The sequence below is a fragment of the Ascidia mentula genome, chromosome 5, assembly GCF_947561715.1.
Source record: "Ascidia mentula chromosome 5, kaAscMent1.1, whole genome shotgun sequence".
NCBI classification, from domain to species: Eukaryota; Metazoa; Chordata; class Ascidiacea; order Phlebobranchia; family Ascidiidae; genus Ascidia; species Ascidia mentula.
Window position 1 is genome coordinate 15,969,094 of NC_138570.1, and position 128,407 is coordinate 16,097,500.

General features: G+C 38.3%; 7 protein-coding genes and 1 pseudogene across 9 annotated transcripts in view; 3 read left to right on the top strand and 5 right to left on the bottom strand.

Annotated features, from left to right (window-relative positions):
* Positions 1 to 18,457: 18,457 nt before the first annotated feature.
* LOC145903528 (uncharacterized) lies at positions 18,458 to 19,995 on the bottom strand (annotated as a pseudogene). Its single transcript, XR_014402657.1, has 5 exons — positions 19,857 to 19,995; positions 19,634 to 19,766; positions 19,321 to 19,562; positions 19,024 to 19,203; positions 18,458 to 18,777 (listed from the first exon to the last, which is right to left on the bottom strand). The product of XR_014402657.1 is annotated as an uncharacterized LOC145903528 (transcript).
* A 28,313-nt stretch (positions 19,996 to 48,308) lies between these two features.
* On the bottom strand, positions 48,309 to 52,906 carry LOC145902422 (serine/threonine-protein kinase Pink1, mitochondrial-like). 2 transcript variants are annotated; one of them, XM_082990379.1, is made up of 12 exons: positions 52,693 to 52,906; positions 52,484 to 52,615; positions 52,088 to 52,296; positions 51,716 to 51,853; positions 51,484 to 51,577; positions 51,282 to 51,399; positions 50,904 to 51,059; positions 50,608 to 50,768; positions 50,163 to 50,299; positions 49,384 to 49,495; positions 48,973 to 49,091; positions 48,309 to 48,688 (listed from the first exon to the last, which is right to left on the bottom strand). In XM_082990379.1, exons 1-12 carry the CDS (start codon positions 52,811 to 52,813, stop codon positions 48,443 to 48,445), a joined length of 1,743 nt encoding a protein of 580 aa, XP_082846505.1. In that variant the 5' UTR covers positions 52,814 to 52,906; the 3' UTR covers positions 48,309 to 48,442. The 2 variants fall into 2 exon arrangements, with proteins under 2 accessions (XP_082846505.1, XP_082846504.1); XM_082990378.1 differs by having other exon boundaries at positions 50,608 to 50,777.
* A 1,081-nt stretch (positions 52,907 to 53,987) lies between these two features.
* Positions 53,988 to 56,062, top strand: LOC145901556 (SANT and BTB domain regulator of class switch recombination-like). The gene has a single exon (XM_082989283.1). The coding sequence runs from the start codon at positions 54,033 to 54,035 to the stop codon at positions 56,049 to 56,051; it is 2,019 nt and encodes a 672-aa protein (XP_082845409.1). The 5' UTR covers positions 53,988 to 54,032; the 3' UTR covers positions 56,052 to 56,062.
* Positions 56,063 to 56,316: 254 nt separating this feature from the next.
* LOC145901557 (dol-P-Man:Man(5)GlcNAc(2)-PP-Dol alpha-1,3-mannosyltransferase-like) lies at positions 56,317 to 60,031 on the top strand. Its single transcript, XM_082989284.1, has 9 exons — positions 56,317 to 56,506; positions 56,754 to 56,864; positions 57,079 to 57,215; positions 57,388 to 57,524; positions 57,772 to 57,916; positions 58,443 to 58,648; positions 58,827 to 58,903; positions 59,060 to 59,195; positions 59,557 to 60,031. Exons 1-9 carry the CDS (start codon positions 56,341 to 56,343, stop codon positions 59,723 to 59,725), a joined length of 1,284 nt encoding a protein of 427 aa, XP_082845410.1. The 5' UTR covers positions 56,317 to 56,340; the 3' UTR covers positions 59,726 to 60,031.
* A 4,666-nt stretch (positions 60,032 to 64,697) lies between these two features.
* LOC145903829 (dual specificity protein phosphatase 1-A-like) lies at positions 64,698 to 68,484 on the top strand. The gene is made up of 4 exons (XM_082991991.1): positions 64,698 to 65,133; positions 65,282 to 65,409; positions 65,654 to 65,873; positions 67,391 to 68,484. The coding sequence occupies exons 1-4, from the start codon at positions 64,746 to 64,748 to the stop codon at positions 67,969 to 67,971; spliced, it is 1,317 nt and encodes a 438-aa protein (XP_082848117.1). The 5' UTR covers positions 64,698 to 64,745; the 3' UTR covers positions 67,972 to 68,484.
* A 7,985-nt stretch (positions 68,485 to 76,469) lies between these two features.
* Positions 76,470 to 87,633, bottom strand: LOC145903827 (histone-lysine N-methyltransferase EZH2-like). Its single transcript, XM_082991990.1, has 15 exons — positions 87,387 to 87,633; positions 87,170 to 87,269; positions 86,665 to 86,736; positions 86,335 to 86,477; positions 86,182 to 86,239; positions 85,727 to 85,865; positions 85,290 to 85,449; positions 84,366 to 84,516; positions 83,869 to 84,016; positions 81,013 to 81,176; positions 80,494 to 80,707; positions 79,640 to 79,818; positions 79,147 to 79,312; positions 77,230 to 77,405; positions 76,470 to 76,841 (listed from the first exon to the last, which is right to left on the bottom strand). The coding sequence occupies exons 1-15, from the start codon at positions 87,605 to 87,607 to the stop codon at positions 76,695 to 76,697; spliced, it is 2,238 nt and encodes a 745-aa protein (XP_082848116.1). The 5' UTR covers positions 87,608 to 87,633; the 3' UTR covers positions 76,470 to 76,694.
* Positions 87,634 to 88,578: 945 nt separating this feature from the next.
* On the bottom strand, positions 88,579 to 117,257 carry LOC145903401 (E3 ubiquitin-protein ligase TRIP12-like). Its single transcript, XM_082991486.1, has 46 exons — positions 117,112 to 117,257; positions 116,305 to 116,355; positions 115,420 to 115,502; positions 114,017 to 114,134; positions 113,565 to 113,616; positions 112,889 to 112,975; positions 111,599 to 111,746; positions 111,415 to 111,489; positions 110,908 to 111,006; positions 109,079 to 109,208; positions 108,489 to 108,637; positions 107,371 to 107,448; positions 106,952 to 107,047; positions 106,565 to 106,731; positions 105,832 to 105,948; positions 105,230 to 105,499; positions 104,829 to 104,945; positions 104,449 to 104,566; positions 103,829 to 103,940; positions 103,231 to 103,383; positions 102,699 to 102,853; positions 102,474 to 102,595; positions 101,903 to 102,027; positions 101,621 to 101,753; positions 101,060 to 101,214; positions 100,294 to 100,407; positions 99,870 to 100,006; positions 99,465 to 99,687; positions 98,784 to 98,952; positions 97,892 to 98,383; positions 97,471 to 97,619; positions 97,043 to 97,148; positions 96,512 to 96,716; positions 96,166 to 96,275; positions 95,846 to 95,976; positions 95,554 to 95,666; positions 94,801 to 94,892; positions 94,277 to 94,427; positions 93,524 to 93,777; positions 93,026 to 93,233; positions 92,239 to 92,474; positions 91,783 to 91,944; positions 91,141 to 91,299; positions 90,482 to 90,595; positions 89,983 to 90,181; positions 88,579 to 89,583 (listed from the first exon to the last, which is right to left on the bottom strand). Exons 1-46 carry the CDS (start codon positions 117,204 to 117,206, stop codon positions 89,387 to 89,389), a joined length of 6,726 nt encoding a protein of 2,241 aa, XP_082847612.1. The 5' UTR covers positions 117,207 to 117,257; the 3' UTR covers positions 88,579 to 89,386.
* A 9,195-nt stretch (positions 117,258 to 126,452) lies between these two features.
* LOC145901841 (uncharacterized) overlaps positions 126,453 to 128,407 on the bottom strand; it is a 2,964-nt gene continuing 1,009 nt past the window's right edge. The window contains exons 2-3 of the mRNA XM_082989645.1: positions 128,065 to 128,177; positions 126,453 to 127,690 (exon numbers count right to left, since the gene is read on the bottom strand). Of these exons, the coding sequence (XP_082845771.1) occupies positions 126,950 to 127,690; positions 128,065 to 128,177 (854 nt within the window). The 3' untranslated portion in view covers positions 126,453 to 126,949. The remainder of the gene's footprint in view (positions 127,691 to 128,064; positions 128,178 to 128,407) is intronic.

Genomic DNA, 128,407 nt, shown 5'->3' on the forward strand with positions numbered 1-128,407 from the left:
AATTTTGCAACGCAATAAAGCGGTACAACGCTTATACTTTCATATTGGTCGTAAAAAACACTTGTAAATAACGATTCGTAATTTCGCTGTATCACTGTACACGTGTGCCCAACTTATTGTAGCGTTTGTTTCGTGCATAAAGGTCAATTAGTACACGATCCCAAACTCCGTTATTGAGCAAATTTTCTGTTAGGTTTGATACCAATATTTGAATTGGGCCGAATATTAAAACCTACGTAAACTATTCGGTGTAATTTAAACACTATAAGTTTCTTTCCGCAACATCCCTACTTTACACACGACAAGCCTACAAATCGTATGACACGAAAGGAGGTTTATCTTTTGATTTAATTTACCTTTGAGCCCAATGCAACAGTTGGGGCGTTTCCTAATCTTCTCGTACACTTCGCATGCTTCACAATATTTTTCCAAGTTAGCAAAACAAAAAAACAGGGTGTGGAGGCAGAAAAGTTCGTCGTCATCATCGTTATATCTTCTTTTGCCTTTCAACAAAGCACGACCTTCTGCTATCGCTTTATCATAACACTTTAGCCAATATAATATAGCCAACTTGCTTAACCTTCCAAGTTCAGAACCACCTTCAACAGCAGTATTGTCACAGGAACGTTTAACCAAGGATTGTAATGTCAAAGCCGTTTCAAAATACCTGACCAGGTTGTCTTGCCCCAACATCTCTACAAGCGAATCGCTCACAATATCATACTGGCCTTTGCGTTTTGTGTAAACGCGCAAACGTAATTCGCAAGCCAAAGACAGTGCAAACAAAATGTCCTCCATTAGGGATTGATTGATGACGTTATTCTCAAACAATTTGCGCGCTATGTCGAAGGACGACTGTGCGGCCAGTCTGTGGATTCTACCCAGTGAAGCAACAAACAAGCTCGTACTTCGGTAGACCAAACGTTTAACATCAAAAAATTCTTTTTGGTGGAAAGAGGGTAAAGTTGTTAAGGGACTGAAATTATTAAAGTCAGCATCCAAACTTGCTGCAATACGGTCAAGGTCACCAATTAGCGCTTTACTTTTAAGGCCATCTCGGTATAACTCATAAACAGCTTGTGAACCGGACACAAAGCATGTGCTTTCGAGCACTTCAGCCAATCGATAGCCGTTTTTCAAAGCTTCGTCGTTATCCAAATATTTCAGCATGCGTGACACTGTTTTAATGAGCTCTGTTCTCCAATGTTTGTTTTCTGTTTCCATTCTTCCCAAAGGAAATTTCGATGCGTGTGGCATCATTCCATCAAAAGATACACCTCTTGGGGTGTTCTCGTCATAAAACCAATTATTCTCTTCACATTCCTGGTCGTTTAGGTAAGGTAGCGAAGCACTTGGAATGATGGTTTCTCCAAAGTTGATTACAATCAAATGAAAAATAACTGACACCCATCTAAAATACTCCAGTATTTCTTCATAATCATCTCTCTCGTATACATTGTCTTGCAATAGATATGCATGTTCAAAATCAGAATACGGAGTAATCTCACTCAAAGCAAGGGATCCCATACCAATAAGTGCATATTCGCATGGACATGGTCCTATAACTGATATACTATAATCCATAATGTCAGACATAAGTGATTTATATTCATATGTTATCAATAATTGCAGTTTTTCCAAACTTTCGGCTCTGGATATAACGGCATTTCCGCCTGAAATATCAAGTTCTTTCAGGCGTGACGATGTGTTTTTCCTCATCTGGTCAATAGTTTGCACAAAATGTTGTGATTTTTCAATCAAATTATGTTGATGTATTTTAGCATTTGTAAGTTTCAACGTGAGGCCGCAAAGGTCGGCAAGACATTGTTCATATACTTCCTCACTTGCTGGATCTCTGACAATGGCTGCATTTAACAATACAGCGCTTCTGATTAAACATATCTTCTGTTCATGTTTGCAGTCACATTTTTCAGCCAGTATTTTGTACTCTCTGCCCAATCTAAACAAAACATTTGCACACTGCAGTGGATCTTGCTCTCTTCCATGTTTTCCACACATGGTTCTCAATTCAGCAGAAAATAATTTGATGTCTTCAGACATTGTTTTTATGACCTATCCAAAATTATTGAAATCAGATTTCACTATCTGTACCATATTACAGCTTTAATTGAAAACAAATCCCAAAGCCTGTTTTTACCTGGTAGATCCTGCTGTTACCTGGTAGATTATAAGGCAACTAATATTGTGCTTACTTCCCTGTTTATCATGGAAGTGACTGGATCACAAAAACTAAGCAGAGCAGTGACGTCAGTATAGATATAATGTGTCAAGATGGAATACACTTTTTACATTTGAAGTATGACTGTTGATAAAAACAGAAACTTTAATTTAGGTATGGTGAGAAACTTACCTTAGAATACTTAAAACTAGACAAAAATAGTTGTCATTGCATGTCATTTAACAGCAGCAAACTCATAGTTTGGGAACACATTTTCCAAGTAATCCAATTTCGGTTTACTAATTAAACTATTTAGTGCCTGTTTTCTGCGATCTTGCAAAATAAATGCTGATCTCATTATAAACTACCAGTAGATCACAAGAAATTGTGTCAACGTTTTGTCCGAAGTATCGGTTTCATGCCCCACGAACGACGGAGGTTCAGCCGTTGCGCTGCACCCGTGCCCATGAATAGCAAAATTGACCCACGATCACTATTGTTCACTTTGAAATGAAAGAATTTCTTTTGTAAATCTGAGCCCCACCTATATCAACATGCGCACACCAGAAAAAAGGTTCTCGGGAATTTTATTTCTCACAATGGCGGTTTAGCTATTTGCTTCAAATGCCCAGCAACAAGGTAAGCTCGTACATTCACCACAGCTGCTTCCTGGTCTAAATCTAGCAACATTTAATAAACCATTCAGAAATAAAAGCAAAACTCAAACAAGATCAATTCATTTGTGGCTGAAATACTCGTCGATGCGCCACAAAAAAAGCCGCATGACTCACGCGAGTTTGGCGCAAACAGTTTCGTGTCACGTGTTTTGCAATATATCTGCCAGCAGACATCACTTTTTCATCTACAACTTGAGCATTACTACATGTTGTGCACATGAACTAAGTTTTACGTTTTTATGTAAATATTCAGGGGTCAAACGTTGTTGATTCGGACCAAGCTAAATAATCCAGGTTATACTTGCCACCAAATACATCCTGGAATCAAGAAAGACCACGTGCGTTTCAAGAGAAGCTTTATTACAATTACACCACCAGCATTGTAACAAACGAATTGCAAATAGTTTTAATAACGAAAAGAAAGCGGAAAATTTACAAGCGCGGAAAGGGTGGTGTTTGTACACAACATGATACACTGTCAGTTGATGACCATCCACATATTAAAGGCCTTCATCATTCTGTCAGGATTCATTTCCTTGAAGAAATTCTCGCACACTTTGTACAGAACGGGATTTTCTTTTTTTCGCACAATCGCCTCGGCGAAGTGCGAAACCGCCCAACTGCGAAGATTGCTAAGCAACGCTGCGTCATCTAGTGGTGGTACAGGAGCGATGGCGAAAATATCGAAATGCATTATGTCCGCTGCTTCTCGGGCTGTAGGTCTCTGCGCAATTACAATTCAGTGTAATGTATGAGGGTGGATTTTTATAATACACATGAAAAAAAGACAAATTTTAAGTGATTTACTAATTAATATGATAAAACGTTTTAGCCAAAGAAAGTGAATCACGATACCTCAATGGTTTATTTGCGGCTCGAAAGTTGGTTGATTAAAAACTATTCTTATTTCATTACAATTCTTCCCATAGATTTTAGTGTGAATTGTTCTTTTGCGTTTTTGAGAAATAACGAAACGCATTGTTGGACGTCATATCAATGCAAGTAAACCTTTGCAGTGTCAACACTCAACAAACTGCGGGCAAGATTTTTAACCGTTCTCGATGCATTGACATCAGTTAAGTCGGGGAGATCATTTTATCTGTAGGTTATAAAGTCAAGTCCATGCGCAGTTTGTTAAATTGTGAGGACAGAAAGCGTCGGTGCGAGATTGATCACATTAAATTCTGGTGGAGTCCAGAATCCTTAGATTCCAGCAAACAACGTCGTTCGAGAGCCCTGTTTGCTATTCAAGGGTCCCAAAACTGATATGGGACCTAGGCGCCGTAATGAGGTGTCATTATATACAATGGAAGCCACCCCTTAAATAAGATTTCAAACTTTTTCATATCCTTGTATTATAATCACAAATCAATGGTAGTTTGTAGAAAAACGAAACAAAAAGATGTGTGAAATAATGTCAATACTTGCGATCGATTCAATATTATTGCACATGGAGGCAGAGAAGCACACATCAGATATTTTGTGCAATGTACTTTTGAACCCAAATACAACCAATCGGAAATAATACGAATGAACAGAATACGATAAGAGTAAAATTGAATATTTTTGCAAAATATACAAATGTTTATGCATAAAGAAGCGCTTCGGAAAAAGTATGTATATATATAGTTAATTGCCTCCTAACAATATGGAATATTTGACAGGTGATTTGATATTATTTATGCCAGGGTTTCTCAACGGCCTTGAGGGAGCGGGGTTTGCATGAGTCTATTGCTTGTCGCCTGAGTTTTTGTATATGAGTGGCAGCCACAGGACCAGGGGCATTACTGTAGGGGGCCACAAAGCTTTAAAAGATTAAGAACCACTGACTTAAGTACATTTATCTATTAATTCTTAACAACACCGCATTTTAAAATCCGAAAACTGCATCCTTTTAAACAGATCATAGGCAAGTTCAAGCTTTGTCAGTGCCTCTGGTCGCCTCCCTAACAGCAGTAAACAACGGCCAGCCGTGCAATAGCTCTCTGATCGTAATTCCAAATCGGTTACGCAAAGTACCTCCAAACTACTTATAGAATAGTGAAGCGCCTTCTCGAAGTAGCCAAGTTTAAGGTAGATAAAGGCAAGACATAAATTGCACTGACCTATATCTTTTTGTGAATCATTTCGGTCGAGGTAAGTATATTGGCTCAGTGCATGTTTGAAGAAATGCAACGCGCTGTAGGGTCTATTTAGTTGGAGGTGAAGAAAACCAAACCAAAAGTAACAATCGGTTTTATGTTTGTTGCATTCAGGAGTTTTTCGTTCTAAGATCTTTACTAAAATTTCAAGAAACTTTTGAGCACTATCAAGACTGTTGCTCTCCATCAGTTCGTTAACTATGGTTGTTAAAGTTGCGATGAGTTCATTGTACCTCGAGATACTCAAATCGATCCAAATATCAGCCGCTGTGACAAAACTTTCACAACTCAAGTCATGCTGGTGATTTTTGTAGTAGGAATATCCAAGGCCGAAATGCCAAGAGGCGATATCTTTCATGTAGGTTTCGCTTGTAGAACAACGGTTCTTTTTCAACACTTGTAATCTTGCCAAGGCCGAAGCAAAACATGAAATTGCCTGTTCGTTTGTACAGAGTGCTTGAAAACACTTGGCTTTGCCTATTTCGCACTTGGCAAGGTTGATTGCATTGAACTGAACAGTTCCCGTTCGAATCCTACTCTCAAATTGTTTAAAATGATTTAGAGCTTCTTTGTATCTTCCGTTTTGAGATAAACGTTTCTGTCTCCACAAAAGTCGTTTGTTGCAATATTTTTTCAATTATTTCGATTTCTATTGCTCTGTAATGTCTGTGCTCTGGATGGCTGGTCTTGGAGGCCATCCGGAAGACAGCATGGGCAACTGCAAATATTAAAATAAAACTTTTGAGAAAACAAAAATTGTACATGCTTTCAAAAATTTCTCTGGATAAAATCCACTGAATGTTTTTCTCTCATTTGTGAGTTCCGACATTTAATTAATTTACTACATTGTAGCGAAAAGGATTAATTGACATTTTTGTCGAATTTCTCTTATTTTCGTTTTTTGTTTACTCGTGGAGTATATCTACGTATACTTCTCGGTGTAATTTAAACACCAGTGTTCAGTCTGCAACATCTCTACTTTACACATGACAAGTCTACAAATCCTATAACACGAAAGGAGGTTTATCTTTTGATTTAATTTACCTTCAAGACCAATGCAACAGTTGGGGCGTTTCCTAATCTTCTCTTACACTTCGCATGCTTCACAATAAGTTTGCAAAACAATAAAACAAGGTGTGGAGGCAGAAAAGTTCGTCGTCATCATCGTTATATCTTCTTTTGCCTTTCAACAAAGCACGACCTTCTGCTATCGCTTTATCATAACATTTTAGCCAATATAATATAGCCAACTTGCTTAACCTTCCAAGTTCAGATTCACCTTTAACAGCAGTATTATCGCAGTAATGTTTAACCAAGGATTGTGATGTCAAAGCCGTTTCAAAATACCTGACCACGTTGTCTTGCCCCAACATCTCTACAAGCGAATCGCTCACAATATCATACTGGCCTTTGCGTTTTGTGTAAACGCGCAAACGTAATTCGCACGCCAAAGATAGTGCAAACAAAATGTCCTCCATTAGGGATTGATTGATGACGTTTATCTCAAATAATTTGCGCGTTATTTCAAAGGACGACTGTGCGGCCATTCTGTGGATTCTACCCAGTGCAGCAACAAACAAGCTCGTACTTCGGTAGACCAAACGTTTAACATCAAAAAATTCTTTCTGGTGGAAAGAGGGTAAAGATGTTAAGGGACTGAAATTATTAAAGTCAGCATCTAAACTTGCTGCTATACGGTCAAGTTCACCAATTATTGCTTTACTTTTAAGGCCATCTCGGTATAACTCACAAACAGCTTGTGAACCAGACACAAAGCATGTGCTTTCGAGCACTTCCGCCAAGCGATAGCCGTTTTTCAAAGCTTCGTCATTGTCCAAATATTTCAGCATGTGTGACACTGGTTTAATGAGCTCTGTTCTCCAATGTTTGTTTTCTGTTTCCATTCTTCCCAAAGGAAATTTCGATGCGTGTGGCATCATTCCATCAAAAGATACACCTCTTGGGGTGTTCTCGTCATAAAACCAATTATTCTCTTCACATTTCTGGTCGTTTAGGTAAGGTAGCGAATGACACTTGGAATGACGGTTTCCCCAAAGTTGATTACAATCAAATGAAAAATAACTGACACCCATCTAAAATACTCCAGTATTTCATCATAATCATCTCTTCCGTATACATTGTCTTGTAATAGATACGCATGTTCAAAATCAGAATACGGAGTAATCTCACTCATAGCAAGGGATCCCATACCAATAAGTGCATATTCGCATGGACATGATCCTACAACTGATATACTATACTCCATAATGTCAGACATAAGTGATTTGTATTCATACGTTATTAATAATTGTAGTTTTTCCAAACTTTCGGCTCTGGATCTCACGGCGTTTCCGCCTGAAATCTCAAGTTCTTTCAGGCGTGACGACGTATTTTTCCTCATCTGGTCAATAGTTTGCACAAAATGTTGTGATTTTTCAATCAAATTATGTTGATGTACATTAGCATTTTTTCAACGTGAGGCCGCAAAGGTCGGCAAGACATTCTTCATATACTTCCTCACTTGCTGGATCTCTGACAACGGCTGCATTTAACAATACTGCGCTTCTGATTAAACATATCTTCTGTTCATGTTTGCAGTCACATTTTTCAGCCAGTATTTTGTACTCTCTGCCCAATCTAAACAACACATTTGCACACTGCAGTGGATCTTGCTCTCTTCCATGTTTTCCACACATGGTTCTCAATTCAGCAGAAAATAATTTGATGTCTTCAGACATTGTTTTTATGACCTATCCAAAATTATTGAAATCAGATTCGGTTTAGCCCAAAGCCGATACACGCTGCTGTTACATGGTAGATTATTTAGCAACTAATATTGTGCTTACTTCCCTGTTCATCATCGAAGTGACTGGATCACAAAACAAAACAAAGCAGAGCAGTGACGTCAGTATAATTAGAATGTGTGGGTAGATATTTTAACCTAATCACGGAAGAACAATGGGAATTTTCCCGGTTCAGGCGTGGCATGTGTAAACTAGCATTTACGACATGTTTGCTGGAAATATCATTCTTTCCGAACTAAAATAGTTATCTAGGAATTACACAGGGTTATTTTAAAAACAAGCAAAACATCTTACTTAAACGAAAGGGGTTACAGCCGATGCCCTGCACCAGGGCTTATGAATATCAAAATGGACTCACGAACTTGCGTCCTAAAGCTTTTCAGCTGGCATGGATTTTTAAATGATTTAAACATACATCTATTTCCTGTCCTGTGGTAAATCCGGCACTGGGTGGTGCAGAACATAAATTCACACTAAACACGAAAACTGAAACCACTTTTATCACAATCAACACACACCATTTGCATTTTTACATTTCTCTCATGACTGTCACTTTCTTCTTAACGCTCTGAATCATTTTGTAAAACAGAATCTACCTGTGAGCGCGTTTTTGGTGGGTTTCTAAACCCCTGTTTGAAGGTCAAATAACACTTAAGAAATAGCATATAGTTCCATGTAGGTCCAACTTGATAAAGGATATGGGTCACGTCAATCCTTACCACAGGATACATTGCCCTCCCAGCCATAAGTGATAAATATATTCTCTTCTACAGTTCAAATTTAGTTACGGTAAACATGTAATCAGTCAGACAACTCTCTGTAGCAAGTAGAAGCGCAAAGGAACCGAAAATGGTTTAGGAATGTCAGAAAGAACCCATGTTTGCCGAAGTTTAACCGACTATTTTACTACGCAGAGCAAATCCTATACCAAGCAAAGTAAACACAAACCTTGTGATTCTTAAACGCAACCGTTTTTTCATAAAAACGTTGTATTGTAGCGGGTGCTTGATAGCATGTAGTTTATTGACAGCCCGTCGCTACACTATCTTGCTCCTTATTCGAGAGACACGCTTCAATGAATTCAAGGGTGGCATCCGCCACACACTTAGATCTCAAACGATTCATTTAACAAGATACAAATCATTCGTACATCTAATTCCCACCTAAATATACACAGACCCTGACAAAGGGAGTTCTGCTGCATTCATCACAGTTTTACCTCAGGGTTTATACAAGTACGTCACTTGTCGTACCTCCAGAACACTGACCAAATCTGGAAAACGTAGGACATAAGGGACTTTCCTAGTGTCTGTAAACAAATTGTGGGCACCCTGGGCAATTTAATAAGAGGACCAGCTTATATAATGAAGCAACAAACCTCTGATTTACGTCAGCAGATTTTATTTTGAAAAATCGATTTCGCTTATGTAGGTTACCATAAGCATCGTCAGTTTCTGCAAAAATTACGTAATAGTAATGACGAAAGCAATAAAATACACACAAAACACCGCTGAAACTTGAAGTCTTTTCTTCAAGCTATCTCCTTAAGCTCAAACTGTGAACTACAGCATGGTAGCGAGCCTATTGTAGGTGGTAGCGGAGATAAGGAAAAAACCGCACGCTCACACGTGACTGTAAAAACCTGAAGCACAAACAAGTGTACCAGGAGCAATGAATGCGACTAAAAATGGAACTGCAATAATGTCAATACTTGGTCAGCAATACAACAGCCCACTTGTCCGCCATATCCAAGTACACAACGGACCTTCAATGTCTATGGTAAATACAGCTGTGTTTCTGACACCTTTCCTAGAGCATTAATTGACTCCATACAATATCCTGCAATCGATTTGAATCAAATTGCTCTTGCCAAAGCACAGCAAGATCCAGATGTACAAGCTTGTTAATCTGTCCTGCAAGAAAGTTGTGATGGATACCTAACAGGTGAGACTTTTATGTGATGTGTTCACTGGTGTTTGCAGACCAATTATCCCACAATCATGACAAAGAAAGGTGTCATATAGAAAGGAGTATACAAGTACGTCACTTCTCGTACCTCCAAAACACTGACCAAATCCGGAAAACGTAGGACATGAGGGGCTTTCCTTGTGTCTGAAAACAAATTGTGGGCGCCCTTGGCAATTTAATAAATTGTGAGGAACATTGATAGAATATAATGTGCCGGTGCGAGGAAGATCACATTAAATTCTGGTGTGAAGTCCAGTCTTTACAATGGAAAGTCCTTAGTTTCCAAGAAAATTCAGAGATCTTATAATTACTAGCTATATTATTAAGCAAATCCTGTATCTCATGTGAACTCCTAAATGCATGTCCATGATATAGTGTAAATTGTTTCCTCTGCTCTGGGCTGTCTGTGGTGCAGTCGTGTTTGGTCATTGATTCTATTCTATTTCTATTGGTTGCCACGTAAACTGCTGATGCAAAAAGAATTCAGAAGTTAAACGTTGCCTGCCTGGGTCCACATTAAGGACCGGGGTGCGGAACAATTTAAAAAAAGAGAAGTGTTTAATCACACACTATACACAAACAATGTCGTTCGAGAGCCATGTTTGCTATTCATGGGTCCCCAAACTGGTATGGGCCCTCGGCGTCGCAATGGGGTGTCTTTAATATATGGAATGGGAGCCATTCTTTAAATAAGATTTCGAACTTCTTCACAACCTTGTATTAGAATCACAAATGAATGGTAGTTCGTAGAAACACGAAACAGCAAGATGTGTGTGGAATAATGTCAATACTTGCGATCTTTTCCATATTGTTGCACATGGAGTCAGATAAGCACACATCAGATATTTTGTGCAAGGCACTTTTGAACAGCAAGTACAACCAATCGGAAATAATACGAATGAACAGAATACGATAGGAGTAAAATTGAATATTTTAGCACAAAATACAAATGTACATGCATAAAGAACCGCTACGGATAAGGATATATGTATAGACAGAGTTAATTGCCAGCTAACATTATGAAGAAATTGACAGGTGATTTGATATTATTTAAGCCAAGGTTGCTCGACGGTCTTGGTGAGCGGGACAATAGATGAGTACGCGCTGATTACGTTATATCAAAATTCTTTAGAAAAAGGTTTTTCATGGCTGGTTTTGCTTGTCGTCTGGGTTTTTATATGTGAGTAGCAGCCACAGGTCCAGGGGTGTTACTGTAAGGGGCCACAAAAAGATAAAAGTTTGAGAACCACCGACTTAAGTACATTTATCTATTAGAAAGCAATAAAATGTTAAGAACCACTGACTTAAGTACACTTATCTATTAGTTCTTCACAAAGCCGCAATCTGTAATCCAAATCCTGCATCCTTTTAAACAGATCATAGGCAAGTTTAAGCATTGTCAATGCCTCTGGTCGCCTCCCTAACAGCAGTAAACAACGGCCAGTCGTGCAATAGCTCTCTGACTGATAGTCCAAATCGGTTTCGCAAAGTAAGTCTAAACTATTTAGAGAATAGTGAAGCGCCTCCTCGAAGTAGCCAAGTTCAAAGCAAGTTGAAGCAAGCCATGAATTGCACTGACCTATATTGTTGTGGGAATAATTTCGGTCGAGGTAAGTATATTGGCTTAGTGCCTGTTTGAGGAAATGCAACGCGCTGTAAAGTCTGTTTAGTTTGTAGTGAAGAAAACCAAGCCAAAAGTAACAATCGGCTTTATGTTTGTTGCATTCAGGAGTTTTTCGTTCCAAGCTCTTTACTAAAATTTCAAGAAAGTTTTGAGCACTATCAAGACTGTTGCTCTCTATCAGTTCTTTGAATATAATTCTCAAAGTTGCGATGAGCTCACCGTACCTCGGGATACTTGCTTCGATACAAATATAAGCAGCTGTGACAAAACTTTCACAACTCAAGTCATGCTGGTGATTTTTGTAGTAGGAATATCCAAGGCCGAAATGGCAAGCTGCGATATCTTTCATGTAGGTTTCGCTGGTAGAACAACGGTTCTTTTTCAACACTTGTAATCGTGCCAAGGCCGAAGCAAAACATGAAATTGCCTGTTCGTTTTTACAGAGTTCTTGAAAACACTTGGCTTTGCCTATTTCGCACTTGGCAAGGCTGAATGCATTGAACTGAGCAGGTCTCCTTCGAATCCTGATCTCAAATTGTTCAAAATGATTTAAAGCGTCTTTGTATCTTCCGTTTTTAGATAAACGTTTGGCCAACTGATATTTAAGTTGGCTTTTTCTCTGCAAAGAAGTCGTTTGTTGCAATAATTCTTCAATTATTTCGATTTCTATTGCTCTGTAATGTCTGTGCTCTGGGTGGTTGGTCTTGGAGGCCTTCCGGAAGACAACATGGGCAACTGCAAATATTGAAAAAAAGTTATATTGAGCACATTTTCTGTCAGATTTGATACCAATATATGAATTTGATCGAATATTAAAATCTACGTATACTATTCGGTGTAATTTAAACACTAGGGTTCATTCCGCAACATCCCTACTTTACACACGACAAGTCTACAAATCCTATAACACGAAAGGAGGTTTATCTTTTGATTTAATTTACCTTCAAGCCCAATGCAACAGTTGGGGCGTTTTCTAATCTTCTCGTACACTTCGCATGCTTCACAATATCTTTCCAAGTTAGCAAAGCAAAAAAACAGGGTGTGGAGGCAAAAGAGTTCGTCGTCATCATCACTATATCTTCTTCTGCCTTTCAACAAAGCACGACCTTCTGCTATTGCTTTATCATAACATTTTAGCCAATATAATATAGCCAACTTGCTTAACCTTCCAAGTTCAGAACCACTTTCAAGAGCAGTATTGTCACAGGAACGTTTAACCAAGGATTGTAATGTCAAAGCCGTTTCAAAATACCTGACCACGTTGTCTTGGCCCAACATCTCTACAAGCGAATCGCTCACAATATCATACTGGCCTTTGCGTTTTGTGTAAACGCGCAAACGTAATTCGCACGCCAAAGATAATGCAAACAAAATGTCCTCCATTAGGGATTGATTGATGACGTTTATCTCAAATAATTTGCGCGTTATTTCAAAGGACGACTGTGCGGCCATTCTGTGGATTCTACCCAGTGCAGCAACAAACAAGCTCGTACTTCGGTAGACCAAACGTTTAACATCAAATATTTCTGTTTGGTGGAAAGAGGGTAAAGTTGTCAAGGGATTAAAATTATTAAAGTCAGCATCTAAACTTGCTGCAATACGGTCAAGGTCACCAATCAGCGCTTTACTTTTAAGGCCATCTCGGTATAACTCATAAACAGCTTGTGAACCGGACACAAAGCATGTGCTTTCGAGCACTTCAGCCAATCGATAGCCGTTTTTCAAAGCTTCGTCATTATCCAAATATTTCAGCATGTGTGACACTGGTTTAATGAGCTCTGTTCTCCAATGTTTGTTTTCTGTTTCCATTCTTCCCAAAGGAAATTTCGATGCGTGTGGCATCATTCCATCAAAAGATACACCTCTTGGGGTGTTCTCGTCATAAAACCAATTATTCTCTTCACATTCCTGGTCGTTTAAGTAAGGTAGCGAAGCACTTGGAATGATGGTTTCTCCAAAGTTGATTACAATCAAATGAAAAATAACTGACACCCATCTAAAATACTCCAGTATTTCTTCATAATCATCTCTCTCGTATACATTGTCTTGCAATAGATATGCATGTTCAAAATCAGAATACGGAGTAATCTCACTCATAGCAAGGGATCCCATACCAATAAGTGCATATTCGCATGGACATGATCCTACAACTGATATACTATACTCCATAATGTCAGACATAAGTGATTTGTATTCATATGTTATTAATAATTGTAGTTTTTCCAAACTTTCGGCTCTGGATCTCACGGCGTTTCCGCCTGAAATCTCAAGTTCTTTCAGGCGTGACGACGTATTTTTTCTCATCTGGTCAATAGTTTGCACAAAATGTTGTGATTTTTCAATCAAATTATGTTGATGTACATTGGCATTTGTAAGTTTCAATGCGAGGCCGCAAAGGTCGGCAAGACATTCTTCATATACTTCCTGACTTGCTGAATCTCTGACAATGGCTGCATTTAACAATACTGCGCTTCTGATTAAACATATCTTCTGTTCATGTTTGCAGTCACATTTTTCAGCCAGTATTTTGTACTCTCTGCCCAATCTAAACAATACATTTGCACACTGCAGTGGATCTTGCTCTCTTCCATGTTTTCCACACATGGTTCTTAATTCAGCAGAAAATAATTTGATGTCTTCAGACATTGTTTTTATGACCTATCCAAAATTATTGAAATCACATTCAGTTTGACCTTATATTCCCTCCATTTGAACTATCTGTAACATATTACGGCTTAAATTTGAAACAAATCCCAAAGCCGATACACGCTGCTGTTACATGGTGGATTATTCAGCAACTAATATTATGCTTACTTCCCTGTTCATCATCGAAGTGACTGGATCACAAAACTAAAAGCAGAGCAGTGACGACAGTATAGCTAGAATGTGTGGGTAGATACTTTAACCTAATCACGGAAGAACGATGGGGATTTTCCCAGTTCAGGCGTGGCATGTGTAAACTAGCATTTACGACATGTTTGCTGGAAATATCATTCTTTCCGAACTAAAATAGTTATCTAGGAATTACACAGGCTTATTTTAAAAACAAGCAAAACATCTTACTTAAACGAAAGGGGTTGCAGCCGATGCCCTGCACCAGGGCTTATGAATATCAAAATGGACTCACGAACTTGCGTCCTAAAGCTTTTCAGCTGGCATGGATTTTTTAAATGATTTAAACATACATCTATTTCCTGTCCTGTGGTAAATCCGGCACTGGGTGGTGCAGAACATAAATTCACACTAAACACGAAAACTGAAACCACTTTTATCACAATCAAACACACCATTTGCATTTTTACATTTCTCTCATGACTGTCACTTTCTTCTTAACGCTCTGAATCTTTTTGTAAAACAGAATCTACCTGTGAGCGCGTTTTTGGTGGGTTTCTAAACCCCTGTTTGAAGGTCAAATAACACTTAAGAAATGACATATAGTTCCATGTAGGTCCAACTTGATAAAGGATATGGGTCACGTCAATCCTTACCACAGGATACATTGCCCTCCCAGCCATAAGTGATAAATATATTCTCTTCTACAGTTCAAATTTAGTTACGGTAAACATGTAATCAGTCAGACAACTCTCTGTAGCAAGTAGAAGCGCAAAGGAACCGAAAATGGTTTAGGAATGTCAGAAAGAACCCATGTTTGCCGAAGTTTAACCGACTATTTTACTACGCAGAGCAAATCCTATACCAAGCAAAGTAAACACAAACCTTGTGATTGTTAAACGCAACCGTTTTTTCATAAAAACGTTGTATTGTAGCGGGTGCTTGATAGCATGTAGTTTATTGACAGCCCGTCGCTGCACTATCTTGCTCCTTATTCGAGAGACACGCTTCAATGAATTCAAGGGTGGCATCCGCCACACACTTAGATCTCAAACGATTCATTTAACAAGATACAAATCATTCGTACATCTAATTCCCACCTAAATATACACAGACCCTGACAAAGGGAGTTCTGCTGCATTCATCACAGTTTTACCTCAGGGTTTATACAAGTACGTCACTTGTCGTACCTCCAGAACACTGACCAAATCTGGAAAACGTAGGACATAAGGGACTTTCCTAGTGTCTGTAAACAAATTGTGGGCACCCTGGGCAATTTAATAAGAGGACCAGTTTACATAATGAAGCAACAAACCTCTGATTTACGTCAGCAGATTTTTTTTTGAAAAATCGATTTCGCTTATGTAGGTTACTATAAGCATCGTTAGTTTCTGCAAAAATTACGTAATAGTAATAACGAAAGCAATAAAATACACACAAAACACCGCTGAAACTTGAAGTCTTTTCTTCAAGCTATCTCCTTAAGCTCAAACTGTGAACTACAGCATGGTAGCGAGCCTATTGTAGGTGGTAGCGGAGATAAGGAAAAAAACCGCACGCTCACACGTGACTGTAAAAACCTGAAGCACAAACGAGTGTACCAGGAGCAATGAATGCGACTAAAAATGGAACTGCAATAATGTCAATACTTGCGATTGTTTTAACATTGTTGCACATAGAGGCAGATAAGCACACTTCAGATGTTTTGTGCAAGGCATGTTTGAACCCAAATACAACCAATCGGAAATAATACGAATGAACAGAATAAGATAAAAGTTAAATTGACTAGATTTTGCCAAAATTTCAAATGTATATGCATAAAGAAGCGCTTCGGAAAAGATATACGTATATACAGGGTTGCCTCCTAACATTATGGAATATTTGACAGGTGATTTGATATTATTCAAGCCAGTTTCTCGACGGTCTTGGGGGAGCGCTGATTACACATGAGTCAGCGCTGATTACGTTATATCAAAATTCTTCAAAAAAAAGGTTTTCCATGGCTGGTTTTAAATGCGGTTTAAGTTTAAATGCAGGAACAATACTATAGACGACGGCATGGAGACGAAATTAAGAAAGGTGAAATCGTTCTGTTGAAAAACCCGGTCGTTCCGCCAGGCGAATGCCTGAAGTTCATGAGACCGTGCAGTGCCCTTTCAATGTTATTGAACAACACGGCTTGGTGAATTGCCTTATCGAAGGAGGAGATGCAAAACAGCTGCGGGTACATTTCAAACGCTTGGAAAATACTAACCTCCCTTTTCATGAAACAGAACGCCGACACACGCTGCCGGTTGAGCTCATGCCACTGACGAACACCGCAAAGCGACACACGCACGAACGCACCCACTGCACCGGATACAGGGTTGCCCACTCGGCCATTGTTGGTCAAGGTTTGGACGCCGACACAAATAATACTGCGGCTCTCCTGGTAGTTTCAGTATTTATGCTGCGACGAACACAACTTGTCATGATTAATACGTTGGCCAAACCAAAAACAAATTTTCAACAAGATGGACACAACACAGATTGGAATTCAACCAAAGGCAAGTTGAGTAACAACGACAAGACGGCTCTGCGCCACCATTTTGCAAACGCGCACCCACCGCAGCAACGCGCCTAAGAATATCAAGTTGTTTTTCAGTGGTATTTGTGGAACAGCCTAATGGCCAAAGGACTGGATGTGTGCGAAGCCAAATGACTGAACCACACCCAAGTTTCAATAAACATTCAAAAAATGATTCTCCCCCGAATTTGGTACCAGTTGCTGGCAGTTTTGTTTGGTTTTGTGCTTTGTGAATGGAGTACATTTTTTACTTTTGAACCCAAATACAACCAATCGGAAATAATACAAATGAACACAAAACGATAAAAGTTAAATTGACTAGATTTTGCAAAATAAACAAATGTTTTTGCATAAAGAAGCGCTTCGGAAAAAGTATGTATATATATAGTTAATTGCCTCCTAACATTATGGAATATTTGACAGGTGATTTGATATTATTTATGCCAGGGTTTCTCAACGGCCTTCAGGGGGCGGGGTCTGAATGAGTCTTTTGCTTGTCGTCTGAGTTTTTGTATATGAGTGTCAGCCACAGGTCCAGGGGTATTACTGTAGGGGGCCACAAAGCTATAAAAGATTAAGAACCACTAACTTAAGCACATTTGTCTATTAATTCTTTGCAACGCCGCATTTTATAATCCAAAACCTGCATCCTTTTAAACTGATCATAGGCAATTTCAAGCTTTGTCAATGCCTCTGGTCGCCTCCCTAACTGCAGTAAACAACGGCCAATCGTGCAATAGCTCTCTGACCGATAGTCCAAATCGGTTTCGCAAAGTACCTCCAAACTATTTAGAGAATAGTGAAGCGCCTCCGACGCTAATTCGCTGAATTTCCGGGTTGCCCAAACTGATTTGGGCCTGATAATTTTGGGTCATGTAATATCTGCAGCCGGGTTTAGCAGCTTTTACGCAGTGAACAGCATTCTATTAATTATTTTGACACGCATAAGTATTGATGTCGACTGCACACAAACTTTATCTGCAACGCACTCTAAAAAGTAGCAAAACGACAGCAACAAACATAACAAATTTGCAGTATATGTTGCAACCCATTCAGCTAATCACTGAATCACCGAAATGAAAAACTAGTGAGTGATTCTATTTCTGCTTCCACGCCTACTTCTTTTTCACGTAAACGAGCACTGTCGAAATTAGGCGATCCGCTTGACTGCATAACTTTTGGGTGACTGAACAAACCACATTCAGGACCAACTCCCGCGTCTTACTTTGCACCTGGATTTCCTCGGTCACGATCATAAACAACCATCACCTCACCGATTGGAAATAATTAATAACCAATAGAGTCAATAATGTTTCAAATGGTAAGCCGTGGAAAGAGCCACTGTTTTCACATAATAGATCTTGCAATTATGTCGTATCACAATCGGAAAAATTATGTTCGATCTTACTAGACTTATCACCAAGTCATGTGTGATGATACGATAGTCTAGCCATATCTCCCCCATTGTTATTATCCTAGGGTATGTAAGGAAATGTAACATCGGTCAAAGATAAATTGTCGTGCATAAATCATCTCTGATATCATGCTTGTACAATGCCAGAGATCACAGGTATTACCCCTATATCTTTCTTGATCCACGCTCGATTCAGTCACACTAAACATGTTAGGCAATCAGTGAAATTTATTCACATACAGTTTTGCGAAACGAAATTATAAATGACTGCAAGTACACTCAGTCTGAGGCACTTGATGAAGGACTATCATCAGATGACACATATTTATCTGTACCAGCAGAGGACACAGATGTTGTTGAATCATCAGTGAATGCAGATATTGCTGTATCATCAGTGGATGCAGATGTTCCTCTGTCATGAGATTGTTCTGTATTATGACTCTTATCAATGTCCCTTGGCCTCTTTCTTATTCTTCCTCCATCACAATCTGCAGCACCTGACAGTACTGCCTTGATGTCATTGATGACATCTTGCCCATTAGCCAACTTATGACTTGTAAACTGCAGGCATTCTAAACAAAAACAAAGCAAATAAAATATCAGCACTGTTGTAGTGAGGTGTTTATTCGAGGTACAAACTGAAGGAATGACACAATGGGCGAATAAACCATGAGGGACGAGAGTAAAAGAAAAAAGGCAATTTGTCCGGTTCGCTGTAGGAGCGCAAACGTAATAAGAGAGGCCGCTACACTGTCATATTTTCTAAACTTAACATGACCTACGAAGTCAAAAAATTTTTAAGAAAAATAACAACTTACTACGAAGGACATCATCTAATGAAGAACCACGAAATGTTTTTTTGTAGCTTTTCGTTGGCATCCAAGCCCCGACCAAGAGTATGTCATGGCGAATGATCTCGTCATGAAGCACCTCATAAATGACCTTACTGTCGAGCGTAACATTCTTCTTTCTATTTTTCTGGCAACAATTTCATAGTCCTGTGAAGTGAAAAGTCAGCTTGAAACATGTAAGAGCTACTGAACTCCATTTGGATATGAAATTCAAATTTGTATGTTCACACATATGTTGCATATAAAAAACAAACACAATCTTACTTTAAAGTGATCCAGAATTTCATTAAGTTCTTCGTCAAATGAAGCCGGTTGAAATGTTGGCATTTTAGTTTCTGTTAAAGTTTGTTAACAGAAATTTGGACTTTATTTGCTTTTACAATATTCAATATATTTGCAACATCAGTTTTGATCATTTTCATTTCCCAGTGCATGTTACTGAGGTTGGTTGCATCATCAACTTTGGCTATTTTTTTGGAGCTGGCTGTTGCGGAGTAATAAACATTCTGCAAAGCAAGCACAGCAAACTTTAATTGCAACAAGTGTGAAAAAATATTTGTAAGCTTTACACCCAAACTCCCTTTTTGGGTAAATAGCATTTTCCCTTAGTAGTGTAGGCATTTTTAAAGTTTTGGGGCTACCATCATCCTCAGAAGACTCATTGAATTTTTCTGCAGTATATGCCTTTTTTATGCACCGATCATGTGAATCTAAATAAAACATTACACAATATTGTAATTTAAAAGTCTGCATATTACTCAGCTAATAAAAGTATAAATTTTGCATGAAGATTCACATACCCCATTTCATTAAACTGTGCTTTTTGAAAAGTAACACATTTCATATTTTTAATTTTACAAATTTTGGTTAAGGCCGCATCTCACAATTAAATCCTAAAAATTGAGTTTTAGAAGTCATTTGTCATTGTGCACACTGCCCAACTGCGAAGGTTGCTAAGCAACTCTGCGTCATCTAGTGGTGGTACAGGAGCGATGCGGCAAATATCGAAATACTGCTTCTCGGGCTGTAGGTCTGTGCGCAATTTAAATTCAGTGTAATGTATGTAGGGTGGATTATTATAAAACATATGAAAAAAAAGACAAATTTTAAGTGATTTACCAATTAATATGATAAAACGTTTTAGCCAAAGAAAGTGAATCACGATACCTCAATGGTTTATTTGCGGCTCAAAAGTTGGTTGATTAAAAGCTATTCTTACTTCATTACAATTCTTCCAATAGATTTTGGTGTGAATTGTTCTTTTGCGTTTTTGAGAAACAACGAAACGCATTGTGTGACGTCATATCAATGAAAATAAACCTTGGCAAGGGCAACACTCAACAAACTGCGGGCAAGATTTTTAACCGTTCTCGATGCATTGACATCAGTTAAGTCGGGGAGATCATTTTATCTGTAGGTTCTAAAGTCAAGTCCATGCGCAATTTATTAAATTGTGAGGACAGAAAGTGTGTCGGTGCGAGATTGATCACATTAAATTCTGGTGGAGTCCAGAATCCTTAGTTTCCAGCAAACAACGTCGTTTGAGAGCCCTGTTTGCTATTTAAGGGTCCCAAAACTGATATGGGACCTAGGCGCCGTAATGAGGTGTCATTATATACAACGGAAGCCACCCCTTAAATAAGATTTCAAACTTCTTGTTGCACACTTCAGATGTTTTGTGCAAGGCACGTTTGAACCCAAACACAACCAATCGGAAATAATACGAATGAACAGAATACAATAAAAGTTAAATTAACTAGATTTTGCAAAATATACAAATGTTTATGCATAAAGAAGAGCTTCGGAAAAAGTATGTATATATATAGTTAATTGCCTCCTAACAATATGGAATATTTGACAGGTGATTTGATATTATTTATGCCAGGGTTTCTCAACGGCCTTCAGGGGGCGGGGTCTGCATGAGTCTTTTGCTTGTCGTCTGAGTTTTTGTATATGAGTGGCAGCCACAGGTCCAGGGGCATTACTATAGGGGGCCACAAAGCTATAAAAGATTAAGAACCACTGACTTAAGTACATTTATCTATCAATTCTTTACAACACCGCATTTTATAATCCGAAACCTGCATCCTTTTAAACAGATCATAGGCAAGTTCAAGCTTTGTCAGTGCCTCTCGTCGCCTCCCTAACTGCAGTAAACAACGGCCAGTCGTGCAATAGCTCTCTGACCGATAGTCCAAATCGGTTTCGCAAAGTAAGTCTAAACTATTTAGAGAATAGTGAAGCGCCTTCTCGAAGTAGCCAAGTTCAAAGCAGGTTGAAGCAAGCCATGAATTACACTGACCTATATTGTTGTGGGAATAATTTCGGTGGAGGTAAGTGTATTGGCTTAGTGCCTGTTTGAGGAAATGCAACGCGCTGCAAAGTCTATTTAGTTTGTAGTGGCAAAAACCAAGGGCAAAGTAACAATCGGCTTTATGTTTGTTGCCAAAGCGAGTTTTCCGTTCCATGCTGTTTATTAAAATTTCAAGAAACTTTTGAGCACTATCAAGACTGTTGCTCTCTATCAGTTCGTTGACTATGGTTGTTAAAGTTGAGACGAGTTCATCGTACCTCGAGATACCCGCTTCGGTCCAAATATCAGTAGCTGTGACAAAACTTTCACAACTCAAGCCATGCTGGTGATTTTTGTAGTAGGAATATCCAAGGCCGAAATGGCAAACTGCGATATCTTTCATGTAGGTTTCGCTGGTAGAAGAACGGTTCTTTTTCAACACTTGTAATCGTGCCAAGGCCGAAGCAAAACATGAAATTGCCTGTTCGTTTTTACAGAGTTCTTGAAAACACTTGGCTTTGGCTATGTCGCAATTGGCAAGGTTGATTGCATTGAACTGAACAGTTCCCGGTCGAATCCTACTCTCAAATAATTGCTTAAAATGATTAAGAGCGTCTTTGTATCTTCCGTTTTGAGATAAACGTTTGGCCAACTGAAATTTAAGTTGGTTTTCTGTCTCCACAGAGGTCGTGTGTTGCAATATTTCTTCAATTATTTCGATTTCTATTGCTCTGTAATATCTGTGCTCTGGGTGGATGGTCTTGGAGGCCTTCCGGAAGACAACATGGGCAACTGCAAATATTAAAATAAAACTTTTGAGAAAACAAAAATTCTACATGCTTTTAAAAATATCTCTGGATAAAATCCACTCAATGTTTTTCTCTCATTTTTGAGTCCCGACATTTAATGACGTCATTGTAGCGCTTACTTTACTACGCGGATTAATTGAACTTTTCGTCGAAATTCTCTTATTTTCGCTTTTTGTTTACTCGTGGAGTAAATCTACGTATACTTCTCGGTGTAATTTAAACACTACATATGTTCAGTCTGCAACATCCCTACTTTACACACGACAAGTCTACAAATCGTAAAACACGAAAGGAGGTGTATCTTTTGATTTAATTCACCTTCAAGCTCAATGCAACAGTTGGGGTGTTTTATAATCTTCTCGTACACTTCGCATGCTTCACAATATCTTTCCAAGTTAGCAAAGCAAAAAAACAGGGTGTGGAGGCAAAAGAGTTCGTCGTCATCATCGTTGTATCTTCTTTTGCCTTTCAACAAAGCACGACCTTCCGCTATCGCTTTATCATAACACTTTAGCCAATACAATATAGCCAACTTGCTTAACCTTCCAAGTTCAGAACCACTTTCAAGAGCAGTAATATCACAGTAATGTTTAACCAAGGATTGTTATGTCAAAGCCGTTTCAAAATACCTGACCACGTTGTCTTGCCCCAACATCTCTACAAGCGAATCGCTCACTATATCATACTGGCCTTTGCGTTTTGTGTAAACGCGCAAACGTAATTCGCACGCCAAAGATAATGCAAACAAAATGTCCTCCATTAGGGATTGATTGATGACGTTTATCTCAAATAATTTGCGCGTTATTTCAAAGGACGACTGTGCGGCCAGCCTGTGGATTCTACCCAGTGCAGCAACAAACAAGCTCGTACTTCGGTAGACCAAACGTTTAACATCAAATATTTCTGTTTGGTGGAAAGAGGGTAAAGTTGTCAAGGGATTAAAATTATTGAAGTCAGCATCTAAACTTGCTGCAATACGGTCAAGGTCACCAATCAGCGCTTTACTTTTAAGGCCATCTCGGTATAACTCATAAACAGCTTGTGAACCGGACACAAAGCATGTGCTTTCGAGCACATCAGCCAATCGATAGCCGTTTTTCAAAGCTTCGTCATTATCCAAATATTTCAGCATGTGTGACACTGGTTTAATGAGCTCTGTTCTCCAATGTTTGTTTTCTGTTTCCATTCTTCCCAAAGGAAATTTCGATGCGTGTGGCATCATTCCATCAAAAGATACACCTCTTGGGGTGTTCTCGTCATAAAACCAATTATTCTCTTCACATTTCTGGTCGTTTAGGTAAGGTAGCGCAGCACTTGGAATGATGGTTTCTCCAAAGTTGATTACAATCAAATGAAAAATAACTGACACCCATCTAAAATACTCCAGTATTTCATCATAATCATCTCTCCCGTATACATTGTCTTGCAATAGATATGCATGTTCAAAATCAGAATACGGAGTAATCTCACTCATAGCAAGGGATCCCATACCAATAAGTGCATATTCGCATGGACATGATCCTACAACTGATATACTATACTCCATAATGTCAGACATAAGTGATTTGTATTCATATGTTATTAATAATTGTAGTTTTTCCAAACTTTCGGCTCTGGATCTAACGGCGTTTCCGCCTGAAATCTCAAGTTCTTTCAGGCGTGACGACGTATTTTTCCTCATCTGGTCAATAGTTTGCACAAAATGTTGTGATTTTTCAATCAAATTATGTTCATGTACATTAGCATTTGTAAGTTTCAACGTGAGGCCGCAAAGGTCGGCAAGACATTCTTCATATACATCCTCACTTGCTGGATCTCTGACAATGGCTGCATTTAACAATACTGCGCTTCTGATTAAACATATCTTCTGTTCATGTTTGCAGTCACATTTTTCAGCCAGTATTTTGTACTCTCTGCCCAATCTAAACAATACATTTGCACACTGCAGTGGATCTTGCTCTCTTCCATGTTTTCCACACATGGTTCTCAATTCAGCAGAAAATAATTTGATGTCTTCAGACATTGTTTTTATGACCTATCCAAAATTATTGAAATCAGATTCTGTTTGACCTTACATTCCCTCAATTTCAACTATCTGTAACATATTACGGCTTAAATTTGAAACAAATCCCAAAGCCGATACACGCTGCTGTTACATGGTAGATTATTTAGCAACTAATATTATGCTTACTTCCCTGTTCATCATCGAAGTGACTGGATCACAAAACAAAACAAAGCAGAGCAGTGACGTCTGCATAGTTAGAATGTGTGGGTAGATACTTTAACCTTACCACGGAAGTACAATGGGGATTTTCCCGGTTCAGGCGTGGCATGTGTAAACTAGCATTTACGACGTGTTTGCTGGAAATATCATCCTTTCCGAACTATAATAGTTATCTAGGAATTACACAGGGTTATTTTAAAAACAAGCAAAACATCTTACTTAAACGAAAGGGGTTGCAGCCGATGCCCTGCACCAGGGCTTATGAATATCAAAATGGACTCACGAACTTGCGTCCTAAAGCTTTTCATCTGGCATGGATTTTTTAAATGATTTAAACATACATCTATTTCCTGTCCTGTGGTAAATCCGGCACTGGGTGGTGCAGAACATAAATTCACACTAAACACGAAAACTGAAACCACTTTTATCACAATCAAACAAACCATTTGCATTTTTCCATTTCTCTCATGACTATCACTTTCTTCTTAACACTCTGAATCATTTTGTAAAACAGAATCTACCTGTGAGCGCGTTATTGGTGGGTTTCTACACCCCTGTTTGAAGGTCAAATAACACTTGAAAATGCATATAGTTCCATGTTGGTCCAACTTGAAAAAAGAATATGGGTCACGTCTATCCTTACCACAGGAGACATTGCCCTCTCAGCCATAAGTGATAAATATGTTCTCTTCTACAGTTTAAACTTATTTGCGGTAAACATGTAATCAGTCAGACAACTCTCGTTAGCAACTAGAAGCGCAAAGGAACCGAAAGTGGTTTAAGAATGTCAGAAAGAACCCATGTTTGTCGATTTTATTACCCAGAGAAAATCCTATACCAAGCAAAGTAAACACAAACCTTGTGATTTTAAAACGCAACCGTTTTGTCATAAAAACGTTGTGTTGTGGCGGGTGCTAGATAGCGTGTCTTTTATTGACTGCCCGTCGCAAGATTCACCTCCTTTTTCGAGAGCCACGCTTCAATCAATTCAAGGGTGTCATCCGCCACATTACTCCTCCCCAGAAGCGGGATGCTGTTTTTTTTGACGCCCTCTTTTACGAACTTGCCCAACACAGGTTCCGGTTTGGAGCAGTCGACTATAGCAAGTTTAAAGCGATTTAATGGAAACAGATTGTCCAACACCTTAAATGTATATCACAAAATACTTTTCGTGACGAGCACACACTTTAAAAAGACCTTCATACGGTGGCGAAACTGGGGGAAGATATCCATCTTTACGCACGAGAACACATGTGCAATTGCGTAACAAAAGTGTCACAAATACACGAATGCGACAATGTTTTTACCACTGAACCATCAAGATAAATTGTGATGATTATCGTTTGCTGGTGTTAGTGGCTCTCAAGCGATTCATCTAAAAAGATTACAAATCATTCGTACCTCTAATTCCCACTTAAATATACACAGATCCCGACTAAAGGAGTCTGTTGCACTCATCACAGTTTTACTTCACTTCACGTAACTCCAAAACAGCAACCAAATCCGGAAAACGACGGAGATAAGAGAGTTTCCTAATGTCTGAAAACAGATTGTGGGCACCCTGGGCAATTTAATAAATTGTGAGGATCATTGATAAAATGAAATGTGCCGGTGCGAGGAAGATCACATTAAATTCTGGTGAAGTCCAGTCTTTACAATGGAAAATCCTTAGTTTCCAATTCAACGATCTTATAATTACAAAGCTAATTTATCAAGCAAATCCTTTTAAATGTGAACCGTTAAGGGCTATTTCATGATGCAATGTAAATTGTTTTCTCAACTCTGGGCTGTCTGTGGTGCAGTCGTGTTTGGTCAATCATTCTATTCTATTTCTATTGGTTGCCACGTAAACTGCTGATGCAAAAAGAATTCAGAAGTTAAACGTAGCCTGCCTCGGTCCACATTAAGGACCGGGGTACGGCATAATTTAAGAAAATACAAGTGTTTAGCGGTGCCTTGCACAAACAATGTCGTTCGTGAGCCATGTTTGCTATTCATGGGTCCCCACACTGGTATGGGCCCTGCATGGTGCGACGCAATGGGGTGTCTTTAATACATACAATGAGATCCATTCTTTAAATAAGATTTCAAAATTCTTCATATCCTTGTATTATAATCGCAAATCAATGGTAGTTTGTAAAAAAACAAAACAACAAGATGTGTGTGGAATAATGTCCATACTTGCGATCGATTCAATATTATTGCACATGGAGGCAGATAACCACACATCAGATGTTTTGTGCAAGGTACTTTTGAACCCAAATACAACCAATCGGAAATAATACGAATGAACAAAATACGATAAAAGCAAAATTGACTAGATTTTGCTAAAATTCAAATGTATATCCATGAAGAAGGGCTTCGGAAAAGGATATATGTATAGACAGAGTTGCCTCCAAACATTATGGAATATTTGACAGGTGATTTGATATTAATTAAGCAAGGGTTTCTCAACGGCCGTGAGGGAACGGGGTCTGCATGAGTCTTTTGCTTGTCGTCTGTGTTTTTGTATATGAGCGGGAGCCACAGGTCCAGGGCATTGCTGTAGGGCCCCACAAAGCTATAAAATGTTGAGAAAGCCCGACTTAAGCACATTTATCTATTAATTCTTCACAATACCGCAATTTATAATCTGAAACCTGCATCTTTTTATACAGATCATAAGCAAGTTCAAACTTTGTCAATGCCTCTGGTCGCCTCCCCAAATGCAGTAAACAACAACCAATCGTGCAAAAGCTCTGTGCCCGATATTCCAAATCGGTTACGCAAAGTACCTCCAAACTATTTAGAGAATAGTGAAGCGCCTTCTCGAAGTAGCCAAGTTCCAAGCAGGTTGAGGCAAGCCATAAATTGCACACACCTATATCGTTTTGCGAATCATTTCGGCCGAGGTAAGTATATTGGCTCAGTGCATGTTTGAGGAAATGCAACGCGCTGTAAAGTCTATTTAGTTTGTAGTGAAGAAAACCAAGCCAAAAGTAACAATCGGCTTTATGTTTGTTGCATTCAGGAGTTTTTCGTTCTAAGATCTTTACTAAAATTCCAAGAAACCTTTGAGCACTATCAAGACTGTTGCTCTCCATCAGTTCGTCCAATATGGTTTCTAAAGTTGAGATGAGTTCATCGTACCTCGAGATACTCGCTTCGATCCAAATATCAGCAGCTGTGACGAAACTTTCACAACTCAAGTCATGCTGGTGATTTTTGTAGTAGGAATATCCAAGGCCGAAATGACAAGATGCGATATCTTTCATGTAGGTTTCGCTGGAAGAACAACGGTTCTTTTTCAACACTTGTAATCGTGCCAAGGCCGAGGCAAAACATGAAATTGCCTGTTCGTTTGTACAGAGTTCTTGAAAACACTTGGCTTTGTTTATTTCGCACTTGGCAAGGTTGATTGCATTGAACTGAACAGCTCCCGTTCGAATCCTGATCTCAAATTGTTCAAAATGATTTAGAGCTTCTTTGTATCTTCCGTTTTGAGATAAACGTTTGGCCAACTGAAATTTAAGTTGGTTTTCTTTCTCCAAAGAAGTCGTTTGTTGCAATAATTCTTCAATTATTTCGATTTCTATTGCTTTGTAATGTCTGTGCTCTGGGTGGCTGGTCTTGGAGGCCTTCCGGAAGACAACATGGGCAACTGCAAATATTGAAAAAAAAGTTATATTGAGCACATTTTCCGTTAGATTTGATACCAATATATGAATTTGATCGAATATTAAAATATACGTAAACTATTCGGTGTAATTTAAACACTACGTATGTTCAGTCTGCAACATCCCTACTCTACACACGACAAGTCTACAAATCCTATGACACGAAAGGAGGTGTATCTTTTGATGTAATTCACCTTCAAGCCCAATGCAACAGTTGGGGCGTTTCCTAATCTTCTCGTACACTTCGCATGCTTCACAATATCTTTCCAAGTTTGCAAAACAATAAAACAAGGTGTGGAGGCAGAAAAGTTCGTCGTCATGTTCACTACATGTTCTTCGGCCTTTCAACAAAGCACAACCTTCTGCTATTGCTTTATCATAACATTTTAGCCAATATAATATAGCCAACTTGCTTAACCTTCCAAGTTCAGAACCACCTTCAAGAGCAGTATTATCACAGGAACGTTTAACCAAGGATTGTAATGTCAAAGCCGTTTCAAAATACCTGACCACGTTGTCTTGCCCCAACATCTCTACAAGCGAATCGCTCACAATATCATACTGGCCTTTGCGTTTTGTGTAAACGCGCAAACGTAATTCGCACGCCAAAGATAATGCAAACAAAATGTCCTCCATTAGGGATTGATTGATGACGTTTATCTCAAACAATTTGCGCGCTATGTCAAAGGACGACTGTGCGGCCAGCCTGTGGATTCTACCCAGTGCAGCAACAAACAAGCTCGTACTTCGGTAGACCAAACGTTTAACATCAAATATTTCTGTTTGGTGGAAAGAGGGTAAAGTTGTCAAGGGATTAAAATTATTAATGTCAGCATCTAAACTTGCTGCAATACGGCCAAGGTCACCAATCAGCGCTTTACTTTTAAGGCCATCTCGGTATAACTCATAAACAGCTTGTGAACAGGACACAAAGCATGTGCTTTCAAGCACTTCGGCTAATCGATAGCCGTTTTTCAAAGATTCGTCATTGTCCAAATATTTCAGCATGTGTGACACTGGTTTAATGAGCTCTGTTCTCCAATGTTTGTTTTCTGTTTCCATTCTTCCCAAGGGAAATTTCGATGCGTGTGGCATCATTCCATCAAAAGATACACCTCTTGGTGTGTTATCGTCAAAAAACCAATTATTCTCTTCACATTTCTGATCGTTTAGGTAAGGTAGCGAAGCACTTGGAATGATGGTTTCTCCAAAGTTGATTACAGTTAAATGAAAAATAACTGACACCCATCTAAAATACTCCAGTATTTCTTCATAATCATCTCTCCCGTATACATTGTCTTGCAATAGATATGCATGTTCAAAATCAGAATACGGAGTAATCTCACTCATAGCAAGGGATCCCATACCAATAAGTGCATATTCGCATGGACATGATCCTACAACTGATATACTATACTCCATAATGTCAGACATAAGTGATTTGTATTCATACGTTATTAATAATTGTAGTTTTTCCAAACTTTCGGCTCTGGATCTCACGGCGTTTCCGCCTAAAATCTCAAGTTCTTTCAGGCGTGACGACGTATTTTTCCTCATCTGGTCAATAGTTTGCACAAAATGTTGTGATTTTTCAATCAAATTATGTTGATGTACATTAGCATTTGTAAGTTTCAACGTGAGGCCGCAAAGGTCGGCAAGACATTCTTCATATACTTCCTCACTTGCTGGATCTCTGACAACGGCTGCATTTAACAATACTGCGCTTCTGATTAAACATATCTTCTGTTCATGTTTGCAGTCACATTTTTCAGCCAGTATTTTGTACTCTCTGCCCAATCTAAACAACACATTTGCACACTGCAGTGGATCTTGCTCTCTTCCATGTTTTCCACACATGGTTCTCAATTCAGCAGAAAATAATTTGATGTCTTCAGACATTGTTTTTATGACCTATCCAAAATTCTTGTAATCAGATTCGGTTTAGCCCAAAGCTGATACACGCTGCTGTTACAGCAACTAATATTATATTTACTTCCCTGTTTATCATCGAAGTGACTGGATCACAAAACAAAACAAAGCAGAGCAGTGACGTCAGTATAGCTAGAATGTGTGGGTAGATACTTTAACCTTATCACGGAAGAACAATGGAGATTTCCCCGGTTCAGACGTGGAATGTTTATAGCATTTATGACATGTTTGCTGGAAATATCATTCTTTCCGAACTAAAATAGTTATCTAGGCATTACACAGGGTTATTTTAAAACCAAGCAAAACATCTTACTTTAACGAAAGGGGTTGCAGCCGATGCCCTGCACCAGGGCTTATGAATATCAAAATGGACTCACAAACTTGCATCCTAAAGCTTTTCAGCTGGCATGGATTTTTAAATGATTTAAATATACATCTATTTCCTGTCCTGTGGTAAATCCGGCACTGGGTGGTGCAGAACATAAATTCACACTAAACACGAAAACTGAAACCACTTTTATCACAATCAACACACACCATTTGCATTTTTACATTTCTCTCATGACTATCACTTTCTTCTTAACGCTCTGAATCTTTTTGTAAAACAGAATCTACCTGTGAGCGCGTTATTGGTGGGTTTCTACACCCCTGTTTGAAGGTCAAATAACACTTGAAAATGCATATAGTTCCATGTAGGTCCAACTTGATAAAGGATATGGGTCACGTCTATCCTTACCACAGGATACATTGCCCTCTCAGCCATAAGTGATAAATATGTTCTCTTCTACAGTTTAAACTTATTTGCGGTAAACATGTAATCAGTCAGACAACTCTCGTTAGCAACTAGAAGCGCAAAGGAACCGAAAGTGGTTTAAGAATGTCAGAAAGCACCCATGTTTGTCGAAATTTAAATCATTTTATTACCCAGAGAAAATCCTATACCAAGCAAAGTAAACACAAACCTTGTGATTTTAAAACGCAACCGTTTTGTCATAAAAACGTTGTGTTGTGGCGGGTGCTAGATAGCGTGTCTTTTATTGACTGCCCGTCGCAAGATTCACCTCCTTTTTCGAGAGCCACGCTTCAATCAGTTCAAGGGTGGCATCCGCCACATTACTCCTCCCCAGAAGCGGGATGCTGTTTTTTTTTTTTGACGCCCTCTTTTACGAACTTGCCCAACACAGGTACCGGTTTGGAGCAGTCGACTATAGCAAGTTTAAAGCGATTTAATGGAAACAGATTGTCCAACACCTTAAATGTATATCACAAAATACTTTTCGTGACGAGCACACACTTTAAAAAGACCTTCATACGGTGGCGAAACTGGGGCAAGATATCCATCTTTACGCACGAGAACACATGTGCAATTGCGTAACAAAAATGTCACAAATACACGAATGCGACAATGTTTTTACCACTGAACCATCAAGATAAATTGTGATGATTATTTTTGCTGATGTTAGTGGCTCTCAAACGATTCATCTAACAAGATTACAAATCATTCGTACCTCTAATTCCCACTTAAATATACACAGATCCCGACTAAAGGAGTCTGTTGCACTCATCACAGTTTTACGTCACGGAGTATACAAGTTCGTCACTTCTCGTACCTCCAAAACAGCAACCAAATCCGGAAAACGACGGAGATAAGAGAGTTTCCTACAGTGTCTGAAAACAAATTGTGGGCACTCTGGGCAATTTAATAAATTGTGAGGACCATTGATAGAATAAAATGTGCCGGTGCGAGGTAGATCACATTAAATTCTGGTGAAGTCCAGTCTTTACAATGGAAAATCCTTAGTTTCCAATTCAACGATCTTATAATTACAAAGCTAATTTATCAAGCAAATCCTTTTAAATGTCAACCGTTAAGGGCTATTTCATGATGCAATGTAAATTGTTTTCTCAACTCTGGGCTGCCTGTGGTGCAGTTGTGTTTGGTCAATCATTCTATTCTATTTCTATTGGTTGCCAGGTAAACTGCTGATGCAAAAAGAATTCAGAAGTTAAACGTTGCCTGCCTCGGCATAATAACGGCATAATTTAAGAAAATACAAGTGTTTAGTGGTGCCTTGCACAAACAATGTCGTTCGTGAGCCATGTTTGCTATTCATGGGTCCCCACACTGGTATGGGCCCTGCATGGTGCGACGCAATGGGGTGTCTTTAATACATACAATGAGATCCATTCTTTAAATAAGATTGCAAACTTCTTCTTATCCTTGTATTATAATCGCAAATCAATGGTAGTTTGTAAAAAAACAAAACAACAAGATGTGTGTGGAATAATGTCCATACTTGCGATCGATTCAATATTATTGCACATGGAGGCAGATAACCACACATCAGATGTTTTGTGCAAGGTACTTTTGAACACAAACACAACCAATCGGAAATAATACGAATGAACACAAAACGATAAAAGTGAAATTGATCAGATTTTGCTAAAATTAAAATGTATATCCATGAAGGAGCTCTTCGGAAAAGGATATATGTATAGACAGAGTTGCCTCCTAACATTATGGAATATTGGACTTGTGATTTAATATTAATTAAGCCAGGGTTTCTCAACGGCCTTGAGGAACGTGGTCTGCATGAGTCTTTTGCTTGTCGTCTGCGTATTTGTATATGAGCGGGAGCCACAGGTCCAGGGGCATTGATGTAGAGCCCCACAAAGCCATAAAATGTTGAGAAAGCCCGACTTAAGCACATTTATCTATTAATTCTTCACAATACCGCAATTTATAATCTGAAACCTGCCTCCTTTTATACAGATCATAAGCAAGTTTAAACTTTGTCAATGCCTCTGGTCGCCTCCCCAAATGCAGTAAACAACAACCAATCGTGCAAAAGCTCTGTGCCCGATATTCCAAATCGGTTACGCAAAGTACCTCCAAACTATTTAGAGAATAGTGAAGCGCCTTCTCGAAGTAGCCAAGTTCCAAGCAGGTTGAGGCAAGCCATAAATTGCACACACCTATATCGTTTTGCGAATCATTTCGGCCGAGGTAAGTATATTGGCTCAGTGCATGTTTGAGGAAATGCAACGCGCTGTAAAGTCTATTTAGTTTGTAGTGAAGAAAACCAAGCCAAAAGTAACAATCGGCTTTATGTTTGTTGCCAAAGCGAGTTTTCCGTTCTAAGATCTTTACTAAAATTCCAAGAAACCTTTGAGCACTATCAAGACTGTTGCTCTCTATCAGTTCGTTAACTATGTTTGTTAAAGTTGAGATGAGTTCATCGTACCTCGAGATACTCGCTTCGGTCCAAATATAAGCAGCTGTGACGAAACTTTCACAACTCAAGTCATGATGGTGATTTTTGTAGTAGGAATATCCAAGGCCGAAATGACAAGATGCGATATCTTTCATATAGGTTTCGCTGGTAGAACAACGGTTCTTTTTCAACACTTGTAATCGTGCCAAGGCCGAAGCAAAACATGAAATTGCCTGTTCGTTTGTACAGAGTTCTTGAAAACACTTGGCTTTGTTTATTTCGCACTTGGCAAGGTTAAATGCATTGAACTGAACAGTTCCCGTTCGAATCCTGATCTCAAATTGTTTAAAATGACTTAGAGCTTCTTTGTATCTTCCGTTTTGACATAAAAGTTTGGCCAACTGAAATTTAAGTTGGTTTTCTTTCTCCAAAGAAGTCGTTTGTTGCAATAATTCTTCAATTATTTCGATTTCTATTGCTCTGTAATGTCTGTGCTCTGGGTGGCTGGTCTTGGAGGCCTTCCGGAAGACAGCATGGGCAACTGCAAATATTGAAAAAAAATTATATTGAGCACATTTTCTGTTAGATTTGATACCAATATATGAATTTGATCGAATATTTAAATCTACGTATATTATTCTGTGTACAATTTAAACACTACATATGTTCAATCTGCAACATCCCTACTTTACACACGACAAGTCTACAAATCCTATGACACGAAAGGAGGTGTATCTTTTGATGTAATTCACCTTCAAGCCCAATGCAACAGTTGGTGCGTTTCCTAATCTTCTCGTACACTTCGCATGCTTCACAATATCTTTCCAAGTTTGCAAAGCAATAAAACAGGGTGTGGAGGCAGAAGAGTTCGTCGTCATCTTTACTACATGTTCTTCGGCCTTTCAACAAAGCACGACCTTCTGCTATCGCTTTATCATAACATTTTAGCCAATATAATATAGCCAACTTGCTTAACCTTCCAAGTTCAGATCCACCTTCAAGAGCAGTATTATCACAGGAACGTTTAACCAAGGATTGTAATGTCAAAGCCGTTTCAAAATACCTGACCACGTTGTCTTGCCCCAACATCTCTACAAGCGAATCGCTCACAATATCATACTGGCCTTTGCGTTTTGTGTAAACTCGCAAACGTAATTCGCACGCCAAAGATAATGCAAACAAAATGTCCTCCATTAGGGATTGATTGATGACGTTTATCTCAAATAATTTGCGCGTTATTTCAAAGGACGACTGTGCGGCCAGTCTGTGGATTCTACCCAGTGCAGCAACAAACAAGCTCGTACTTCGGTAGACCAAACGTTTGACATCGAAAAATTCTTTTTGGTGGAAAGAGGGTAAAGTTGTCAAGGGATTGAAATTATTAAAGTCAGCATCTAAACTTGCTGCAATACGGTCAAGGTCACCAATTAGCGCTTTACTTTTAAGGCCATCTCGGTATAACTCATAAACAGCTTGAGAACCAGACACAAAGCATGTGCTTTCGAGCACTTCGGCTAATCGATAGCCGTTTTTCAAAGCTTCGTCATTGTCCAAATATTTCAGCATGTGTGACACTGGTTTAATGAGCTCTGTTCTCCAATGTTTGCTTTCTGTTTCCATTCTTCCCAAAGGAAATTTCGATGCGTGTGGCATCATTCCATCAAAAGATACACCTCTTGGGGTGTTCTCGTCATAAAACCAATTATTCTCTTCACATTTCTGGTCGTTCAGGTAAGGTAGCGCAGCATTTGGAATGATGGTTTCTCTAAAGTTGATTACAATCATATGAAAAATAACTGACACCCATCTAAAATACTCCAGTATTTCTTCATAATCATCTCTCTCGTATACATTGTCTTGCAATAGATATGCATGTTCAAAATCAGAATACGGAGTAATCTCACTCATAGCAAGGGATCCCATACCAATAAGTGCATATTCGCATGGACATGGTCCTACAACTGATATACTATAATCCATAATGTCAGACATAAGTGATTTATATTCATATGTTATCAATAATTGTAGTTTTTCCAAACTTTCGGCTCTGGATCTCACGGCATTTCCGCCTAAAATCTCAAGTTCGTTCAGGCGTGACGATATATTTTTTCTCATGTGGTCAATGGTTTGCACAAAATGTTGTGATTTTTCAATCAAATTATGTTGATGTATTTTAGCATTTGTAAGTTTCAACGTGAGGCCGCAAAGGTCGGCAAGACATTCTTCATATACTTCCTCACTTGCTGGATCTCTGACAATGGCTGCATTTAACAATACAGCGCTTCTGATTAAACATATCTTCTGTTCATGTTTGCAGTCACATTTTTCAGCCAGTATTTTGTACTCTCTGCCCAATCTAAACAATACATTTGCACACTGCAGTGGATCTTGCTCTCTTCCATGTTTTCCACACATAGTTCTCAATTCAGCAGAAAATATTTTGATGTCTTCAGACATTGTTTTCATGACCTATCCAAAATTAGTGAAATCAGATTTCACTATCTGCACCATATTACAGCTTTAATTGAAAACAAATCCCAAAGCCTGATGTTACCTGGTAGCTCCTGCTGTTACCTGGTAGATTATAAGGCAACTAATGTTATGCTTACTTCCCTGTTTATCATGGAAGTGACTGGATCACAAAAACTAAGCAGAGCAGTGACGTCAGTATAGATATAATGTGTCAAGATGGAATACACTTTTTACATTTGAAGTATGACTGTTGATAAAAACAGAAACTTTAAACTAGGTATGGTGATAAACTTACCTTAGAATACTTAAAACTTGACAAAAACAGTTGTCATTGGATGTTATTTAACAGCAGCAAACTCATAGTTTGGGAACTCAATTTCCAAGTAATCCTATTTCTGTTTACTAATTAAACTATTTAATGCCTGTTTTCTACGATCTTGCAAAATAAATGCTGATCCCATTATAAACTATCAGTAGATCACAAGAAATTGTGTCGTTTTGTCTGAAGTAGCGGTTTCATGCCCCACGAACGACGGAGGTTCAGCCATTGCGCTGCACCCGGGCCCATGAATAGCAATATTGACCCACGATCACTATTGTTCACTTTGAAATGAAAGAATTTCTATTGTAAATCTGAGCTCCACCTATATCAACATGCGCACACCAGAAAAAAGGTTCTCGGGAATTTTATTTCTCACAATGGCGGTTTAGCTATTTGCTTCAAATGCGCAGCAACAAGGTAAGCTCGTACATTCACCACAGCTGCTTCCTAGTCTAACTCTAGCAACATTAAATAAACCATTTAGAAATGAAAGCAAAACTCAAGATCAATTCGTTTGTGGCTGAAATACTAGTCGAAGCGCCACAAAAAAAAACGCTGCATGACTCACGCGAGTTTAGCGCCAACAGTTTCGCGTCACGTGTTTTGCAATTTATCTGCCAGTAGACTTAACCCTTCAGTGCGAACATAACTACATCCTGTGCACGTGAACTTAATTTTACGTTTTTATGTAAATATTCAGGGGACAAACGTTGTTGATTTGGACAAGGCAAATAATCCAGTTTATACTTGCCACCAAATATATCCAGGAATCAAGAAAGACCACGTGCGTTTCAAGAGGAGAAGCTTTATTACAATTACACCACCAGCATCGTAACAAACGAATTGCAAATAGTTTTAATAACGAAAAGAAAGTGGAAAATTTACAAGCGCAGAGAGGGTGATAATTGTACACAACATGATACACTGTCAGTTGATGACCATCCACATAACAAAGGCCTTCATCATTCTGTCAGGATTCATTTCCTTGAAGAAATTCTCGCACAATTTGTACAGAACGGGATTTTCTTTTCTTCGCACAATCGCCTCGGCAAAGTACGAAACCGTTTAACTGCGAAGATTGCTAAGCAACTCTGCGTCATCTAGTGGTGGTACAGGAGCGATGGCGAAAATATCGAAATACATTATGTCCGCTGCTTCTCGGGCTGTAGGTCTCTGCGCAATTACAATTCAGTGTAATGAATAAGGGTGGATTATTATAATACACATGAAAAAAAGACAAATTTTAAGTGATTTACTAATTAATATGATAAAACTTTTTAGCCAAAGAAAGTGAATCACAATACCTCAATGGTTTATTTGCGGCTCGAAAGTTGGTTGATTAAAAGCTATTCTTACTTCATTAGAGTTCTTCCAATAGATTTTAGTGTGAATTGTTTTTTTGCGTTTCTGAGAAACAACGAAACGCATTGTGTGACGTCATATCAATGAAAATAAACCTTGGCAGGGTCAACACTGAACAAACTGCGGGCAAGATTTTTAACCGTTCTCGATGCATTGACATCAGTTAAGTCGGGGAGATCCAGTAAACAAGTAAGTTTCCAGTAAACAACGTCGTTCGAGACCCCTGTTTGCTATTCAAGGGTCCCAAAACTGATATGGGACCTAGGCGCCGTAATGAGGTGTCATTATATACAATGGGAGCCATTCGTTAAATAAGATTTCAAACTTCTTTGTAACCTTGTATTATAATCACAAATGAATGGAAGTTTGTCGAAAAACGAAACAGCAAGATGTGTGTGGAATAATGTCAATACTTGCGATCGATTCAATATTATTGCACATGGAGGCAGATAAGCACATTTCAGATATTTTGTGCAAGGCACGTTTGAACCCAAACACAACCAATCGGAAATAATACGAATGAACAGAATACAAAAAAGTGAAATTGACAAGATTTTGCAAAATTCAAATGTATATGCATAAAGAAGGGCTTCGGAAAAGATATATGTATAGACAGAGTTAATTGCCTCCTAACAATATGGAATATTTGACAGGTGATTTGATATTATTTAAGCCAGGGTTTCTCAACGGCCTTGAGGGAGCGGGGTTTGCATGAGTCTTTTGCTTGTCGTCTGAGTTTTTGTATATGAGTGGGAGCCACAGGTCCAGGGGCATTGTTGTAGGGGGCCACAAAGCAATAAAAGGTTGAGAACCACTGACTTAAGTACACTTGTCTATTAATTCTTTACAACGCCGCATTTTATAATCCGCAACCTGCCTCCTTTTATACAATAGGCAAGTTCAAGCTTTGTCAATGCCTCTGGTCGCCTCCCTAACAGCAGTAAACAACGGCCAATCGTGCAATAGCTCTCTGACCGATAGACCAAATCGGTCACGCAAAGTACCTCCAAACTATTTAGAGAATAGTGAAGCGCCTTCTCGAAGTAGCCAAGTTCAAAGCAGGTTGAGGCAAGCCATAAATTGCACTGACCTATATCGTTTTGCGAATTATTTCGGTCGAAGTAAGTATATTGGCTTAGTGCCTGTTTGAGGAAATGCAACGCGCTGCAAAGTCTATTTAGTTTGTAGTGGCAAAAACCAAGTGCAAAGTAACAATCGGTTTTATGTTTTTTGCTAAAGCCTTCAGGAGTTTTTTGTTCCACGCTCTTTACTAAAATTTCAAGAAACTTTTGAGCACTATCAAGACTGTTGCTCTCTATCAGTTCGTTGACTATGGTTGTTAAAGTTACAACGAGTTCATCGTAACTCGAGATACTCGCTTCGATCCAAATATCAGCAGCTGTGACAAAACTTTCACAACTCAAGTCATGCTGGTGATTTTTGTAGTAGGAATATCCAAGGCCGAAATGGCAAACTGCGATATCTTTCATGTAGGTTTCGTTGGTAGAACAACGGTTCTTTTTCAACACTTGTAATCGTGCCAAGGCCGAAGCAAAACATGATATTGCCTGTTCGTTTCTGCAGAGTTCTTGAAAACACTTGGCTTTGGCTATGTCGCAACAGGCAAGGTTGATTGCATTGAACTGAACAGTTCCCGTTCGAATCCCACTCTCAAATTGTTTAAAATGGTTTAGAGCTTCTTTGTATCTTCCGTTTTGAGATAAACGTTTGGCCAACTGAAATTTAAGTTGGCTTTCTGTCTCCAAAGAAGTCGTTTGTTGCAATAATTCTTCAATTATTTCGATTTCTATTGCTCTGTAATGACTGTGCTCTGGATGGCTGGTCTTGGAGGCCTTCCGGAAGACAGCATGGGCAACTGCAAATATTAAAATAAAACTTTTGAGAAAACAAAAATTGTACATGCCTTCAAAAATTTCTCTGGATAAAGTCCATTGAATGTTTTTCTCTCATTTTCGAGTCCCAACATTTAATGACGTCATTGTAGCTCTTACTTTACTACATTGTAGCGAAGCGCATTTATTGACCTTTTCGTCGAGTTTCTCTTATTTCGTTATTTGTTTACTCGTGGAGTAAATCTACGTATACTAGTCGGTGTAATTTAAACACTTTAGGGTTCAGTCCGCAACATCCCTAGTTTACACATGACAAGTCTGCAAATCGTATAACACGAAAGGAGGTTTATCTTTTGATTTAATTTACCTTCAAGCCCAATGCAACAGTTGGGGCGTTTTCTAATCTTCTCGTACACTTCGCATGCTTCACAATATCTTTCCAAGTTAGTAAAACAAAAAAACAGGGTGTGGAGGCAGAAGAGTTTGTCGTCATCATCGTTATATCTTCTTTTGCCTTTCAACAAAGCACGACCTTCTGCTATCGCTTTATCATAACACTTTAGCCAATATAATATAGCCAACTTGCTTAACCTTCCAAGTTCAGATTCACCTTTAAGAGCAGTATTATCACAGTAATGTTTAACCAAGGATTGTAATGTCAAAGCCGTTTCAAAATACCTGACCACGTTGTCTTGCCCCAACATCTCTACAAGCGAATCGCTCACAATATCATACTGGCCTTTGCGTTTTGTGTAAACGCGCAAACGTAATTCGCACGCCAAAGATAGTGCAAACAAAATGTCCTCCATTAGGGATTGATTGATGACGTTTATCTCAAATAATTTGCGCGTTATTTCAAAGGACGACTGTGCGGCCATTCTGTGGATTCTACCCAGTGCAGCAACAAACAAGCTCGTACTTCGGTAGATCAAACGTTTAACATCAAATATTTCTGTTTGGTGGAACGAGGGTAAAGTTGTTAAGGGACTGAAATTACTAAAGTCAGCATCTAAACTTACTGCAATACGCTCAAGGTCACCAATCAGCGCTTTACTTTTAAGGCCATCTCGGTATAACTCATAAACAGCTTGTGAACCGGACACAAAGCATGTGCTTTCGAGCACTTCGGCTAATCGATAGCCGTTTTTCAAAGCTTCGTCATTATCCAAATATTTCAGCATGCGTGACACTGGTTTAATGAGCTCTGTTCTCCAATGTTTGCTTTCTGTTTCCATTCTTCCCAAAGGAAATTTCGATGCGTGTGGCATCATTCCATCAAAAGATACACCTCTTGGGGTGTTCTCGTCATAAAACCAATTATTCTCTTCACATTTCTGATCGTTTAGGTAAGGTAGCGCAGCACTTGGAATGATGGTTTCTCCAAAGTTGATTACAATCAAATGAAAAATAACTGACACCCATCTAAAATACTCCAGTATTTCTTCATAATCATCTCTCTCGTATACATTGTCTTGTAATAGATATGCATGTTCAAAATCAGAATAAGGAGTAATCTCACTCATAGCAAGGGATCCCATGCCAATAAGTGCATATTCGCATGGACATGATCCTACAACTGATATACTATAGTCCATAATGTCAGACATGAGTGATTTGTATTTATATGTTATCAATAATTTCAGTTTTTCCAAACTTTCGGCTCTGGATCTAACGGCGTTTCCACCTGAAATCTCAAGTTCTTTCAGGCGTGATGACATGTTTTTCCTCATCTGGTCAATAGTTTGCACAAAATGTTGTGATTTTTCAATCAAATTATGTTGATGTACATTAGCATTTGTAAGTTTCAACGTGAGGCCGCAAAGGTCGGCAAGACATTCTTCATATACTTCCTCACTTGCTCGATCTCTGACAATGGCTGCATTTAACAATACTGCGCTTCTGATTAAACATATCTTCTGTTCATGTTTTCACATTTTTTAGCCAGTATTTTGTACTCTCTGCCCAATCTACACAATACATTTGCACACTGCAGTGGATCTTGCTCTCTTCCATGTTTTCCACACATGGTTCTCAATTCAGCAGAAAATAATTTTATGTCTTCAGACATTGTTTTTATGACCTATCCAAAATTATTGAAATCAGATTCAGTTTGACCTTATATTCCCTCCATTTGAACTATCTGTAACATATTACGGCTTAAATTTGAAACAAATCCCAAAGCCGATACACGCTGCTGTTACATGGTAGATTATTCAGCAACTAATATTATGCTTACTTCCCTGTTTATCATCGAAGTGACTCTATCACAAAACAAAACAAAGCAGAGCAGTGACGTCAGTATAGCTAGAATGTGTGGGTAGATACTTTAACCTTATCACGGAAGAACAATGGAGATTTCCCCGGTTCAGGCGTGGCATGTGTAAACTAGCATTTACGACATGTTTGCTGGAAATATCATTCTTTCCGGACTAAAATAGTTATCTAGGAATTACACAGGGTTATTTCAAAAACAAGCAAAACATCTTACTTAAACGAAAGTGGTTGCAGCCGATGCCCTGCACCAGGGCTTATGAATGTCAAAATGGACTCACGAACTTGCGTCCTAAAGCTTTTCAGCTGGCATGGATTTTTAAATGATTTAAACATACATCTATTTCCTGTCCTGTGGTAAATCCTGCACTGGGTGGTGCAGAACATAAATTCACACTAAACACGAAAACTGAAACCACTTTTATCACAATCAACACACACCATTTGCATTTTTCCATTTCTCTCATGACTGTCACTTTCTTCTTAACGCTCTGAATCATTTTGTAATACAGAATCTACCTGTGAGCGCGTTATTGGTGGGTTTCTACACCCCTGTTTGAAGGTCAAATAACACTTGAAAATGCATATAGTTCCATGTAGGTCCAACTTGATAAAGGATATGGGTCACGTCTATCCTTACCACAGGATACATTGCCCTCTCAGCCATAAGTGATAAATATGTTCTCTTCTACAGTTTAAACTTATTTGCGGTAAACATGTAATCAGTCAGACAACTCTCGTTAGCAACTAGAAGAGCAAAGGAACCGAAAGTGGTTTAAGAATGTCAGAAAGCACCCATGTTTGTCGAAATTTAAATCATTTTATTACCCAGAGAAAATCCTATACCAAGCAAAGTAAACACAAACCTTGTGATTTTAAAACGCAACCGTTTTGTCATAAAAACGTTGTATTGTAGCGGGTGCTAGATAGCGTGTCTTTTATTGACTGCCCGTCGCAAGATTCACCTCCTTTTTCGAGAGCCACTCTTCAATCAATTCAAGGGTGGCATCCGCCACATTACTCCTCCCCAGAAGCGGGATGCTGTTTTTTTTGACGCCCTCTTTTACGAACTTGCCCAACACAGGTTCCGGTTTGGAGCAGTCGACTATAGCAAGTTTAAAGCGATTTAATGGAAACAGATTGTCCAACACCTTAAATGTATATCACAAAATACTTTTCGTGACGAGCACACACTTTAAAAAGACCTTCATACGGTGGCGAAACTGGGGGAAGATATCCATCTTTACGCACGAGAACACATGTGCAATTGCGTAACAAAAGTGTCACAAATGCACGAATGCGACAATGTTTTTACCACTGAACCATCAAGATAAATTGTGATGATTATTTTTGCTGGTGTTAGTGGCTCTCAAGCGATTCATCTAACAAGATTACAAATCATTCGTACCTCTAATTCCCACTTAAATATACACAGATCCCGACTAAAGGAGTCTGCTGCACTCATCACAGTTTTACTTCACTTCACGTACCTCCAAAACAGCAACCAAATCCGGGAAACGACGGAGATAAGAGAGTTTCCTAATGTCTGAAAACAAATTGTGGGCACTCCGGGCAATATAATAAATTGTGAGGAACATTGATAGAATAGAATGTGCCTGAGCGAGGTAGATCACATTAAATTCTGGTGAAGTCTAGTCTTTACAATGGAAAATCCTTAGTTTCCAAGCAAATGCAACGATCTTATAATTATAAAGCTAAATTATTAAGCGAATCCTGTTTCCCATGTGAACTGTTAAGTGCTAGTTCATGAAATAGTGTAAATTGTTTCCTCTCCTCTGGGCTGTCTGTGGTGCAGTCGTGTTTGGTCATTCATTCTATTCTATTTCTATTGGTTGCCACGTAAACTGCCCAAGAAAAAAAGAATTCGGAAGTTAAACGTTGCCTGCCTCGGTCCACATTAAGGACCGGGGTACGGCATAATTTATGAAAAGAGAAGTGTTTACTCACACGCTACACAAACAATATCGTTCGTGAGCCATGTTTGCTATTCATGGGTCCCCACACTGGTATGGGCCCTGCATGGTGCGACGCAATGGGGTGTCTTTAATATATAGAATGGGAGCCATTCTTTAAATAAGATTTCAAAATTCTTCATATCCTTGTATTATAATCGCAAATCAATGGTAGTTTGTAGAAAAACGAAACAACAAGATGTGTGTGGAATAATGTTAATACTTGCGATCGATTCAATATTATTGCACATGGAGGCAGATAAGCACACATCAGATGTTTTGTGCAAGGTACTTTTGAACCCAAATACAACCAATCGGAAATAACACGAATGAACAAAATACGATAAAAGCAAAATTGACTAGATTTTGCTAAAATTCAAATGTATATCCATGAAGGAGCTCTTCGGAAAAGGATATATGTATAGACAGAGTTGCCTCCTAACATTATGGAATATTGGACTTGTGATTTAATATTAATTAAGCCAGGGTTTCTCAACGGCCTTGAGGAACGTGGTCTGCATGAGTCTTTTGCTTGTCGTCTGCGTATTTGTATATGAGCGGGAGCCACAGGTCCAGGGGCATTGCTGTAGGGCCCCACAAAGCCATAAAATGTTGAGAAAGCCCGACTTAAGTACATTTATCTATTAATTCTTCACAATACCGCAATTTATAATCTGAAACCTGCCTCCTTTTATACAGATCATAAGCAAGTTCAAACTTTGTCAATGCCTCTGGTCGCCTTCCTAAGTGCAGCAAACAACTGCCAATCGTGCAATAGCTCTGTGCCCGATAGTCCAAATCGGTTGCGCAAAGTACATCCAAACTATTTAGAGAATAGTGAAGCGCCTTCTCGTAGTAGCCAAGTTCAAGGCAGGTTGAGGCAAGCCATAAATTGCACTGACCTATATCGTTTTGTGAATCATTTCGGTCGAGATAAGTAGATTGGATTAGTGCATGTTTGAGGAGAGGAAACGCGCTGTAGAATCTATTTAGTTTGTAGTGGCAAAAACCAAGCAAAAAGTAACAATCGGCTTTTTCTTTGGTGCCAAAGCGACTTTCCGGTTCCAAGCTCTTTACTAAAATTTCAAGAAACTTTTGAGCACTATCAAGACTGTTGCTCTCTATCAGTTCGTTGACTATGTTTGTTAAAGTTGAGATGAGTTCATCGTACCTCGAGATACTCGCTTGGATCCAAATATCAGCAGCTGTGACGAAACTTTCACAACTCAAGTCATGCTGGTGATTTTTGTAGTAGGAATATCCAAGGCCCAAATGGCAAGCTGCGATATCTTTCATGTAGGTTTCGCTGGTAGAACAACGGTTCTTTATCAGCGCTTGTAATCTTGCCAAGGCTGAAGCAAAACATGAAATTGCCTGTTCGTTTCTACAGAGTTCTTGAAAACACTTGGCTTTGCCTATTTCGCACTTGGCAAGGTTAAATGCATTGAACTGAACAGCTCCCGTTCGAATCATACTCTCAAATTGTTTGAAATGATTTAAAGCTTCTTTGTATCTTCCGGTTTGAGATAAACGTTTGGCCAACTGAAATTTAAGTTGGTTTTCTGTCTCCAAAGAAGTCGTTCGTTGCAATAATTCTTCAATTATTTCGATTTCTATTGCTCTGTAATGTCTGTGCTCTGGATGGCTGGTCTTGGAGGCCTTCCGGAAGACAGCATGGGCAACTGCAAATATTAAAAAAAAACTTTGGAGTAAAAAATTTTTCATGCCTGCAAAAATATCTCCGGATAAAATCCACTGAATGTTATTCTCTTGTTTTCGAGTCCCAACATTTAATGACGTCATTGTAGTGAAGCGGATTAATTGAACTTATCGTTGAGTTTCTCTTATTTACTGTTTTTTGTTTATTACTACAGCGTTTGTGTCGTGCATTCGATTTTCGTACATAAACAACAATTAGTACACGATCCCAAGCGCCGATATTGAGCACATTTTCTGTTAGATTTGATATCTATATAAGAATTTGATCGAATATTTAAATCTACGTGTATTATTCTGTGTATAATTTAACCACTAGGGTTCAGTCTGCAACATCCCTACTTTACACACGACAAGTCTACAAATCCTATGACACGAAAGGAGGTTTATCTTTTGATTAAATTTACCTTCGAGCCCAATGCAACAGTTGGGGCGTTTCCTAATCTTCTCGTACACTTCGCATGCTTCACAATATCTTTCCAAGTTAGTAAAACAAAAAAACAGGGTGTGGAGGCAGAAGAGTTCGTCGTCATCATCACTACATGTTCTTCGGCCTTTCAACAAAGCACGACCTTCTGCTATCGCTTTATCATAACATTTTAGCCAATATAATATAGCCAACTTGCTTAACCTTCCAAGTTCAGAATCACTTTCAAGAGCAGTATTGTCACAGGAATGTTTAACCAAGGATTGTAATGTCAAAGCCGTTTCAAAATACCTGACCACGTTGTCTTGCCCCAACATCTCTACAAGCGAATCGCTCACAATATCATACTGGCCTTTGCGTTTTGTGTAAACGCGCAAACGTAATTCGCACGCCAAAGATAATGCAAACAAAATGTCCTCCATTAGGGATTGATTGATGACGTTTATCTCAAATAATTTGCGCGCTATGTCAAAGGACGACTGTGCGGCCAGTCTGTGGATTCTACCCAGTGCAGCAACAAACAAGCTCGTACTTCGGTAGACCAAACGTTTAACATCAAATATTTCTGTTTGGTGTAAAGAGGGTAAAGTTGTCAAGGGATTAAAATTATTAATGTCAGCATCTAAACTTGCTGCAATACGGCCAAGGTCACCAATCAGCGCTTTACTTTTAAGGCCATCTCGGTATAACTCATAAACAGCTTGTGAACCAGACACAAAGCATGTGCTTTCGAGCACTTCCGCCAAGCGATAGCCGTTTTTCAAAGCTTCGTCTTTATCCAAATATTTCAGCATGTGTGACACTGGTTTAATGAGCTCTGTTCTCCAATGTTTGTTTTCTGTTTCCATTCTTCCCAAAGGAAATTTCGATGCGTGTGGCATCATTCCATCAAAAGATACACCTCTTGGTGTGTTCTCGTCATAAAACCAATTATTCTCTTCACATTCCTGGTCGTTTAGGTAAGGTAGCGCAGCACTTGGAATGATGGTTTCTCCAAAGTTGATTACAATCAAATGAAAAATAACTGACACCCATCTAAAGTACTCCAGCATTTCTTCATAATCATCTCTCTCGTATACATTGTCCTGCAATAGATATGCATGTTCAAAATCAGAATACGGAGTAATCTCACTCATAGCAAGGGATCCCATACCAATAAGTGCATATTCGCATGGACATGGTCCTATAACTGATGTGCTATAATCCATAATGTCAGACATAAGTGATTTATATTGATAAGTTATCAATAATTGTAGTTTTTCCAAACTTTCGGCTCTGGATCTAAAGGCATTTCCGCCTGAAATCTCAAGTTCTTTCAGGCGTGACGATATGTTTTTCCTCATCTGGTCAATAGTTTGCACAAAATGTTGTGATTTTTCAATCAAATTATGTTCATGTATTTTAGCATTTGTAAGTTTCAACGTGAGGCCGCAAAGGTCGGCAAGACATTCTTCATATACTTCCTCACTTGCTCGATCTCTGACAATGGCTGCATTTAACAATACAGCGCTTCTGATTAAACATATCTTCTGTTCATGTTTGCAGTCACATTTTTCAGCCAGTATTTTGTACTCTCTGCCCAATCTAAACAACACATTTGCACACTGCAGTGGATCTTGCTCTCTTCCATGTTTTCCACACATAGTTCTCAATTCGGCAGAAAATAATTTGATGTCTTCAGACATTGTTTTTATGGCCTATCCAAAATTATTGAAATCAGATTTCACTATCTGTACCGTATTACAGCTTTAATTGAAAACAAATCCCAAAGCCTGCTGTTACCTGGTAGATTATAAAGAAACTAATATTGTGCTTACTTCCCTGTTTATCATGGAAGTGACTGGATCACAAAAACTAAGCAGAGCAGTGACGTCAGTATAGATATAATGTGTCAAGATGGAATACACTTTTTACATTTGAAGTATGACTGTTGATAAAAACAGAAACTTTAAACTAGGTATGTTTAGAAGCTTACCTTGGAATATTTAAAACTTGACAAAAATAGTTATCATTGCATGTTATTTAACAGCAGCAAACTTATAGTTTGGGAACACATTTTCCAAGTAATCCAATTTCTGTTTGCTAATTAAACTATTTTATGCCTGTTTTCTACGATCTTGCAAAATAAATGCTGATCCCATTATAAACTACTAGTAGATCACAAGAAATTGTGTCAACGCATTGTCTGAAGCATCGGTTTCATGCCCCACGAACGACAAAGGTTTAGCCGTTGCGCTGTACCCATGACCATGCATAGCAACATTGACCCACGATCACTATTGTTCACTTTGAAATGAAAGAATTTCTATTGTAAATCTGAGCCCCACCTATATTTACATGCGCACACCAGAAAAAAGGTTCTCGGGAATTTTATTTCTTACAATGGCGGTTTAGCTATTTGCTTAAATGCGCAGCAATAAGGTAAGCACGTACATTCAACACAGCTGCTTCCTGGTCTAACTCTAGCCACATTAAATAAACCATTTAGAAATGAAAGCAAAACTCGAACAAGATCAATTCACTTGTGGCTGAAATACTCGTCGATGCGCCGAGTTTGGCGCCAACAGTTTCGTGTCACATGTTTCGCGAACATTACTACATGTTGTGCACATGAACTAAGTTTTACGTTTTTGTAAATATTCATAGGTCAAACGCTGTCGATTCGGACCAAGCTAAATAATCCAGGTTATACTTGCCACCAAATATATCCTGGAATCACGAACGACCAAGTACGTTTAAAGCTTTATTACAATTACACCACCAGCATTGTAACAAAAGAATTGCAAATAGTTTCATTAACGAAAAGAAAGCGGAAAATTTACAAGCGCGGAAAGGGTGATATTTGTACACAACATGATACACTGTCAGTTGATGACTATCCACATATCAAAGGCCTTCATCATTCTATCAGGATTCATTTCCTTGAAGAAATTCTCGCACACTTTGTACAGAACGGGATTTTCTTTTTTTCGCACAATCGCCTCGGCGAAGTGCGAAACCGCCCAACTGCGAAGGTTGCTAAGCAACGCTGCGTCATCTAGTGGTGGTACAGGAGCGACGGCGAAAATATCGAAATGCATTATGTCCGCTGCTTCTCGGGCTGTAGGTCTCTGCGCAATTACAATTCAGTGTAATGTATAAGGGTGGATTTTTATAATACACATGAAAAAAAGGAAAAAATATTAAGTGATTTACTAATTAATATGATTAAGTCTTAGCAAAAGAAAGTGAATCACGATAACTCAATGGTTTATTTGCGGTTAAAAAAGTTGGTTGATTAAAAGCCCTTCTTACTTCATTTCAATAATTCGAATGGATTTTAGTGTAAATTGCGTTTTTAAGAAACAACAAAACGCATTTATTGGAAGTGTGACGTCATTCAATAAAAATAAACCTTGGCAGGGTCAACGCTCAACAAACTCCGGGCAAGATTTTTAACCGTTCTGGATGCATGGACATCAGTCAAGTCGGGGAGATCATTTTCTCTGTATGTTCTGGAGTCAAGACCATCCACTAAATAAAAACAAACCATGGGTTGGACAATGGCGATCAACAACCAGACGTAACATGTTCAAAATCACTTTAAGCAACACGAAACTGTGACTTAGGTGCTGATACGCATACGTAAAACTACGTGTTTAATTAGTGTATTCCCGTTTTTGCGTTGCCAAAAAAAATGCCAATAATTCATATTTCTTCTCATTGGCAACAGCAACTTTTCAAGCTAATAGCTACATACATCATAATATATCATACAAGGATTAAAGTGGAGAATGATGTTATTTTCTGAATAACAACAACTGACCATGAAACAGGTTTGATCCTGTCAAGAGTTGGTAAAGCACAACACCGGCCATCCATACGTCACACTTCGTGTAATCCACTCTGCAACCTGGTGCGGGTTTTGCTCGTGATATCTGTGTACATTTTATTAGGTTTAAAATTTTCGTCAGTAAATGGAAACTAAACCTCTTAACGGCCACTACACCACACTCTCATGGAAACATCAGAAAAATGTTGCATGTTACTCTCTTTTTATCAACTGTGGTAAGAGTGGCTATACACCGTGCAATAAACAAATTCCAAGCCAAAAATGTTACGTTTTATGAAATACGATGACGAAATTTTCCTACCGCCACGTTATACCGAGGAAATAAATTTCTGCAATACCCCGTGTTTTACTCAGGTCTATAACTTTTAGTAGTTGCTGCTGCACTGTTTTTGACAGACGGGAAGTTTACATGGCAAGAGCTTTCGCGAGCGCTATCTTGATTTATCAGGTCATAAATATTGCACCAGTAACTACAAGTAAAAAAAATAAAGCCATTGTGACGAATCGATATTCTTCACACTAAACATCTGCCTCCTAAGGTAACTGGACGGATGTTTCCTTGATTGATTGATGTAAAGGAAATCACCTTTACATGGGCGCCTGACTCGATAACCTTTATGGTTTTATCGGTGCCCATGCCATTTCATTTCCTTGTTTTTTGTTCGTCGCGTAGTTGCTTTTCTCGCAAAAATAAACATGATTTGATTTGATTTGATAACCGCTCACAAACGCCATATTCAACAAGTATTTACCTCCGGAGGAATTGCGTGCGGTTTTCCGAATCGGGTGTCCAAACTTTTATCCTCAAATGGAACAAGTACCTCACTTCTTGTACCTCCAAAACACTGACCAAACCCGGAAAGTATCACATGGGGAATCTCTCCAGTTTCTAAATAAGTAATGTCCGAGCAGTTGCAGCATACGAGAAAAATACAAAATACAGCGCAAAAACTTTAGCTTGCTTTCAGCAATGAGAGAATGCTCAAGTTGCATGTTTGATTCAAAGTGTTAACTCATGGTAAGTAAAACATCCCCGACATATATAAATATGGTACAAGTGCAGCAGTTGGAATATTAAATTATTCCTGACATCCACCCAAGTAAACATTTTTGGAAAATAAAAGAAAACAAAACTACACCTACATGTCTTTTCACACCATAGTTATGTGGATTGATTATTTAAATTCAGAAACATACCATCAAAATCCAACATAACATTATCAGGTGTTATATCCCTGTGAACAAAGTGGTGAGCTTCGAGATGAGCGAGAGCCTCCAGAGTTTGTAGAAACAGTATAGAAGTTATGTCCGGACCAACTTCCCTCTTATCCATGTATGACGATAAGTTTGTGGCACATCTGAAAAGACTTTGACATGATCAAAGACAATTACAATGGACGAACATTATTCACAAATTAAATTTGTCTAATTTGAATATTTTCAATGATTTTAAAAAATTTAAATGCAAAGAATAAAGAAAAAAATGACTTTACCTCTTGGTGACAGCAAAGAGCACATGATTTCCGTTTCCTTGACGATCAGAAGAAAATCTTTCAGATTCATTTTTCTGGTTTAAATTACCAAAAAAGACTTTCTCAAAGTGGATAATGTTGTCATGTTGTGGTAAGTCTTTCTTCCTAGGTTGAGTTCTACGTACATGAGATGGCGATTGAAATAAATTGCAGTGTGAATAATTACAAACAAACACCTGACATAAAAACAAGGTTTTTAACACTACTTTACACAGTAAAGATTGAGACATGTTTCTGAGAACAAAAAGGCCAAAACACAGACATGTTTTATTTATTTCATGAATGTCTATTTGCTGTACCATGGCCTTATAACAATTTTACTATTAACATAACTTGTACCCATTGTGAAACGTATATCTTCCACGTCCACAACATGCAAGCTCAGAATCATGATAATTAAGCACAGATAAAGGTGACTCATATCGTGGAACTGAATGAAAAGCCTTCACTGAAATTTCTGTGAACATAAAGTAAATTACATTTTCTTTACATGTTTTCATGGACATAAAATGAAAAAAAATAAAATAAAAAGAAATTTCACCTTTCTGATACATAGGTTGTGGTCCAATGGAACTTTCACAAAAATCAAACTCAGAACAAGTTTTTTCAGATTGCAAATCATCCAATTCACTTTCCTATAAATCATTTTTTGTTAAAATTATTATGTTGTGGATCTGTTGCATTAGGGCACAAGTTAAACAAAAAAAAATTTTGATAATTAAGATATGCCAGAATTCTTTCAATAAGCATAGTGCCCTAAATTGTGCATATACCTCAGCTATTAAAGCTGCATCATAAGTAGTTCCACTTGTATCCACAGAAATAGGCAGTTCCAGCTTGTAATCATTTAAACTGTTTCCCTCTTCTTCGGAGATCAGAGGAGAACAAGTTGATTCAGAGGGAAACAATGACTGTAATATCAAATCAGCTAATTGTTATGTCATAAAAGACATAATTCCACAGTACAGCAGGAAAAAAAAACTAAGCCTTGTGAAACAATTTAGGCAAAATAATATTTAAATATATAGTGACCATATTTCAATACTTACATGCTACACATAGTGCACACAGTAGCAACATTTTATTGACAAAATTAATAGTGCTAAAAATTACCAACTAAAGCAGCCAAACATAAAACAATAAACCTTCAAGTCAGCACAAATTCTGTCATATATTTCATATTGCTTTTTAGCATCCAATATCTTTTCTTGCATATCTTCTTGATAAAGAAACAAGCCTGCAAAGGCAAGCAAGTGGTTTTTCCTTGGTCTTCTCCACATAAAGTCTTTGCTAAAAAAGCTGCGAGCTCTCACATCACAGTAGAGCAATTTCTTTTGTGCTTTTATTGCATTTTCTGCAGCAAAAGAATAGAAATTGTTCTTTTGAATAATGATTCTTTATAATACATATGTAATGACTGCAAGTGAATTACTGTTGTCAGACTTTCTCTTTATTATGTCAAGACAATCTAAAACTGACAATCATAAAAATTATCATTTTTTAAATCTTGGTTATTTAGCTGTTTGGATCAGTTTTTTCACCTTTAAGGGTTGTTTTGTAATTTGTGAATCCTGGTTTCCAGTATTGTTGAACATTTTTTCTTGGACATATGGAAGATTCTGATACATTCTGTACAATTGCTTTCTCAAGTATAGCTTGTTGTTTTGATGTAACTGAAAGTAGAAAGTAAAAACATGTTTTCAAAATATTTTGCTGCCAGGTTCTACAGAATAAAATAATTGTCACCCACCTTTTGTAACAATGTTTTCAATGGACTCACAGACATTCTGGTATTTGACTGATATCTTTTTGTATCCCCATGATCCTATGGATTTAACAGTGCGAGGCAGAAAGTAGCTTGTGTTCACCATACTGCCCCGCAACACAGGATCCAACCTGTTTTATGCAGGGCAGCGACAAGAATTTGTATGCTACAACCTTGTAGCCTATTTAATTCCAAAATTTTTCTTCAAAAGAAACAATGAAAATATTTGAATGATCATAAATTCCAAGATAATTTTTCTTCTACTTTATACCACAAGCATGGAAACAAAAACATAATTTGGTATAATTTCAGAAGATATATATGTTTGTGTGATATTAACAAATACTTGGAAAAGACTAATACACCATAACACAGCCAGGTGGTCTTAAACCTTGATTCGCAGATAAGTCTGAGTAACATACAAATTCAATCGATCATTAATTGTATAATTACGTGGCGTATTTAATTTTGATTTATAACCAAAATAACAGGTGGCTGCTTTGTTAACACCTGGCCGATATCGTTCGTATGGATTGCTGTGTTGCATAGACTTACATGCGGATCAGTTTTTGCGACCTGGCTGTGTTATGGTGTATTAAGTATTTTCCCACTTCACTTTCGCATGACGCAACGTTTGAGCACGTGACCAAACAAATAACAGCTGTTTGGAGCTGAAGAGCAAAACCAGAAAATTTACAAACATTACTCACACAAACATTTTCACCGTAACTATGCAACACGCAAAAATAAATTTTTAATACAAGAACATGAACTGCAAAATGATCATACACGAATACATTTTAATAATATTTTGCACTGTTGTTTGTTACGTATCGGTGGTTTGTCACGGTCCAAGGCACAAATGGTTTGTCATTAGTAACGCTCAAAAGTTTTTCGATTCTTGATAACACGTTGTGTTTTCAAGAATTAAAATTTTGGATGCTGTGCAATCAAAATATCACTTCAAATGCGTTATTCACAGTGGGTTTAATTCACACCATAAGGAATGAGAATAAACGGAGTCATTTCCTGCGTATGTGCTAACTTTTGCACTTCTGTCAGCTGTTGAAAATGTTGAAAGTTTCAACGAATTAAGTGTCACAAGCGACCATTCTTTCCTAATTTGAGTTGTTGCATGACATGGGTAAAGTTAAAAGTATATTTGTAATTGCAGAGCAAAGCAGTTTTGTGACAATTTACTATTTAAAAATATTTCTTCAGTTACAATTGCTTTCTATGTGGGCATTTTCCTAAATATATGATTAATTTGCAGTGTTATTTACAAATATATGTTGTGTGCAAGTATTTTAGGAAACTTGTGAGACATGGAGTCAAAATTACAGACACAACAACTTGTGGCATCTCTAAAAAGGTTGGGAATATCCAACAACTTCAAGACTGTGGATAATGGACAGAACATGTACTCTTATATTTATTCACTAATAGCTAAAAAGCAAGACACAAATGGGGCAACTGACTCTTTAGAGAAGGGAAACGCTTTATCAGCAAGCCATGACTATAGTTACAGTGTCAAAGGAGATTGCCCTGAGAAAGAAGATCTCTTGGAACGAGATGAAATCAATGGGAACATGAACCAAACTTCTGGACCAAATATGGTGATTCATGTTTGTGACGAAGCAAAAAACCTGAAACAAGATTTTACCTGCCCAAGAGATCTCTTAATTCAAGAAATGAAGTATTTTGCTGATTATCTCTCTGTTGAATCGCAGAGACTGGAAGAAGTTGACATTTCGGTTCACTGTGATATTCACATATTTGATTGGCTAATGAGGTACGTTAAACGTGGTACTAATTTGCTGGATGATTGCAATGTGCCTCAACTTGATCCCAGCAATGTTATTTCAATTCTGATCTCATCTGACTTTTTGAAAATGGACACACTGGTTGACAATTGCATCACATTTTGTCACAAGAACATGTCATCAGTAATTGCTGCACCATGCAACATGAATTGCGTGAATGAAAAATTGACCTCATTGCTTGCTTCACGTTTTACTCACAATGAACTGGAGGACGTGAAAGACAGAAAAGACAAGTTTAAAAGTAAACTTTATTGCAAAAAAATTGAAAAGCTCTTTGAACCAAATCCTAACTATGAAGACTCACTTGGACAAGCTTGCTATCTATTTAAATGTTCAGTATGCCACCGTGTAATGACGGTAAAGCAGAGCAGAAGTATTTCCTGTTTTAATGAACGTATTACCATTGGGCATACTGGGTTATTACAGCATGAACATATTCCTGACCGAAGCTGGGACATCAATGCATTCATTGTACGTCTTTATGAGGAGTTGCACAAATGGAGTCTTGTGTACTGGAGACTTTGGGGCCTGGTAAACAACCTAACTTGCTCCAGATGTAGTCACACATTTCAGCTTGCAGATTTTGGACAATGCAGGTATCACTCGGAAAGACCACAGTACCCTCCACCAACTGGCATGCCTGCCGACACACCAACTGGTTGTTATCCATGCTGTGATGAAGAGACCTTTCGATTTGACCCATCTGGGGTAATAAAGGGTTGCAGCACAAGGGATCATATTGTGACCTCGCCTGAAGTGACTCACCACAAATGTTTGGACGACTTTCTTCTCCACAAGAATGTAGTGAAATCGGCAAAAACAGCAGTGCTCTCCCACACACCACTTAACATATTTGCAGCCGAGGAACAGTGCTGCAACATACAGCCCAGTACCTCCCCCTTGCTGCAACACAAAATTGCTGTCCCTGTGGTTAAATCAACAAGCAGCATCAGAGTAAATACAGTCAGGAACCAGATGACCAGGGGTGGCAGGGCCAGTGCGAGTGAAGATGACACCACTGGAGACGAAGACAACACAGGTGACCGAAAAAGTTACATCAGCTCTGCAGATACATCCATGCACTATCCTGGTGGCTGGGGAGGATCAGCATCCTCTATTTCACTAAATATCCCTGGAAAAAACATGAAGAAGGGAAAAGATAAGGTAAAAACCTCACCCGATGTGACTGTATTTGGAAAATATTCAAGCAAACAGAAATGGGACACAGGCTGTTCAATCCGCTGGAACCAGGACGCACAGCGTGAAGAGGATCACAAGCGTCTTCGTAGCATGTCACTTAACATCAACAAGCAAAGACAAACCGAGAAGCAGGAAAAAACAAAAGGCAAAGATACGAAGGAGAAAGAAGTGCAAGGCGGAATCTTCAGAAAACTTGAGTTGGCTTTCATTAATTCAAATCGGTGGCAAAGTGCGACGTCACAAATGCCGAACACAGGGCGTCAGTATCAGGGCGTAAATGCAAAAGAAGTAAGAGGGAGGCTGAGATATTTAGGACGATAGTAATTTATCTAAAGTTCTTTTAGATCTTAATTACCACTGCCTGGTAAAAAGTACAAAATGCTTTTAAACTGTTTTTAGAAATTTGGTTTTTTATGCTGTCTACCTTTTATGTAAAACTTTGTGCTCTTTTTAGTGTTTGTGCATGTGTTTTTACACAGTGGTTATTCGTGTATTCTCTGTGATATTTTTTATATTTTACATTTCAAAAAATGTTTAACCAATCTAGTTCACTGTGTTATGGTAGGTGCAATAGGTTTATGTGCAATTGTCAGTCCTGCAATAATTCAATATGCCAGTTACAAAGAAAAGGCCTCACATTTCCAGTTTGGTCGTTCAAAAACTGTTGAGTGAAGGACCCAAGTTCATGTTCGATCCAAAGTACATTTCTGCTCTTGGGCTTTTATTGTGGAGTTTCGAAATCTTCCTCAATTATTTTATCATCACAAAAGTAAAATGTAAGCATATAGTTCCAATTTATTGTTTGGTAAAAATTATTTACACATTGGTGTTGCTCATATGTAATGCAATGATCAATTTTTTATGGAACTAACAATGGAACTAGTAAGCAAAGTGGAGCCAATAATATAATTTACAGCTGCACTGATGAGACCTTATAGGTCAAAACAGTGGCCATCTGTCTGCAGCTCACAGGAGTAACAATAGTTAGTATATGATGTAAATGCATGAGATAAATGCTTGCAGATACAGAGATTGATTGGAAAGCTTACATGCAAGAAGTGGAGGGTTTTTTGAATGGGTCTTACAACTACACTGAACTCAGAGGAGACACAGGACCTCTGGTTTATCCAGCAGGTAATCAATTATAAATATAATTATATACATATATTTAGATAAAACTGAACTTAACAATTTTAGCCTCAGGATGTTAAATACAAAATTTGTTTTGTTTTAATTCTTAGAAAAAGTATTTTATGCATAGTAATGTTTTTGTCTGAAACTTTATTTCTTGTGGTGGTTGATGGTCTTGAAGGAAACTTTGCATTCAAACTAACGTTTGTTTTTGCAGGTTTTGTTTACCTTTACTCTGTGCTTTATTATTTAACAAACCATGGAACAAATGTAAGATTGGCTCAGTACATATTTCTCATATTTTACCTCGTCAATTTCATGTTGGTTGCTCGAATCTACCAAAAAACTATGAAGGTAAGAAAAAATGTCAAGTTATATTGTTGCTTGAAACCAATTTCTACTTTTAAGAACACATGGTTACTGTTAACAATTAATAGGGTCATAGTTATGGTAATTTGTAATCCATTCTCTTCATATATATAGACATTGTTTTAATATTATGTAAAAATTTTTTATTGCATTACAGTGTCCTCCCTATGTGTTGTTGTTCATGTGTTGTACTTCATATCGAGTTCATTCTCTGTTTGTTCTGCGGTTGTTCAATGACCCTCTTGCTATGATGGTCTTTTATCTTGCACTCAACTGTTTTATTGACAAAAAATGGTATGTTTTATTTTATAAAATGGGAATTGCAAATTTCCAAATTCATAAGATTTGGACTTTCAGCATTTTGTTTGTAATTTCGGCTTTAATAATTGCTGATGGCCTCCATCTCAAGCATTTTGCTAAAATTAGGCAAAGAACAGAAGTTAACCTGAAAGCTTTTTATAAGCTTTTGAAAATTGTAATGTACAAAGAAAAATTGCTACAATGTTTCGTTATGTTTTAATTGGGGATTGATGTTTTTCAGGTACATTGGATCACTTCTCTTTAGTTTTGCAGTTTCCATTAAAATGAACATCCTCTTATTTGCTCCCGGTTTGCTCGTAGTCTACCTCAGTGAGATAGGTGTCCAACAAACAATCATCAATTTGTCCATTTGTGCTGCTTTGCAGGTTTGTTGAAAGATTTTAAAATAGCAAAATGTTAAACATAATTTGTAGTCTTTATTGACCTGGTAGGGAAATGTGATATCTGGTCGATCGGAATGTCACCTTTGCTGAGATATCATTTTTCAACAACTGTCCCTTTTAACAAATAGGTCATACAAATCTTACCTACTATCATTGGATCATGTTACTAACGAAATATAAAATATGGAAAAAATCAAGAACAGTATTATCAACACTTATCCTGTATGTGGGTTCTGAAAATGCATGGAAAAAATGAATATTAATTGATTTGAGGAGGCATTCCCTATTCTGTTGCAATTGCCCTAACGATTTCCACTTATGTATAATTATACCACAATCACAAAAACAGTTATTTCTATTAGGTGAAAATCAGTCAGCTTTCTATTTTACACAAATATTTTTCCTTGTAGAAAAATAAAAAGCAGGATGTCGAAAAATACTAGAGATAAATCTTCCTGAATTGTGGGAAAATAATTTTTATTTTATTTTGCATTTAATATATCCTCAGATATTCCTTGCCGCTCCATTTCTTGCCACAAATCCATCAGGTTACCTGATTCGATCCTTCGATCTTGGTCGTCAGTTTTTTCATGTGTGGACTGTAAATTGGAGGTTTTTGTCTGTTGAGATGTTTGCAGATCGTAGATTCCATGCCGTGCTTCTTGTTACACATTTACTGGTTTTGTTCCTCTTTGCTGCCTTTCGGTGGAGAAAGTAAGTGAAAAAGTTCCCCATAGAAAGTTGTTAAACCTGCTTCCAATAGACTTAATTGTATTTTTTTGGGAAAAAAAACAACTTGTATAAAAAAGACTGTTTTTGTTTTTATTGCGAAGTGTATGTTGAAATTTTTAAATCTTTTTTAATTTCATTCTAACATCAAAGTTTGTTTCAGAAATGTGGCAGACTTGTTCCATCTGATAAACTACAAGTTAAGATGGGATTGTGGTGTCTTGAAAACAAATGCTGATCATATCCTTTACTATTTTTTCATCTTGCCAAGCTTTACTTTTAGCAATTACTGTGTTTGTTGAACAACTTAATAATTGATACAGCTGTTAATTAATAACTTTTAAAATAGTTGAAAATCCCAATTCTATAAATTTCTCCTTGACTTAAATATCTCACAGCTTGTGACAATCCTTTTTACCAGCAATCTCATAGGAATGTGCTTCAGTCGCTCCCTTCATTATCAGTTCTACATCTGGTACTACCACACCATACCACATCTGTTATGGTCAACATCATTATCCACGCCAGTCAGGTAACGTTTTCACCAAAAAAGAAATAAACATTTTTTTTTTATGTATAAGCTGCAGACAGATGGCCACTGTTTCGACCTAAAAGGTCTCATCAGTGCATTTTTTTTTTACTTTGGAATGCATATAGAGCGTTTATTAATCTATGTGTAAAGTTAGTTCTTTTTATTTACAAATGCATAAATTCAGTATATTGTGTTTAGCTTTTAGTATACTAATAGCTTTTCTTTGATACCCTATTAATATGTGGAATCAAAATCCAAGAAGCACTTAATTGCTGATTTGTTTGGTTTTCACATGTTGTATACTTTTTGAAAACTGCTGTAGAAAAAATAATTTGTTAGTTTGTTTCCAACATTTTTGCAGATTGCTCGTTTTTGGTTTAATTGAGATGTGTTGGAACACATACCCTTCCACCTCCATCAGTTCAATGGGACTGCACCTTTGCCACGCTTTCCTTCTTATCGGATTGTGGCGAAACCAAGGCTGCATTCTGGAATCCTCAACAAACGAAAAAGAAACAAAACATGACTGAAAGCATATTCTTGCATGTTGAGTGATTATTTGCTTTCCAAAAAAGTTGATGTGAATTTTTCGTAAAAGTTTTGGCCCGCATTAATCAGGATTTAATATATTTGGATCGAATATACGTCGACATCGTGAATTGAAAATGTGCGTCACAAGGTTTCCGGTTCAAAGACTTTGAAACCAAAGCAGCAGTTTTCATCATAAAATCATAAAATTTTTTTATCATTGATGCCAAACTTTGCTTTTTGAAATATTGCAGTAAATACAGTTGTTCTTCATGTGCTTTTGGAATAAAAAGATGTCTCACACAGTCTTGTGTTTGTGCGTTTATCCTAATAAGGATTAGCAATTTACAATGCAAGGCTTCTTGACATTTAGTAGAATGGCCTGAGGTATTAGGATAGTTTTCCAACCTGTTTTTATGCGAGGATGGTGGTTTAAGATTGGTTGCGATGGTTGTTGCCATAATCAGGAATTAAACCCAACATTAGGGTACCGAGATATAATTTTCGCTGTTTATTATTTACCTGCAACGCCGATTTGAATACTTTTAGATGGAGTGTTTCTTTTCAATTTTTTCACTGATAATCTCTATATAAACTAAACAAATTAAATCAAGGCATTTTTTTCTCTTGCACGAAAAGTTACGCACATGAACAATAAACTTAAAACATAAACAGTCGAAACGCAAAAGTTAAAAGAGAACCTGTGGGCACTGATAAAAACATAAACGTTATCGAATCGGGCGCCCACGTCAAGGTGATTTCCTCAAAGAACTGTCTGCCGTTGGATCGCGGCCTGGCGCACCAGTAGTCGATGGGTTGGAAGAGTTTGGTGACCAAACAGTCATGCTGACCACAACAAAACTAAAACACCAACTCGGCTGAATCAGGGGCAGTTAATTTTAGTAATACTAGAACGGATTTTTATTGGAAAAATGTGCAATTTATCTTTACTATCGCCGCCTTGGCGTTTCGCTTCACTTGTCCTGACGAGGGTATGTTGAATAACGACCGAAATGTCGTCCAAACAAGTTTTCTTACCAGATGAGCTTTAAATTCTTGTGCAAATTATCATTTAACAAAATTATAAAATGGCTTTTGTCAAAGTTATTTTTCAAGCAGAGTAAAAACTCAAAGTCGCCAAAGGGTTAATTATGACGTCGGCTGTTTTGGGAGCAGGAAAAATGTTAGTTCTACTAAAAAGTAATCGTCATCTTATTTATTTCACCGCCAGGTATACTTAATTGCTCTTTAATCAAACGCGATGATCTCTATTATCATATGCCAAGAGGTCCTCTTTTAAATTGTGATTAATAAATTTAAAAATCGTCTACCGCTAAGGGTCGATAAAGAGCAGTCAGATACAAGAATTCCGCATTGTCGCAACGCGTGTGTGCCTCTGATAGCTTACCAGCTGCCATCGTTATCAGTGAACTTCCACAGCAAACATACGTAGCCGATAATAAGAGTGGTGTAATATTGATGCCCCAATTTAAAGCACACATTTATACCAATGTTACATTTCAACACACATTCTGTCGAGGTTTTTTGCACAAAGTGAGAGTTAATTCGATAGTCTTCTTTAAAATTGGAACCATTTACCTCATTTCGTCGTCATTTTCGTGCCAACGCTCGCCTATTTAGAAAGTTACCGTCATATTAAAGCAACCGCAACTATTTCTGGACGGGTAATAAAAATAGAAGATGAATGAATCAGTGTCAAAATTTAGCGGATGAGTTGAAGCAGATGGGTTACAACCGATGATCAAGTTCTGTTTGTCTGTCATCAAAATTGTCATTGAAACGTGACCAAACGCACTTGAGCAACAAACGCTGTTTCACAAGGGTGTGAAAATTGATTTGCGCAACTTTGTAAAAGTCGTTACGTGTCACGACGTGAATCGTTTCATGCAAAAATTAATGATGGTGCAATAGTTGTCAATCATCTTTTTTATTTTTTGTGTTATTTTCCTCTGAAATATCAACAACAGTAACGGCGTAGAAACAAGTTTCGACCATTTTACGCTCCTTGTGGCTTATTTTCCAGAAAAAAGTCAATTCGTTTGCTAATAATTCTGTAGACTGTTTCGCGACGTAACTGCCTGGCAGACCATATTTAAAACATGTAGCATAAATAGCGTATAGGACGAACAAATTAAAAAATATTGTTGTGCTTTCAATGCTCAATTTAAACCTTCATGAAACTTCCGAGAAATTCGTGACCAAAAATGTCTGCTTCAAATATTTTAGGGCGATGACATACGGCACGATATAATGCCTTGCATGATATCTATTCCAGACGCGTCTCGTCAGCACTCCCAACAATTACACCTACACGAACCATTGTGTTGAGCCCAAGCGCGGGCCACTCAAATGGATTTTACAAATCCGCCCGTATATTGCTGAGTTAAATTCGCAGTCGTGCTCTTGGGCGAGCTCGCCAATTACAGCCGTCCACTGCTCTTTGTGCCAAGCTACCACCAAGCGCAATTGCGTCTTGTCAACAATCCCACCTTCGCATCATCGACAACTTTAAGCCACTGCTTGGTAATTAACTTTCGGCGCCAACGCCTTTGTCGTTTCTATGATTGATGTTGCGCTGACCTGCGTATCACGTGATTGTGGGTGTAACATAAAGATAATATTGTTTTGCCCTTTGAAACTATACAGGATCTGGATGGTGTTTCGCCACCAAGGGCGTTTCCATCAGTTTCTAAATTTATTTGTATTTAATGAATTTGGTCGAGCATTTTTTTAAAATGTATTTGGCGCAGTGGCATTTTGTTTTTGAACATCTTTCGTAGTGTCGGTTTTGTTCAAAGGGAATTTTAATTTAGTTTAGTGTTTGGTAACAAAACAAAATACACAAAATAAAATTAAACCACTGTGTTTAACAATATTTAAAAGCCTCAGTTATAAAATGTATTTTTGACTCGGGGAGGTTTCTGCATATGGAGTTTTTATGCTAATGATACAGTACACGTGATCTAAGCTGAATGCTGACACTAAATATGTCTAAAGTTAATTCAGATCAACGATATATTAACTTTTGTACAGAGTTCCGCAACATACAATATATTGGGTGAACGATAAAAGATAAATATAATTTTTTGGTTTCATAGCTTCTTGTAACCGATATGTAAATACAACGACAAACAGAAATATTGTATGTTGCTCAACTCCCCTGCAACCAAAAAGCCGACGTATTTGCTCATCAAACTCGCCATGACAAGTTTTACAAGCGCTTAGTTAATCATAAACTGGCTCCGGGATTGCGCAACACTTCCAGCCATTCCCAAAAATAGACGTTACGCGTCCCATCCAACTTGCAGACCTGCGACCAGCCAAGAAAACGATTTGCGGCCAATTACAATCCGGTAGGTGCGACGTTACTAATTGCTCTGAACCACAGTAACCCGCAAGAGTTAACTAAGCATGGAGAGTGACGTCACAGTCCCTGGTGCTCACGAAACAGGGACACAAAGATCACCTCTGAGCGCGGGGACAAAGCCGACAGTTTTGCACGCGAAGTCTTTGTAATTGGATGCCGGATTTGGGGCCAGTTAGGGATGGTTTGTTAGGTTCTGTAACAGCTCAAATGGCTTCAGTGTATATTTTTTCACTTTTTCTTATCTTGCAAACGTAGATGACTGCTCAAGTTCCAAATTAATTCAATCTGTGTGTGAAATTGAGCGAACAATTTTTTTATCATTTATGAGAACTTTCTTTTTACTTCTGCAATTTAAACCAATAACAGAGCACCAAGCTTTTTTATAGAAGTTAAACTATTCTTTCATTTGCTGCCTTGAAAAATATATGTTCGTTGTACTTTAAACTTAACAGACGACCAGACAACGTCAAACAAAACCAAAGTATTAACATTGCACCAACCCAAGATTTAACTTAATACTCCCACTCAGAAGACGGAATATTATCACGTGACAAGCGTATGGTGCCATCATATGAGTTTTACTTGAAACGATTGCGGTGTGGTGAGTAACCTTGTGTGCTTTTGTGCGTAAAAGGCGCAAAATCCTGTGTTGATCTAGCCGTCATTTATGTTTGTTTGGGCGAAACCGCGTTTCCAACACCTTCAGGTTGTGGTAGTAACGTGTCACACCCAAGGTAGTACTATTTTTAGTCGGCAAACGCCAGAGAAAATAGGACTTAAACCTTATGTGTTGCAACGCGTTTGTGTCATTTAGACAGAAATAAGTGGCCCGTAGGCGGATCACATGTTTATTCAACTTGTGTATTTGCGAGATTACTAATAGGGTGCACTCGGCCTAATCGCCTAGGCTTCTGAGAACTCTGTTTTTAATTTCAGGAGTAAATAATAAAAATAAGCAAGATTTTCTATTGATACATAATAAAATATATAAGTACATGCTGAGCGATCGAAACTTTTTTCTTTGCGTGAGATTATTTTTACGTCAATAGCACGCAATTAGGGAAAATTGCTGGTTTTCATAAAACCCATATTTACGCGACGGTTTCAACAGATGATGCAAACGCCACGAATTATTGTATTCGTCCGCAACGATTCGTAATCTCCATTAACTGCAGCACAAAAAATTACGCGAAATGACTAAGACGCCAGAAATTACACTGCGCTTAAGGCAGGGTCTATCCGCATACCTGTTTACCACAACAATCCTAAACTGACCGCAAAAAACAGGTTGAAACTAGAGCACGGAGCGTTAAACCCGGTATCAACAACTATGACGTAGGAAGAGGGAAGCTGTGGCTTGGTAGGCAGAAGTGTTTGCTTCAGCGTTGGTGACGCGCGCCTTTCTCGCACATTCGAGTATTTTTGGAGTGTGACGCGATGGTACGCGAGACTCGCAAACACAGCCTGCCCCACGTGATTCGCTATCAGCCTATGCGTGACGCGACTGCGGAGAAAAATACCAGAATGCGACCGCGAGAGAGGAAAAGAAAAAGGCACCTGCGTATAAAGCATACGTTCAGCTGTAAACTACCCACATACACAAGAGAACCCAATAGCTAAGCGAATACGACAATATGGCAGCCATGACCACTACCGCAGTCAACGCCTGCCAACTTGGAGATATGATGGAACGTAAAAGGGAAAGTACGTTAATGATCGACTGCCGTTCCTTCCTAACTTTCAACAAGTGTCACATCAGGCAGGCTGTAAACGTGAGAAGCAACAGTATTATGAGAAGACGAGCGCGCGGCAATTTTACATTGGAAAACGCCATCATAAACGCAGAGAAAAGAAACGAATTCCTCACCGGAAGTATCACAAACGTGGTTGTGTACGATGATCTGGGCCAGTTAAAGATGGAAGATTTTTCCAACTGTAAGAAGACCACAGCAATGGTTATAAAATCACTAAGCGAAAATGCCAAGTCAAGTGGTTCAACTGCCAGCATTTCATACTTAGCAGGTAAGAATAACTGTTGTTGTAGTTAGACTGCCATGTCAACAATTTTCTTATTTCACCAAATGTCAAAACCTTTGTTTTACCATAAATTGCATACAAAATATGGTAAACGTTATTTCATGTAATAATAATGGTCTTGTTTTACTTGCAGGAGGTTTTCAAGCATTCCAATCACGTTATCCCGAATTCTGCGAAGGATGCATGCACAATTCACTACAAACCATTCCCGTCGAAGAAACAAAGGTTACGCCATGTACACCCACGCCTGTTTACGACCAGGTAAGCATCAAACCACGACCCCTAAAAAAAGAAACGCTTTGTGCGCCCACGAGCTACACAAACTAACGCCCCCGAATTTCGATCAGAAACTACTGTTTGTTCGTTTTCTTAACCAAACATTGGGATTGTTGTAAGTCTTGGTGACGTAACAGCGAATACTAGTAATCGAACTAGTGCATTGTTGCCAAGTAAAGGTTGTTTAAAATTGGAGGTTTTAGATCAACAATTTCTGTATTTAATTCAGGGTTCCCCCGTCGAAATTTTGCCTCATCTCTTCCTTGGCTCGGCTCATCATGCTTCGCAACGGGATGAGTTGAAATCACTGGGCATTACCGCTCTCATCAACGCCAGTTCGTCGTGCGAAAACCACTTCGAGACGGAATTTCGCTACAAAAGAATTCCGGTCGAGGACACGGGAAATGCCGACATCAGTTCCTGGTTCGACGAGGCAATTTCCTTCATAAGTAAGTGCTACAAAATTACTAGTTATAACGGTTCATTATTTATGTACGATAGCCAAATCATACCCGCCAATGCACTGGTATCAATCATCGGATTAATCTTACACAACTTGTTGCAACCATAATAAAAAACTTGTACCGCGTCATTATTACGCAACAATACGCTAAGGCTCTTAACAATAGCGTGACAAAGCATAGGAGGTTGAGTGCAAAATCATTGCTCGGCGATATGGGACTTGCAAAGTTCACATGAATTCCACTAATCGCGTACACCCAGTGTGTGGGCCCGCTCAGCAAAAATAAGCTCGTCTTGGCACGCGAAACCTCGATACAGCGCACAGCACACAACGGCCGCTTTGTTCTTGGGCGCATGGGCGAGCTGTCAAACGCCCATCGAATATCGCTTTGTGGTTAAAGGGGACGCCAAAACAGTAAATTATGAAATCCCGCTGATAAGACTGACTGTATCTGATCCAACAAATAGGTTTTTAAACGAAGCAAAACATCCACTTTTGCACCATGGCCGCACTGCAGTAAACACGCGGTAATCTGCGAAGCGATCCGCCGAAGTTCCAAAGGTCGTAACCCGAGGTGTTGATCTCAACGCCGAGAGCTCCAGCCATATTTGGTAGCTCTGCGTCGACGCGTGCGTCAGTTATGTTAATGACGCGAATAAGTTTTGAATGGTGTGACGCAAAGCGAGCGAAGCGTAGGACAACAATCGAATGTGGGTTTAAGCGCGCAATTGGATATGTTTTGAGAAGGTGTTGTGATATCGGAGAAGGGTCCGCGTCACCGTTTATCCCATTTTAAAGTGCGAACCGATTTAACTCAAAACACCAGCTGGTTCCCGCCCTGTTGTCTGTGAACAACAAGACACGCACTTTTGAATTGAAACAAAATAAGCAACGAAAATCAATGATTTTTTTTACCAAAATACAATTACATTTTAACATAATACTCAAATATAATGTTTTTGTTGCTGCCAGGCATATTGTAACTTAATAATCTGTTCTTCTGGCAAAGATAAAACGTAACTTTATTCACCGACGTTTCGCCTGTTATTCAACAAGGCTTCCTCAAGGTAATGGTACAGTGCAGCACACAACTAACGCCAAAAAACGTGCCAACACGAAAAAGGGGATAACGCTAACACCGCTTGTAAAATCATGTGATGTATAAAAAATGGGCGGGAAAACTACAGTTACAGTAAGTTGTTATAGAGCACCGGGAAGTAAACGCACTGTTCCCTATCATTAACACAGCGATTGTTCTTGTGGATTAACACAGCGATTGTTCTATCCCCTTTTTCGTGTTGGCACGTTTTTTGGCGTTAGTTGTGTGCTGCACTGTACCATTACCTTGAGGAAGCCTTGTTGAATAACAGGCGAAACGTCGGTGAATAAAGTTACGTTTTATCTTTGCCAGAAGAACAGATTATTAAGTTATAATACTCAAATGAAATAACAATTTCAAAACAAAGTACCAGTTTGTTTAATACATTTTCTTTACCATTTCAGATGGCGAAAAGGATAACGGTGGAAAAACGTTTGTGCATTGTCATGCTGGAGTCAGCAGATCAGCTACAATTTGCCTTGCTTACCTGATGACCCGTTACCGTGTTTCCCTTAACGACGCCTTCCGTTACGTTAAAAACAGACGAAGCGTAATCTCCCCAAACTTCAACTTCATGGGCCAGCTTCTCAAATTGGAATCAGCCGTCCAATGCAACAGTACCGCTGCCCTCCACAGCTCGGTTGCAAGCCTGTTTGACCGGAGCGCTGTGGCCCGTATGGAAGCAATCAGCGAACTGGATAGCGCGAAAGAAAACGTATCGACCGAAATTGAAGAGCCAGTTCGCCAACTAAAGCCACTCTCATCTGTATCTGCTTCCAAGTTGTACAAGCGCCGTGCGATCACTGTTATGCCTTTAAACATTCCACAAGATGGTTTTGCTTTGCGGGAAAAGCGGTGCCAAACAGCACCGGCTCATTCCAGCGAGCTTGGCTTCGTCTTCGGCGACACAAAACGCTGTAATCGAGAGTTAGGCTTTCGTTTAAACATGCATCGGCATCCTAGAACCCTCACGCTATCTAGTTAAAAAAGAAAGCGTTTCAACTATCGTTCCTACATTTATTTTGTTTTTAAGACGTTCCGCAGTTCCGAGTAACCGACTTTGACTCAAAAACCACCGTGCAATCATTTTTTTACTTTCCGCTGTGCTATGTATTTTACTGTACGAATTGCTCCTGCGCTCGCTTAAAAGCCCTGCATGTCTTTAGTTGCTCTGTTTAGGTTGTCGATTTTGCTGGCAAAACAATGACCATTATACCAGTGCAACTTAGGCCGCGGAGGCTGCTTTGTTATAACCTATAACTGTGCACAGTTTACAGCGCTACAACGCAAACTATACACTAACCAACGCTTTTTGTAATACATTGAGGCTTTTTCTTGTGCTGCGAACTGCCTTCATCTAAGTTACATGTTGTTTTCCTTTATCGAAGAAGAAGAATGCTTTCATTGTATTTGTTGTGCATACGTTGAGTATGGTTGTTTTACCTATTTTGTTTCAGTATTGTTGTAAGGACGAAATAAACCAGTCTTAATGTCAGAATACTTTTTGTTCTCAATCACTGTGAACTGCAGTTATTACAGATAAGAGGTTCTGATGTCAACCTCAGTGACAAAAAAGTGCTTAACTTTATAATTTCAATAAACCATTGAAAAAGTGCAATTTCAGCTATAAAAGGTGGTTAATAAAATGTTTGAAATGCGATCATGGTATTTTTTGTCTGAAAGCAGTTCAACGCGTTTGTGTTTAGTGAGTGATATGTGAACATCTGATATATATATATACATATATATACTGGGGTTGGTCGTGGAAGATGGGACCGATTAAGAAGGTTTGAAATTATACAATGATTTTATCTGATGTCTACATTGGTTTATCTTTGTCGACCATCATTTATTTTATCCATAAACACAAGCCTATTAACATAAGCTTATGTAATCTAGATTACTGTTGATTAAAGTCTGCCTGGAAAATTTGTTAAACTGCGGTGCCATTGCAAGGGGAAAGGCCCAATTTTGTGAAAAGGATTTATTTTTACCATATGCATGGGCAACAGAAAGCTTTTTGGAAATATTTGCCCTAAACAAAAGTTTTCAATTTAAAGAAAAACTAATTGCAAATCCTGTGTCCTTATGGGCATGTGTGCATGTATGTACAGGCTTATAAGGTTTAATCCACCAGTATATCTCACGTTGACGCAACTTCTGGTGAATTAATGGATTAAAAAATCAACATACTCAACAAGCATGATAAAATCAGTTAATATTTACACACAGCTCTGATTCATATACCTGTTTTATTTAAACACCGTGTAAGTGTTTTTACATGGACAGCGTTACACCAACACTCGTAAAGACCAATACAACAATGTGACAACCACCAGTTCGATGAATAATCGCCTAATCCTGAAAATTAGCGTGAAAGCGTAATGCATGTAAAAGGAATAGACTTTCTCTTATGACGCATAAGTTCGATCCAAAACCGGTCACCCAAAGGCAAATCCGCGAAAATCCAGAATTTGTGGAACTGCCCGCGCGCGCTGTGGCCTTTTTCTCCTTACCAGCAGTGCCCAGACTGCCTGACTAAGGTATTGAATGTCATAGCGAGGAAGGGAGACGTCACGGGACCAACTGCGGTGACGAAGTTTAGGAGAAAGGTAAAGTTTACGATGTTAATTTTTGCTTGTCGCGACAACGTTTAATGATGTTTGCCACAATACCACGTGATCGCAAGCATTGACATCGTAAAAGTTTGCTTTCTCTTTGCTGCGACTTTTGAGCTAATAATAAATGCCTTAACCGCTGTTTTTTTTTATCACTTGAAAAACATAAGACGAAAATGGAAACTTTCTTTGGTCATTGATCCTTTGGTTATTATCCTAAATAACACACAGCCGCACTTACATTAAGTATAAGATCGTTTCAACAAGACGCCATGGTCCTATAGTAAATAGTGACGTGTGTATGCACTTAACAAAACTTCCCAAAATTGACAAAATGTTTGGACAAATTGGAAAAAAATGTTACGGAAATGTCCACACATGATGTCTGGACGACTAGTAAACTCCTTAAAATTTTAGGGCAGCCGATGCGAATACCAGACAGCCAAATACGTGAAATCATACCCAAAACCACCTACGCTTTCCAGTTTGCATACTATAAGGCGGAACCTGGACTGCCCACAACCCCCACAACAGATTAGAACCAGTTTCGGATAAAACTATTTTTAAATATATCGGTTTTTGTTCTGGTTGTGAATGGGAAGCTTCCATCGGAAGTTACGTAGTGTCTTGACGTCACAACGCCGAGCGGTAATTCGCGACAGGCAAGGTAATGAGAAAAATGCATTTCCCCATCACAGGGCTTTCGAAACCGCACGACATCATTTGCGAAATAGGGACGAAAGCAATTGAGTTGTTTACGATGCTGAGCAAACAGGAAAACACAACAGCTACTTATTTGTTATTGGCTGAAGTCACGGCTACGCGTATACTAAACGGAAGTTCGTCGCACTCTTTTCGACACATTTATTGCTATGACATGACAATGCAACTGCGGGAATAAAACCCGGAAGAAACTTCTGGAAGCCGTGACAGGGAGCAAGCGGAAGTGCGTGAACAGGAAATGCTCAATGAAAACACAAGCCTATGTACGCATGTGGGTTAATTTAAGCCCACACGCAAACACATGTCATCGTTGCAGCAGTGACGTGCACCCTGTCACGTGGTATATGTGACTCCGTGATGTTAGCAGCTGTTCGATCACGCCATAGTTGCGTAACATGATTCCATAATTCATTCAAATTGTATTGGCAGCGTTATGTAATCCGCGGTTCACGATGCGGTTACGCATGTGGGTCACATGAACACATTGTTCCAGAAAGTTGCGGAATTTTGGAGACAACGAATATTTTGTCTTGTGAAATATGTAACTACTAGTGAATTTCCATGCATTTCGAGAGATAACACCAAGATATCTAGTTGCCGCTTATTTTTCCAAATTAGGAATGACCAACACAGTAAATCATTTCTGAACTAAATCCACCTAGTGTCGTGCATAAATTGTGATGGCAATGTTCAATTCCAAGTGCCGTAGTTAAAATTCTAGTGAAACACATTGAAAGTAGGATTCGCGGTGAATATTAGGTTACGGTGGCGATATTCGAATTCGGTCAAATACTAAAAAAATATTTGCGATTTGCCCGTATCCCTAGGATCAAATTAGTTGTTATTTTCGTGGGAACATATCTCACGGTTTCATAAAACTCCAAAACAAACAGTACAGCCCATGTAACTGCTACGAAATTCATTTTCCAGGCGTCTATATTGTAACTACAATCATTCTCAAATGTGAAACATCTTTTTATGTTTGCAACCACAATTCTTTTCATGTTTTGATATGAACACGAAAAATATTTAAAACAGTTTCTCGCACATGGATTGAGAAAGCAATCGACATCCAAATACGCACGTTCACGTATTCAACACAACAGGACACGGTTTTAAAAATCGATTCCTCGACGTAAATGCAAAGAATTGACCTAAGATTCACCTAAAGAGTGAACTCTGCATGTCCAGATACGTTTGATAATTTTGGGCATGCGGTTGTTTTCTCCGAACTTGTCAACGTAAAACCACCCCAATTTGTCCAAAGGTTCAAGGAATCAAGTAAAATACAATTTCCGGAAGTGATGACGCAGGTGTGGTTAAACGTCACATCCGGCGACCATGCTGTTACGCGGCAACCAGATGGATTGCGCGCACTGTGGAAATTAGTTTAGGCACCGACGTGGTTGTGATGACATCACAATGGAATTACGTGATCATGCCACTTCCTTTTGCTCAGTCTGTTTTGGTATTCCATTGTTGTTGTTACAATGCATTTGTTGTAACAACGGTATTGTTTAATTGTTAGAATCAGTGGGGTTACGTCATAAACAATTGACAGGTAGACAAACATTCTTTGTCCGTGCTTCCTAAAAAAACAACGCACGTGTTCTTGACAACAATGTACAAATTCAGTTGACCAAAACAATCACGAAATTCCACGACTAAACCACCCTGTAGTACGTCACAATGACACACGCAATCCGTCAGACGGAAGTCCAACTTCTGCGACCGACAAATCCTGTTTTTATCGGTGACATTCAGCATCATAAGACGAAACTCCCATCTCTTTACGTATTTCGAGGCGGAGCGTGGTCAGCGGATTAAAATTAATTGCCCGTCTGCAATCAGCAGTATACGCACTTGCGTTCCACCAGCTTGAGTCATAGCCCGCTTTGGGCGTTGCTTTACGCACGAATACCAACATAGGCCACTTGTGATAGCGAGCATGCCGACCGAAAGCTAGCATTTAATGCCCACGGCACAGAGCAACGACTGCATGCAACAAACCACTCTTTTCGGAAGAACTTTGAGCTCTTTGTATCACCTCGTGTAATTTTGGTTTTGAGGCTTTTGAGAGATTATAATCTCAGCGTCACTAAAAGACCATGTTGTACACCTGTTTTTTGGGTCGATTTGCACAATTACGGTGTTATGTTTAAACTGGGTGCTTTGTTACTTGGGGGTGAATTAACATACGCAACAATTCGGCGTCATTAGTTCGTGACTTCGGTCGAATACAGTTATGGGTATGACATCATCACGGCGATGACAACATATTCCAGCTTAAGGAACCAAAGTGATAAACGTGCTACTTTAAGGCAAATTGCATAATTGTTACTTTTTGTGGTTGATTGCAAATGTAATTTCAGTAAAAAAAACTTGAACTTGAACTTAAAGTCTTATAATTTCGGGACCGTAACTCACTGGTTTGTATCGTTTTAGAACAAACAATATTGCCTGTTATATAGCTGATGTAATATAATGCCCACATGGATTGACATTGATTTGTTAATGCGAACGAAAAGTTTGCAAACGCATCAGCTTTAGTGGATATATTGTTTGTTGTAAACTCTCATATAATTTAATTTGATTTGCACAAATTTTGAATACATTTACATTTTAGTGAATACAAAAACTTTTTGTACCAGCATTAAGTCAAAGCACAGAGTTTAGCAGTTTACTGTCCGAAACCCATCTGCAAACGCGTTCTCTTACGTCATAAACCTTCAACGCGAAGCAACATTATTATCTGAATTTTTAATTTTAAAATTTGTGACAACATTCCGAACCGCCCAGAGAAGGCCTCCAATTTTTCGCATTAGGTCATCTTCTGTTTTGAACGATGTCGTATGGGTTTAGATATGACATCGTCAATTGGTTTTGCTGCTGAGATGGAAGTGTCAAAATAAAATGGACACGTCCGACAATGCAACAAGGGATGTGTGCAAATGATTTAATTTTATCACAGTATCAGGTGGTTTTACAACAAAATCGACCAATAGCTGTACGTTGCAAAGAGTTGCCATGACGAAATTCCTTTGTTTAATCAAAAGGAGCATTGGTGGATTTTCAAGACCGGCATGTAGGGCTATATATAGTTCATTGCTCAACGTGTGATAGTGATGGAACATAAAAGAATTAACATCTGTCACTATTTACCAAAGAATGACATTAAGGGCACAACATAATGGTTAAAATCCTTCTTCTAATCGGAAAACGTACAGAGAAACAAGGCGAGAGTACAACGGGTGTCCCGAAAAGGTTATACTGACTCGAAACCGAACGTGTCGGGTCGAAATCGAAACTGCAAAAACAGATTAATTTTGGGATACATCTAAGCTTGTCATTTAGAAACACGCAATTGATTTAAGCTGTGAAAACACATAAAAAACTCCATCTGGTGCGTTTACAATATAACTTATATATGACTGTTGCCAAAATAGTCACGACGTTTAGGCCTACTAAGTTTAGGTTTTTGGTCAATTTTTCGTCAAAGCTACAAATTCATTTTTTAGTTATTATATTTCACCACAACACTTCGTGTTTTGCAAAAGATGTGGTAAAGTACGCAGCACTATTAAGGATACTTTAGGACATCACGTTTAATAGCATTTTTGAAGCGCTCGTGCAGGCTTACGGCCAAACAGCAAAGTATACCAAAAATGGAAAAGCCAAAGTCACGCGACAGCCAATTTTAGTAAAAGCTGAAGCCGCTAAATCCAACACCAGCGTACGATGTTAATGTGCTTTGGCATGCAAGGGGCTTACCATGCGTTTCTCCATATTAGAGCTTGTTGGCAAATACAGTGCAGACGGCCCGAGCGTAAAGTATGGTAGGAATTTTGCTTATTTGTTTTGGAATGTGACCATTTTGGGATAAACGTTTTAGCCAGTCTGGAATGTTTGCATTGAAAGTTTACGATCGTGTTTGCAACACGAGAAAGAAAATGCTTTCAGTTTTGTAGGGATCAAAAAACGCGAAGACATTTCCACAACTCCATGGGTGTTCCTATTTTAAACCTCATTTCGTAAGTTAAACGTTGTGTTTTGTGATACTTACAAGGTAGCCAACAAAACTACGCGCTTGTGTCACAAGGCTTAAAATTTCCATCGACCAGTCGAGTTTCACATTCATAGAAACAGTAACTTTAATGCATCGTCCAAAAAACATTACAGTGACCCAACATTTTCGTGCCTGGAGACGTGTGTATGTAAAGTAGCACAATAAAAAAAATTATTGGGTTAACAGGCTTCGCAGCCTAGTCATTGCAGCCTAATGGACTCGATACGATACCCGTGATCGCCAAGTAAGGACTTGCGCAGTGGAGCGATCCTGCCAATCATGCCATTACATGAAACATTGCTACGCAGCCATGTCGTCGTGTCACCGCCTGCAAGATTACGCCACATATACTACGCTTCAATGGGCACTTTCGCACATAGCCTGAAAACATGGCCCGATCGTATACTCGGCTCGAACGAACAGGCGCAAAACCGCTTGCGTTTCCCTGTCCATTTAAGACTTGTGCATGTTGTGGAGAATACAGCCAAATAATGCGGTCTTCCTAGATATTTGACCTTAAAGAGAGCCAAACTACATTGAATCACCACCAACCTAGCCTATTTCTATTTTTGTGGGAAAAAGAAGTTTAAAACAGTACACATTACAGATTCCATCGAAACTATGCATATCTATATATTTGATTTTTTTTTCTTGAAGTCCTGATAAAGCACACAAGACTTTATGTGATTTTATTTCTTAAATTGAAACAAAACATAGTACACGTATTCATTCGTAGGTGAGCATTCACAAGATCCATCTGCTTTTAATGGTTAGGTCCATGCACACATGATACTGTGTACCATGATCAAGCAGTGACTGACCATCTTTAGGTGTCTGCAGGAGCTTTACATGTTTACTGGATTAGCAACCTATACATTGTCTACAACACAGAACATTTTAAAAATGTATGTGCTAACAAGGAAAGCATATGGTGTTTTTTGCAGAATGGGAATTTAATAGCCCTTCCTCCAAATACAATTTGTTTCTGAACTTTCAAGCCAGTAGCTACATGACAATTAATATCCATAAATTGACAAACAAGAATTAGATTGCAGATAATCAGTCATAAATAATGAAACTGTGACCTTTCTAATTTCAACAGCAACCTGCTGTATAGTACGTCTACCACAATCAGGTTCATCGCATTTTTGCAAGGTGGACCAATCACATCTTTGTCTCCGTGCATGATTATTATTTTCAATAAATTGTTAGTTCGCAGGTTGACAACATTAACGCCATTCGTAGAACCGTACTCTTATCACCACCACACATACACAGTTATAACGTCAACAAAACCGAAAATCCTTCGGGCCCAGTACACTACGCCTCAACTCCGTCAGGCAACCCCTTCTAAACCGCCCGACCGATCGGCAGTTGAGGCGCAGTAAATCGCCTCTTTTTACTACGCCACTTCCGTTTTTTACTGCACCTGAAAAGTCGTCATGGAAACGTAGTTGGGAAGTCCTATGTATGGCACCATTAAATTGTCAATAATACACACTTACGGCATTAAATGCAAGCAATTTGGTGATCAGGAAAACAAATCTCCAATTCTCAGGAATTGTAAGCCAAAGCCCAGATGATGGACAATGGAATTTTTTGCTTGACATTATACAATGGAACCACAAGGACCTCTTTTCTAAAAATACAACGCAACTGGCCAAAATCACACATGGGCATAGATTGTATATTGACAAATGACCTTTCGTATCAGGGTGTGTTGTCTCAAGCTGTGAAGCGCCGCAAACACGCGAGACGTTTCCATGGAAATGGCAAAGACTTCATTTAAGAGGTTTTCAAACATGTTCTTGTATTTATTTAATTTGAATATTATGCTTGACCTTCTCCTAGGCAAGATACTTGCTGGAAAGTATTTTTGAAGACTTTAATGAAAATTAAATGACCTTCAGAACAGACAATTATGCAACAATATTGCGTAATTTCCATTTTTGACTGCTTTCTTTTAGTTATTACTACAAGGGTCTCCTTCTTAGACTTTCCTGCCGGCAGCAGTTTCACAAGGGAAGTAGTGTACCAAATTTTATTGACAGCCATATTTACTTTCAGCTTGATGCGTTTGAAGCATTCTCACAAAAGTGGGAAATGCTTTGATGTGGTTGTCAGAAATCGAAATTCACGATCACAGCTCAAAGAAAGCAGTCAATTCCGGCCAAGACACAAAAAACACGCGCACACAGGATTCCCTAAGCCGAGGTTTGCAAGGGTCAACGTCCATTGAAAACAGTCAGTCGCCTGTTGGAAGGAAACTCTATCCTTGGCGCCATGGAAATCTTAAACCCTTCATGCGGTCTCCATTTCACGTTCGATGCCGACGTATTTCATGGCGTCGGATTGGCTGTAGCGATAATCGAAGAAAAGCTCCTCGCCGGCCTGGATCGCTCGGTTCGAGAAAATCCCGATTCTGTGATCCCCGTTAACCATCATTACCTGACAGAGGAAACCGAGGATCAGGGAAACCGAGGATTATTACCGCCCGGGTGATTTTTGTCGATAAGAGGATATCAAACAGGGAAATAACCCTTTGTGTGACCGATTTAGTTTGACATTATTCAATGTTCGCACATTGTGCGGTTTAACACAGTTGCTAATTCCTTTTTGGAACAAAAATGCGGCTAATTGACTGTTTTGTGGTATTAGTTTTCAGAGTTATTACCATCTGTTGGGTCCAGGAAAGTAATATTGCGTTTGGGTGCAAGTTTAATTGAAAAAAGTCTATGTTTGCATTACGTCATTAATTATCGTTGAGCAGATGATACGTCGAAAGGTGTGCGTCAAACTAAACGCTTGTGGCGCGCCGAAAAACAATTACGCTTACCTTAGCGTAGCAGTTGGGGTTAACTGAGTGATTTGCGAATCGAATTTTGTTCCCTTTTCTCGTTGCGTCCACAACAAAGTCGTTGTTAAGGTTAAACAGGAAACTGCACATGTATTTGTCGTACACCTTTCCACGCCGATCTGCCTCTTCCTGTGATATGATCTCCCCGCAATACTCTGTGGTGGAAAGAAAATATTGATTCAGTTCTCCTTTAATGCGGACTGTTAAAGGAGAATGGCGAAAAAATACATTTTTTGCGGCAAGAAATTTTGGTGTTCCCACTCCACATATAAGTAAAGTAATATACAAATGTTAACACGCCAATTAAAACAAACATGGCAATTTCTTGAGTGCGCAAAAGGCAGATACAAGTCCGACTTTCTACTAAAATAAATTAAAAGAATAAAATATCAAATTCTCCCAAGAATATATCACGGTTGGAAAACTGGTGCCGCGATAAAATGTTCATTGATAGGAAAAAAAATGATTTTGCGGAGTTTGGTGACCGGGGCTAGGTTTGTTTGTTATCAAACAATGGCAGAAGGCATTCCTACCGCACGTCGACCCCACATACCGGGTTTTATTGCCTAAACGTCGCCATCCGACCAGAACAAATAACACGTACTATGTAACCTCGTCTTCAGATACAGGCACCGTATTAAGCTTATCTGTGAACCCTTGTTTGAAATTGTGTTGGCAACGACGGGTTTTACAGCTTACTGGCCTTTCCCGGACTGAAGGTCGTGTAACACTGGTTATTGATTGAAAATAATCAAATTTGTTTCATAAGGGAGGCTAGTTACAAGAAACGGAGGTTCACAGTCCAATCATTGTTTGCTTACTTCTAAATATATTTCCCTTGATTGGTTTCGTTTTTTGCACCATTGCCACCACTGTGGTGCTGGGATTGCTACTTTTAAAAGAATAAGATATTTTTTTACTAAACTGCATTTTCTGGTATTGGCAAACATGAAACAAGATAGATTGTTTTATTTCTTTCGGAAATCGAGCTTTCGCAATAAATCAATCTTTTTAATGATTGCAAAACCAGAAAAGTGCTTTAGTGTCACAAGACCATCAACTGTGTATCATCTGCCAAAAACTAATTGTGGCAACAAAAAAATATGTCGAACCTAAGTTTTCCAAACCTGCCGTTCATTTTTTCCCTAAAAAGCTCATTTTTGATTGTCTCGTTGAAAACCCCTTCTGTCCCTTCCACAATCTGTTGGTTTTATTTTGCCCCAAACTAAATTGCGCAAAAATGCAAATTAACCTTTGCGATCTGCCCCTGTAAATACAGTATATGTGACACTAACACGTTTCCTAACGGTAATTTGTGAAAATTATTTTTTCTATCGCAACGGAAGGGCACGACCGCCAACAACAGACCAAAATAGAATACACCCTTCAACCACGCGGTAACAACAGGATCATTTGAAGGTGAACATGGCGACCAGGCGGATAGAGGTGAATGAAGCGCTTTTAACGACACGTTTACACAGTTTAAACACCTACAAGCCAATTTGTGTGTTTACAGGCGACCGCAATTTACTTATTATTAGGTTTATTTCACGGGGCAGATGGGACAGTAGCAGTGAAACCGCTCTCGTTAAACAGTTCTCACCTTTTTACCTTCCTTTTTGAGGAACCTATTTTTTCCCTAGCAAACTTTGGGTATCATCATCCCATTGTGCACATTGATTATAACAATGAAATTATTTTCTTCACGAAATTAATCTATTCCAGCAACACTTCTTTTGCGTGACACAAGCAGCATGTCAAATTCGAAATATTATAAAACCTTATGTCAAACGTCTATAATTTATAAAAAAATATGTTTTAACATGTGTTTAGATTTTATTATATTTTATATTGACTTGATATAAAACATATATATAATTGTTTTTCTTGGCAAACCTGAAATGAATTCGTTTTTGGCGCAGACATCCACTTTGATATAAATTCCCCATCCGGCAACATCAGAAGGTGCCAACAAAAGATGTTTGTGCATCCCACGTTGGATCATAACATTCTTGCACGAACACTTGGAAGTATTCTCACCGAATTGGTCGGCGCCGCAGTGCTTTACAATGTGGAGGGAAATTTAATAAACTTCAATTTTTCGGAAGGAAACGATGTTTTCTTTGCATAATGTATTCGTGGCTTGAAGTCATCCCAGAGTCACAAAGCAATTTTGCAGCGATAATCATAAAAAAACAAATTATATTCACAAAACAAATTTACGTCACCACTATTCATATCCCAAGGGGCACTGGGATCAAAATAAAAGCAAGGCCGCCGATGGGACCCTGACGTCAGGGGAGAGCACGCTAAATGCATTAAACAAGCTTACAGCCCCGTGGTCGGGCTGCTATCCTACGCAAAGGGTGACCTTTTCTGTGCGTCTTACCGTGCAAAGATCGGAGTCACATTCGCGCACCGCCAGATAACAAGGGCATTGTTTGGTGTTGCACTGCGCCTTGCAGCGGCAACCTGGAAAACGATTGTGGCAGTCGGATGCACACTGGCAGAATTTTTCGCAGAAGTTTCCAAGCGCCACGCACTGACACGAGTCGTCGCATGGTTGCCCTGTATCAAAGGAAACCTTTATAAATGGAGACAACTTTAGGATGGCAGCTGTTACAGATGTTTTAAATTGTCAAAAGTTCGACGTGTTCAGCATTTAAACCTCCACTATTGTAATGAAATTTGCCGCGCAATAAATTCCACACCACAGGGTTACAAATTTGAGGTATCGTGTTTGGGTGTCACATGCCGTTATAATAGACTGAAAACAACCATAGGTACAGGATAAAATATTTGAGAAAGATTAATTTGATTCCATTGAGCTACCTACGTCACCCTGGTATGATACAGCTTTAATATACTGTGTTCCACACTCGATTACCCATAAACAGGACTATTACATAATCGTATACCATGCAATCACGAAAGGTATCACATTCCTAAAATCGTATACCAAGGGAATAGCTTCCCAATATCACACGAATATTTGCTTAAACGTCAAAATATTCACAAAGCACGCCGCTTATTCCGATGAACAAACATTAATATTGCTTTACAATACGGATGGTTCATAACGACATCAGTAATCGGAACGTGATACTGTTCAGTGCATTACTTGTTGTCTAGTTTTTATTGGAACAAAATGTACATATGTTGGTCAGTTCACCAGAAATTAATGAATACTTGGTTCCAACATACGTTTTATCGTGCTGTCTACAACATAATAAAAGACGTTACCAGGATGATAGCAGGGCTGGTAGTTGAACACTCTACTACTGGAACTGTCGCGTTTTTGCTGGATTCGGCGAGCATGAAGCGACCACAGTCTGTGCTTTCGTTTCTTCTTCGGTGGCGAGAAATCCATCGAATCGGGGTCGACCGCCATGCGCCCATTGGCGCCACCTGGCTGTGAGTTTAGCGTCGAGCTTTCACGCAAAGCAAAGGCGAACACCTGAGGAATGGTTATATGTGCAAATTTTTTGATCAGTTTATAATCTAAAATAATATCCGCTTCTCAATTTAAACCAAGATTTTCTAAGAATCAAATATAGTTAGATCGACCTTGGAAACAATTTGTGACACATCGGTGTTGGCAAGTCTTAAAACAAGCCTAATCATTAAAAATTTAGTGGGCTCTAGATAAAGGGCGGTCCATGGTACTGTGCGTAGTAGTTGGGACCATATATGATTGTGACGACTGACTGAGCAATTAACGTATAAGGTTGTATACCGTCAGGTGATTATGTATGCTCTCACCTCTTGACAATTCTTGGTTTGTATAAGTTTCGAGATTGCACAGAAGTTGGTGAGGAAGGTTTCGTGGAGGACGCGGAAGAGAGAGGACTCCGCTCCGTTCCATTCCGCATCCCGGAGATGATCAGGAAGATCCTCTAATTTGATCAAGTTGGAACTGTCTCGTTCTGCACCATTTGAGCAAAATAGGTAAAAATATGTCAGACTAAACAAGTAATTGCTCAAGTTAAGTGTATCAGAAGAACAATTTTATGCAACAGCAACTAAGCACATTTCCGGAATGTTTTTGTGCAGATTTCTATATAGTTTCTGAAGTCGACGCTGAAAGTGGTCGATCCTCCCCGTTTCGAAATATTTAAACCGGGCCGATCCAGGTTTACTCAAACACACAAAATTTCACACAACACGATTTAGGGAAGCCAACAAGCTTCGCTTTTTTTGCAGGAATGCTATCGCAGTAATATACCCAGTAAATTTAAGTGTGTAACCCGGCCGTGTCCGGATGCTAAAAACTTATTAATATCCGGTCGGGTCGGGGTACCCGGATACGATACAACACAGTTACTGATAAGAATGCAAATTGTTTTTGGATAACTGAAGGCATATATATCATTTACAAACAGTACACAAATTATCCAATTGCACACGTCATACGCACGCAGCAACATTCACATTTTGAACAAAAACATATTGTGTATTTGTGTGTGGCGGCGTGACGTCAGCATAGCATTTAACCCCAAACAAAATCCACCCCTTGAAGCGACACAGACCTGCTTTAAACGCACAACGAGTCGCTTTATTGCGGAATATCCGACACAACACAGAGTTGCTTTGTCTGCCGGGCAACCCCAGCAGGTGGAAAATCTCAAAGTAATCACGAATGTTTACAGGCATTCAGGTAACCCGAAATTTTGCTGTCTGGTGGTGACCGCAAAGCACTAAAGCTGAAGGCAGAAAATCTTTGTAAGTGACATTCGTAACAATGGCGGGACATTGTGACATCACAAAAGCTCTCTTGAAAGAGCGATTGACAAGCCACAATTAAAGAGTTCGGCAATCAAATGACATGATTCGATCTTGAGGTCATCTGTAAATCATCTCGAATGAAACTTTGTCGAAATGAGTGTATTTTCATGTACGTTTCACTGGCTGGACATATTTTATTCAAAAAAAATATTTTATTAAATTCGCTACTAAATTCTGTAATTTTTAGACTTTTTATATTTTTACCGTATGTTCCACCGGTTATGCAACTTATTTATATTCTAATAAAGTTGAGTGTTCAAAATAATTTATTTTAAGCATGTGTTTGACGCAACTGTAAGAGAACCTTATACACATTTCACAGAATTCCGAAACGATTTGGAAATTTAATTGATTAAAATTTGAATCGAAGATATGAAAAATTCCAACTTGGGCAACTTCGATACTGACAAACAACACTGGATTTTCGTGCAAACACAGCAACCAAAACCTAAGGTGAAACAAAATTCGGTCAAATAGAAAATTCCAATGACAGGGTTGCTATGCTAACATTACCATTACATCGCGTGCGACTCCGGGGCGATGCAGAAATACCCGGTCACATTTATTAAATCGTTGGCGCGGTTAATATTTGCGTATTGACCGAATGTGCCAAGTCATCGTGCTCGAAACGAAAGCAAACAAGACTGTCCCCTGTTTCGTCTGATGACTTATTACGGGCGTGGGGACAATGTCCACCGTTCCAATCGTAAGGTGGTGATTACAGGTGGTTTTTGGCAAAGTTTTGCGTGCTGTGTGGTTATTATAGTGAGTTGTAAGCCACGGGACGTGTGCACTAATACGAGGTTCCCAATTTCCGGGCCTTGTTGTGATCGCAAGGGCTTCGATCTTTTTTTAAAAAATGGAGAAATGGACGGCGTTGCATTTAACGAGTTGTCAGTTTTCCGCTTGAGCCAAACTGAGAATTTTTACTCGAGTGGTAAAAAAAAGTCTGCAACTTTATATGATGAAACTTGCCTATATACAACAAGATTAAACTCCCCTTCACTTATGTTAAAATTCGACTGCCATTTCGGTGAAAAAAAATTATTTTAAAACAGCAGACCGCTAAGCAGCTTTGACTGTGCAGTTCCAGCGAAAAACGCAGTCCGCCATTATATTTTGCTAAATAAAGATCGTAGGATTTCCAGCAGACTAAAATATCACCACTGCATTAAGGTGCTTACGCATACCACGAACAGCAAAGCCGAACAGCGCATTTCACCTTGCGGGTAAATTAAATTTATCTAAATCTACATTCCGTCAGACCACACCGGCCTCAGGCCATCGACGTCAAAATGTACATTGTGACGTCACAACGCGTGTGTGGATTAGCGGCGACCAACTTGCAGCGCGGCGAATCGGGGATTTTACGTGGGCGGGTACACCTTATGACGCCGTAGTGACAGAGTTTATTAAGATGAAAATCCCAAGATTGTGGGAGAAGTAGAGTGGGTGTTTCCCCTGTATTGTGCACCATAGTCATGACTTGGGTTTTTGGCGTTGTTTAATCCGGCGAGTTTTCATAAACGGAGATATCTTTATTTTTTAATATATTTAAATAGTTTTTTACTTACAGCCAGCTTTTATTATTCAGCGATGGAAGGACTTTTCTAATAATCGTAAGTCGCAATAACGTAACCCAGAGACTGATACATATCTGTTAGAATGGCGAACATTATTTGTTTTTAACAAACAAGTTTTATCAAAATAATGAAAATTACCTCCGCTAAAAAAACGACCAACATATCTCATACATAATAAGATAATCTTTAAAAGAAAAGACAAAAAATTGGTTTCCAACAATTATTAGGTCCACGAAAAAAGGACCCTTACCCTCGATTGTATCTGTTTCACTTTCACTCGGTGTCGGAGTGCTCGGTCGACTCCCACTGCTACTCCCGGATGTTGCGCTTCCACCGGGCACCAGAGGGCGCTGTTTTCGACTTGTAGTTTGCCGTGATGACGACGAACGACTGTGGAACTGTGAAACAAGAAGTTACGTTGGTTTTCATACGTATGATTTTGCATCGAAAACGTATTTCAAAAGTTGCATGCAAAACAAATTGGAAAATATTTTTAATCAAATAAGGTCAGATGTGAGTGATTTGTATAACTTTAGCCATCTTCCATTTCAATGTTTTGAGTTTTCTGAATTTTTAAGAAGCGATGAAGTTTGGTTAAACGTTAACTGTGTATGCGTGTTTGTATGTGTATCAAAAATATCTAAAGACGTCATTATTATTACAACGCACAGCCTAAAACCCAAGCATAAAAATCCTATCTGGAATATAACGACGTATGAAAAATGTAAACCGCTGTGAATTTCCTACCACATTAAACTCCTTGGCGCCATCAAGCAGCAGAAAGCATGTGTTCTTGCATGCGTCAGAGGGCGCTCTCACGTCAAGAGTCTTGCGGCGGTTTGCTTTTACAGGTGGTCTGTATGTGTGGCTATGTTGAAAACAGTCATATTTGTAGCACCTGCAACGTAACAAAAGGGTTACCACCGGCTTTTTAATATTATTTATGACCATTTTTGGGAGGTGAACAGAGATAATTTGTATTAGTTTTTCAGCCACATTGGTTTGTCTGAACATCTAACTTACTGACATATTACTGATAGGTAAATAACCATATTTGATAATTCAATAAGCATTTTTCAAAAAAAAACTCAAGCAAAAACAAATTAAGGCACGACAGTCCAACATATGCACGTTCCTAATAAACGAGCACATTTGTATTTTGCTCAGACACCGCTTTAACACAAATCTTACAAATAAGCCTGGGATGGCAGCCTTGGTTATTTACAGTAAATAGGTATTTAAAATTTGTTACAATAACATAGACCTGGAGACGGTTCATGTTAATTTTTGATTCGGGCATTTATAATCAGAACTAATACAGCAGTTTTTAAACAGTCATGACATGTTGCAAGGCTAGGATGAAACAAAACAATAAACATTCCTTTACTAATGGTGGTTCCCAACATGGGGTTTGTGGGTTTCGTTAGAGGTGTCATTAAATGGCTAAAAACATATACGTTGGACCACGTATTTATAAATAAATTGTTCGTGGCAAGATCTTCAGGTAAACCTTATGAATTTACAAAAAAAGTTCCAAGACCACAAAAAGTTTGGGAACCACAGGATTCAAATCGAATACCACAAAGACTTTTTGTGAATACCAGCTAAAATCTTTACAAAAATAGAATTTTTGTTATAAAAATCCTTACAAAATACCATAGCATAACCAACCTGCGACAGAAAAGCTCGTGGAATGAGTGCAAAGTTCTATCACGAGGTACAGACTTTGCTTGGGGCCCATCAATGTTGGGCGTGCAATCAGGGACGATAGTATCTGGGTCAAACAGTTCAGTAAGTTCCTTGTATTTTTCCTTGAGATCCTCAACAGAGCCTGTGAATCAAAAGAATAAAAGGTAACAATGTAGGATGCAACATTTGTTTGCAAAAAAAACGAAACATGTGGATTGTCCCTAAGCAAAGAACAAAACAAACGTTTTTTGAATAATTTATTAAAAAAGTTTAACTTTTCTTTGTTTGATTTAAAAATACATTTTTAAAAAGTTTGGAAATTTCATGCATGGGCATATTGATGGCTGCAGTTATCAAATAAAAATCTGAAATTGAAAACACTGTAAAGCTGATGCCACAAAAAGCACACAATCGTTTACCTTTGTCTGGAAAAAGGTCAGCAATGGCAGAAAATATTTCGTCACATGGAAAAGTGGAAGATGGAATTGTTTCTGAAGAGACAGGAACATCTTCAATGGAAACAACGTTCTCCTCTTCATCAGCACTGGAGTCAGTTGTCTGAAAATATAACTTACCTTAGTTAAAAGTGCAGGGAACCTTTTATTTGTTATTTTCTTTACAATTTTTGGTACCCCACAGGAGGAAAAAAGATTTGAAGCCTCAGAAATTTATCTTTCTTTCTGGATAATTTCGACTGCTTCGATCGTTAATACCCCTCCCCCCAAAAAAAGTTTTTTCTTTGAAATGTTTTGGAGAAAGTGGCTTTCATTCTTAATATTTATGACACGAATAGTATTTAGTTGGTCAATTTTTGTACAAATTTAAACTTTTATCCTCAATTTGAATTAGTATATACAAATGAATGCACACTTACATCAGCATATTTTCCCTTTTCATTTTGCCCAGCTCTGTTTCGTAGCTTCCGTGTTGATCTGGAATATACAGGGAATGAAGATAAGCTGTTTTGTTGTGTACATAAACATAGGCTGTAAACAATTAGAATATGACCAATGTTTTGGGAACTTGCCTGTCTGCTGAAAGTTGATGCAAACCTTGGACAAGCTCCAAAAACAACTCATCATTAATAAAATCTCCCTCCCGATCACCATGGACTTTACCATCATAATTTTTAATGAGTTCCTCAATAAATGTCCCATCTTCATCAAGAACCTAAAGCAGGGTATTTTTTTTCACCTTTGTAGGAGCTGAATGCACATAACAGAACCATTACCACTAAATGTAAGTTACAAAAGCACACTTTCTCAGTTGTTTTGCATTAATATGCAATCACAGAAAAAACACAGCATAATATATGCAACATTTCCACAACAAACATGTGATAATAGAACGATTTTACCTCATCGCCCATATAAGGAATGTTGTGTAAAATAGTTTCATCTTCCACCATAAAATTTTGCTGGAGCGGAACCTGCAACATACATTATCAGTTAATCCATGGCAGAGTAGGCAAACTAGAAATTATCACAAATTCGTGCTATATACTAAAAAAGTAATCTATTTACATTAATTTATATATTTTTAAAAGTTTCATTAGGACGCATAAAAACATGCTCTAAAATTACTTTAACCTGAATAAACAGTATTCTTAAGCATCACCAATTTATACCATGTGGGCGGGCCAGATTTAAAGAGTCAAACAATTAGATCATGTACCAGATTGGAATAAGTGTCATTCAAAAATTGACTGATAGTATGCAATAACAATTAGCTAATGCACTAACATATAAAAAACGTTGCGATCATCCGTGCAATTAACGATCGCCGAAAACAAATCCTCTGTGCAAATAACAAACTTTTCAATAACAAACAATATTGGACCAATTCCTTGAACTACAACCTACCCATGTGTAGCAGACAGGAAGGCTGGGGACAGAGTTCAGTGTGTAAAGTGGCACTGCTTGGTCTCTGAAGGAATGGACACTGCTTTTTACAACACACGATCTAAATCAATAAACAAAACATTCAATATGGCTGATCATGCTTCCAAAAAAATTCAGGTCATATATGTTTACTATCCACATACTAAAACTATGCTTCGTTTATACAAACATGATTTACTTTGAAACTGGGTCATCTTCAAATGAATTGTCCTTTTCAATAAGTTGGGCTTCAAACTTGGCAGACTCGTCAAGTGAAGATGCCCTTTCAGTGATTACTGTGAGGTTTTTAGCTAATGCATTCTTTATGTTATCACTCCGCTGAAAGCGCTTGTGTTGTCGTAAGCGGCAATACTCCTGACGAACCCTCTTTTTCCAGTCAATTTTTTTTCCTGCAGACATGTCCTATAAACAACACAACTAATATATTTTTCCTGAAAAAAAGATAAAATATGTATTTGGCAACAAGGCAAGAATCGCAAGATCCCTAAAATTCCCATATACTGTGCATTCTTGCAACCGCATTATTGCACAGTAATTTGGAACCTTTGCGCCCAGAAAAAGATGCAACTAAACGTAGACTTTGGCTTGTAGCACAGCAGAAAAGACAATCAAAAAAATAAACACAAACCAATGAAAACACACACAAAACGTGCCGCCAATGGCGGGGAAATTGTTTGGAATAATCCTATACCACAGGGTGAAATATTTTTCAGAAATATTTTTGTAACTACAGGCCACAACTGTTAACCTGATGCATTTTGGCCGAATCATCCATCATAAATTTGAAAAAAAAATTAATTCAGGTTTTAAATTAAAGAAACTTTGTTTATGGAAGAAAGAACCGACTAAAAAGTAATATGCAACTTTTAAAGCTGTACAAAAACAGCCTACAACGTTTGCATGTGAGCACACAACAGAGACAAATCGTTGTCTTGAGCATTTAAACTACCTGAATTAAGTTGAGCTTTAATCTTTATTTGCCAATGTGGGGGATCCATGGAGGCAAAACCACATTCGCCCTCCTGGATCCTACTCTATTGCAAAGGAAATTCGGAAGTTCACTACGAGCCAAACTTTGATAATTACCAAAACTTTAAAACGGCTAGCAACAATCGATGAACGGAAGCAACAAAAGCCAGCGATTGCTCCAACAAGCATGAAAGTTTTAGCTCAACTAATTGTTGGTTTTGAAATTAATGTTTGTGCGTAGTGTTAGCGGTAGACAAGTGAACGATTGATGATACTGTAGTCGATATGCTGGAAGATGAACTTTATTGATACTCTTCTCTGAAGCTAGCTGGATACTTTCAAAGAAAACACACAGTGCTGCAGTAACGCGGTGACATGTTATGCGGACGCAGGCTGTCGTGAAAAGCATACGGAAGCTTGGAACGAAGGCATCAAATCATCATAACGCCCGCTGAATTAACGCAAGTGCGAACACAAACTCATTTGCTTTTTAATTAAATTCTAAGTAACTTCTTTGTCAACAATCCAGGCACTATATATTAAGCATAAGAGCGGGTAGACTGACCAGGTTTGTGTCATTTGAAGAAATCCACTATGCTCAAAAGAAATACTCAACAGGGGCAAAAACGTAGTCTATGAACGAATACAGCTTACTGTAACGCAAACACCGCTCATACAACGGGGAAATATGAACGAATTGCAACTTATCTTGTGGTGTGCTAAATAAGGTGACGTCGAGAACTTAAAACACAACTTGGCACGAAAGCCTGACGTCTAGTGGTGAGTTTAGTCGGGTGTATTCGCGGTAGTGCTCTCATGGGATTGAGTGGAAACATACAGTCTGCCGTAGCAATAGCAAGCGTCCAGTCCTCGAAAAATGCAACAGCACAAAAGTAAGGTACAGTGTACAAAAAGGGCCTGTTGTGAGCCACCGAGTATTTTAATCTATCTTTTTGAGTGTTTTACCTTAATTGTGAATCATTGTTTTTTGATTGCGAGCGTCTGTTGACAATTTAATGCGAAATTTTTGTGTCGTCGAATACCTGCATTTTCACCGGGACCCTTAAGAAAAAAAGAATACTTGGATGCTTTAGAAGGATGCGAAACAGCGAGGACAACACACAAAGCACAAGCATACGAGAGAACAACACATGTTCAGAGAAAAATACAACAACACGTATTTTGGGAAAAGAAATTGTCTCCTATCGTCTACGAGAGAAGGAAGGACTTTTGTCCCTCGGTGGCCGCTTTTGTCATTCTCTGCCTCATGACGGTTTCGTTCGAATAATCTGGAAGCTTCAGATAATTGACGCAAGTCATCACCGAAGGAAGATATTGATCCGGACTCCGTCCCTCTTCGCACGTTTTGCGTACAACTGTTAGAGGGGGATGGAGAGCCCGAAGACCTGTTGACGTCACAAAAAAGTGTATTAAGTATTAAATTACACCGGTGGTTCCTTAACCTTATTGTGGTTAAGAACATTTAAATCTGGATCTGTTTGCGTCATACAAAATTTTTAATTTTGTTTGGTTTTTACATAGGCTGTATTGGAATGCAACCACATGGAGTTTAACGTTACGTCCTTGGTCCTTTTAAGAGCTGGTGACGTAATAATGCTTACAACATCGGGCCTGACTTATACTAAAATACACCAAAATTAATTGCTTAAAATTAACACATATTTTTTTCCAGTGTCCGGAAGGTTAACCCATCAAAAGGAAAATAAATCTCCAAAAAAACATGTGTTATTGACACAAGGAGGGGATTTTCAAAACGGACGAAAGTAGCTGCTAAACTGTCGTACCTCCCACAGGTAAGTGGGGACTTCCAGTAACAAACTGAAGGAAGGAGCGTTGTTCGGTTGCATCGTATTGCGATAAAACGCGGAAAAGGGTTTTGACGGCTTCACTGTCATGGTTGTAACCGTGATCGGTACGGCAAGAATCCGCTAATTCCCTCTCACTCCAGGGTTGGTATCGAGCACCGCAGAATAACTGGTCAAGCTGTGGGAATTCAAGGAACGTTGGAGGGAGAAAAATAAGGGAATAATTAACTAAAGTTGAACATTTTTTTGAAATTTCGTGTATTTATAACAGAAAACAGCTATAGATACCTCAACCACGTTTTTTACGTGAATTTACAAATAATTAACGTGAATTTATTGCCTTTTTCAGAAAATTCGGCGGGAGAAAAAGAAAAAAAAAAGTTCGATTAATTTTCGTTGCGAAAGTTTTGTTGATTAAAAGTTTCCTACTCAATGTACGGCAACGTATCGTCATTCCTCACTATGTTAGAGAACTCACCTCCTCCGGGAAGAAGAAGTCGATAGTTTGAAGTGAAAACACTGATTGAAATCCTTCCTTCAGTGCATCAAGTTGCTGACGAACTCCTTCTACCAGCGTCCAGTGTGCGATCAACTGTAAAAGTAGCGGCGTTAGATAACAGCAACCTTCGAAACTTTCAAACCCTCGTATTTTAATTGCATGTCATAACGAGTGGTTGATTCAATTCCCCGTGCAGTTCTCCACTTATGAGTGCACCTGGCCCATCGCATACTCTATTTATCCTCGTATAAAATTCAGTTTCATTTATCATTTGCAAAAAATATTTTAATATTAGATTCGACTACGCAGTAATGTTTCATGCATTCGCATGATTGGCAGAATCGTCCCACTGCGAAGGTCCTTACTTAGCGATCACAGCTATCGTATCGCGATCATTAGGTTTACGGGCTTCGCAGCCAAGGAAGAATTGCAGCCTAGCTGGATCAGTCACTTTTCTAAAATCAAGTTCCCAGCGAGGTTTGAACTCAAGGCCCTGGTTGACCAGGCCCAACGCTCTACCGACTGACCTGTGATGGACAGTATTCGATCGAAATGTTAACCAACTACAAGAGCTTAACGACCAGAAACCCAGCGGAATTGTACAAAGTCGCTATTTCAAGAACAGAGGTTGCTCTTACACTAAGATATTTGTCGAGGTTTTGGATGTTCAGTGATAACTTGCTTCCCCCCTTCATCAGCTCGATGTTGGGGAATCCCGGAAGAAGGAAGTCAAGTCCCAAATCCTCCAACTTGCATCCGTCCATAGTGAGGTTGGAGATCCTCCGCTCCGACTCTTCCTGTAAACGAATAGGCAAGTGTTGATATTTCTATTGTCAATGATCCTACATACACCAGTTAAGATTTAACGACTATCAATATTTAAGATACATATTTTCCGAATTTCCTCGTTATAACATCCGGGACAAATAAAACTGCGCATATTTTGTGCTGAAATCCAAACCGAGTTGCAGAAATTGCCGAATGGCTTAGAAAAGGGAAAAATAACTATTTTTTCTACATAACAACGTTTAGGAAAAAAAGGTTGTACAGAATCTGCAAACGTTGTTTCATTGGGTATCGTATGTTCGTATGTTGACAACGTCATGTACTTTCATTAGGTACATCAGTCATATGTGTTTTTTTGTTTTTTGTCTATCGAGTTTCAAAATGACACGTATAATCAGCAATACGCAATTATCTTCAACCTTTAACAACAGAAAGGCTTTGATCAAAACAACAAAAAAACATAGCGGCGTCGCCTTGCGGTCATCCGACTTTACCGAGTTTTGATGTTCAAGGGCGATCCGTTGGTGGAGGACCTTCTGTAATTTACTGAAGGTCAACGACATTCCAGGGTCGACCTGTTCCAAGTCTACCCACGTGATCGTGTGTTCTTTGCCCAAAAGCCATTTGTAGCAAAGCAAGCTGAGCGGGATATCGACCTGAACAGAAGAAAATGTCGGATATTTGTTCAAATTCATGGCACAGTTATACAGAAAAGCGCATTTTATTACATTTCCATTGTCGATTGTAAAATGCTTCATGCTTACACGGACAATTCACAATTTTCGCATATATTTAAAAAAAAATTATATTCGACGTCATGATGATAATATTTCATTTGCGACGAGGGTCACGGCCCATACTTTAATCAGCCCTAATCTATACGGCAAACACACAGCGTGTTGCGCACGGTTCAGCATATAAACCACACACTATACAGGACAACAGCATACCATTCTCCCATCCAGCACAGCTTTGGCGAGCAATCTTCCCATAAAACGAAACTTCGAGCAAGTTTTCGCGTTGGGTCCAAGTTTGGATGATCGACCGATGGGAAGAGGGTAGAGACCGACGGGAGAGTGGACGTAGCTTGGTTCGTTTGTGGCGTTCGACATCGTTTCCTCCACGATTTCGGCAACTTTCTTCACCAGTTTCTTGAGTGAAGGCTGCTGCATGTTGTTGCTGCTATCTGTAGACGAAAAGAACGTAAACAGCTTACCGACCAACTCTGAAACTCCCTACTTCAGCATTTACCACATTCGACCCAAGGCGACGTTTTAAATACGTTTGAGAAATGGCGAAAAGTAACAAATGCACATTCAAGTCGAGAACTAAGCACGACAAACAATTTTCACACCGTAGTACAACAACAGACAGATTTAAAACTTATAGTATTTCAAAGCTGCTTCCCATTCGGTTCACAGGCTTCGCAGCCAAGCTGGATCAGCCACTTTCCCGACTTGTCAGTGAACCTTATGATCAGAATATTAGAGCTGTGATCGCCAAATATAAAGGGCCTGCGCAGTGGGGCGATCCTGCCTTGCTATGCGAAAGCATGGCATTACTTGTGCGTTGTCTGCTTCCCATACAAAATTAATTATTCACGTGATTGCAAGCTCCAGTGATTTTGCCGCATTCCGCGTTTCAATTACGTGTATTTACATTAAAACCAAAAGGCTACAACTAAAGGTAGTGTGCAAACTACTTCCACCATAACTTTACAGTTGAAACACAACCTACCAACACTATTAGATTTCTCATCTGATCTCCATAGAGCCAGGTTGCTTCTTTGTAACTCATGGCTTGTCAGTGTGTAAAACTCCAGGGTTGGCCCCAACCCCGTTCCAACCTCATCTTCGTATTGAATTTCAAGGAGCGCTCTTGTGTGGCCGTGTTCGTTCATCAGCTTCTCCGCTTGGGGGAGCAAGTGGTCGCGCTTAACTATGCACTGGAAAAAAATTAAAACATCGGTAAAAAAAAAAATTAAAACATCGGTAAAAAAATAAATAAAACATCGGTAAAAAAAAAAATTAAAACATCGGTAAAAAAAAAATTAAAACATCGGTAAAAAAAAATTAAAACATCGGTAAAAAAAAAATTGAAACGTCGGTGAAGACCCATACACAAAGAGGAAACCTGATCGGGATTTTAACCAGGGTAACCTGGATTCCATAAATTGATAGAAAATTAAACATTTGCTTAAAAAACAAAAACGACTTTCAAAACCAAATCACAAACCTTCTTTTTTTCTATTTTCGGCATAAATCGATTTCCGGCGTCATGGTTGAGTGACGATGACGCACTGTTGCTGACCGCAGCCGTTAGTTCGGGTACAGCCCCTGTATCGAGAAGGTATTGCATGGCGCGATCCCGGTCGAAGGATATCACGCGGAACAGAAGCTGGCGAGTTTCAAAAGGAAGCACAAATGGACACGCATGAGCGAGCTCCCCGAGCCACGAAGGGAGTTCCCCAGTCATGATCATGAGTGGATCTGTGAAATAGTTGGTTAACTTACTTTGACGTGTGATATAGATATAATCACCTTAAAAACACCGCAGTGCCATGGTTTGATGACTCATTCTAATGTTATAGTATATACGCTTTATGAAATTCGTACTTGAAATTATGAACACGCAAATAGAATTGAAAGACAAAGGACTTAGGTTTGCTCTTAGATAACTTGTGTGAACACGCAATTATGAAAATCGGCCTGTAAAAAAGAACTCATTGCCTAACCCTTAGAAACAACTCTTTCGCAAAAACACAACCGTAAATACTTGAACATGAGCTTAAGAATTAGTGGCGGCCAAGGTAAGTTTTCAAGTACCATAGTACACCAGCAAACATGGCTGAAGAAGCTGATCCAACAAACAGTATGATAGAAAACTAGCAAGGACTTTGTTGCCACAAGTTGTAGCAAGGACTTTGTTGCCAACAACTTATGTTTTTAACCACGTAAACTCATTACCAACATTACCAACATTACCCACCTAAAAGTTGTCTGTTGCATTTAGCAACCAGCTTGTTGTTGATGAAGTCAGCATTGGGGAGAAGTTGTCTGTCACTTGTGAGGGAGGTAGACGAATACAAGTTGTGCCAATATCTCGTCACCCCGAACACAACACGCATCAAACACAAGACCTGCAACAAAGTGAGTGTTCATTGCTATGAAGAGTTACAACATGATTTATAAACTAATACATATTGCATAAGTGCGAAACCTGTTTTTTTTGTGTCATTTGTCGGTCATTGGTCGATTTTACGAAATGTCAGTAAAAATTCAAGCCATTTCGGACATTTGTCAGAATTGTTTATTGAAATAAAAAATCCAGCGAAACTTTATTGCATTGGTAACTTCTGCAGGCGTGATATACACCCACATACTCAAAACCAGAAAACATTTTAAAGCCGCCGTTTGTAGGGCAATAATCTATTGGCATATCGTGCGTAAAACAAGTATTAATTTGGTGGTTGTACCGCTGTGGTTAAACACTATCATTATTTTCTGTTGTACCTCTTTGCTTGGATCCGAAGTAGTAAAAGTTGATGGCAGTGATTCTGTGAGAAAGGAGTCGAGTGGCCGCTTCAGTGTTGGAACTGTGCCAGCTGAAAAACACCAAACACACATGAAAATATTACACAAGATTCGTTGGTGTTCATATTAATTGCTTTTGTACCTTTGATAATAATGTGAAGCGGGCTCATTTTAAACACAATAAAAATGTTATATAGACTACCTTTTTTTATCCATGACAACACTAATTAAGAACAAACAACGTTCAGAACTAAAATCAGCCCGGCATTAAGGCAATTCGTCCACCTACCCAGGGCCACCTGTTGTTTTATAACTTGAACCGACTTAAAAGTTTGGTGTGCCGTAAACGAATTAAGAGGATCCAAGTTTGCCGTGAGCCTAAAAAGTTGGAGAACTCCTGCCCTATACAGGTTTGCATGGTGTTGGCCACGAGACAATAGGATACGGAGGGCCTGATGTTATTATTGAAGGTCACTCATGTGCGTAGGAACTTATATAATCCTCTGGAGGTAAGATTATATGTCAGGCGGGTCAGCATAAAAACACAGAACGTAGCCAACATAAACCCCAGTAACTTATACCCAGTTCTCACGAGAAGAGAATTAAATTACTGTAAGAACACACTGTATACGATTAACTTCTTACTCTTGTTATCAAGTTAAACCTTGCATGTTGCATTTAATTTAGAAAAAATAATTAGAACACTTTCATGGAATTAACAAAATAACTTACAGGTCCAGAGGGCGTCGTTGCGTTTTGACAATTTTGGCGAAACTTTCTGAGAATTTCTTTTGCTCGATGAAGATTGACAACTTTGAGAATCGGCGTTGTTCACCAGTTTGTAACTGTTCAAATAATGAAAACGTTATTTATCGTTCACATTTCTGTACGCTTAGCCGCGAGTTTAATGTGTAATAAAAGGTGAAACTCCTCAATTGAAGAGATAATTTACGAGGTTTAACCAACACTAATCTTGCAAACTAGTCTCGTGTTTCTGCTTCTTTTAACATTTTGTGTAACTTACTGAATGACGTGAGTAGTGTTCCATACACCAGTGCTGGCGATGGAGCCGATTTCGTCATCAGTGTCCCGTTCGTCCGATGACATCATCAACGAGGGGGAGCGGTTTCTTTCATCGTTGTAACGCTTCACCGCCTGCGTGTAACGGTCATGTTGTGAATTTGTTATTGACAGTTTTTTTGGTAATTTTGGTAGAAAATGGTTTTGCTAACAGGAGATTAAATAAATGGGTAAATGGAGGAAAACATTGACTTTCAGCAGGAAAAGGAAATAATTTACAAAGCCAATACACGGACTGAGACATTTTTGATATAAAACACCAACCTGGTAAACAGTCATGTTGTAGGGCAAGCGATGAGATCCAACGTACAACTCGAGTCTGTGCTTGTGTGATGACGCAGAAACAGCCGATGACGTAGCGGATGACGAGTGCTCTGTTGATGTAATCAGAATTAGCAAATCTTTCTTGAAACTATCTTTTTTGCACAAAATAACGTAGATTGTATTGAATCAACGTTTTGTCTGCAATCTGGCGAGACTATCAGAGTTATGATGCAGCAACTCGACCATGTAAACAACAAAGATTTGATGAACAGACTGGGTTTGCCAAAAATTCGCAAAATCCAGTGAACAGACAAAGTGAGACTTTGTCGCCTGCAAGGGAGCGAACCTGATGTGAGAGGAGTATTTGACTCCAGATCGTCGTCATCTTCTCCATCGTCCTCATCCACCTCTATCTCGTCCTCTGAATCCTCATCACCCATCAACATGAGAACATCCCTGCGTTCTGATTGGTCGTTGTCACCGGAAGTGTTCCCGTATCCGCGAGCTATCAGGTAACGTTCGATCGCCTGCACCAGGGCGAGGGGATCCACCTAAGTTGAGATTTAAATACGTTGATTTGAGTTATTTCTAAGGGTGCAGAAACGTCTCAATTTCTCTCGGGGTTTAATATTACAATAATGTGCATGGCTTAAAAATTTGGCGACACGTGAAACACTGGCATCTGTACACGCATAGATGTTACCAAACTGTACACATTTGGTGGATGAATTTTGGTCTATACAGAGTATTCAAAAACCACAAGGCCCTCCAAGAAACATGTAAATTATCAAAAGCCGTTTAGGCGAGAAATGCTGGGATAAACAGTATATTATGTGATACATTGTGACTTGTTCGCCCAAATTAAATTTTTACTCACACGAACTGGGGCTCCGTGCCACTGTTTCGATTTTGAGCAATCAGGGTGACGTTGAAGCTGACATTTAAGTTGATGCTTTGCGAAGAAGGAAAGTGCCTGGGAACCTCTGTGGAATAACAAAACGGTGGTTTGTGTTGTGTCGTACAAAATATACCTCATTTCTGGTTGAAATTGGCAACCGACCATAACTTTTGTTTTTCTCCGGAATTCTTATTTGAAATTATTATAATCTTACGAAACTGAAGATGCCAATAGGCAAAATTAATATTTCTTTAATAAAGATCTTATACTGGTGTGATCGTCTTTTACTCCTTTTGGAGCTCTAGGAATCTTATGAAACCGATTGATATTTTTTTACCTTGTTTGCTTTTGCTGTTATACCAAAAACACGTATTTATGACGGTTATAAGCCGTCGACCTGGACTCACCTGCCGGGAGCACTCGGAATTTCATGTGACTTCACGGAGAATTGTTCGAGTTGGTTGACGCACAGATTGAGCTTCTGAACGAACGCACGAAGTGGTGAGACGCTACTGGAATCGTGCAATGTGATTTCGTCCACCGAGAATTGGTTAACCTGCACCCAATGGATTTTTATTAACTATAACACTATATGGAATGACCGAGTCACCATATACACGTTTTGACAGAGACCGGATTAACTATTTAGTTGGGTTTGTTCGTAGGGTTTATATCAATTTATCACGGTTTGAAATCGGTATAAACAATCTACCAGAGGCAAGTATACATATGGACTGATCGTCCTATCGCCTTAAAGTAGCTGTAGAAGAAAACGTCAGACATTCCCACATAACAAGCCACAAAATATAGAAACAAAACCGATCTTACCGGCAACCCAGCAAAGGTGTTTAAGAACGCCCTCAAGCGGTCGTCGCGTGTCATTGGAATGTCATGACCTTGGGACGTCTTGTCAGAATTTCCCTCGTCAACCGCGTCCATTTCAAACGCATCGCTACGTATTTGTCGCTCGGTGGCGCCCATGAGTTCAGGGACCTCAGGGGCGGTTTTTGGTCGTTCCAGTTCGGCAACTTCACCCAGTTTTGAGACGTCAAGTGATTGGGAGACGAGTGGATTGCTCTCTGTCTTACTGCGCCGCCTAGTGACCATCGGCGGAGGCGTGGTTGCAGTGGACGACTTCCGCTTAGGGGCGTTTTTCGGCGAATCGCTTTGGTCCATTGTGACGTCATTGGTACCATCGCGGGTGAGAAATCGAAGCACGGAGGCGACGATACCGCTGTGTTGGAGCTCGAAGGACGATACATCTGAGGTGTTTACGATATCGCATAGTTCGTTGAGATTTTGTGTAGCACCTGTGGCGTCCTGTAATGTAATTTTATATATTGTTTATGAGGTTTTCTGCGTAGAATGCAACTACTTGTTTCACCACATGCGGTATCCTTTACCAATACTCAATCTTTAACTACATGGACATCGCACCAAATATCATACATTCCTTCGGATATTCCAATGAGAATACATTTTTCACATCTTGAGTTCTACAAACAGCCAACTACGGTAACGACATTTGAACAAGCGATTTGTGGTCCTTGTTAAACCATACTGCCAACCACATTGCAATCCATGCACATTTGGGAAAAAAAAACATGTTTTACCAGCTCGGATGAACTTTACAATTCCTATAGAGTTACTGGCTCCATTTTTTCCAAGCCACTATATATATAACTTATCTAATTCAAAAGGTTTGGAATGGTTAACTTACTGTGCAGACATTGAGGCTGTGGGCAATGGATGAGAGTTGGGTGAGGAGTGAGGCTTCTTGCGACAAACTGCTCGCGCCACCTTGTTCCTTCATAGACTCCGGAGCAGAAAAGTAAGTTTCAAGGAAAAGTTTGGCTTGCTCACGAACCCACTGCTTCACCTTCTCTTTGCTGTGGATATAATATGCAAATGAAGGAGACCCAAATGTGACGTCAGAAATGACTGTAAACGGTTGTTCGTTATTGCAACGCTAACGAGACCACAGGCATTATCGCCTACTTGTGAAATACACTGAATGGCTTACTTGCGTTTTTGGCAACATGATTTATTTGTGCATCAGCAATTAGTTAAACCGAGGCAAAGTAGCAACTTTAACGACCGTACATTAAGTAAATGGGCCAATAATATGTTTTAAATGAGCCGCGTACAGGTCTCATCAGTGCAGCTTTGTGGTGACAACACACGACAATCCACAAAGCTGCACTGATTGAGATTTAATCGAAACAATTGCCCTGTATATGCAGCTCGCCTCAAATATTGTACATTGTTCTAATCGTACTGGAAGCTAAGTTATAACGCAAGTTTATTTAACTAATCCAAAAACTGTAACCTTTTAGATACAAAAAACATAGTAAAAGAACTAGTTGAAAAAAACTGACGATGAAAACAGTTCAAAACTTACTAGTTTTCTTTTGCAACTGTCATTTTCTTCAAGTTAGGCAAGTTAAGTTTTTCACGAGATAGTTTGTTGGAGAAAGTGGGTTGGGAACCGGTAGGGGCCATCGCGGGTGGGGTGTGAGCCCCCTGACTTGCACCGCCACCAGAAGATGACGTAGACGAACGCCCCCAACGGGATGGGTTAAAGTGGAAGAAGAAGGAGCCGGCAGAGGATCGGCTGCTCCCACCTTGACATAAAGAAAGGAAAAATTTTCTAATAAACACAATAAAAAAGCTAAAACAAAACGAAATACATGACAAACACATAGATTTTAAAAAAACTAAATGGGAGGTGAAAATATGAAAGAACATTTTTTGATTTATTTTTCTTCAACTTGTTTGACCCTTGGTCCAACAAAACCATTCTTACCTGATTTATTTCCTTTGGTTCCAGTTGGAGTTGCCACACTCCCATCGTACGTTGTCATGGCAGCCGCGAACGCCTTCGCTTTGGTCAACGGAGGAGAAACCACCCTTTCGCTGGGAGATGAAACACTGGCTTTATTTCTGTTCAAAAGTAAAAAGTCATATCTACAATTGTAAAAAACTGACCAGGGATGTGCAAACTGTTTGACTCATGGGCCAAAATGTGTCAAAAATTTGCCAGGTGGATCAATTGCCCATGCGAGTATAATGTGCAGAAAGAGTGTTAACACTATGCAGTTTATGCATAAACCTCAATTTACACTAATTAACGTTTGAGCAAAAATAAAAAAAGTGCACTAAAATTACATCAAACTGCAGTGTTCTAAGTGACCCAAACAGTAGACCCAAAAACAGTTATTCACACAGACCTTCCAGACTTGTTGGCTTCGTCTGATGGTGTGCCAGGTTGAGACGAGGACGACATTCGTTTTCCTGAGCTTCTTCTGGGAGTATATTTCCTTCTCAACATGTCGGAAAGTCGCCTGTTCGCACAAAATGAAACGTTTGTCAAAATTTTGTTGCAGCACTTGGGTGCTATTACCAGGAATGAGCTACGTGAATTACAGGCACATTTGCATCAAATTTTACCATTTAACATAAAAACTTAAAACAATTTTCGTGTACATATGACAGCTTCAAATTTGACAAATCTATATTGACGTTTTTGCAATGCAGCAACAAAGAAACCGACCGGCAATGTTTTGTTGCGATAAAAAAATAACACAACAAAAAAACTTGTTGAAATTACGGAAACTAAAAAGCCAACTAACGGTAAGAATTCCAAGAACAGAAACACACTAAAACAATTGATAGAAACAAATTTAATTAAGCACAATCCCAACAACGGACAACAAAGAATGGACAGAGATTATTTGTCAATCACTCACCTGAATCTGAATGAAGATATGCGTGAACAGAAAATTTAATAATATAACTGTTGCGGATGTTATAATAACAGTGTTTATTCAAACCGAAAATCTATATTTTGCATCATCTGGAATTCATCTGGTCTAAGTATTATATTCAATCAAGTTATATCAATCATGACATCGCATAATTTTTTGTACTAATTAGTTTTAAAAATATGGTCTTGTTACTGTATTTCTCATGACAAAGCACACATCATTAACTTACCCTGGGATTGGATCAGATGGTGATGGGTCAGTACTGCTTGGAACCCCTTCAAAAACACTCATGGGGCTGGTAGGGGTGCTACTGGTCCCAGCAGGGGGTGAATCCCCATGGTTGAGACCCACCACTTTGTGGTTGGGATTCAACAGTTGCTCAACCTTTAAAACAACCAAGCAAAGTTGAAGAAAGTTTGTCCTAACTTGAAATCAGCTTTGTGTTTAAACTAAGTATTGTTTAATGCTATGGGATGAACAATAACAATTGATATGACATAAAACAATCAAATTGGTTTGGATTTTAGACAAGGCAAAATTTTGGTAAAAATTATTGGTGTAAGAAAAATTTGTCCAATGATAATTGATGCCAACAAACCATGGTAAACTGTCAAAGTAAGTGCCCTATTTTTGAAATATTACGGAAACTCTTTAACAGCCAAATTAATAATTCTGCTTTCGCAGAAAATGAAAACTGTAACAAAGATTTTTTCCCAAACAAAACAACTGTTAAACCAAATGTAAAGATGAATTCATTGTCGAACATAGAGTTTGTTTAAGAAAAATTTACCTGATGTGTGACACCCTCTCTCAGAAAATATACTTTAAATATGTCGGGCAACTTGTTCATTAGAATCATTGCCATCTGCAATGCACCCACCAACACCTTCAGGTCGTAGCTGGACAACATCGACGCTATGTGGCTGGAAAACAAGAAAATATCATTTTAACTGTTGGCACATTTTTTATGGCCATTTATCATACAAGAATAAAGAAAATACTGAGTCTGTAAGGTGTACAGTAAATCCCTGCAATGTTGCGTTCAGCACAAATTCAAAATTTGTTTCTTTACCTTGATACAGAGAGATTTTTGAGAACATCACTCAATAGATCAGGCTCAGCGTAATAAACCATCCTTTGTACAGCACGGAGACATTTGTGTCGAACGGCAGGGGAACCAGCTGATGAGCCATACACCTGAATATTACAATCCTTGTTAAAACACATAAACTCTAGAGCACATGATTGAGAGATTTGTTTGGATTCAATTAAAACGGGCATTTAAAATCTTGAACAAAATGTTCAACACCCTAAGTAATTGGTGGAAATAATGTCAAACAGGAACAATAGTCAAGAATTAATTTGTTAATCTGACAATCTATTAAAGCCAGAAGCACCGATAGGTGTAATTAAAGTGTCAGTTCAAACTTATGCCTGCATCCTGCTTCTGTAATATGTGGTATGGACACGCTTACACAATGTCAGCGTAATGGAGTCCCACTAGTTTGACTACAAATGATTCTTCGGTTAGTACAAAATTAGAACAAAGGGATAACACATTGTGTTTTTTAAACAGCTGGTAAGCTAATGAGTACTGGCATAAGTTGTTGCAACTACTGCAAGATGTGATGGTGAATGTGTACCTCGTAGAGAAGACTGAAAAGGGATCTAACAAATTGTGAGATGACACCTCGGTCCTCTTTTACTAGCGACACTCTTGCATCTGTCATGCTTTGATCAGATTCTGTTTTCACGAGCTGCTTGTCTGAACGCAAGAAGGAGAGTCAGTAAAAGTGATTAAAACAACAAATATTTAACACATAGTGATGTGGTTTATGTCATGAAATATATGATGAACCAGAACATACTATGGCTCTTTTTGTCTGGTTGCCTTCGTATCAAACGCGAATTGCCAGAATCTTCATTAATTTGCTGCATTGTGGCAAAATCCAGAAGATAAACACGTCCCTGTATCATGAGGCTTGCTTCTTGGTCTCCACTGCGATGGGCGTCTTCAATTAGTCTGACAACATCAACAAGTTTACATGAATCTTTATCGTGATTCAGGTACTACCAGGTTCGGAAGGCAAATAGAAATAATTAGTTCAGATAGACAAAGTCTTGGTTCAAATCCAGCAACACTCTTGTTTGAGACAAAATTAATTGCAGTAAATACAGACAGAAGAAAAAAATATAGAATGTGGATAAATGTAAACACTTTGCTTAATTTCAAGCAGAAGCAACAAGGAATTATATTAAAAATATTTTTGTTTCAAATTTTTAATAACTACACTCACAAACGGAACTTAAACATCGTTTAAATTTTTCAACCTTACTTTTAAAAGAATAGACCACATGAGTGTAAGGTAAAACATTTCCTGAGTTGGAAGGACTGCTTACCCATTGTCATGCTTGGAATAAGATGTCCAACTGCCATCATTTTGACGCCACTGCCACATGGGGGTGCCATCACCAGTGGCATGTTTTCCATGTTTTAGAAGACGGTCAACACTAAACATGGGATCATCTCGTGGTAGTCTTGGCATCAATTCTCTGAACAACAAAAAAACATTCACAATTGCAACCATAGTCAATTTTCAAAAAATTTTAAATGGTTTCTATTCAAGGGCGAAATCGATTTTTTACAAATAAATCTGCTGACTTCAATCTGAGCCTTGTTGCTTCATGATATATGCGAACCAAAGTAATTTGCTGTCGCAGATAATAAAACAATGCCTAACCGAGGGCTAGATTCCTCTACAGCTATTAAGCAAGTCGTTTCCATTCAAGGTTTTGGGGTTTTTTTCTGCTCAAAATTATCCTTTTTTTTAATTGTTTTAACAATTTTAAACCAGAGGCAACTGCATTTAACAATATTTTCCTGTAGGAAAAATATCAATTGTTTTGGTGGATTTGCCCAAATCATATTTTTCCATTCATGCCATTTAACTTAGAAAAAGACTTGTTTTTAAGAAAGACTTGTCTAGTTTTGTCTCACCCAATAAGGGAGGTAATTTCATACAGTTCTTGTGGACTTCTGGGCACAAGTTCTATTTGTTCCATTTCTGTTGCAGTTCCACATAGGAGATACCGCAGTGTTTCAGCAATGTCTGCAAAAAGCCAATGTGTGGGTTATGTGATGCCATTCTAATGTAATAAGCATGGATTGTAAAATCCGATTCTAAATCAATGCCAATATCAGAATGGATGAAACCTTTTCAGGGCACATTTTAGTTTGGTCCAAACGGATTTCAGTAATTAGGTTTGCAAAACCAATTTTGGCAACTGAGGGATTCAAAATCCTATCAAGGGTGAAAAGCCTAAATAATACTGGTTTGGACCGACTAACAATGTGCCCTGAAAAAGCCTACGCTACTATTCTGGACACTACCTGACTTTATCAGTCACAAACAACCTTAAAAAAATCACAACATTTTAATTTGTTGTTTAAGACATAAAAGTTACAAATCATAAAATTAGTTCTGAAATACAAATACATCTAACAATCTGAAACCCAACTTTAATGCCTGTCTATTGTGTTGGTGTCGGTAACTATGTAAACAGTTCATTAACATCAATAAGTAGAATTTTGAAATGTAATCAACTTCGGTTTCTTACTGTTTCTGACAAGTTGGGTTGCAAGGTCTGGAGATGATGAACACAATAAGCACATTGTCCTGATCACCATCACAAATGTACTACTTCCAATAAGTGGTGGCGTAACAACCAGAAGGCTCTGAATAATGCAAAAAGTTTTAGTTAGGCATCAACACTATCAAATATTTGCCTAAAAAATGTTGGAATTTCGTTTTCGCAACACTTTTGGTACAATTACACCATTGCTTCAAAAATATAATTGTTCCCTTCTAATGATAAGTGATGATGCAATATGGGTGAAAATGGGTTCGTTGTACATTTTTTATGCATACACTGAACATATGTCAATAAACAGAATTCCAAACTGCAGTGTACACAGAAGGGTTGTATACGTTGTTTACCTGAAAGTTCTGCAGCAAGCCATCGTTGGCAATTTTTCTCAAGATGGCTGCCTCACTCTGGTAATTATCAACTAAACGAGCAAAACAGAGACAGACGCTTTCCACACACTTCTTGTCCTTTGAACAAATAAGGTTCGAAAACAAATTTTAGATTTCTATACCAGCTTTTGAGGCTTTGAGGGAAGAAATGACACGGTTTCATATCACAGTTACAAGATAAAAATTGTATTAATATGCATTGAAACAGAAAAAATATTCTGCAACGGGGGTTTCCTTATAAAAAAATTTTACTGGCATCAAACAGTCCATGAAAACTATACAAAGACTATACTCCATAGTGGGAGAATCTGATTTCATTGTTCAATTTTGTTTGTGACACCAAAATGTGTATGTCCACTTACATGGTGTGTTAATCTTTGTACAAGTAAGGACACCGAGCTTCCATAGTATTTGTCGAACTCAGAGTGTGGGTCATTGACTGAAAGCACAGAGCAACAATTTGCAGCAACAGTGAGAGCATTACGTTGCGCTGGAAGTGAGAAAAAGTCCACATAGAGAAGGCACGAAGAAAGACCATTAGCTCTGAGAATAGAAGCACCATGACGACGAGAAAGCATTTCAAGTGCTGTCAATGACTGTTCGGCAACATCCATGCATTGTATGCTTTGCAGCTGCAAACAATGTATTTAAGGTTGGGATAATGTATAAGAAGTCTACTGCATTCTGTTACGTTGGATGTGCACAGATTAAATTTTAATGAAATCTGGAATTTACATAAATGCTTGCTAAGAAATTTACCAAACAATGCAATAATTTTAAATACTTTATTGATGGTGAATAGCATAAACTGTCACCACAGGGTGAAGAAAAATTGCATCAGCGTTTGATGCATGATTGTGCCACAGCCATGTAATTACAGAAGACATGGTTTGTTGTTTTAAAAACTACACTTTGGGAAGGTGCATAATTCATCTGGCATTAATTTTTCAATGTGATTTTTTACTTTTTCTAGAAACGAGGGAACAGCGTCCACAACCACAGCAGACGACCTCGGAAGTGCTTCCATCATGTAGGTTAGTGCACGACATGCGTGGTTCATTATGTCAAAGTTGTGTTCCATCTGAAAGAAAATAGGCAATGAAATATTAATTTTACCCTTTTTTCTCCTTTTTTTTAGGGCAAATGTCACGTAGGATAAATGTTTTGTGATTTTGCCACAAAGCAAATCATTTTTAATGCAATTCCATTATGAACAAGCAAAATTATCAATAATATTTAACTTGAAACAGTGACATATCTAAAAATGGAGTTTTGGATAAATAATACAATTTCACCCTCCCCAACATTCACAAATTGTTTTTTCAAAAGTTATTTCAAGGCGTTTGGTGTTGAACTAACAATAAATATTCATGATTAAATTGTGTCATATTAATTCCTCACAAAGTTTCCTTATGAATAAATTCCTATTTTAAATGAGTTGGTATATACAAGTGTTTCCCAAACTGTTTTGTGCGCAGAACCCTACAAGATTACTTAAGTTGGTAAGGACCCCCAGAAAATCAAGTAAACCTTAACTTTATTCCCAAAATTATCCCAAAAATGTTGGGGCTTAGGTTTCAAGGCTTACAATCATACTTTCGTATGGAGCCCAATTTCGCTGGTTTATGCAACTGTTATGACAGCTTCTGTTTCATGTAAAACCAAAAAACAAAACAGTAATCTGAATAAAACATTACCTTGAGCAGCGTTATGAGAGCAGGCACCACAGACTTGATAGGGAAGCCGGCAAGTGTGTCCTCATTCCCCATGACCAGAAGTTGACACATTTCAATCACCGACTGCAGTTGACGAGACTCGTCATTGGTGGCTTGCATGCCTTGCAATAACTGCTGTGCTTTTGAGTCTACAAGACAATGTTCATTATGAACACAATGCCATGAAATATTGTTTGCCGGCCTGAGCAATAACTTCAAGTCGATCATACAAGGATTTCAAGCAAATGAAAAATTGACTGCATAGTATGGTTTAATTTTGTAGTATTTACAGAAAAACACCCCAATGGACATTTGTAATTATGACATTTGTCTTTGCCAAATGCTACAACAACTTCAAGTACGTCTTACTTGTGCCACTGTTTACAGATCGGTGGAGAATTTGTTGAACTCGTGGACCAAGAGTGTTAAAAAAGGTTGATGGAAGGCCTCGAGACTCGAGAAGAGCTGAAAAATAACCAAGAATCAAACATGTTTGGAAAGAAAATTGACAAAATAAAATTTTTGTCCTAATTCAGAAGAAAATAGAAACCACTTTTATATAACTTAGCATAAAGCAATACTTTATAAACTGCACAACATTTCATCAGTTTAACATACATATTCTACCAAACAGGATATCCCAGAAATTACAACAAATTCTACAAGGATATCCCAGCAATTACAACATATTCCACAAGGATGTCCCAGCAATTGGTTCAAAACCAAAAATGGAAACAATGTGGAAAACAATGAGAAAATTCCCTACACAGGCCTGAAGTCAAGAGTACCTTGCAATCTTGACATGTCTGGATCATCAAACTCAGATTCAGGATTAGCATTAGCTCCACTTGAGGGTTGTGACTCACCTTTGTAAACAAGTGGTTAGGTTTCATAAATTTGATATTTGAATCACACCAACCTTTAAGCACACATGGTTGGCATGCAACTTTTAATACTTACTGGCTTAACACCAGGAAAGTGGTTTACTTATGTTCATGTACCAAAAACCAGTTTATCAACCACTACAACCACTTGTGTATGAAAAAACTACACAGCAGAAGGGATGTGCAAGGGCGAACCCAAACCCCAATAGATTTGCAGAAAATGAGCTTAATTTTTCAGTGGGCTTGTGGTAAAACATTGTGTTAAAGTTGATATTTTTTGTGCCTTTTCATAATTAGTATCTGTCTATTACAGTAGCACAATGTCACTACTATTAAAACAGGAGTCGTTTCTATCAGTTGTTTATCACTAGGAATAGTTACAGGAGGCACAACAAAATATTGCATCAATATTGCGTTCAAGACAACAATCATTTACAAATCGTTCGAAATAGGAGGGATCGCGACCAACACACTGACGCGTTTACGACAATTTGACAAACAACTTTCATCTTGTATTGTTCGACGCAACAAATAACACCCCTGTAACCGTTTTGGGCGCAATTGCATTACTGCGTCATAATAGCGTCTTTCCTCAAGCGTTGCCATTTAATTACGACGGTGATTACATGGATGCCTTAAGGTTGTTGATTGCTGGAAGTTTATCGCAATGTATTTAAAAAAATGTACTGTTATGAATTATTTTGCTGTTTGTGGGCAAAATATTACTTGTAGATCTACAAGCAACATACGAGCGCACGATGCAACCGACCATGGCTTTGGTGACGTCATGCTTTATTAACGAATGTATTCCGGTTCGTGCAAAAACGTTTCTTGATCAATCGCGTTCGTGCAAACCCAATCTTTGTCAATTTGGCACAGTCAAAAATACCGTTTTCAACAAATACCGTGAACAGTATTTATAGAGAGCACCATAAGACCAAACTACACCAACAAAATCATAAAATGCCTGAATCACTTGACTCCAACACAAGTCAGATATGAGCGAAGTATCAGAAACTCACCAGTGGTTGGGTTGTTGTCAGCATTGCTTGTTCCTTGGTTGTCTGTTGGTTCCTGGCCGGGCCGAGCTGCGTCTTGAGACATCCCAGAGGCAGCTCCCGGCTCAGAATCACGTGAGTTTGTACTCGACGATTTTCCTCTTCCTCTGCGGCTGGAAATACAACGAGATGTTTGGTAAGAAGTATTTTTACACACCACTCAGTTATCATGCACTAGAATTTATTAATCTGTTTTTCTAGCACACTTATGACATATATTTTTATTTACCCACATTTTGCCTTCTGTTTAGTTAGCTTACTAAGCATTCATTTAGTTGAGTCAGAAGAACAGAACAATGAAATACAAAATTGCCTGGTAACAACAACAACATAATATTATATGTTAGAATTTGGCAAAAAGTTGCAAATTATTACATAGTGGATACAATGAAGTCATCGAGATGAAATGTTGAGGTTTTTCGAATGATTGTCAGAGAAAGACACAAATAAGTCAGTTCCAAATATGGGTACACATTACCAAGTTGTTCATGTTGGCTGACGTATTTTATGTACGTCCTTATCACAGTGTGATATCTATGTAAATAGAGGATCACCTTGTACTTGCGCAGGACCCCGTTTTGCCTGTAGTTGTTCGTCTGTTGTAAAGTAGGTGGCTGGGGGGTGACTGGTAGCGCTTACGGGACTTTCCCTTGCTTTCCTCCTCCGGTTTTGTACTGCCTTTCCCTGGAATTATTTGAAACACATTTAAAAAATGCGATGACTAACAAAGCATACGGTGGTAATGTGTAGCTTTTAAATAAGCAAACAGAGTTAGTTTTTGAACATTTGTTGTGAGCATGTTTCCACCTCTCCTGACCTTTGGTGATTTCAAAACAATGAAAAAATATAAAAATTCATAACAAACTAAACATCAATGTAGGGTTTTAGATGCTTGGTTATAAATGTAGTAGGGGTTTGGGTTAACTTGGATTGCTCAAAACAAGCACTGTGGTCCCACAGCCAATAGTTGTTATCACAGTTTTCTACATAGATAAGAGCATGATGTAATAAGAAAAAAGGGGAGAAGGTGAAGCAAAAGATGATTGTGCAAAGCAAACACCTTATGTATATCACATCAACCTTGTGTATATCACATCAACGGGAATCAAATCAACCTTGTGTATATCACATCAACAGGAATCACATCAACCTTATGTATATCACATCAACAGGAAGCCACGTTTTGGTTTGGATTGTGAACTAGGCGAAAGCTTTTGTTGTGTGGTTAAGAAATGGGGCAGTATGGTTTTGTGATTGACAAGCCATAAATTGCACTATATTCGCCCCTCCAACCATGTAAATGTAAACCTTCTATGGCTACTTGTATAATGGATATTATGTAAACACTTGTATTTATGTAACTAGGTAGTCATTATCAAAATAAACTTTGCTATGGTATGACACAATTGAAAAACTACCGTGTTAGTCTGTAAGAACATATTACCAAACTAACTACGCTAATGAATGGAAGGTTTATGGAATTTACTGAAACAGATGAGATAAATATGGTGTTTTATTGGCCTAGGTTGGACATAATAAACTGAATATATCACCAAAAATACAAAACTAAAAACAAAAAAAACTATTTGTGATTTTAAAATTTTCAATATATACATACTGTATACGTTTTCTTTGTATTCATCACAACAACAAAAATGCCCACATATTCATTTATTGCAAAAATCTACCTATTATTGTCAAACTACATAAGAACATGAAATTCCTGTTGCTGCCAGGCATATTGTAATATAAAAATGTACTGCTCTTCTGGTATGCAATGAACTGTATTTATGCTAGCAAGACTGCGTTGTCCAAGCATGTGGTGACATTGCGACACGAAGTTGCCTTCGAAAAAGCCCAAGATTTGGAAAAGGAGTTGGACCACACCAAGCGGCTCTTTCTTGAGTTGCTTCACATTCATAAAAATAGTGGATGTGTCACAACACAGAACAATGTGTTTTTTTTCCGGCAGTTCATAACAATTTGTTGTAACTGCCTCCTGCAGTGTTTGGTGTTTTGGCCTCTAGCACTGGATTTGACAAGTGGTGTCGTTTTTTTCTTTTTGTGCCCTTTCTTTTTTAATGTAGTTCACTTTGAAACTGCGTTATACCTGATGAAGTCTCGCTGCATGGCAGACAAAACGTCGAATAAATACAGTTTTATGCCAGAAGAGCAGCACATTTTTAAATTACATAAAAGCGTAAATTATTACACCTGACTGACAAACAATGCGGACTAAGCAGTGATACCTAAAACCTTAATCTCAACCTGCAATTACCCAAGTGGAAATCAACAATTCTACTTGTCATGTTAACAAAATATCATTCTCAGCAAACTACTTGAAATTGATCAGACGAAAGTTATTTTAAGAGCAAAAACACACCTTTGATGCTTTTAGAATTCTTTGTCCTGGGAAATTTTGCTGCACTAGATGAACTACTTGATGCTCCCTCAGTTGAATTGCTTTGCCCTGTGGTTTTGCCTGCAATGAAGCGGAACAGGATACTAAACACAGGTTGTCGCACCACTTGTGTGTAACCACTTTAAAGGACAATTTCAATAAAACTTATTGCTCAGTAACTTGAGGTCTGTGGCAGCAATTCAACCTATTTTACTTAAAAGGTAAAGCCTAATTGTGGGCGAAGTTTTTATATCCAAAAAAATCACAGCCATAACAACAAAATTTTATTATAACTTGTTGAAAAAATCAGATCTTTTTGCCCATAAGTCTGTCAGGTGATTCTGATACTTTATCAAAGAGTTCTATTTTTTTTTATCTAGTTCCCAATATTTTTCATATATTTTGTGAAAAGATTCATTTAAGTTCATTCATTTCCAAGAGCAAGAATATAACAATAAACCTATCAAATTAAAAAAAATACTTGCATACCTGATTTGTTGGCTGATTCTGTTTTACTAAAACTTGACAAATGAAACCTTGATGCTGACGACTTTGTCTTTCCCTCTGCAAAATTCACACATGTAACAAAACCAAAAAAACATTAATAAACCCAACGCCAACCTTCACGTTACAACACCAAACACCATTACTTCAGAATGTTTTTTGGACTCACTTTCAGCTTTTTGTGACTTCTGATTGGCAGAAGTGGAAGGCTCAGCTGTAAGTTTCTCTTTGGTTGTTGGTTTTTCAGTGTTCACTTTGGAAGATCGAGACGCCAGCTTTCTTGGGGGACTTGAGGCAGCAGTACCACTGCTACCAGCCTAGAAAAAATCAATGGCCTCAAAAGATTAGTGTCAACAGCAAAAGCTGACATTATTTCAGAAAAATGAATTATGTCCAACTATCAGTTATAATAAGAAATACAGTATTTTTAGGCCTCTTAAAGTATATACTTGCTGGAGCATCTGGATAAATAGTGTTCTTTCAGTGACAAAAAGTTAAAGGATCTTTCTGCTATTCTTGTTAATTTGGGACAGTTGTTTTTTGATTAGGCCAATCAAAATGAGCAAACCGATAGTTTAATACAGCAAACAATGGTTGTTGTTATAATCAACACTGACATGGACTCGTGGTTCAAGTAGAGACATAAGCTTATTGCATTTAGGAACACGAAAATCCTGTCGCAACAAAGATTTATAGTCAGCAAACAAGTGCACTTCTGAAGTAAATGGATAGCTTCAAGCAATACTTAAATCACATTTACACAGTGAAGTTGACCTATTTTAATCAAATGTCTAACCAAGGTTACCAGTGCACACATGTCTGGTACGTCAGGTGACATATCTATGTTGGAAAAGGAAGAGGTAGTATTTTGTCAGACAGCTGGGTATATCACTTGCACAAATAAGTCAATTTGCATATACAGGTCCCATGGTATTCACCAACTGATAAAACTGCCTTTTCACATGAAAAGTCAAATATTGTACCACAACTAAACTAAAATATCACTTCTTTGTCAGCTGCCAAACAATTATCTGGCATTATCTTGACATTTAGGTTTATTTTCTAAAGTCAACAATACTTCCCCAAGCTTACACCAATGTCCCTGACAACTGGTAGCGTACACGCCTATTTAACGACTTTGGAGAAACAATATAACTTTATTGCTGCTTTTTTAACATGTACCATTGCCCATACAAAAAATACACAAAACTCATTGCCAAGATCTACCTAACTTCCAAGGGCATTTTCTCAAACAATGACATAATAAGAGTTGGGCTAATAGGTCAATTTTTCAACAGCTGACTCTTTTGTTTATTAGTGATTTAATGATTAAACATAAGTATTTTGTTTTCTCAACAAAAACATTCCATCAGACACACAAACCAAATTAACATTTTTCTTGACTTTTTAAACCTTAACTTACAACAAGCCTACTGTACCCAGATGTTGAAACACTTACCTGGTGGGAAATCCCTTCCTCTTCCGAATCTGATGAGGTTACAGGTGGTATAAACGGGTACCAGAGTTTTGCTGCAACCTCTTTAACCTAAAATACCGAATGACTATTTAACTGCCAGCCACTGAGAATATTTATTTGCATGCATAAACACCCAATGGTTTTGCATACTGCTAATGAAAAGCTACACAAGTCATGTCTTTAATGGTGTAAGTGTGCTTAGTAGTGAATCAGTTTAAAAGTCTGTTTAACCACTGTCATTTAAATGTACTTAAATTATCATCAGACTACAAAACATCCAAGCTGCTGAAAAGATTGCTGAAAATTTCTTATAAAAACCACTTCTTGGAAATAAAGCAGTCATTTAGCAAAAAAAAAAAAAATGTCATTTTAAAGTTCTCAAAATATAACAGATGGAATTGGTTCCTTAAGAAAACAAGATGAACTTGTGGCATCCTCCATTAGGTTTAAAATTTACAGTCACAATCACCAATCAGGCAATCTTTTGTTTACAAATTTGTCAGACCTGTACCAAATACCGGCATGCTGTGAGGATATCCCAAGTACATTGTTACTAGCAAAATGATTTTTTGCATCATAGACGATGCAGTGAACCATTTACTTCCTGCTTCAGTTGCTACGCGGAAAGTTTGTTGTGAATAGCATAAAAAATACTCACCTTTATTGGATGCTTGTGTTCAAGCAGGTCCTGTGATGGGATTTTCTTCAGGCTGGGTAGAGATATTTCATTAACATCAGACCAAAGCCATTATTTATTTATGGAAAACGTCACCCACGAGTTGGGAAGACTTTGCCTTGACCGACAATTTTAAGAATGCAAAACCAATAAAACAAAGCACTGTGTAATTATACAAGTTTTAACATTTGGATTAATATCAACGGTGAAAAAAACAAATAAAAAAAATTCATGTCAACCAATAGACAAAAATATTGGTTTATTATTACATATGTTGAACATTAAGAAAGCTTCATGAAAAAGTGTTTGAAGTTATTTACGTTTCACATATCAAAGCAATATTGTTCTAACTGTTGCAGGATGTACACTGCTTACAATACTGACACTGTGTTGTTTCTTTTATTGACATATTGTCAGGAGTTGGCCATATGTACCTATCTGCTGAAGTAGCAAAAGCCTCCGAGCGTGTGCGCTTGGGAGGTTGGTGCAGATCAATACTGGTTCCAGGTTTTGCTGTGTTGCCCTTGTGTGATGATGATCCTTCAGAGTGTGCTGTTAACAAACGTGGAATTGTGATCAAACTTAAGTTTAACTGCTGTTGGCCACAACAACACCATATGTGTGCATGCCTTTTACTGTTTGCATCACCCTGATCTATTTGGCAAATGTGCGATATTGTAAGTTGGTAAAAAAACACACACATTTGGGTCATTTGTTTAGAAAAAGTGTGATAATACAAAGCCAAAAACACAAAAAGGTGAAATTTTTGTGTTTGTATTTTTGTGTACACAAGTGTGGATCAAGCTTGGAATGTTAAGCTATGATAAGGAACACAAAGTTATTAGTGGAAATGGTCAATTTTTTAGGTGCGAAAAACTTAATCTGATGCCAAAGCTACTGTGCTTCTTATTGGTTTATTATGTTAACACAAAATCACAGGAGACTGTTTATTGTGTAAACTGAGGTGACACAACAAAACTTAAGCCTTAAAATGTGACATGGGCTTTAGTATAAAAGTATAACACACACTATGCTAAGATGGATGGGGTATAAAAGACGAGTAGTGCAGTGGTTGTAAGTAACATGGGGCCAAACGTGCAATGCAAAGATCACAGCAACAATCCACTATTTACAACTGTTTGCTTTTGTTTTTTTGCTCGTCAGTTTTTCCCTCAGCAAGCTGGCTCTTGTTGGTTTAACTGGAATACAGCCACCTGGCCACCAAATTGAGCTTAATATTTTGTGTTAAGGTTGAAGCAACTATTTTATAATATGTTACACAGTAATCACACACATGGCAGGTTGGCTTCAGGGAAGAAAAAAGGTTTAAATTTAAACACTTTGCTATTGTGTTACCCACCAGAAACTGTTTAATGAACAGTTGTTTCAAGTGCTGATGAAAGGACCTTGTAATTAGCCACTTGTCTTTTAATACTTTAACATGTTTTTGATGATTGATTTCTATTCTTAAGTAACATAAACATACACAGTATTGAACAGTTCCCCATCAGCACACTTTTTCTTTGCATGAAATGGTTTCAGAAGAACATGGTGAATGTTAAACACCACAAAATCAGTGTTTTTGCAGTTTTCATCCCATATAAATATTAAAGTCCCATAAAATTTCACAAATTCCGTTGTTTTGATAATTACATAACTTATTTAGCAACTCATGTAAAAACTTTTTTAACTACATTACATTTGTACAGTGGATAATAAAAACAACAGACAATATCATTTACAAGGTGAAATATTCATTACTTTTAGAGCACAACACAAGTTTCAAAACAGCAAAACAAACAAACATTTATTTAAATAGGCATAAATTAGATCATACCTAGCAGAGAAGGAGTTGAAGCCGTCCGTTTAACTGGAGTTAAAGGGTTACTGCTTCCAGCACGCTTCTGTTCAACTGGTGGTCTGTATTAACAATATAATTAAGTGAAGAGAAGTGCTGTTACTTTGTTCTATACACAGGGCTGCCATGGATGTGCAACTGAAACTAAGCCTAAACTCTTACACAGACTTTACAGCATGATGACCTTTATTTAGCCGCGATGTGAGAATGGATGACAAATAATGTTGGCAAAATACAGAAAAGGTCAGCATTTAACCTTGTTTCAGCCAAAAAGTATTGAAATAAGGACTTGAAAATGTTCAAAATGAGGATGCCTAGTCAAAAATCAGGACAAACATTGGAAATAATGACGCTTGGATTTTCTAAGATGCTGACTTTCAAAAATAACGACAAATCTTAGAAATAAGGTCAACATGGCATTCCTGGCTGCAGAAGATAATGCACTGTTTTTTCCAAAAAGCAAAAACAAACACTTCACAAAATTTATGTCAGTATATACAGGTTTATATTCATTTTCAAATGGAATGATACAGCAACTCCTGTATTAAATCCTAAGTCATTTCTTTGACAAGGTTTTTCCTTCTAGTATATATTTCACCTATTCTTGCAGGCATCACTACTGTTACTAAGTCTTTGTTAGCCATAAAGCTATCAGGTGATTCCGATAATACCAACTTTCATTTGTAATATTATAGTAGTCATTTTAAGGCTATTTAGTCATCAACGCGTCTTGAGATAAAAAGTATCATTGTTGGCTTCAAGAAAATGAATGTAATTTTTTGGGTAAAACAGGTGTAGATTAGCAACGAATAATGCTTTGTAGTACAATGCCTTGTACTGCTTTGTATTAAGTTTGTACAATACCTGAAATAACTAGTTTGGCGAGTGGGTCTGGGTCGTAGTCTCTCTTTGTAACTAAAGCAAAAGATTATTACTTGCTGCAATCAATATCTTTAAACTGTATGTCATTAAACACATTAAGGAGTGGAATTAGTATTGAACTACACACAAAAACCATAGCATTTAAGTGAATTTATATTCACGCAACAGTTTGTATTTGCCACAAAACAATTGGCAAAATGAACAAAACACTAAAAACAAAAGCTAATAAGGAAAAAAATATGTACAGCTGCACAGCAATACCACCTCATTGCATAATGATTATAAAGTAATTGGAAACTTTGTTTTTGTACACAAACATTACGAAACAAGGAAATAGGGACTTGCCAAAGTTTAAATAAATTATGGTTGGTAAATGACTCACTCACAGTATCGGACAACTTTCATGTCATAACCTTTTGAAACCATCATCAATTTATAACTATTTAGTTGGCATCACCAGTAATAAGTCACCAAAAGGTTAAATGTGAAAGATACAACCTATTCATAAAAACAGACATGATATTATTTTGCCTTAAAAAATTTCAAAATGTGGTATTGAAGCATGTCTAAAGTTAAATAATTAAACTTATGCAAGAAGAGGTAGCAAAATTGCACAAATAACATAAAAATATGTATGTAACCACACCAGTTTAAATGTGATTTTTCACCTAAAAAAGAAACCTAAATATCAAGAGTAACACAATGGTTCTGTGGTTGATTAACCACCAATAGTTCTGTGGTTTTGTGGTTTATTCATTCATCACATTGACAGCTTAATTGTGTAGTTACCTTGCTTTGGAATTCTCTGTGGCTTCAGAGGAATTTTGGAGTTTAGCTTTCTTGGAACCCGGCCCCCCAGCCAATTTCTCACAGCGTGTGGACATGTGACTCGATCCAATCAGGAAGCATTCCCGTCTATCTATTTCCACTATACTATTTCTATTTGGAATAACAAATAAAGTTGTTCTTCAGTATTCTACTTAAGAAAAGCATGCTTAATACTTTTTTTCTGACTGCCTGGCCTAAACCACACTATATGCTCAAATAAAATAACCATATGCACGTTCTTTTTTTGAGAAAAAACAGAATTTTCAGGTTATAACTGAATATTGGCATGTTATTCATTAACAATAGCAAGTGTACAAGGGTATGACTCATAGCAGTAGCCTCCGTCAATTCATGGAAGGAAATAGCAATTAGCCTAGAGTGCATATTTGAGCTGTACAAAGGATTAGACAAATTAAATGCTGTCTACATTAAGCTTTATTATATCACAAACAGCTGCCAATACAGAGCATTCCTATTTGAATATTTTTTTTCCAAAGCAAGCTGATGTACAATAACATATTAAAACTGGCTATGATTTTACATATTTCATAAATCCAAAACAGTTTTGGACCACCAAAATATTACATGCAAAAAGGTTGTCCCAAAGGTCTGGCCATGACAACTACGTGCAGTATTTTACAAACAATAAAAGTAGAGCAGAAATGTTTGAATCACAGGCTGTGTTTCACACATTCAGTTCACACCACCTCATGATAAAAGCTAGATAAGAACACAGACCCATATTGCACCATTGGTGTTTGTGACATATCTCACTCAAGCAAGTTCAAACATTGACAAAAAAGTAAGCATATACACAGTAATAGTTGTGACACAGAACACTTTCAAACACAGTACATTTTGAGTGCGCCATTAAGTTCAAACAGTATCAGTGCAAACAGCTGGAGGCAATATTGCACCATTTGCCTGTATGACAAGCTTGTTGTGTTTCACTGGTAGTGAGACATGCTGTTTAAAAACAAATCAACTACAAGGTTTTGGTTACCCATATTGCTGCATGTAGCACCTTGAAATTATTTAAAATTAAATACACCAAAAATGACAAAAAATGCCGCATATCCAACACATTATATATATATATGATTGATAAAGGTACAGAATAAAAACAATATATAATGTCAGAGTCCATTATATCTATATATATATATACAGTTTTTTGCTGACTTGTAAAGACATGTTTCTTAAAAGCAAATGAGAATGCAAAAGATCTAAAAATTACAAACAAACACAAGCATAATTACCAATATTTCAGTTGTTTAATAATCCCAATTTCATAATTAGTTGAGTGAGTACATCCAAAAGGATTTACAACGATTGAGAATAAGAAGATAAATCGAAATAAAATTTTGAAACATAGCAAGACATGTATATCAACATTTTCAGTGCAAAAAAATCAGTTTATTAAGCTCAAATGCAAGATTTTCCCAATTCATGATCCATCAACATTTATTGTGGGAAATAAAGTCTACAAAAACCCTATTTTTACCAGATTCTTTTATGACACAAATGTCCAGCAATAAAAAGACATTACTCATTCTTGCAATAAGGAAATGACTTGGAGGCCAGACCAGTAACCAAACTCCCTTTGTTGGTCAGTCATGATGGCATAATTCTGCATGGTACCCAGGAAATAGTAATAAACTGACAACAAAGGAATTGGACAACAATGACATAAACCAGGTCAGTGTATCTATCCACAGCTGCCAATATATCCCTTGCATCATTGTTACATCATAATCTACTGGCAGCCAGGCTCCCTTATTTAGTCATGGGACAATGACATAACATTTCATTACTTTTGAAAGGGGTGTAAGTATTAATATAGGACCTTTGTTTTTGCATATTCCAAACCTACACAATTACATTAGATACATACCATCTGATATGATGACTTCAGTACAAAATTCTGTTTACACATAAAGCATTAATCCCAGTTTATGGTTATTTTATAAGGTGATTTACCACTGATATATGGTGATTTATTAATCACAAAAATTTATTACTTTTAATTGTAAAAATTCATACATATTTATTTAGTATGGTGTGGCTGTATTTTTATCAATCAAACTTCAAAATGTTTTTTTGCTTTTTTCTGATTTGTACCAGAAACAGTGTTTACAACAACCAAGGTGGTTGTATATATACTTTATATGTACTAAGGTACTTTATTTTGCGGCCTTATTATTATAAAAACCCAACAATTTTATCACAAAAGTTGTTGCCAAGACAACACTTAATGTGCTGCAAGTTGATGTAACACAGACCAATTAGAGCAAGGCCATGTCAAGTTACTCAATTTAAACCTATGTTTCAGAATGTCGCACAATGAAAACAAAAGGCACCAAAACATGAATATTTTAATCACTGGATGTTCAGTTAAGTGGTGGCAACAAAAGTAGTTTATGAAAGTTTTGTCACAAGAGTAACAAAGAAAAGGCATTTAATCAAATACAACTAACATGCAGTAAGTTAAGTAGCTTACCCTTTTGTACGTTAAGAAAAATTACACACTATAGGATATCACATGCTTCACATTTGGTAAAATCAAACAATTTAACAAAAAAACTTACAGCCAATACAACACGTTACGAACGAAAAATAGTCACACGAAACAAGCACCCTACACTTTACACTACACAGCCAACGTTGCTCAGAAGGCCTTGACGTGACGTTTTCTGCGTTAACAGCAACGTGGAGATTACGAAATGGTGCAAACAACGACGAATATCGCGAGAAGAAAACAACGTACTGACTTTACACGCTTCAGTAAGAAAAGAACAAGAACGGCAATCAGCTGTTGACAAAATAGCCTCGCAACAGACCTGTTACGTCACAGCACGGAATGGCTCTGATAAATATCAAAAATTCGTTTTTTATTTACGGTATTTCACTGTTAAAATGCCCATGAACTACACCCAAAGCTCCGATGGAAAATATGGAAACATTTCATCAGTTATAGACAATCTTTTTCACAACAATATTTTTAAAACAGATTATTCTGCAATTACTTGAATGTTTTTAATGAAAGGCAAAAGTAGCTGCGTAGAATGTAAAGATAGACAAAACGATATTTCCTACCTTGACTTGTTATCTTGAGGTCAAATGCTGCAGGCTTTGTGGCCATCAGGTCCAAGGGAGGTTCCAGGAAGGGGGTATTTATGGTGATACCCCCAGGAAAATGTGTCGTCACAAAACCAAAAAAACGCTGCAGTGACTAAAGGGTTTGTCTTAAATTTGATTCTTGATCGTCATACCAGCTTGCATTTATCTGGTGCATAACAATCTCCTTATCTATAGGGCCCAAAATCGTCAGTTTTGCATCTCAATAAGTTTCGAATAGTACCCCCAAGAGAAACTTTCGGGATCCGTCCTGATCAAATCATTTTTACTTTATGCACAAATCAAAACTACCATACATACAGACCACAACAATACTGATATGCGGTTTTCACGGGCACCGATAAAACCATAAATGTTACTGCATCAAATGCCCATAAAAAGGTGACTTCCTGTGGGATTGCAGCCGTGCACCTACGTTGGGAGGTGGTGGGTTTGCGAAAGGCCACATTGGTCGTGTAGATGGCCGCCCGGTCGTCCTGGCCAAAGCACAAATTATTAAAAAGAAAACTACAAAATGATTCTCAGCACCAGTGCCGCAAAATTTACTGCCTTCTTCCAACAAAAGCAACTTTATTCTGCATTCTACATTGTTACAGAAAAGATTAGGTTATGTTCGCGATTATGAATCGTCACATCTGCGACGATTCAACAAGCGCAACATCCTGATAATCTCTAACACCTCCCAATAAACCACACTAAAGGACCGTCCTCTCTTGTGTGAATAGCTGCTACCTTTGTGGTTTTATCGGTATAAAGATTACTTAATTAAATAAATACTTGAATATTTGCATCTCACTGCGTATTAGAATTTTGGTTAGTTTTTAAGTAAATAATAAGAACCGTCGTGACAGACAACAGTATATGTCAGTTTGAAATTCTCAATTACAGGAAAAAAAATTAAGTGAACATCCTGCTCAAAACTTTTAGTTTTTGGATTCGTTCCAAGTGTGAATGAAATTTAGTGAAATTCTTTTCACACCTTTAAGAAAATTTGATGATTAATTGTTTCTAAACTTCTGTAAAATATCTTGAACAACAAACTACCGTAGGTTCCGTTTCACACACATTCATATCTACACAAAGTGGGATTATAGTCAACGACGAGATGTGCGACGATTAAACAAGCGCAACATCCCGACGACCTCCAAATAAACCACCACAAAAGGACAGTACTCGACAATCGCTTAAGTTTGTTGATTTCGATCAAAGGAACGGTTTTATTTTAGCCAGTACACTTGTGCACCACTACGTCCAATGGAGCCGGCGGCAACTTGATCACCCCCTTCCAGTGCGACTGACTGCGATCCTACGAAAGACAGTGATTCTCCCAGGAAATCATCTTCACATGGGCTTCTGAATCGATAACCCTTGTGGTTTTATTGTTGCCCGTGCCATTCTATTTCCCCTGCTTGCTGTTATACTTGTGCAATAGTTAATGAAAATTTAGTGATATAATTGTAAAATAGATAGTGCGGACTAAAAGAACAAACTGTTGCTTGATGCAAAAATCACAAAAATAACTAAGCCCATCAACTGCAATGGCGAGGCAGAGGCGTTTCGTTTACTTTAATAAAGTTTGCATCTTACTGCGTAGTAAAATTTTGGTTAGCTGGTAAGAAAATAATTAGAAACGTTATTAGAAACAAAAGTGTGTGTCTGTTAAAATTACATGAAAGAAAATTAAGTTAATACCCTGCTATAAATTTCGAGTTTTTATTTTCTTCTCTACCGCTCTTTTGTGGATAATAAACAAGCAATGTTATTACCGCTAGGTAGCAGTAACTAATTGTATTGACTCGTATAATATATTTGTGATTTGTCCACCCTTGTATTTTTCTCCTGCGCATTTACTGTTCGGTAGACATCAAAATAACAATATCTTTGAATGCTTTTTAAATTGCGCTCTTCTTTGTGCCAGATTTGTGATTTATCGATGCAAATACGCTAAGAGGAAACCAACAATAACAGAATTTGTAAATATGCTGCAAAAAACAAGATCTATAGAACTAAACATCGCCAGTGAAAAATACCGTAGCGAACCGAATTATTACAAAAGAAAGTGGTCCTACGCTGCTTGACGTGAAGCATATACCCATGTAACTTGACCCTCTTTTGCTGATTTCTCGCCATTGTGTTTAACCATTGTTTTTTGTCTTCTTGCTTAGCCTTTTCTTCAAGTGTACGCCTTTAGCATCCTTTTTCAATAAAAAAAAAAAATAAAAAATTTGATTTGTCCACATGTTAAATGAGCGCTCGGTACAAAATATGATAAGGATTCATAAGCAATGCAGCTGGGGATACAACATTTCGGGTTTACTTGCTTGGTGATACCATTTTTTCGATTTCTGTACAGTTTGACAGAAAAGAAAGAAAACTTAGCAGATATTTGAAATTTTAAGTTGGTTTTCTTGTTTTGAAGTGAACAAATTACAACTCAAGTAAACGTCAGCGAATTTTAATTGGGCATAACGCGATCCCTCTAATCCGGGAGCCCAAAGACCAGCTATAAGCCTTTGCACCCCCAAAAAACTTTTCTCCACGTTATGAACCTTCACCGCAAACCCGCCCTCCCGCGGCGATTTGCATTATGACGTCACCGCGATGGCCCGCGCTTGCGCTGGAACAATAAAGCGCGACGAATTGCCCGGGACAGTTTGGAAGTAAACGGACCGGGTTGGGTTTGAGAGGCCCAGCAAAGAACGCAAATGATTGGGGAAGAGGCCGTTAAATCATTGCGAACGTCACAGCGGGGGCCCTCAGCGGGCTTATTTGGTTCCTCGTGCCTCCGACGGACGCGATTCTCGCCTCAAGCGACAATCGCCTAAGTCGCCATTGTCGCGTCACAAACACCTACGCAAGAGCCCGCGAAAATTTAATAAGCTTCGTAAAGTGGAAACCGCGTTTAAGGGGAGGGTGAAAATGCTCACGGGCGTTTGTGAATTTTCCAATCTATTATTGTTTTGTCATCCATTTGCCATGGCGGCACGTGATAGCCTGCTCGTTCGCGAGCATTGTGTGTCAACCGACTGTTTGGTGCTCACAATTATAAGGCGAAATCCACATTGAAGATCGGCGGGTTTCTTATCTAAAGGTTCACTCCCCACATATGGCAAACCGAGGATTAGTTCGTGTCACATTTGTATAATTTAAATCCTTATTTCCATGATTTGTTCATCAAGGGTTAAAAGTAGGAGGTAAATTTTTGAAACTGTGCTGTATTTTTTGGGCCCTACAAAAAAAATTCCGGCAAATCGGACTAAATTGAAAAACCGTTGTAGTTTCAAATAAAGTTATGTACGTTTTTGTGAACCCAACTAACACAGAGGGTGAAATTTAATTTCTAGGTCACCTAACCATAAAAAACGACCAAGTATTTTAAAGATTTTGTGTGACAAATTAAATTCAAAACGAGATATTTGTAAATGTTGGAAATAATTTTCTTTACTTTCAAAAATTTTATACGGACCTCAGTCAGTCAAACGTTAAGCAAGAAAATTATACATTTAATTTTGAGATTTGCAGTTTTTGCTCACAGGGGCAGACATTATTTGAAAGATCGTAAAAGCCTTGCTACTCAGGAGTTGTTTCAGTTTCGAAACATCAAGAACAATTTTTCGTTAAATCTGCAACAATATATCACCAGCGGCATCTTTGATGCATTGTATCAAGATGCCCTGGTCATGTCAATATGTAGGGATCAGATTTAAAGCCGCGCACTTACTTCAGCACGACGACTGGAATCTGAATAAACATACAGTAGCAACAATAATCCACGCAGACAAACATTATCTCGGCCTCGGCGGCCATTGTTGCGTCACAATAATCGCGCAAAAGACGCTGACGTCAGAGAAGAGGGAGACAGCCGAGCTTTAAAAGAAGCAGGAACGAAGCATTCCATTGTAAACAACGCTCTTCGGTGGAGAGGAGTGGGAGAATGAAAGAGAATGGAAAGGAGAGGAGAATCATGTGATCTCCCGTCGAGCCCGAAATTCGTTTTCTCGGGAATAATAAATTTTCTTCTGGACCCCGACTATTCATCATGCGCATTTGGGCGGAATTATTGGATCTGCGAGTCGATGAAAGAGCGCAGAGTTTGCCGTTCCACCGCCTTAATGAGTTCGGGAGAGCTTATTGGCCGGCTCGCAAACTTGCCGCGCCCGTTCATACTCGCCCCTAATCCCGAAACATTTTAATAAGCGCTCAATATAATCTCTATTACGCCTATTACGTGGGGCTTGGCTTAATAAGACTTTACAAAGTTGGTTTGCAACGAATGGGATTTTGTTCTGCTTTGTAAAGTCGAGACAAAAGTTTTCACAAAATTTGCCGGAACAGCAACATGGATTTTTTTATTTTTTGATCATAAACTTATTTTTTTCTCGTTTATGAAATCGTAAAATGAGAGATTTCAAAATTCATTATTTGGAAATTTGGAAACAAACTATAAAATTATCAAACCGTAATGTTTGCTTCATCAACGTAACGTATTGTTTTAAAATTTAGATTCCCGTGAAACATTGCAAGATGAAAAATATTCCAAAACCCATCCCTGTACTCTTCCCAGCAGAGATTTCAAAATTCATTATTTGGAAATTTGGAAACAAACTATAAAATTATCAAACCGTAATGTTTGCTTCATCAACGTAACGTATTGTTTTAAAATTTAGATTCCCGTGAAACATTGCAAGATGAAAAATATTCCAAAACCCATCCCTGTACTCTTCCCAGCAGAGATTTCAAAATTCATTATTTGGAAATTTGGAAACAAACTATAAAATTATCAAACTGTGATGTTTGCTTCATCAACGTAGCGTATTGTTTTAAAATTTAGATTCCCGTGAAACATTGCAAGATGAAAAATATTCCAAAACCCATCCCTGTACTCTTCCCAGCAGGGCATTAATTTGTCAGGTGTCACAAAAAAAACAGAAAACAAACAAATCGATGGAGTAAAAAATTCTCACCATTATTCACAATACATAATTCCATTTCACCTTTCAATGCTCTGGCGGCCAATCAGCGGTCCGCGACTTTTTGTTTCCTAATCGTTAAAGCTTCATGGACCTTGCCTTTCCCAGGGCTATTAGCAGAGGCTTGAAAACGAAAATCAATGGACCTTTCCCTTCAATCCCCTCTGGGAGTTCTTTATTGGTCGCAAAGGTGTTCCTTCTCACGATGACTGGGGTTTTGCTGTGCGGTGATTGTAAGCAACTGTGATAAACGTTCAATTGTTTGTTGTTTTTAATTAGGAATGCGGTCAATTAGGTCGAAATTTTGATGGCTTTTCACAGCTTGTATTTACAAGTAACGTCAACGTCATTGGTTGTATATTATGCTTAGTATGTTCAAAGCATGAAGGTTTTTATTCCAACTTAATGATGCTGATGAGAATTACGTCTTTTTAGTGATATTTGTCAACTTCGGATGGCAAGAACCAACACACAAAGCGTTTTGTAGCAATTCCACATGTTTCTTTAGAAACCGGAAGATATTGGATAAACTATTCAACTATAAACACCATGTGTTCTTCATTGAGTACACTAAATTGTGTTTGATTGGATTTGAAAGAAAAGTTGAATTATTGTCATGAATACGCTTCAAAAAAATGAAACAAACAAAATGATGTATCATATCGTTGACCTTTACGTGATTTAATTACAAATATAAATAAAAGAGTATTTTTCACCAGGAATAAATCCCAGCTCGCATGTAATATTTATGCCCGAGTGGTGTTAATCGTATAAAAATATATAACATGGAAAATATAAAAATTGGCGGAAAATAATAAAGGCCCCAAAATATTTGAACCCTTCCAAGTTTTAAGTTTATATTTTTAGAACACATTTTTTGACCATGGAAGGTCATTTAAGCCTTGTGGAAAACGAACTTACAAAATAAATGAGGATTTTCACTAATGACATAAACATTTCTAAAAGTAAATTAAACTTGTTTCTTTGTAAAGTTGAAACTATCAACCTATAGGTGTTTAATATCAGAAAAAAAGTATTTCGCATAAAGAGGAATCATATGTTGCTTCTGGCTTTACCCCACAATAACTACTTATTTTTGTCCTTTTCTTAACAAGCAAACAAACACAACAAGAAATTTAAAACGATGTGTTATATTTTGACACAACGCAATAAATTACATTTATAAAAGTTGGGAAGATGCAGTGGATTCAAAGGCTGTAGCCTGTGTCAGGCTAAATTTAAACCTATGCAAGTTGAGAGGCAATTCATCTTTTTTACGAAAGAAGCAGATGTTCAAGTTAAGGCGTTAGTACGTCTTGGCACATTGCACAGACTGGCTTGGGTGAAAGGCACGTCGACTGATAATGTATATTTAGGCTGGCGAGGTTTAAAAAGGCACGGGGGTATCAAAAATTGGTCGGTGGCACGTTGGTGCGAGATTTAAAAGCGGTAAAATAGAATTCACGCTTGCGATGTGAAAAAAAATCGGTGCAGTGACGTGAAAGGAAAAGGTGCTGATATAAAAGGCAAAGACCGGCGGAAGGAATAACACATCAAGAAGTAAACACTACACGCTTGAAACACGGAAGGCCTTTTTGCGACCAAACTGTGCATGATATATGTGTACGCTATTTGCACGCAAAATGGCCGACCCAACGGCTCGGTACATTGGAAAATAAACACAAATTGCTTTAAAACACAGACTCCGGGGGTGCAAGTTGTGGACACGCGGTGACAAGGTTGTGTGAAAAAGGAATAAAATCGGAAGTGCTGGAGGTGGTGGGGTCGATTTGTCTGTTGTAAGGTGGCAACTGGTTGGTGTAGAAAGGCTGTGCTGGTTGGTGGTGTGGTTGGTAGTAATACTGCGCGTCATTTCCTATGTTTCCAACGGTTTGCGATGGACGGAAATAGCTCAAGCCCTGATTGCTTAGCGATGGGAGGACCCCAGAGTTTTGCCAAACCCCCTGGCCGCACGGGAAAGCCCCAGGGTTACCGGCCTCTACGTGTGTTTGTTCCAGGACGCATTTCGTCTCGTCGATGCTGGAATCTGCGACAGTTTCGTAGGGAAAACCAGCGGAATTCACGACATCAAGGGTGAGGTTTTCGCAAACAGAAGCAGGCGACGAAGCTGACGAAATCGACGAAGACTGCGGAGAATCGTGATCGAGAAGCTGCTGTTGTTGGTGATGGTTTCCGATGGGCGTTAGACAACACTTCTCTTCGCTAGTGTAAGTGTGCATGGTGGGCTTGGCGTTCACATCCTGGGTAATATTGTTGTTGGTGTCGGCAGGTTGTTGTGGAGGCGATTGTGGTTCGTCTGTGGGTTGTGAGTCGAGATCGGACGAGAGCCGAATATCTCCCTGAGCTTCGTGCAGTTTCATGTGTTTGCGCAGGGAACTGGGGTGGGTGTAACTTTTGTCGCAACCGTATATCTGAAAACACAAAACGCTTGTAAAAAATTCGAAATGGGTGGAAAATTCTTGAACGACTTTATGTTGTGTTTGATATCGAAATGCTTTACTCACTTCTTTCTCTTTCATTATTTATTAACAGAAGTCAATACTTGGATACATGTTAACAAAGTATGTAGAGTCCAATGAAAACCAAATTATTGCGCAATAAAATATATTTACTCCCGAAACGAAAGGAGAAACTTTCGCGTGGCGGATTTACTTCTTTTAATAATTTTAAAAACAGAAAAAATTCAAAAAATTAGGATTTGGTCAACCGTTTTCTTGACAGAAAAAAATATTTGCTTGTTTTCCGAGTTTATAGTTTTTCTTTTAATATTTTCCCATAAGCTCACCTTGCAGAGATAGGGTTTGTCTGTTGTATGCACGTGGGTGTGCTTCTTTCTGTCGGAGCTGTTCGCGAAACGTCGGTTGCATCCAGAGAACTCGCAACAAAACGGCTTCTCTCCTATACAACAGAAGAGAACATGGCGTTTAAAATCAATGTTACGCCAAACTCGATGACCCGAATATTTGGCGGACATTTGCAGTTTAATTGCTCTGCAATAATTTCCAGCGAGTTGCCTTTGAATGAGAGCGGCGCTAACTCGAATTTGATTCAATTTATTGCACATAACATTGTAATCTTTATTTTGTTTCTTCGTTTTAGTTTTGGAGTAGGATATTTTTATATCACTC

Excerpts from the sequence above, each read along its gene's own strand:
- LOC145902422 (XM_082990378.1), bottom strand. The coding sequence starts at position 52,813 with ATGGTGAACACAAGCTACTTTCTGCCTCGCACTGTTAAATCCATAGGA. Across the intron at positions 51,400-51,483 it reads ACAACCTATGTATCAGAAAG|AAATTTCAGTGAAGGCTTTT; the intron begins GTGAAATTTCTT and ends TTATGTTCACAG. Across the intron at positions 48,689-48,972 it reads TGAGCGTTGACCCTGCCAAG|AGACCTACAGCCCGAGAAGC; the intron begins GTTTATTTTTAT and ends GTAATTGCGCAG.
- LOC145901556 (XM_082989283.1), top strand. The coding sequence starts at position 54,033 with ATGGAGTCAAAATTACAGACACAACAACTTGTGGCATCTCTAAAAAGG.
- LOC145901557 (XM_082989284.1), top strand. The coding sequence starts at position 56,341 with ATGCCAGTTACAAAGAAAAGGCCTCACATTTCCAGTTTGGTCGTTCAA. Across the intron at positions 57,525-57,771 it reads TGTTTTATTGACAAAAAATG|GTACATTGGATCACTTCTCT; the intron begins GTATGTTTTATT and ends GATGTTTTTCAG. Across the intron at positions 57,917-58,442 it reads CCATTTGTGCTGCTTTGCAG|ATATTCCTTGCCGCTCCATT; the intron begins GTTTGTTGAAAG and ends ATATATCCTCAG.
- LOC145903829 (XM_082991991.1), top strand. The coding sequence starts at position 64,746 with ATGGCAGCCATGACCACTACCGCAGTCAACGCCTGCCAACTTGGAGAT. Across the intron at positions 65,410-65,653 it reads CCACGCCTGTTTACGACCAG|GGTTCCCCCGTCGAAATTTT; the intron begins GTAAGCATCAAA and ends TATTTAATTCAG. Across the intron at positions 65,874-67,390 it reads CGAGGCAATTTCCTTCATAA|ATGGCGAAAAGGATAACGGT; the intron begins GTAAGTGCTACA and ends TTACCATTTCAG.
- LOC145903827 (XM_082991990.1), bottom strand. The coding sequence starts at position 87,607 with ATGTCTGCAGGAAAAAAAATTGACTGGAAAAAGAGGGTTCGTCAGGAG. Across the intron at positions 86,478-86,664 it reads TTCCTTATATGGGCGATGAG|GTTCTTGATGAAGATGGGAC; the intron begins GTAAAATCGTTC and ends ACCCTGCTTTAG. Across the intron at positions 85,866-86,181 it reads AAAAGGGAAAATATGCTGAT|ACAACTGACTCCAGTGCTGA; the intron begins GTAAGTGTGCAT and ends TTATATTTTCAG.
- LOC145903401 (XM_082991486.1), bottom strand. The coding sequence starts at position 117,206 with ATGTCCACACGCTGTGAGAAATTGGCTGGGGGGCCGGGTTCCAAGAAA. Across the intron at positions 102,596-102,698 it reads ACCAGACAAAAAGAGCCATA|ACAAGCAGCTCGTGAAAACA; the intron begins GTATGTTCTGGT and ends TCTTGCGTTCAG. Across the intron at positions 90,182-90,481 it reads ACTTCTTCTTCCCGGAGGAG|CTTGACCAGTTATTCTGCGG; the intron begins GTGAGTTCTCTA and ends GAATTCCCACAG.